Raw genomic sequence first — 144,179 nt, forward strand, 5'->3', positions numbered from 1 at the left:
GCGTGATCCTGGCATTCTGGGATCGAGCCCCACATCAGGCTCCTCCACTGGGAGCCTGCTTCTTCCTCTCCCACTCCCCCTGCTTGTGTTCCCTCTCTCACTGGCTGTCTCTCTCTGTCAAATAAATAAATAAATAAAATCTTTAAAAAAAAAAAAGAATAATAAGCTTCATTTTCTAAAGGAGAGTAGGAGAATGATATGGATTTAAAATATATTCTGACAAAAACTGACCTTGGGAGTTGAGAGATATGAATACTTTGAAATGATGATATCATTTAAAAAGTAGTTTAGATAGGATTTAATGGACTGTGAAGCTGTAGTTTTAAATTAATGAGTGTACCTAGTAAAAAGCTTTGCACCGATAAAGAATATGAAAAGGCAACTGAAATATTATAATTATCTTAATAGTTAAAGCGTCTTATTAATATGTCAATTATTTTGACAGGTCTTTTGAGAGGGGTGAAAGGAAGGAGCTCTGTCTTCTAGCACCCTTATCACATCATTATAAATCATTTACCAAGTGCTCGCACGTGCATCGCCCATGATGGGTCATGCAATCAAAATGCATATGCATCTTCTGGGCTCCAAGGAAATGTTGACCAAAGGCTTTAAAGCCATGATTACATGTCTACTACTGGGTCTTGATTTGATCTGTCAAAACCTTGAAAGTCATTACCCAAAAAGAAAAGACGACAGACATCTGGTCAATCAACTTTATTTTTAATTCACCAAATGCGTACTGACCTTTGCATTCAGATATAATGGAGGATACAAAAGGAAGGAAAGACAAGATTTCTAGCCTCAAAGAAATTAGAATCAGAGGAAGATACACTGCACAAAACAGTAAGACTTAAGGATATATACTGAGTAGCACTGAGGAGCGCATAACAACTTAGTACAGCGTAAACGCACCCAAAGGGACACCGTCAGTGACCATGGCAGGGAGTAGAAGAGGGTGACTGGGGCATACACCCTCGGGGGTGGGAGAAGCAGTGGACCTGTGTTCTAGTCTCCCAAATATCAGTGACTTATTGTGGACCTTGGCCAATTAAGTTCCACCTCTCCTGACCTTGGCTTGATCGACACTACAAGAGAAAGTGAAGACTAGATGTTCTTTAAGGCCCAGCTATAACAATACAAGCGTCTAAGGACAAGTGCAGAGAACTTGGACAAAGAGGACGTTACACCTAAGAGAAAGGACCAGCACAAAGCCACGGAGGTGGGGAAAAAGCTAGTTTTTTCTGCGTGGGCAAGGTGTGTCATGGGACAGCGAGGATCTTAAGAAGCCTGTTTAACTACGATAAAGATTCTGGGCGCAGTAAACTTGGAAATGGGCAAGACCGAGCATGAAGCCAGGTAAGGGACAATATGCAGGGGTCAACCGGAAAAGGACATACCGTGTGTCCTATGGTCGGAAGTCTGACTTATCTTCATGCTCCCCACCTCATTCTACAGTCTTTATGTCTTTTTGGAACTTCATGGCAACCCCTTCCCCAAACCCACACACCAGACAGAGGGAGAAGAAGGTGTAGCTACAGACACCCGCTGTTTAGATGCGCACAAGTAGACCCCTTTTGTGGGCCAGGAAGCCAAGAGCGGTTGCTGACAAGATGGTGGTCAATCCAATCAGCCTCAGCAGGCCTGGCACGGAGGGCAAGTGTCTCTCCAAGAAGGTCGTGGTAATGGGCTGCGCAGGGACATCCTGGGTTCAGAGAACATTCGGTGTCAGTACAGGACGTAGACACTTTGCTCCAGAAATTCTTTGTTCCCTCTAGTTCTTTGAACATGACCCACTCCTGCCCACCTCTAGGCCATTAAATATAATGTACGGGCTACTCACAACACCCATCTCCGTTCCCCACTAGGCCCTTCACTTTGCGAATTCTGACTCATCCTTCAAGTCTTAGTTTACAGGCTCCTGGGGGAGCCTTTCCTGGGCCCCCAGGCTAAGACGGCCCCTTCTTTTTACACCCTTGGCAAGTCTTCTTCATGACACTTGGGCTTTCTGATTGTCATCTCTTCTCCCCACGTGTCGTTGCTCCGTGAAAGCCGTGCTGTACCCTTAGCATGGAGGCTGATGCGGAGGGAGTGCGCGGTAAACATCTGTTGAGTTGAATGAATCTGTGGTCCCCCCAGCCCCCAGCCCCATCTCTGACAGAAGCACTAAGGCAACGACTTGGACAGGCAGGGCTATTCTTTTGGACTTCACATTCATCAAGGAATAACTTCGACCTTTTTGACCCCCGTCCTCTGTAATGCCTTTCACTCTATTCTCTCTGTGTCCTTCCTTCCAGTCAGGAAAACCTCCTGGGGTTTCATTACAAAAAGAACAGTGCATATATTGAAAAATGCTTTTCTAATCTAAATCTGCTCTGTTTCCCTCCACCCCCCACCTCCCTAGACAGGGGAGGTTGACATATCTTCCTTTCATTTCCTACCCCCTGTTGGGAATCACCAGGTTAGAGATTTATTCAGGAGGCATTTATTGAGTTCTTAATATGTTCTAGAACTCTCTGACAAAAAAAAAATTGTATTTTTCCTAATAATCTGCAATGGATGTGGCAGGCTACAAATTTATTGATTTCTTTTAAATCTCTCACCTCTGCCCTAACTCATGGTATCTTTTTTAAATTGTTCTTTTTTTGGAGGGGGGAGGGGGGCAGAAAGAGAGGGAGAGAGAGAATTTTAAGCAGGCTCCACACCCAGCACGAGCTCGACACAGGGCTCCATCTCACAACCCTGAGATCATGACCTGAGACGAAATCAAGAGTCAGAGGCTCAACGACCGAGCCACCCAGGCGCCCCCTCATGGTATCTTTTCAAACACGCATGGGTTGAATCACTTAGCCAAAGGTATGTGAACATTGTAAGTGGTTTTTTCTGCAAATAATTGTTTTCAGAGAAAAGGGATTTAAATTCATGAAATAAAATATAACCTACCACTGACTCCCGTTCTGACTGCCAGATTTCATCCTCGGGGATCTTCCCCATGGCATGCAGGATCTGAAAAGAGCATTTTGGTGAATAACAAAGGTGAAACCATCTTTCTGCTCCTAATCTGCTCTTTAAATAAAGGCCTGCTGGTTTATCTCTTAGGATACCCATCAAAAACACCAGAGTAAAAGCCAACATAGTGCATTCAATCTTTCAAAGGCTCTGAAAGGTCTTTCAGCTATGACCTAAGAAGCTCCAACTATTAGGCTCACCATAGCTTTGAGTAGTTGTGAACATGTCTCAATAGCAATGAGACCGTAGGGATTGTCAGGAAATATACAAATGAACTCCGAGTCATAATAAAAACATTTTTGGTTCTATAGCATTAGACCTGGGTGACCTCTCAAGTACATCCATAGGGATCTTTTTGCCCCATGGGGTCTTTTTACTTTGGTTGGCATGATAGATATTTTCATTATTACTTTTGGGTTAAAGTGTTCATTGCACTTCAGGATACTGTTCAAATGGTGTTTCATGGGTCTTTGCATGGAGGTTACTGGGGACTTGGCCTCCAGGATCTCAGACATTTCTGACCCGCTTGTAGGACCCATGCGTTGCCTCCTTTCCCACAGCCCATGACCCAAGGCCCTACCTCTCGGGCTGCTCTCTCCCCAGCTTCCACGGCCCCCTCCATGTAGCCACTCCAGTGTGTGGCAGTCTCGGTGCCTGCGAAATAAATCCTGCCCACGGGCTGTCGTAGGACCCTTGAAACAAGAGCAAAAAGTGGTCAGTCTCAGAGAGGCGGAGAAAAGCCCTCCCACAAAGACCAAGTCCGGGCGCTCTCCTCCCATCCTGAGCATCAGGAGGACCTGGGCAATTCCGGAACAATGTTCACAGGGGCCTCCAGCTAGTGCATGAGCCTTGCCACAGACAAGGAATTAAAGCTGAAGTGCTCCTGCACCAAGGGCTTACACGAAGAGGGGCTGATGTCAATGGAGCATTTGCTTCACCTACATGAGATGAGGGATGGTTTGGGCCCAGTCCTTTTATGGCTCCCCAGCTCCAGGCAAGGTGACACCTGCCCCAGTTCCCTCCCTGGTTATTCCACCAATGAATCTGGCAAATCAGTTCCTCTCGCGGAGCTCTGGATTCCCCACAGTGCAATGCTTTTTAACGACTTCTCCATCAATCTGTGAGCCTGACTGTGGCCATAACACTACCACTCACTAGGGGCGCCTGGGTGACTCTGTTGATTAAGCATCCGACTCTTGGTTTTGGCTCAGGTCATGATCTCAGGGTCGCAAGATCGAGCCCCGCATTGGGCTCCACACTCAGTGGGGACTCTGCTTGTCTCCCTCTTCCTCTGCCCCTCCCCCCTGCTTTCTCTGTCTCTCTCAAATCAATCAATCTTGAAAACAAACAAAAAAACCCTACCACTCACTGAGAGCTCGCCTCTACCCGTGTTAAGAGTTTTACCACATTAAAAAACAGTTAACATTTATTGGGTGCCAAGCACTCTTCGAAGTGCATTAGCCCTCACCGCACCCCTATGAGGTCGGTGCTACGATCATCCCCGTTTTGCAGATGAGACAATGGAGCTACAGGGACTGTGACATTGTGATGTAGTGCCAAGACCCCCCCTTCAGGAATGAAGGATTTCTTCCCAGCTGCTGGGAGTGCTGCCAGAAGATGCCTTCGGATGTCAGTCCTCTGGGGATTGCCTCTGCTGAAGGAAACTGCGTCACCCCAAGGTCATGCCTCCTTCCAGAAGCAGGAGCATTCAATGACTAATCATCATGGGGTGATAAGGACCTGACCCCCTCGCTCCAACTTGGAACAACTCTTAAGGGCCATCCTAGCTCCAGAGCTCCCTATGGGGTCAGCTGAGGCCTTCGTCAGAAGTACATCCCAGTCCGACTTCTCCCTCTGCCCACTCTTGCCTTTCTTCCTCTCACTTTCACAAGTACTGACACCAAGGGCTGTCTCGAGTACACATCCTCTGTTTCAGAGTCTGCTTCCTGGGGAATCGAATCAGCAACAAAGATAGTCGTTCACTCCAGGTCACGGCTAGTTGGGCTCTAGGTCACGGCTAGTAAGTGGCAGAGCTGGTATTTGAACCCAGGCCATTTGACTCCAGCATCCACAGTCTTTTTAAAAAAAAAGATTTATTTATTTGTTTGTTTGTTTATTTATTTATTTAGAACACGAGTCAGGGGAGGGGCAGAGGGAGAGAATCCTCAAGCAGACTCCCTGGAAAGCGCAGAGCCCCACGTGGGGCTCGATCCCACGACCCATGAGATCATGACCTGAGCCGAAACCAAGAGCTGGATGCTTAACTGACTGAGCCACAGGCACCCCGAGCACCCACAGTCTTAACCACTTAGTTATACTTCTTCCCTCTACTGAATTATTTAATCTTTTTAAAGAGCTCCATGACATACCTACTATTATCATTATCCCATTTTACACATGAGGAAATGGGCTTGGAGAAATGTGCACTGACTTGCCGAGAGCCACACTGCTAGGAAACAGCAGAGTTAGGATTTGGACTAGGTCTACCAGATGTCAAGGTCTCTGTTTTTGTTTTTTTTTTTTTTTTTTTTTTTTTTTAAGATTTTACTTATTTATTTGACAGAGAAAAGCAGCCAGCGAGAGAGGGAACACAAGCAGAGGGAGTGGGAGAGGAAGAAGCAGGCTCCCAGCGGAGGAGCCTGATGTGGGGCTCGATCCCACAACACCGGGATCACGCCCTGGGCCGAAGGCAGACGATTAACGACGGAGCCACCCAGGCGCCCCAAGGTCTCTGTTTTTTTGTCCTCTGTGCTTTGCCTTGTGTATCATCATCACTAGTTAGCAAAGAGTGACCATATGCTGTACAAAAGGACAGAAGTGTAGTGCACTTGGCTTCTAAGAGGGGTGGTTTGCTGTTACCCTGACAAAAATACCATAAGGAACGCACTGTTACCCTGCCATTATTCACCCTATCTCAGGTTGCCATTATATCAAGTAAGGGATGTGAATGTCCAGAGTGAACACCCAAGCTCTATGTTGGTCAACACTGTACACCACCAAGCCTTTTATCAGAAAACCCAATGGGCTTGCTTGAATTGATGGGTTTTCCTTCACTGGCCCTCACTGAAGCCATTAAGAATAAAAAAGGGGTAGAAAGTAGAAGAGAAGATATTACACAATATTAAATGCTGCCAATAACACATGGGATAATTTGGAATGATCCATAGCCATAAGGGCCTGGAGACCCTAAACGTATTCAGGAAGGATTCCCAGCAAGAGTAGGTACATTCACTTTCTCCAAGTTCATTAAACAATGTTGCTTTTTACATCGGAGGAAACGGGCCTGCTTTAATGTCAAGGTCTCTGTTTTTATCCTCTATGCCTTGCCTTGTGTATCATCATCGTTATACATGTTCACTTTTTTCTTTTTTAAGATTTTATTTATTTATTTAGAGCACATGAGCGGGGGAAGGGGAAGAAAGGGAGAGAAAGAATGTCAAGCAGACACCACACCAAGCACAGAGCCTTATGTGGGCCTTGATCTCACGAACCTGAGATCAGGACCTGAGCCAAAATGAAGATTTGGCCCTTAACCCACTGAGCCACCCAGGTGTCCAAGCATGTTTGCTTTTTTCAAATTGGAAACCTCTAGAAGGCCTGGCCAAATCCTAGAATTAAATATTAGATGGGAGAATAAAGGCTTAGAGAACTAGTCATGCAAACAATTGGAATGTAAAAATCTAAAAACTAAGAATTAATTTCAAACAGACAAAGAGATATTTTTCCTCTACTTGTCATGTGCAAATATTCCCTTGGGGGGAAAAACATCCAACAGCTGGAGAAGAATAATCCCTGCCTCTTCTTTTGCAGGTGAGTGAGCAGACACTATATATTCACAGAAAGGGGTCTTTCCATGTGTATTTCTCATGGCTTGCTGGAGTAAAATATTTCTTTATATCTTTTATTGCTTCATCACTACAATCCGTTTTTCTGTCTACCCAGAAGTAAAATTCCGTAAGAAATGGGTGTTTATTTCTTCATTAACGCGCTGTCAGTACTGTCCTTTGTCTTCATCTGGAAACAGAGTGCTTTCTGTGTACTGCCAGGGCCGTGAAGGGAACACTCTTTGCAGGACCGCAAATGTCATGAACCCGACAGGTCAAGGGAAGCCCTGTGGCAGGCTGTCCTTGCTCAGTCCGGGAGCTCTGTCACCAAGATACCCTGAGCCTCAGTTCCTACCTTCCAAATGGAAGCCTGAGAGATGTCCTTGGGAAGAAATACCACCAATGCCTGATACGACGGGGTTTATGTTGCCTCTGTGGGGTGGCCAGGGCCAGGCCCGTGTGGGTGAATCCCCTTTTTGCTCCCCACCATTCTGTGGCCCGATAGACCTTTTCTTGCCACACCTTAGGGGACTGAGCATGAAACTTGCCATTCCGTGGCCAGAAATCTAATCACGCCGCAAAACCCAAAACCAAAAATCATGCTCCGATGGGCCTTTCTTTGTTGAAAGGGTAAGTTTTGTCTTCCTGAATGTGTTCTATGCGGCAAAGGTTCCTATTCACCTTTCTGATTCTCCAATCAATCCCCGATAGGACCCAGAGTCCAGCCATGCAGAACTTTCCCCCAGACCTCCCCCAAACTTGAAGGATTCCCAATGTTTGCACATAATGTTCCATCGGCCCGGGGTGCCTTCTCCAATATCTTTCTCTGCCTTCTACGTTCCTCAGCTGGTATGTGTATTAGGAAGCCTTCTTCGATTTCTCTTGGTAAGGCTAGCCCGTCTCTCCCTGTACAGGTCTCCACGCTATCTATACGCCTATTAGAGTACTTACCACAACACATTATAGTCTTCTCTCCCCCCCCAGCCCCACCCCAGTCCCCAACACTGTCAGCTCCTTCACAGCATAGAGGAATTTTCTCGGTATGGATGTTTCCAGCACAGTGCTTGGCAAATGGTTGGCACTTAGCCAGTACGTCCTGAATGAAGCAATTACTATGGATGTATTCTATACTCAGCATATCCCCAAATTAACTTAATGACCCAGTAGCTAATCAGGTGGTGCTCTTTGGCCCCAGAATGTTCTCGTACGTGACATTTTGCTATCTGCAGGAAGATAAAGTGTGCACCAAAATCATTGTGTGTCTTCTCACAAGCAGGTTTTCATCCTTCTTTGACTGATTTTCGTGGACAGGTTGATCATCTATTTACATTCACTCATATCTTCTTTTTATTGCATACTCCCAGCAGGCTTTTCCTCACTACCCTACATTTCCTATCTTGTTTAGATTGAGCTCTTGGCATTAAATTATTGCTTGGCTTAGTATTACTATAATGGTCATAATAATTACTGCTAGATCATCAATCCATACCTTGCCGTCGTCAGCAAACACAATTATCTAAACACCAGTGAGTCCAACTTGGACACACAACGCCGTTAACACTAAAAGCCGTTGAATCGTGAGCTTTGCGTGAATTGTATGGTATGTGACTTGTATCTCAGAAAAAGTGTTTAAAAAAACTCTTGGGGCACCCGGGTGGCTCGTTGGTTAAGCATCTGACGCTTGGATTTGGCTCAGGCCATGATCTCAGGGTCGTGAGATCGAGCCCCGTGTCAGGCTCTGAGCTCAGCGTGGGGTCTGCTTGAGATTCTCCCTCTCCCTCTGCCCTTCCGCCCAATCATGCTCTCTAAATAAATAAATAAGATCAGTCTTTTAAAAAACCCTCATGTTGTCAGGAACATACTGATTATTATTCCTTGTATGCCATCTTGTGCTTTCTTATACACCTGCCAAGGCAAGTGAGGTCCAGAGAGAAGTGACCTGTCCAGCGTGACAAAGTTGGTTATTATAGAATCAGGACTGTACCCAACTTGCTGCATTCCCAGTCTAATTCATACTGAAGAACCAATATATGTCTGAAATAGAGCCTTATTATCCTGATGTTTTCAGAGATATGTCCTTAGGGTCAGTGTCCTTTGTAATAAACTTCTAAGAAATTCTGACATGAGGATTCCTTTTATTAATGCTGTACCCATGTTGGCACTTCTACAGTTCCATTTTTAAAAAAGATTTATTTATTTATTTGAGAGAGAGTGAGAGAAAGAGAGAGAGCGCGCATGTGTGCTCGCACACATGAGTCTGGGGAGGGGCAGAGAGAGAGAGAGAATCTCAAGCTGACTCCACACTGAGCTTGGAGCCCAATGCAGGGCTCGATCCCACCACCCAAGAGATCATGACCTGAACCCAAACCCAAAGTCCAGTGCTTAACTGACTGAGCCACCCAAGTGCCCCAACAGTTCCATTTTTTTTTAAAAGATTTTATTTATTTATTTGACAGAGAGAGAGACAGCCAGCGAGAGAGGGAACACAAGCAGGGGGAGTGGGAGAGGAAGAAGCAGGCTCCCAGCGGAGGAGCCTGATGTGGGGCTCGATCCCAGAACACCAGGATCACGCCCTGAGCCGAAAGCAGATGCTTAACGACTGTGCCACCCAGGTGCCCCCAACAGTTCCATTTTAAGGAAATTTTACTGAACTCTAATCTCAGGATAATAATTCTTCTGACAATATAAGCAAACCCTCCGACTATCCAAATTCCTATTCTTATGTGGCCACCTCCGTTGGCTATATTGATTGGGATTGCTCTTTCAGAGGAATCCAGAGTGCAAGGCACCACCATTGTGCAGAATTTTAATGACTTTTCCCAGGATATTCACGAGATACAAAGGAAATTGGGTCTTCCTTTCTTTCTTTCTTTCTTTCTTTCTTTCTTTCTTTCTTTCTTTCTTTCTTTCTTCTTTCTTTCTTTCTTTTTCTTTCTTTTTCTTCCTTCCTTCCTTCCTTCCTTCCTTCCTTCCTTCCTTCCTTCCTTCCTTTCGCATTTACAAGATAAAAAGGGAGAAGGGTTCCATAAACCCATTTAGAGTTCGGATTCCGGTTCAGGGAATTTCCATGAGAGCTTAGCACACTTTTACTCTACCTTCCATATTGAGTCATGATCCCAGGGGGGAAGTAGGTGGTGTAGCAGCCTCCGGAGTACTGTTCCTCGCACCAGTTCTTCTCTTCGTAATGCACTGGCTGCAAGAGAGAAAGACAAAAGTTCAGGGGAGACTCAAGCGAAGCTATCTAGTCTAGAATAAATCAAACACAGCCTGGTGGGCATGTTATTGAAGAACCAATATACGTCTGAAGGAGAGCTTTATTATTAGTCTGATGTTTTTAGATATATGTCTTCGGGCAGGTAAATGTCCTTGGTAATAAACTTCAAAGACATTCTGACTGAAGAAAGTTCTCTCACTTGGTTCATTCATGGCTCAGGAAACGTTCACGAACTGCAGTTGTCTCATTCCATGTTTTAATTGGTCTTACCTTCTAAAAAGTTGTTAGTGCCTAATGGTTTCAAGACAAGTTTAAAAAAGGATTTACGCTTACTGAAGTGGTTGGAGCGGAGAAACCAGCAGAAAAACATGTCTGTCAAAGAAAAAGGATGACCAGATTCACGTCTCTGGTGGAAGCGAGCTTTGCTAAGGGAAGCTAGATGGACGAATGGACGTGTTCATGGGCTGTAGGCACGTCTATCGATGAGGGGCACTTGCATCAACTATTGGTCTGAAAAACGTGTTTTTGCCACGAACAGATGAAACTTGAGTTGAGATTTTGCAACACTCGAGCTCTTTATTAAAATAACTAACATAAGCTTTATCATGAAGCAACATAGCAAGTTTAAGAGAAAGAGGTCAGCTTAAAAATAGATTCTGAAAAAATGTCTTGTCTAAAAAATATGCGGTTACATTGGATAGTCGTGTGCAACGCATCCTACTTACAGGGCACAAGGCCCTGGTTGCGGGGATGTCCGTGGGTCCGGGTCGCTCGTGGTCTTGCCACATCTCGTGCGCTCTCTGCATCGGAGGGCAACAACCGCTTTGGGGGCACTCTTCTCTGGCTGTTTCCAGCCACTCAGAAGAGAGGGTGGACTCTATCTTTTCCCCTTGCCCTGCTCCCAGGGCTTGCTTCCTTCCACACAGTGAACACCAAAGCAAGAGGAAAGCAAGCGCTCCTCTTCGTGCCAAGAGCAAACAAGGACAGGACCAGCTCATTTTTATCGGCCGCAATGAATCATCCACATTCTTCTTCGAAAAAAGAGACTTTCCCACATTAAACATGCTCAGCTGTTTTTGGAATTTGAGAGCCACTGCTTTCCCCTCCAACTGGGGTTCCCCAAACAATCATTTTACAGGTTGTTGGAGGGAGCTCGGTGACACGCTGCTTCAGCCTGAGCGAGTCTCCGAACGTCATTTCAAGAAAGCTTGAGTATCTACCTGGGTGAAGTATCCGGAACAGCATTTTAAAACAGAAAAACCAGTCATTTTTAGTAGACGTGAAATGATTTTTTTTTCTTTAGCGTGTGTGTATTAATGGTTTTGCTACTTCTCTCGCACTACCCTGGAGCCTAGAGGCCACGTTAAGTGGTTAAGCGTCTGCCTTCAATTCGGGTCGTGATCCCAGGGTCCTGGGATCGAGCCCTGCATCGGGCTCCCTGCTCAGCGGGGAGTCTGCTTCTCCCTCTCCCTCTGCTCCTCCCCTCACTTGTGCTCTGTTTCTCAAATAAATAAATACAATCTTTAAGAAAAATAAATAAAATAAACTTGCTAAATGGTCTATGGAGGCACAGAAAAATGAAGCAAAACACATTCTTCATGATTATTATGCTTCTCTCCAAACCAATCAATCACTCTCGTTCAAGGAACCCCAAAAATCAACAGTATGAATTTCACTTACATCATGTGCGGGGGTGGGGTGGGGTGGGGTGGTGGTGGTGGTGGTGGTGGTGGTAAAAAAAACTCTTGCTTTAAAAGAATGAACAAAAATGACAAATTGAAAAGCTACAACCACCTGAGTGGGAGGGAGCGAGTCCCTGTGAAGTTGAGCAACAGCAGTGTGGAAGTAAGAAGATTAAGCCATGTAGCTCTCAGCTATGTCCTGGTGTGCACTGCAGAGATTTGAATAAGCAGCTTAACCAGTTAAACGTTCTTAGCCCCCTCATTTGATTTTTCTCCCGCTTTAACTGCTCATTTGTACGTAGGTCTCCATTGTCTTCAAATGCTTCATGGATAACTGGATTTAATAATCGCTTTCAAAAGGTGATTTAATCCGTGTTCAAACGTTAACACCCCCCCCCCCCCCCCGCGGTCTGGTGCATGTCACGAGAACACCACCAATTCATTGCTTTAAACGTGGATGAGGGAGGTGATTATGTCTCCTGGTTAGGGGCGCATTGCGCCCTCTGGCGGTCACCAAATGCCCCTACCACACCGCCTCGCGATCCCACCCCAACCTGCCTTTCACCACCTTGCGGGGGTGGGGGCTACCACTTGTGTAACTTGAAGATCGCCGGGTCCTCATCCTCAGGCTACTTCCGAAAGTGTCTGTGAAACTCGGCCAGCGGGGCTCCCCCCGAGCCAATCGGCGTGTCTTCCCTGCACCCCTGATGTTCAACGGTAAAACAAGAGAAAAGGGGATGTGCAGGAGAGGGACAGGCCACCCGATTTGTACCTCTGAGACAGTGGAGGGTGGGGTGGGTGTTAGGGAATGCTTATATGCTGGTTTATGTAAACAAATGAGAACCTCATCTTTTTATAGGATCGGAGAGAGAGAACACTCTTTGCCTTCCCATCCCGGCTGCCAGGATCCAGGATCTCCCCGAGGAGTAGAGAAGCTCTGCTCTTCTAACCCTCCGACAGAGGTGGGAGGGGCTTGGCCCAATGCCGTGCTCCAGGAAGAGCGCTGAACTCAGGGACAAGTGTAGCGTCGCCCGCAATACGCAATACGCCAGTGTTGTGGGATTCTTGAACTATCAGAGAAAACATGAACTCTCTAGGTCCCGACTTGCATGAGCCTATCCCTGGTAGCCCCTTGAGGACAAAACCAGGGGTCTGTCTCCTAGGAAAGCAATGAAACATAGTCTTACCTGCAAAGCTTCTTGGGAGCCCAGAACTTTCGCGTAGAGCTCACACAGTTTCTTCATCCTATGGGAGGAGGGGGGAGAAAAAGACAAAAGGGCAAATGAAGAAAGAAAGGAAGTAAAAGAGACACGCGTCCCTTCATTCGAAGACCCTGTGAGCTATTGCTTCCACACCTGCCATTTCATTTTAATTCTTCAAAACAAGACACTCAGTTCTATTTCAAATGTCTTGAGTCTATGTGGTCACGACAATATGATGGAAGAGAAAGTGATACATGGCCCCCGTCGTCATTCATTCAAGGAAGTGTCAGTCTGCGAAGCGCTGGAGATTCTGGGAGGATCCAGACATGATCCTTGCTTCCCCCCTTCCTCCCACCACCCCACCGCCAGGCAATGGGCAGAATGGAAAGAGGAAGGGGCAGGAAAAGCCTTGAATTCTGCTTCTGCCTCTTATATACTCTGAGATCTCAAGCAGGTTACTTAAGCTTCCTGAGCTTTCGTTTTCTCAACAAACTGGCATGACTTTTTCTTTCATGGTGTGAGACAGTGTGGTCCTCAGACCACCACCAGCACATCTCCCCCGGAACTTGTTAGAAATGCAGATTCTCAGGCCCCACCTCAGACCTGCTGACTGAGAAACAGCAGTGGCAGAGCTGTGCTTTCCCGAAGCTTCCAGGTGATTCTCAAGTTTGAGAACTACTGATACACAGCATAGAAAGTTATGTTTTATAATAACTGGGACAAAATAGATGTTCGATAAATGGTAGCTCTTAAGCAATTTTGTTTCATGGGGGAGTTGGACATTAGCCAATAGTTATTATTAGTCGAATAAGGTGTGAGATTATAGTTATTTCAAGTGTGATTTTTACAGAATGCTGAAGGGACTCTTACAGATGATTTAGAGTCAGGCAATGATTTTCAAAAGTATTATTAAAACCTACAAGCAAAAGACAGATTATTCAATAAAATGGCACTGGGACAAAGAGCTACCCATGAATGAAACCAAGTTCACCTCCTATGTGACTTTTTTTTTTTTAAAGATTTTATTTATTTAATAGAGAGAGAGCAGGAAAGCACAAGCAGGGGGAGTGGCAGAGGGAGAAGGAGAAGCAGGCTCCCCACAGAGCAGGGAGCCCGATGGGGGCTCGATCCCAAGACTCTGGATCATGACCTGAGCCGAAGGCAGTTGCTTAACCAACTGAGCCACCCAGGCGCCCCTGCTACATGACTTCTTACACCAACGTATATTTTGGAGGATCAAAGGTCTTCAACGTAATAGATGAAACCAAAAAAGTAATCGGAAAATGAGTGATTTTTTAAAATAATCTTGGAATAGAATGTACGTGAGACCATTCTGAAGCCATGATTTTAAAAACTGATAAATTTAACTTCATAAACATTTAACATTTTCTTATCATGTAAAACACATAAACCATAAACATGATCAAAAGATCAACTGGGAAAAGATCTGTTGCAGGCACTGTTCCAGGCACTGGAGATCTGGCCGTAGACCAGCCAGGCAAAACCTTCTACCTTCATGGATCTTGACATTCCAGGGGCGATTTTATTTGTGTTTTTTTTTAGGTGCGTGGCCCGGTCAGACCTCCATACCCCCGGCCAAGCGCAGCCATGACAAGAGTCACAGAGAAGCAGGATAATGGAGGGGAAGGAAAGCGCCATCTTGTAATTCAGAGGCTCGTAGTTGGTCAATATGCATCAGTGGTGGTGTGGGACTAAAGAATTGCTAGTGGTGAATATTAACTGCTGGAAGAAACTGCCATCTCCAGAGAAACCCGTCCCTCTGTACCTGTAATCTGTAATTGTTATGCATCACTCACCCGGATATACCCAGGCTGCCTTGCGTTGCGGTCATTTGTCTCCCTGGTTATCTCCTTCCCCGTACATTTTCAGCCCCTGGGCTGTGTTCATTTTTGTATTCCATATAGCTCCCTGCATGGTATCTTATGTACAATAAACTCAATAAATATTAATTTGGACACTCGGTTCTCAAATCACAAGAGCCTCATAATTAACATTGCAGACACGTAGCATTGCGAGTACATATATTATTAGGCAGTCTTCAAATTAAACAGTTAAGTAAAATGGAAAGGCAAGCAAGCAGGCAGAAAAGAAGGAAAGAAGAGAGAAGAGGCACTTTGTTCCGTACCTTTCATCTTTGGTAAGACGCGCCAGTTTTCTGGCTTTGTGGGCAAGGATAAATCTGAAACATACCAATAAGAAAAAGGGAGGGGGAATCAATGGCTGCTTTCATCCTGGCCCCATTTCTATAGCTACACGTGTGCCTAGAGAACAAATTAAAAGTCAACCAGAAGACACAAATTATATACTGGTTCATTTTGTTCAGTGTTTTACTGCTCACGTGTTACCTTCTTGAAACTGATCAGCACCTGCGGCTTCCGGGATGTGAGGGACGACACACAGGTGACCGGCCATAATTTCCGCCCAAGATAATACGATGATTGACCTGCCTCCCCCGCCACATGGCTGATGGCCAACAAGAATGAGCCCTTGGTCTCAAATGCTCACCTGAGATCATCCTGCCCTTACTCTTTGGTTCCGTCTCCATGACGGTGTCTCTCCAGCACCCAGCCTTCTAAAATCGGCCTCCGTTTCTAGCCCTATGATTGCCTTCAACTTAACAACTGGCTTTGATCTGCTGTCATCACCAGGGGCTCTCGTGGAAATGAGTTTGTATGTATCTTAGGGCCCATCTCAATTTTGGCTGTTCCAGGTAACCAGCAATCTGGGCCAGGTTCTGACCCCCAAGACATCCCCAATCTGTGCTGGTTTTCCCTGCCAAGCTGAGGACTGGGCTGGTCGTGGCTCCTCTCTAGAGGGACTCTGGAATATCTCAGCATCCCACGTAATTATCACTGAAGCCCTTTCAGTGAAACCCCCTAAAGTCATCTTCATATTACGCTTTCACAAAAGATAGCTCACCAAAATATATCTATCCCCAGCACTAAATATGAAGCAGAAAGTGGATATGACAAATTTTAAAATGTTATTGGTATTCTCCTTCCTTTCTGAATATTTATCCATTGGAACGCATTATTTTTTTAAAGGCATTCAGAATTTTTCTACTGCCAGAGTTGGAGATTTGTACCCATTGGGTAAAAAATTATTTAACAAAATTTGGGACGCACTTATTAATAGTATGGGAATATTTTGTCCACCAAATAGCATCCACCCCACCATAAGCGTGCCTTACCCCATTATGGCTGCATAGTCGCCATCAGGTTTGGTATCATCCAGCGTGTAGGCGATGGGAGCTTCCTCTCCTTCAATAATCATGGTTCCACAGTAATCTTGAAAAAACAGCAACATGGAAAAAGATATTCATCACCTTAGCAAACTACCCCTAATCCAGGCTGCAATTCATTAAAATCTTGTCTTCTCTGTCATTAAGACTTGTGTCCCAGGACGCCTGGGTGGTTCAGCTGGTTAGGCGTCTGCCTTCAGCTCAGGTCATGATCCCAGGGTCCTGGGATCGAGTCCCGCATGGGGCTCCTTGCTCGGCGGGGAGCCTGCTTCTCCCTCTGCCTGCAGCTCCCCCTGCTTGTGCTCTCCCTCTCTCTCTCTGACAAATAAATAAATACAATCTTAGGGGACGCCTGGGTGGCTCAGTTGGTTAGCCGACTGCCTTCGGCTCAGGTCATGATGCTGGGGTCCCAGGATCAAGTCCCACATCAGGTGCCCTGTTCAGCAGAGGGTCTGCTTCTCCCTCTGACCCTCCCCCATCTTGTGCTCGCTCTCTCTCTCTCTCATTCTCTCTCAAATAAAAAAATAAAACATTTTTTAAAAAATCTTAAAAAAAGACTTGTATCCCATCTCACTTCCTCTTTCATAAGAAATCAGATAAAACCAAAGATGTGTAAGAAAAAAATATTAGTCCATCGTCATAAAATAGAAGGGACTGAATGTTCATTTTTTATGAGGAACCACTTAGACTAAGCCAACCAGTTCTTGGTTTTCAGGAGACAGGGCAGGGAGGACATGGATAACTGGCCTCCACAGAGTCCAAAACCCTCATTCACTACATGGTCTCCAGAACAACTCCGGAAACAACGTCAGCTCATTCTGGTCCAAAGTGCTTCTCTCATTCGCCTCCATCGTTTCCTTGCAAATTTGAGGTTGTTTGAAGAAAATTATGGGGGAGGACTCTGGAACAAATGTTGTCTAGAAAGTTTGATGACAGGGTTTCAAAAGGAGGAAGAAAGAACAGGGAACTATGAGGGTATGCACTATGGTGCATTGTTAACCAAAAAAAGCAAATTTCAGTGTAGTATGTATCTTGTTTTTTTAAAAAAAATGCTTTTGGAGAAATACGTTAGATATTTATTTAAAATTATATTTGCATATAAGTGTTACATTTAAAAATATATATTCAAAGTGTATATGTATTTCAATTATATATGTATACATTTATTTAAAGTATTACCTATGCATATGATAAATGTCTTTTTTTTTAAGATTTATTTATTTGAGAGAGAGGGAAGAAGCAGAGGGAGAGGGAGAGAGAATCTCAAGCACATTCCCCGCTGAGCATGGAGCCCAACACAGGGCTTGATCCCATGACCCTGAGATCACGACCTGAGCAGAAACCAAGAGTCAGATGCTTGACTGACTGAACCAACCAGGCGCCCTGCATATGATAAATTTCTAAAGATAAACAACTTAAATTTTTAGTAATTGTTCCCTAAGGGGTGGGCATGCCAGGACACACACCATAGGAGAAGGACATTTTTCACTTTTATTTATTTTTTTTGTACGTTTTATAGGGAACACATTTATTTTTGTAGTTTTTTAAAAAGCAGGTATTGCTTCTGTCATTTTATTTTTTATTTTAATTTTTTAAAAGATTTTATTTATTTGAGAGGGAAAGCAAGAGAGAGAGAGAGCACAGAGGGAGCGGGAGAAGCAGGCTCCCCGCTGAGTAGGCAGCCCGATGTGGGGCTCCATCCCAGGACCCTGGGGTCATGACCTGAGCCACAGGCAGATGCTTGACCGACTGAGCCACGCAGGCGCCCCTCACTAGCCACATTTCAAGCGTTCAACACCCACATGTGGCTAGTGGCCATTGTACTGGACAGAGCATCTGCCAGAACATTCCCACTGTTGTGGAATCTAGCACTTTCGTGGGCATCCCTATAACATTCCACCCGTCACAGTAGCACACCTGTTGAATATACACGAATCACCTTAACTTAAATAGTAGAATCCCAACACGAATGAGATTGCCCGGGAATTTTCAGAATCCCTACTTTTGTGAATGGCTCTGCAAATTCATGCTTCGAAAAAACTGTATTTTTGGAAAGTGACAATAACTATTTTCACAAGATTTTGTGGCAGGATGAAACAAGACTTTATAGTAAATTATGAAAAAAGAGTCAGTCATAGTTCAGGAAGTGAATTTCCTGAATTGGTGCCAACATGTTTTATTGGCTAGAACGGTACTCAGCACCTGGACTAATGATGCTTTATGCCCAGCATTCTAGAAAAACCAGGTACCTGCAAATACATGTCTTTACACCAGGTTTCTTGGACCTTCTCCTAATACTCACCCTTCTTCCTCCAGAAGGGCTCTTTATAATAAACCATACACTTGATGACTGAGCCCAAAGGCACACGAGTGATCAGCTGGTTTCTCATCATTGGCAGAGGGGGATTGAAGTGAATCTTCATCCCCAGGATAGGAGGGACAGCGCTAATCACGTACTTAGCCTGCAAGGAAAACAACGTGCTTACACATTGCTCGTGGATTTTTTTTTTTCCCTAATGTTTCTCCTTCATTTTACCCTTGGCCCCCCTGGAATGTCTTTTTTTTTTTTCCCAAAGATTTTATTTGTAAGTCATCTCTACACCCAACATGGGACTGGAACCCACAACCCCAGGATCAAGAGTCGCCTGCTTCACTGACTGAGCCAGCCGGGCATCCCTCGAGAGTCTTCTTCACAGGAAAACGGGAAGAATCGTGTTAAAACCAAAATTAGCCTTTAGTGTTCCCTAGGTCAAATCCTCCCATGACTTTCCATCACACTGGAGTCAAAGCCAAATTCCTTACACTTACCTCCAAGGCCATATATAGAAATGGACCCTTGTTACCGCTCTGATCTCATCTTCTGGTACTCTTCCCCTCGTTCCTTTAATTCTGCGGTTTGACCACCTTGCTGTTTCTTCGTCGTGCCGGGCTTACTTCTACCTCAGGGCCTTTGCATTGGCTGTTCTACTTGGAATGCTCTTCCCTCGAAGAACCCCATGGCTCAACCCCTCACCTTTTTTTGGTTCTGTGCTAAAATATCACTTTCTGATTAAGGCCTTCCCCCGTGACCTTATTTCAAATTGCATAACCGATCCCCTCACCCCCCCCTTCTGGTACACCCTCTCCCCCTTCCCTGACTGAGTTTTCCTGTAGTACTTACCACTATCTGGGATACTTTATATCTTAACCACATGTTTGATTATGGCCTTTCTCCTTCACTAGAATGTAAGCCACATGAAAGCAGAGAATTTTATCTGTTTTGTTCCCTGCTGTGTTCCCAACTCCTAGAATAAGGCCAGACACATAGGAAGCACTCGACATTTATTAAATATTTTCTTTGGTATCTGATTACACAGGAGCCCAATACAGAGGCTCGATAATACATGATTTTGTAAATTTGCACTCTCCCCAAATATTCTGGTTCTCTTTTCCCTTCTTTCAGACAGAGGTCACTTTTTCGCCTTTGGCAAAGGGATTGCCTATGAAGTCTGGAATATTCTTGGCTTTATTTAAGCTTTGGTTATCTATGGGATTCTTGCCCCTTCCCCTAGTTTAAGGTTCTTGGTTACCTCATACACCTCATGGTTGAGAGTCTCCACAAGGACATTTTCTCCTGTCTGGTCAATGTGGGTCACGGGCCTCTCCAGCTTCACTTGGTCTCCAAGGAGGTCCATTATTCGCTCACTCACTTGCCCAGATCCGCCCACAAATTTCCTCTCCTGGAAAGAAAAGAGGACTCAAGAGATGGGTATGGCAATATAGGAACGGGTTTCAATGATTCAGTTGCTAGTTTTTCTCACATATCTCTCTGTGAGATGTATAAATTGCATTTCGCTGTTGCGATTCGTGCCTTCGACCATCGTTTTCTAACTAGTGATTGCTGGCTTCTGACAAAATTACAGGCTTTCTAACCAGGTGACTGTTAGGCCATTCTCTTGTGGATTCCCAGGCTCCACCCTCTGCTGGACATCCTCAGCCTGACCTCCCATGGCCCACCTGCCCGGCCACTACCCCTGCTTTGTGTCCCACCTAGATCCTTCTGTTGGTTGCTTGCCCGAGCGCACCTAAGCCTGTTTTTCTATTCCTTGTTACTCAGGCTGAGAACCTCCCTGGCCTACCCTCCACCCCCAGGCCACCCGACTCTCTGTTGCCGGCTGCCCGTCTCATCCTGGGCTACATGCCTGTTGCTTCCAAATGTTCTGCATGGCTGGGCACACTGTTGAGCTGACTGCCTTCTCCTGAATTTTCAGTTCAGGTAATTTTGTAAAAGATTATTTCAAACAGTCTGAGAAGAAGGAGAAGGAGAAGGAGAGAGAGATGAAGATGAGAAGGACGAGGAGAAGGAGTGGGGAGGAGGAGAAGGAAGAGAAGGAGCAGGGGGGAGAATGAGAAAGGGGAAAGGAAGAAAAATGACCAGCAAGCAGATTATATAAGATCTCTACTTCACTTCCTACTGGGCCAAGCACAGAGCTTTATACAATGCTGGGGCTCAGGAAACAGGGAATGAATGAAGGGAGGAATGAAGGAAAACATGAGCGAATGGATTTTGTGTGGTATGTGTGTTTGAAATTGAAAACGCGTGTCTGACTTTCTTTTCTGAGCTTTCCAAGAAGTGCTCAGGCTATGTGCGTTGGATGGTCTCCTACAAACTTTTCAAATAATAATCAGATGCACACCCAAACGGAAACTTGCAAAAGAGTGTAGCAAGGTAACGAGGTTATCTTAAAGCCCCATTGGCTGCTGGGTCTTCACGTTGGGTCCCTAACAACAGACTGCCCCTCACGAAAGCCACTTGGAGCGGCCATCATGAAATTCTGAAGGCCACAAGCCTGCCTCTTGCTTCATCCGTTCATGACTGAAGGATGATGCCAATCTTTTATTTAGGCATGGCAGTCTTCTGTTGGAACAGTGTGGGGATGCACGAGTACCTGCCCTCCATTGGTTGTTGAGATGATCCTGGTCGTGCCCCCACACTGCTTCACATACCACAGGAACCAGAGCGCAGAGACCTCGTGGGTCTCTGCGGTGACACACAGGTTCACAAAGAGAGTGGCTAGCTGCTTGGCAGATCTGCTCAGGAAGAAACGAGAGCACAGTTAGCAAGTGTGGGAGGGCATCTTCTTCATAACCTGGATATTATTTAAGCAATGCGTTTACTCGGCTAACGCTGGCATAGTTTGGCAAGTGGCAGAAAATTATCACCAGAATCCAGTTTTATAAAACATGACATCAGAGCCTCTGGGAATGAGAGTTATTTTCCCCTTCACCCAAACAGCTTATTCAGGCTTAGCTTGTATTACCTATTCTGTGCTATCATGGCTTCTCTCCATATGCCTGCTCCTCTTTCTGTGATCCCCATCTCAGCAAAAGGCATCACCATTCACCCAACTGCTAAGGCCAACACTCTAGAAATCAACCTTAATTTCTCTCTTTCCTTCACTCTCCCCTCAGCCCAATCTATCAGGAAGTCCCACTGTCTCTCACCACCTCAGACCACCATTACCACCACCAAGGTAGTGTCATCTTTTGTCAAGAGTATCGCAATTATTTCTTCCAGACTGGTCGTTCTTCCTCCACTCATTGTTACCTGGTATCCATTCACCACACTCGAAGCCAGAAGCTTTTTAGCCCCTCCCCGCTGTGGTGCTCTTTCTATAGCATAAATCGAGTCATGTCATTCTCTTGCTTTAAGCCCACCAGTGGCATCCTATCGAAACCAGAATGGGATTTGGATCTTTCACCTTTGCCCGCAAAACCCCAAGTGATCGAGCCCAGGCCTACTTTTTCTACCTCATTCTGTACCCTCTCTACTTCTTCTCATGTCTCCTCAGAAAGGTGAACTCTTCTATTTCTGTGAAAAGGAACACCAGCTTCCATTTACCCAGTACCCTGGAATTCTCTATCATCTTACCACAGTATAGTGTCTTTAGAACTCTTTCCGTTGCCTTACGTTATCTTTATTATTGGTTCACTATTTTCTACTGTGTCTCCCCTACTATAATATCAGCCAATGAGAATAGGAATCTTAACTTTCATGCTCACCAGTGTTCTCTTTAATAGTGTCTGGCGCATAGTAAGCACTCAATAATTACTTGTTGGATGACTGAATGCATGAATGGTTATCAGTTAAACATTATTTTTATTTTTTTATTTTTTATTTTTTTAAAAGATTTTATTTATTCATTTGACAGAGAGAGAGAGACAGCCAACAAGAGAGGCAACACAAGCAGGAGGCGTGGGAGAGGAAGAAGCAGGCTCCCAGCGGAGGAGCCTGACACAGGGCTCGATCCGAGGACTCCAGGATCACGCTCTGAGCCGAAGGCAGATGCTTAATGACTGAGCCACCCAGGCGCCCCTAAACATTATTTTTAAATTATCCATAATGGGGGCACCTGGGTGGCTCGGTCGGTTAAGCAACTGCCTTCGGCTTAGGTCATGATCCCGGGGTCCTGGGATCGAACCCCACATCAGGCTCCCTGTTCAGCAGGGAGCCTGCTTCTCCCTCTCCCTCTGCCCTTCCTTCCCGCTTGTGCTCGCTCTCTCTCTCTCTCTCAAATAAATAAAATCTTAAAAAAAATAAATTATCCATAATGTGCAAAGGATATGCTAGGTGCTGTCCCAAATACAGAATTAGTCACAATTTTTAAAAAAGATTTTATTTATTTGTTTTAGAGAAAGAGAGAGGAGAAACAGAGGGAGAGGGAGAAGCAGACTCTGTGTTGAGCGCGGAGCCTGATGCAGGGCTCGATCCCACGACTCTGAGATCACGACCTGAGCTGAAATCAAGAGTCAGACACTCAACTGACTGAGCCACCCAGGGGCCCCTAGTCCCAGTTATTTATTCAGTTATTTTACTATCTAATGGAAGACAAGCTTAAAGGATGGATAAGGGGGAAAAGCAACTAATAGAGCACAGATATTTTGTGAAATTTTGCTTGGGGTTGGCAGGTCAACAGCAAAAGGCTATATACTATCTCTTGCAATTCCAACAACCCAGTTATATCTAACAACTTTTTTTAAAAGATTGTATTTTTAAGTCATCTCCACACCCAGTGTGGGGCTCGAACCCACAACCCTGAGATCAAGAGTTGCATGTTCTACTGGCTGAGACAGTCAGGCACCCCTACCTAACATTTCTAAAATTCACCAGTAGTAATGTGTACTCTGGGACATGTTTAATAAGAGCCAATCCCCCCTTTTGACTTGGACATAAAGTTCGAGTGATGTTAATCTGCTTATATCTGAGGCAGAGTTTGCCCCCTGGTCATGCCGACAATGGGTGGCAGAAATGATACTGCCTTCCATGACTGAACTCTTTCGTACTCCATGGTTTTTAAACCTACTGTATTGAAACGTCATAACAATTCTATAAAACAGCAATTTCTTGGGGCGCCTGGGGGGCTCAGTTGGTTAAGCATCTGCCTTCAGCTCGGGTCATGATCCCAGCGTCCTGGGATGGAGCCCCACATTGGGGTCCCTGCTCGGAGGGGGGCCTGCTTCTCCCTCTCCCTCTGCCGCTCCCCCTGCTTGTGCTCTTCTGCTCTCTCTGTCAAATAAATAAATAAATAAAATCTTAAAAAAAAAAATCCCAGCAATTTCTCCCCAATTCACAAGCCTGAAAACTGCATTTCAGGGAGGTTAGTGATACGTCATCCACAGTCCACTAAATGGTACAACTTCAAACCAGATCACACCTGATTCAAACCTCATGCTTTTACTACCTCGAAAAGCTTTCTGATTAGGCAGCTGACAAGCTCGAAAGTACAAATACTCACCAAGGACCACATCTCTACACTAGTGTACCTTGACTCTGGAAGCTTCTAGAATCAGGCCCAACACACATACCAGTTCCTGACAACTTCTGCAACCCTAACAACCTGATAGCGTGTTTGTGACAGCCCCCATCATTTAGCCTGAAACTAGTATAATATATACGTTGAAGTGACTTAAAGTGAGTTTTGTTAGATTCCTCATGATAACCGAAGGGAGGGAAATTGCTGACTTGTGTTTTCTTTGCGAAGGCCATTTGTGGCATCCATCTAAAGCAACACCCAGACGTGAGTTTGAAAATATTATTTCAAAGTGAAAACATCCTTTGCTGTTTCCCAATGTCCTATTCCTTTTGTTCCTTAATTTGGTTTTTTTTTTTAAAAAAGATTTTATTTATTTATTTGACAGAGAGAGAGACAGCCAGCGAGAGGGAACACAAGCAGGGGGAGTGGGAGAGGAAGAAGCAGGCTCATAGCGGAAGAGCCTGATGTGGGGCTCGATCCGGGGACTCTGGGATCACGCCCTGAGCCGAAGGCAGACGCTTAATGACTGAGCCACCCAGGCGCCCCATTGTTCCTTAATTTGTAAGGGAATTGGGGGGGCATAAGGTCAAGGGAGTAATAAACAACTAAAATTTAACACTGGCCCAGCTAAGACAGCCAAGATTAAACACAAAAATACTGGTGTGATTCTAGTCGTTATTGTTGCCAACTGGGTGGGAAAGAAATCATCCTGGCTTGAAATAGAGGGAGATCTCAAAGCAATTCTCTTTGGAGGGCCAGGCCCTTCCTAATCCTTTATTTGACTTATGCTGGGAGCTTTAGTGAGAAAAGAAATGAGAAGAACGACATCTGACGGATGGAAGGTCAAGGAAGCTACTGCAATAATATTCTCATGTTCTTCGCCCTGTTGACTTTGTAAAAGATAAATGTTATTATCTTTCTCTACATGAAAAATACATACACATTATATAAAAGTTGGAAATTTCATAAAGTAAAAAGGTGAGAGCATGAGTGTCTTCCATATTTCTGCCTCCCCAAAAGATAATCACTGGTTTCATTTTGGGCCTTTTTTTTTAGTTACAGGTTTTGAAAAGTGTATTTACATAGCCTTGACCACACCGTAAATGTGACCTGTTTCTGAAAAACACGTTTTATTTTATTGTATTTTGAGAAACACTTTTTAAATGATAGTAACTGAAAGACTGATCAACATTATTCTTCAAATATATGATTCTGCTTCAGTTTGAGTAACAATAGGCTGGATATCTTGGGGATTGCTTCCTTTAAAACCAGAAAATGATAGCATGTAGATCTCGCTTAGGGAAAGTTAAAAATTACCTTGTGTTCATATAATCTTAATATCCCGGAATGTTTTCTTTTGTCAGCCAACAACCTAGAATATTCACTAAGCGGGGTGGGCTTAGGCCAAGGACAATGGTAGAAAAAGTCAGATTTCTATAATCCCAAAGGAATATAATTAGTCCTATTTTCAAGGCGCTTCAAAGCTCTCTGAAAAGACTTTCCTGAATTTATGAAAAGCTTTTCGTAATGGAAGTTCTAAAACAAATGCAGATAATTAAATACTATGTTTATAAAATCTAATGTATAGAATTCAAAATACTGAAACTGTATTACAACAAAAATAAGTTATAATTGCAAAATGCACTCTCAAAAAAAGTGGTAAATAGCGTAAGTGTTTAAAAAGATGTAATTAACAACAGGCATTGATTTCATGACAATAATAGGATTTTACTATTCCAGAATTGGTTGGCTTCAAAGGTTGAAGTCATAGCAGAAGCACAAAGATGTTTATCACAGAGTATTATATAATAATGACAATTACGATAACCTGGTAGTAACCAAAATGTCCAACAGGATGATGATGGATAAATACATTAGGGTAGTCACTTTCTATGGAATATTCTGCAACCATAAAATATGATATTTAACGATGCATTTTGAATGACATGGATAAATGTTTGCACTGTAATATTAAGTGTTAAAAACCATTGTGATGGATGTCCATTGCTTTTGCATTGCATATACAGTTTTCTTTGAAAAAAGGAGGTCATATATCAACCCGTACATACTCAATGACAGCCTGCTTTTCTGTGTGTTTTAGTATTATGAATTTTTTGAGCCATTAAATATTTTTCTACAACATGATTTTTAAAAAGATTTTATTTATTTGCGAGAGAGAGCGAGTGAGCAAGCATGAGCAGGGGGAGAGGCAGAGGGAGAGGAAGAAGCAGACTCCCTGCTGCACAGGGACCCCCCGCCCCCGACATGGGGCCCAATCCCAGGACTCCAGGACCATGACCTGAGCTGAAGGCAGATGCTTAACCGACTGAGCCACCCAGGCACCCCTCTACAGCATGATTTTAAAACATTGTTGGAGGGGACACCTGGGTGGCTGTCATTAAGCAGCTGCCTTTGGCCCAGGGCCTGATTCCAGGGATTAGGATCCGGGGATTGAGCCCCGCATCAGGCTCCCTGCCCTGCTGGGAGATTGCTACTTCCTCTCTCACTCCCCCTGCTTGTGTTCCCTCTCTCGCTGGCTGTCTCTCTCTCTGTCAAATAAATAAATAAAATCTTTAAAAAAAATAAAATAAAACACTGTTGAGTATTTTATTTTTTGGATGCCTCATTATTAATTTAACCAATCTTTTATTTTTGGACATTTAGACTTTCCCTTTTAAAAATAATGCTTTGAATCTCCTTCTTTCCCTTTCTCTCCATCCCCTCTCTCTGGATGCCTTTCTCTCTCTCTTCCTTTCTTTCTCTTTCTTTAAGTTAAGTTCTAAGTTGAATTTATATATCAAGAAATATGTAAATTTCATGTCTTTTTTTAAAAATTTATTTATTTATCTTAGAGAGAGAGAGAGAGAGTGAGGGGGAGAGGCAGTGGGAAATGGAGAGAGAGAATCTCAAGCCGACTCTGTGCTAAGCATGGACCCTGACACGGGGCTCTATCTCACCACCCTGAGATCATGACCTGAGCCAAAACCAAGAGTCAGATGCTTAACTGACTGTGCCACCCAGGCACCCCTGTAAATATTATGTCTTTTGACTGTTTCCATATCTTAAATTCAGAGACTCCTAAAAACTTGTTCTTATTTTTAGTTCTCAGTGTCCACCTTCCCTCCCTAATGCCTAAAGAATGAATACATCAACCCCAGAGCCAGATTTACTCTCAAGTAATGCTGTTTAGTGGGTTAGGACAGTCTCCTTGAACATGGCTTCCATTTCCCTTACTCCGTTTACCACAAATTCACTATGTGCTTGGACCCTTACAATCCTTTCCTTTTCTCCTGCTGTCCGAGAGCAGTGAGGCCTCTCTATGTCGTCTATTTCGCCTCCACAATTCGTAGCCAGTTCCCAGCTCTGCCAACCAGAATTTAATGCTTGACTGGTAAACTCTTGCTCTCAAAGCTACACGGTTTTCCATAAAGGGGAGCGGTTAGTCCAGCCATGCGTGTTTCCTCTACAACTGTGAACTATCCAGAGAACTTTTCTAGAAGTTCCTCTTCAAAGCCTTGGAGAGTTGCACCCCATCCCGTAATGTGTTTCAAATGCATACACTAATGCACCATATCTACTTGCTAAATGAGGTCTTCAAGCTGGTGTTCTACATAAGATGGTGACACGTTCTGGTCTGTTCTGAGGACTTGATGGGGTGACACCACCTTTGGGATGCATCGCTATTCCAAAGATGTATAGACATCCACGGGACGGAATCCGGTTTCAATATTTTTTAGCGTTCCATCTGGCCAGATGGTGTGGTTTAGACACAAAGCAGTGAATGGCATTGCTAAATAAGCCCGTGCATACGCAATGAGACGGTCACAGTAAGTGCCTGGGCCTAATGGTGAGACTTACTCTGTCCAGCAGATCTTGTCCAGCAGCTCCTTCATTGTCATGTGGTCCCACTCCTCCGCAAGGGGTGCCTTCCATGGGGCATCACTGGGAATCTACACTCCGATAAGGATTCAGAGGGGGAAAAAAAAAACGAATGTAATTTTCCATTTCAAATAACTATTTCTAGAGTACTGAAAACTCTCACTTGAAGAAAGAAAATGTAAGCTTTCCAAATTCCCCCATTTATGATTTTCATGGCACAACCCGTGTTGTCTGCGTAGCTTTCCCATCATAGATCTACACCACTGGATCCATATTGAATTTACGGTCACACTTGCTGCACAATAAATGGAGGCTATGATGAAATTGGGGCTGTTTCCAAATACCGATTATGATTCCATCATAGATCTACACCACTGGATCCATATTGAATTTACGGTCACACTTGCTGCACAATAATGGAGGCTATGATGAAATTGGGGCTGTTTCCAAATACCGATTACGATTCCAAATTACCGATTAAGTTATTCATTTAGAGAGAACATTCATAAATTCAGCTCTTCAACAGTTCACCAAATCTATGCCTGAACTGGAGTTTCAGGTTGAGTTCCGTGTGCGCTGACTTATGGGCTACAGGTTGGGGCAAGATGGCGACACAAAGACCTTCGAAGTCTTATTCTGTCCTGTCCTGAGGATTGTCTAAGTTAGAAACATCATCCCAGGAAGGCTGAGTGATGTCTGATCTTCTCCCCCGCCCCCACCTGCCACCGGTGGTATACGACCAGTGGTCTGCTGGACACCTCATTCTTTTAGTGGTTAAAAACCAGTTCATGCACTCATTTCCTAAATCTTTACTGAGAGATATTGTGTACCAGACAACACGCTAGGCATTGCTGATAGAGTGTCCCTTCTTTCTTTGAAGGACTGAAACTATCATGAAAAATACAAATGTAGTCAAAGAAGATTTAATAAGCTTTACCTCTCGCCCCATGGCATCCATTGTCCTCCAGAGGTTGTTGTGATCTAGGTACGCAACTGGGTTCCACACAGGTGGGAAGGGGCCCCTGAAGGGGTACGATTTGCCCTGTGAGATACGAGGTATTTTTATTTATTTATTTACTTATTAATATTTTATTTATTTATTTGAGAGAGAGAGAGACAACGGGAGGTGGGGATAGGGGGAAGGGGCAGAGGGAGGAGAGAGACAGAGAATCTCAAGCAGACTCCCTGCTGAGCGGGAAGCCCAACCCGGGGCTCGATCCCAGGACCCTGAGACCACAGTCCGAGCTGAAACCAAGAGTTGCTCGCTCAACTGACTGAGCCACCCAGGTGCCCCAATACAAGGGATTTTTAAAAGGAAACATTTACTACAATGTAAAAATAGTTAAATGTCTGCAAGCAAAATCATGTTACTTTTCAATATATGATACACACCTACACGTTCTATTTAATCAATGTATTTATTAAAGATTGTATTTATTTATTTGAGAAAGAGCGAGAGAGAGCACAAGCAGCGGGGAGGGACACAAGGAGAGGGAGAAGCAGAATCCCCCTGAGCAGGGAGCCCAACACAAGGCTCGATCCCAGGACCCCTGGGATCATGACTTGAGCCAAAGGCAGACGCTTAACCGACTGAGCCACCCAGGCGCCCCCACTTATGTGTTTTAATTCCTTGTGTCCTCAGCGAACCCTACTTAATTGTCAGCATAACGATTTCCAGCTCAGTTCTCTGTTACCTAAATAAATCTGATGCCCCCAAGCCCCCCCAGACAATAAAAAGGTTTCTCTCTGAGATTAGAACCCTTCCCACGTAAAATCTAAACGCCAGTACGGAAGTGGGGTTACCCAAAGTAATCTCATTTGTCAGGGATACTTGCAGACCTCAGAGTGAGGGGACCTTAGGCATTTGAAGGGTCAGAAAAGTAGAGCTATAAATGTTATACAAGTTAGAGAGGATGAATAACCAATTGTAGGAATGCAAGCGTCTGTAGGAAGAGCCTCGAAACAGAGCCCAGCAAGCTCTTCCTTCCAAGGAATCGTAGGTGCTATGTCAACACAGGCGTTCCCATGGGAACAGAAAGAAGAGCCGATTTCAAGCCTCTTCTGGGGACATATTTGCACTACTCGGTTCTCCCGGCAGGGTAGGGTCACCTCAACACAGACATAAAGGACACACATTTCTCCAAAGACTAGTAATAAGAGCACCCATAAATCATCTCTGGGAGGTTTGACTCAAAGGCAGGTAAGGACACACACAAAACCCACCCTAGGTCAACCTGAAAACCTTACTCAGAAGTCAAGTTGTGTGTGGGGTGCCTGGGTGGCACAGCGGTTAAGCATCTGCCTTCGGCTCAGGGCGTGATCCCGGCGTTATGGGATCGAGCCCCACATCAGGCTCCTCTGCTATGAGCCTGCTTCTTCCTCTCCCACTCCCCCTGCTTGTGTTCCCTCTCTCGCTGGCTGCCTCTCTGTCAAATAAGTAAATACAATCTTTAAAAAAATAAAGAAAAGAAAAAAGAAGTCAAGCTGTGCATTCTGACATATCTTTCACCCAACTTGGAATAATGCAAGGTCCACAGTCAACCAAAATCTCACCATAACTCTCAGTCATTCAGCAAAGATTCAGCTCATGTTGATTCTGTAGGCAGACAGACAAAGTGTGAAATGAGAAGGGATTTCACGTTCATTCTTGTATTCATTCTGTGCCCATGCCGGTCTTCTCGTCCCAACAAGGCTGTAAGGTTCTCAGGGAAGATTTATGAGGCAGGCTTACTTTTCTTCTTGTATTTGGTAGGGTTCTCCAGAGAAACAGAACCAACAGGACACGTGTATGCGCAACTGTGTGCGTGCGTGCATGTGCGTGTGTGTGTGTATGGCAGGTCGTGAAGGAGATTTATTTTACAAAATTGGCTAATTCAACTGTGGAGCCTTGGCAAGTCAAAATCTACAGGGTAGGTCAGCAAGGTGGAGACCCAGAGAAGAACTGCAGTTCAAGTTCAAAGGCTATCTGCTGTCAGAATGCCCTCTTCCTTAGGGGACATCAGTCTTTTTTTTTTTTTGTTTTCTTCAGGCCTTCAACTGATTGCACGAGGCCCACCCACATTACGGAGGGTCATCTACTTATTCAGTCTACTGATTTCAATGTTAATCTCATCTAAAAAACAAATACCTTCACGGAAACGTCTAGGATAGTGTTTGAGCAAATATTTGGGTATTGTGGCCTAGCCAAATTGACACATAACCATGACACTTTCTAATCAAAGTTCTTAAGGTATAATTTATATACAATGTAACCATTTTAAATGCACAATTTGGGAAGTTTTGACACATGGTGTGCACCCACCACTACCACGATCAAGATATGAAACATTCCCATCACTCCAGAAAGTTCTCCTTTGCCCCTTCCCAGTCAATTCCTGCCCTCTTCTTTTCTTTTTTTATAGTCACACAAAACAATAGTAACTTTAATTTGTGGTCACCCAAGTATTACTTCTGGTTTGTTAAGTTTGCACTTCTTCTTTCAGTTTTATTGAGCTATAATTGACATATAGCTTTGTGTAAGTTTAAAATGGACAGCATAATGACTATGTGTATAACGGCTTTTTAAAACATATTTAAAAATTTTTTTTCAAAGATTTTATTTATTTATTTCAGACAGAGAGATAGAGAGGGAGAGAGAGAGAAAGCACACAAGCAGAGGGGAAGGGGCAAAGGAAGAAGTAGATTCCCCACTGAGCAAGGAGCCCAATGTGGGGTTCGATTCCAGGACCCCGGGATCATGACCTGAGCCAAAGGTAGATGCTTAATGGACTGAACCACCCAGGCCCCCCTGAGTACTGGCTTTTAAAAAAACAGCTCTATTGGGATACAATTCACATACCATATCATACAATTTGCATACTGACTTTTTTTAAAGAAAAAGATGTATTTCTTTAAGAGAGGGAGAGAGAGGAGGGAGAGGGAGAATCTCAAGCAGACTCCCTGCTGAGCATGGAGTCCAAGGTGGGCCTCGATCCCACCACCCTGAGATCATGACCCGAGCCGAAATCAAGAGTCAGACCCTCAACTGACTGAGCCACCCCAGGCACCCCAGCATGCTGACTTTTTAAAACCCTACTTATGCCTGTATCAGAGATCAGCACTGGGTGGAAATCTGTGGACTGATCCACGGGGTCATTCTCCACAAAGGACGTGTGGGTCCCTATTCCAGCTCTGCCTTTTCTAAGTTAATTGACACAGAAAAAGTGAGTTCCTTAATCTCCTTGGGCCCCAGATAGCAATGTTTCCAACTCAGCATCTCTGGGCCCCATCATCTTCCTCCAGGAAGTATGCCCAGATTTTCATAAACAGCTAGGGTGGGTGGCCTTCTCAGTGCCCCACAGCTCTCTGTTTACCTTTCACCTGCCACTAACTCCACGGTACCAGCTTCATGCATTTATCGTTCTGTGTCACCCACTGGGATCTAAGCTGCAAGAGCATGGCTCTGGGGCTCGCCGACCTGGGTCAAGTCATGGCTCTGCCACTCACCAGCTGTGTTAAGTTGCTTCACCTCTCTGTGCCTCAGTTGACTCGTGTGTAGAATGGAACAACAGTAACTATCTCATAGATGTGCTGGGAAAAGAAAGTGAGTTGACTCTACATGGGGTCATAGTCAGTGAACAGTGGCAGGCAGGTTGTAAATTCTCGATCAATGTGTTGTTGTTATGGCCGTAGCCATTACTGTTGTGATCATAACCTCTGCAGGCTTAGGACCTGTTGGCATAGATCTCTGGTACCCAGTAAGTTCACAAGAGATATCTGATTTCATTTCAGCAGTGTGACCTTGACTTTGTTATTTGCATGACACACAATGTCCTCAATTCCAAAAGGATCTTTTGTACTTAGGTTTTGCCTTAGTCCTTTCCAGCGGCTATAACACAGTACCACAGACCTGGGGGGGCTTAAACAACAGAGATTTATTTCTCACAGTGGTGGAGGCTGGGGAGTCCAAGATCAAGGCACTGGTAGATTTGGCTTCCGGTGGGGGCCTCTTCATGGTTCACAGACGGCCATCTTTTTGCGGTGTCCTCTCATGGCAGAAGAGACAAGGGATCTCCCTGGGGTCTATTTTATAAGGGCACTGAGCTCACTCATGAGGGCTCCAACCTCATGACCCAGTCACTTCCCAAAGGCCCCGGCTCCTCATACCATCGCACTGTGGGTTAGGATTTCAACATATGAATTTGGGGGGCCACATCCTATCTAGGCCACATCCTTTCTTACACTGTGGTTAACCTCCTTTTCTGACTTCTGCCACTGAGCCCAGACCCGCTCTGGCCTTTGCAGATCCCCACCAGCAGAGTGGTGCCAACCTCTGCCCCCCTTCCCGCCCCATGCACCAAGGTACTTGCACAAAGGGGATGAGGGATACGACTTCGATAGTGAGGAAGCGCGTCAGGCTACCTATCAGGGGCAGCGTGTCCCCAAGACTGGCATCTAAAGACATCTCCCTGCATTCCTGAGTGTGGCAAAAGGGATCAGAAACTCTGCCCTCACCGGAAAGGTGTTCTTCACCTTTTCCCAGGGCAAGCCCCAGGAGTCAGACTGGAGTTCTCTGGTTTTGAGACCATCGTCTCTACGCTCCCAGGAGCAGCCATGGCTGTTGGCATAGAGCCTGGCAGTGACAGAGAAGACACCAACTAACGAAATCTGCTGGGCCCGCACTCCTCTCTGAGTCATGGCTGGGGATTTCTGGCCGAACCAAAGTGTTTGTGCAAACAAACACACAGAGAACACCCGAATAACGAAACCGTTTGGCTGAGTACTATTTTCTTCCCTTTCATCTTCATCCTAAGGGTTTTTCTTTCTTTCGGTGTAAGGGGCCACGATTCAACCTGCTTGTGCTTTTTTTTTTTTAAAGATTTTATTCATTTATTTGAGAGAGAGAGCGCACAAGTGGGGGGAGGGGCAGAGGGAGAAGCAGGAAGCCCCAGGTGGGGCTCGATCCCAGGACCCCAGGATCACGACCTGAATGCTTAACCAACTGAGCCACCCAGGCGCCTCTCAACCTGCTTGTGCTTTTATCTCTTTCTGTCAAGGTCAAAAGTATGTTTTTTTGGGGGGGATGCCAAATGTCTGGCAAATCGTCATGAACCATCCACTGGCCAGTAAATGTATACTGGTAACTAATATCAAAATCCCTGTGATACAAATTAAGTGAGCATTGTAGCAAGCGCCATGAGGCAGGGACACCGCACAGGGATTCTGGGATTTGAGACCAAGGCACACCGTCCTGTGGGCTCTCCGGAAGAACAGTGGAGGGAAATTAGGAGCAAACAGATGAGACAGAGGAGTCCAAGCTCTTTGGGGGTCACTTCAAGGAGGGCGGGTGCTTGTGGAGAGGTAAGACAGGGCTGAAAGGCATATGAGCCATATGCCCCTGCTGGTGGGGAAAAGGTGACGCCCAGGAGCCATGTTTGATGGGTCACATCATACGTGTGTGTGTGTGTGTGTGTGTGTGTGTGTGTGAGCTTGATCCACTATAGAAATTTTAGATGACAAAGAAAACTATAAAGAAACAGTAAGTATTCGCAATCCCACCAAGCAGAAATCTACTGTGGGTACTGACACTTCAGCTGTGTTTCTTTCATTTTTTCCTGTATTTTATACATTCTACTCTCGAGGCCCTATTGTTCAATTATTGTCCTGCTAGTTTCCAGTCAATACCATATCCCAAACATTTCCCATGTCATTTTATTCGAAAAGGGTACTTCCCTTGATTAGTACACAATATTCCATACGTGTAGAGACCAGCAGTTCCTCCAACGGTGATCCAAGGACCCCCCTCGGGGTCCGTCAGGTACATTCAGGGAGCCCGTGAGGGTCTCCCTGTTCCCAGCACACATGCAGGAAGATTTTCTTTGTTTCCTTCAATCAAAACAACACACTGCGACAGACTGAATGCTAGCGCACATACGGGAATCCAGTTCTCTGCTATCAAGCCGGATGTGAAAAAGAGATGCAAAAATGTAACTCAAAGTCACTCACTCATTTTTTTTGTTTCAGAAACGACTTTTTTTTTTCATACAAATATGCTATGTTACTGTCATCGGGTTATCGTTGTTATTTTAGGAGAACTAATATTTTTAAAAAATTCTCAGTTTTAACTTCTTTTTTTTTCTTTAGCTTAACAGAGCCCAAATTTATTCTGTTATATTTCTGGAGGTAAGAAATCTGAACTCAATTTCACTAAAGTAAAGCTGAGTTGCAAGGTTTCGGCAAGGCTGTTTGCTTCTGGATGCTCTCAGGGGGGATTCAATTACCTTGTCTTTTTCAGCTTCCGGTGGCCACCAGTACCTCTTGACTTGTGTCCTCTTCTTCCGTCTTCAAAGTGCATCACTCCAATCTCTGCTTCCATTTTGACATTGCCTTCTCTCTTAACTTTCTTGCTGTCTCTTATAAGGACCTTTGTGATTGCGTCTAGTGTCCACCCAGGTAAGGCAGGCTGATGTCCCCTCTTTTGACCCTTAACTCAGTTTTCATTTCTAATATGGTAAATAGAGACAGAGTCCCATGAGCAAACGCTATTTGAGGTTCTCAGTGATTTTTAAGAATGTAAAAGTGTGAGAGGCACAGGACTAGAATCTCGGGAGAAATGACACAGGATGGCTTTTAAGAAGCCAGTAGAACTGGTTCAAATGGACTCTTGAAAAGAGGAGTGAGAAAGCAAAGAGTAAAAAAAAAAAAAAAAAAAACCAAAACAACAAATGGACTGTTGACATTTGTGTTCTCTTCCTCAGAGACGTGGAATAATGGAACCCATCTCACAGGGGCACTGGAGGAATTCAGCGAGTTTCTACAGGGCAAACAGGACGTGCTCATGAAATAGATGTTGCTGATGGTTGTGTGATCATGATAAATGTCTTGTCACTTACACAACCACTTCTTACCCATAAATCTGCCTCCATATTTTTGATTAATGGCCTTTGGATAAATTCTTAGAATCAGAATTCTTGGCCTGAAGATTTATGTGTGGCTTTTTATTTTCTTTTATATGTTTAAAAATTTTTTTAAATTCTCATGGCTCTACAAGATATAAATATATATAAAACATTCTATCCAAGAAAAATAAAACACATTTTCCTCAAGTACACCAGAAGAATCCCCTGGTTAAGTCACATAAAAAAAGACAAGACAGATACTACAAATTCAAGAAGACTGAAATCCTACCAAGTATATTTTCCAACCACAATGGTACAAAACCAAAGACCACGGCTAAAACACAACTGGAAAACCTACAATGTAAGTATTAAATATTTAATATGTAAATATTAAACAGCACACTACTGCCCAAGCAATGGGCCAAATAAGAAATCAAATGGCAAATCAAACTATGTCTTAAAGCAAAAGCAAAAGCAAACACCATATTCCAAAACCTATGGGATGCGGGAAAAGCAGATGTTCGAGTGAAATCTGTGCTATAAATGCTTGTATTAAGGAAAGCAGTTCAGGCACGCCTGGGTGGCTTAGTGGGTGAAGGTCTGCCTTCGGCTCAAGTCATGATCCCAGGGTCCTGAGATCAAGTCCCACATCGGGCTCCCTGCTCAGCAAGGAGCCTGCTTCTCCCTCTGCCTGCTGCTCCCCTGCTTGTGCTCTCCAGCTCTTTCTCACAAATAAATAAATAAAATCTTAAAAATAAAGGAAAATAGTACAAATAAACACCTTCACATGACGCCACAGGGAACTAGAAAAAGAAAGAAACTTAGCTGAAATTTTGTAGAGGAAGGAACAAAGACAGATCAGAAATAAATAAAATAGAGACCAGAATAAACAGTAGCATAACATCAAAGTCATGACCAGTATTTCCAAAAAATAAATAAGTAAACAAAATTGGCAATGCTTTAACTACTAAGCAAAAAAAAGAGAAAAGCCTCAAAAACCAAACTGAGAAATGGAAAACAAGACACCAGATAACCGCAGGAATACAGTGTGAGAACAGATTACTAACAACAATTATATACTAACAAATCAGATCACTTAGAAAGAAAACCAGATCATTGCTAAAACCGCCCAAGTTCCCAAGATCGAATCCAAGAAATAGGAAATCTTAGACCGGTAACGAGAAGGAAAGTTGAATGAGGACTCAAAAATGTCCCAGCCCAGAAAAGCCCGAGACCCCATGGTCTCATTGGTGAATTCCACCTAACATTTTAAAAAATAATAATTAATGACAATCTTTCTCAGCATCTCACAAATAATGGAAGAGAAGGAACGCATTCAAAAGCATTCTGGGAGGCCCGTATTACCCTGATACCAAAGCCAGATAAGAACAATAGAAGGACAAGAAAGTCTAGTTTGTCCAATATAAGTATTGCTACTCCAATACTTTTTGGACCTCCCTGTGCCCCGTAAATATTTCTCCACCCCCTCACTTTCAGTGTGCAGGAGTCTTTAGGTCCAAACTGAGTTTCGGGTAGGCAGCCTGTGTTTGACTATGTAAAGCAGACTTGTTGAATTCCAGCAACCGACTTGATGATCACATGACCTTATTTTGTAGTCCGAGAACCTCAGAGGCCTCAGTAAAAACATCTGAAATCTGCCTGCTCAACTCCCCACCTAGCGAGCAGGTGAGCGGCTCTCAGAACCCCACTGGCCGGGTGACGCCCCCCTCACTCACATCACCTCCAATGCTCCGGATGGCCTGCTCTCCTCCTGACTCTGGGTCTCTGGAGGCAAAGACCCCACATCCTGATTTCTGTCCCATCTAGGAGGTCCCTTTGCCATTTCATTCCCGGTCTCTGCCAGGAGGGACAGGTGGCCTGGCCCTTCTTAGATCCAGCTCCTCGAGAGCGACCTTTCCCTCTCAGGATGTCTTCTCTGCTGTTCCTGGGAATCTTGCCCTTCCTCCCTGGGGGGAGCCGGAGCAGGCCGCCCAGCCCTCCAGAGCTCAGTCATTTCTACGGCTATTGGAAAGGACGATGCTTAGGGCATAAACAATTTGGGGGGCCGAGCTTTACTTCCAATCTGTATTTCCAGTTTGGAAGAAAAGACATGGAATTTTGCCCACGGGGGAGGAAGGAAGGAAGTCCTGTAAGCTCTACCTAGGAAATGGCTTTCTTCCTCTGTTCATTTTTTTTTTCTTTTGAGAGGGAGAGACTGAGGCTTGGGGGCTGGGGGGGGGTGCGGAGGGCAGAGAGAATCTGAAGCAGGCTTCACACCCAGCATAGAGCCCGACGCGGGGCTCAATCTCATGACCCTGAGATCATGAGCTGAGCCGAAATCAAGGGCCAGAAGCTTAACCGACTGAGCCACGGGGTGTGGGGGGGCCTGGTTCATATTTCTTAGCACCATGAGCTGGCGTGGACATGGTCTTCTGACTGCATCACCACATGGTGAAGCTGGAGGGAGGGGCAGACAGAAGCAAAGGTTTTGGAACCAGCCAGCAGCCCGGGAGCACGCGAAGGGCCTGGAACTGTCTGCGTAGGAGGAAACAGGGAAGATGGGGGCGGTGATGGCGAAGATATTAGGCAACGTCCCGCAGGGATAATAACAACAAACAACAATGACAACAGCTAACACAGAGTGTGTACTCTGTTCAGGATTTGTTCGGTGCACTTCACATATGTGGATTCATTGATCTGCACAATGACCCTTTCAGATGGGGAAACTGAGGCAGATGAAATAATGATCATCTGCTCAAGGTCTCATAACTAATAGGCAGCAGCAGGATTTAAATTCAGACACTCAAAGACCAGTACTCTTGATCACGAAGCTTCCCGGCCTCTTAACTGTAACTATGAAACACCACAGGGCTAACAGTTTTCATTAAAGTACTTAATTTAGTTCTCACAACAATCCAGCGAGTAAACAGATAATTGTAGGTTTCATTTTACAGAGGAGTTCTGAAGCACAGAGAGGTTGAGTAACTTGTTCAAGGTCACACAGCTTGTATGCAGTGAGAACGGAATTTAAGCTCAGGTTCGTGTATTCAGGGCTCAAGGTCTTACTTAGGTCTCTGCTCTACAAGCCATTGCCCAGTTGATTTAAAGAAGGTCTCTGGGGGTGCCTGGGTGGCTCAGTCGGTTAAGTGTCTGCCTTCAGCTCAGGTCATGATCCCGGGGTCCTGGGATCGAGTTCCGCATCGGGCTCCTTGCTCGGCAGGGAGTCTGCTTCTCCCTCTCCCTCTGCCTGCTGCTCCCCCTGCTTGTGCTCTCTCGCTCTCTCTCTCTGTCAAATAAATAAATAAAATCTTAACAAAAAATAAAGAAGTTCTCTGGAAGGCCGTTTAGATCGGTAACCAGTAACCGTTTGAGATTCTCAAACCAGGTGGGAGCCAATGATGCAGTCAATGGCCAGCCACATCTTTCCTGTGGCGGTCCCTCCTGTTCCTAGGCAAGGAGCGGCCCGGCCCCCCTCAAACGGCTGCCATGTCCACCTCGTTCATTCAAGTTGTTCTTCAGCACCTCCCATGTGCCTGTCACTGTTCCAGCTCTGGGGACAGAGCAGCGAGCCACCACGGACAACGGTCTCTGCTCTCCTGGGAGCTCACAGTCTAGAAGGTGAAAACAAAGTAAACTAACAACCCAGGCACTAAACAAAAGAAGTAAGACAATCACATAGTATATTAGAAGGTGCTAAGAGCTATGAAGAAAAAGAGAGCTGGAAAGACAAAGAGGAAGTGGTGGTGGTTTGGGATTGATTGCAATTTTTTGGTAAAGATTTTATGTATTTATTTACTTGAGAGAGAAAAAGAGAGAGCATGAGCGGGGGGAGGTGGTGGCAGAGGCAGAGGGAGAAGCAGGCTCCCCTCTGAGTAAGGAGCCCGATACGGACCTCGATCCTAGGACCCTGGGATCATGACCTGAGCAGAAGGCAGATGCTTAACTGACTGAGCCACCCAGGTGCCCCCTGGGATTGACTGTAATTTTAAATAAGGCAGTCAAGGAAGGCCTCCCTGAGAAGGTGACATTTGAGGGCGAGAGCTGGAACAAATAGTCCTTAAATTTGTATGGAACCAGAAAAGGCCCCGAATCGCCAAGGAACTGTTGAAAAGGAAAAACAAAGCTGGGGGCATCACTGTGCTGGATTTCGAGCTGTACTACAAAGCTGTGATCACAAAGACAGCATGGTACTGGCACAAAAACAGACACATAGACCAATGGAACAGAATAGAGAGCCCAGAAATGGACCCTCGGCTCCTTGGGCAACTAATCTTTGATAAAGCAGGAAAAAACATCCGGTGGAAAAAAGTCTCTTCAATAAATGGTGCTGGGAAAATTGGACAGCTACATGCAAAAGAATGAAACTTGACCACTCTCTCACACCATACACAAAGATAAACTCCAAATGGACGAAAGACCTCGATGTGAGACAGGAATCCATCAAAATCCTAGAGAAGAACATAGGCAGCAACCTCTACGACATCGGCCACAGCAACTTTTTTCATGACACATCTCCAAAGGCAAGAGAAACAAAAGAGAAAATGAACTTGTGGGACCTCATCAAGATAAAAAGCTTCTGCACAGCCAAGGAAACAGTCAAAAAAACTAAGAGGCAGCCACGGAATGGGAGAATATATTTGCAAATGATGCTACAGATAAAAGACTGGTATCCAAGATCTACAAAGAACTTCTCAAACTCAATACGTGAGAAACAAATAAACAAATCATAAAATGGGCAGAAGATATGAACAGACACTTTTCCAATGATGACATACAAATGGCTAACAGACACATGAAAAAATGTTCAAAATCATTAGCCATCAGGGAAATTCAGATCAAAACCACACTATGATACCACCTTACGCCAGTTAGAATGGCAAAAATTGACAAGGCAAGAAACAACAATTGCTGGAGAGGATGTGGAGAAAGGGGATCCCTCCTACACTGTTGGTGGGAATGCAAGTTGGTACAGCCACTCTGGAAAACAGTGTGGAGGTCCCTTAAAGAGTTAAAAATTGAGCTACCCTATGATCCAGAAATTGCACTACTGGGTATTTACCCCAAAGATACAGACGTAGTGAAGAGAAGGGCCATATGCACCCCAATGTTCATAGCAGCATTGTCCACAATAGCTTAATCGTGGAAGGAGCCGAGATGCCCTTCAACAGATGACTGGATTAAGAAGATGTGGTCCATATATACAATGGAATATTACTCAGCTATCAGAAAGAACGAATTCTCAACATTTGCTGCAACATGGACGGCACTGGAGGAGATAATGCTAAGTGAAATAAGTCAAGCAGAGAAAGACAATTATCATATGATTTCTCTCATCTATGGAACATAAGAACTAGGAAGATCGGTAGGGGAAGAAAGGGATAAAGAAAGGGGGGGTAATCAGAAGGGGGAATGAACCATGGGAGACTATGGACTCTGAGAAACAAACTGAGGGCTTCAGAGGGGAGGGGGCTGAGGGAATGGGATAGACCGGTGATGGGTAGTAAGGAGGGCACGTATTGCATGGTGCACTGGGTGTTATACGCAACTAATGAATCATCGAGCCCTACATCGGAAACCAGGGATGTACTGTATGGTGACTAACATAATATAATAAAAAAACATTAAAAAAAAAAGAGTAAGAGAGGACAGAGAGGGTACCATGCGACTGTCTAGTGGGGGGAGCAGGGGACAGTGCTTCCGGCAGAGGCCCCAGCAAGTGTCCTGGGATGGGCCTATGAATGAACTTCACAAGGAACAGGAAGGAGGCCAGCTCCATCCTCTCCCTTCCACAGGGATGCGCCCGTGCTCGCTGGACCAAATCCAGGCTCCCGAGCCCGTTCCTGAAGGCGGCTGCCAAGGAGACGGCCTCTGTGCTCTGGTCAGGGAGACAAGTTTCCCTGATCTCAGAGGCCCATCGTCACCATTGCATTATTGCTGCCGCTTCCCTCGAAGGGCCTTTGTCTTCCGATCTCCATCAGTGCAAAGCTTGAGCTACTCTCTATACCCAGCTCTGGAGACTTGCTTCGAGAAGCCTGCCGAGCTTCACCTCATCCCCAGTCAGTGCACTAAATATAAAGTTCACTCCATGTTGAGCCCCTGCCATATTAGCTTGGACCTGCCCACGTTATCTTGATAGCATTCTCTAGGTGTTCCACGTGGGTATCTCTTCTCCTTCCAGCGCTTTCGGGAAAGGAATCCATCATTTGCATCCTCCCACAACGTGTAAGAGTGTTATCTATTCAGTGAGTGTTTGACAAGCTTTGAACGATTGGATGGATGAACGGACAGGTGGGTGACTGGATGAACAGAGCTGTAGACTGAATGTTTGTGTGTTCCCCTCCCCCCAAAATTCATAGGTGGAAACCTAACCTCCCGCATGTGATGGTATGAGGAGATGAGGCCTTTGGAAAGTCATGGGGTCAGGTGGGTTCCGCCCTCATGGGTGAGCTCAGGGCCCTTATAAAAGAGACTCTGAAGAGCTTCTGCCACGGGAGCGCACACGGAGAGCACAGCGATCCCATATCTGCTGGCGCCTTGACCTTGGACTTCCCAGTCTCTAGAACTGTAGGAGATAAGCTTCTGTTGTCTATAGGCCACCCAGCCTCTGGTGTTCTGTGATAGCAGCCTGAACTGACCAAGGCAAACCGTGTAAAAATAAGAAGAGGAATTCTTTAGGGTCTGAGACAGAAATCTGGCTGTTTTCTAAACACAATCAAAAGAAATTCTTTTTCTCTCGTGGTTCATCTCCCCCTCTGTTTACCCCCCCTTCATTTTTCCCTTCCTTCTCCTACCGATCTCCCTGTTATTCCTTATGTTCCACAAATGAGTGAAACCATATGATAATTGTCTTTCTGTGGACTCCGGGAAACAAACTGAGGGTTTTAGAGAGGATGGGGTGGGGGAAGGGGGTAGCCCGGTGATGGGTATTAAGGAGGGCATGTATTGCATGGAGCACTGGGTGTTATACGCAAACAATGAATCATGGAACACTCCATCAAAAACTAATGATGTACTGTACGGTGACTAACATAATTAAAAATAAACAAATAAAATATATTTAAAAAAGTAATTCTTTTTCTGAAAAAATTAAAGTGCTCAGAGTAGGAAGCTGAAGAGTATAACTCCCCTCCCCCCCCCACCAAAGACCGAATCAGTATCTTTGTCCTCTTTGTCCTCATCATCTTGTAATTACACCTGCCAGTGGAGACAGAGCCTGAGCTCCATCGCGGACAGTCTCCAAAATTAGCTCCTACATTGACCTCAAAGACTCAGTGTGTTGAGAAAGACGCAGAGGGGTTTTTGTGGTTGCTGTTGTTTTAAGATTTTATTTTTAAGGAATCTCTACACCTGACGTGGGGCTTGAATTCACAACCTCGAGACCAAGAGTCGCACGTTCCACCGGACTGAGCCGGCCAGGCGCCTCCAGAAAGACGCCAAGTTTTGTGCCCCTTAATCCTGAGCCACTTATATCCCCCAATTCCAGCCATATCACATTGCAAATCGTCAGGACACACCATTGATGCCAAGAGGTTGTTTCCAAAGCGGGATAATGTCCACAGCTAAAATCTGTTTTCCCGGGCCAATTTTTTCAGTCTTTGAATTAGTAGACATGTAAGTATTTATTTGCTCGAATAGCACAAGCACCTAAAATAACCCAATAAAGACCAACCCTTTATTTAGGGCATGTCATTTCTGAACAACATATTACCCGACATGCACCAGCACCAGGGAAGTTCCAGAGTGCTCTGGCCTTGAATAATGTGCTTTTCAAAAATACAGACAGCTACCCAGTGGTGTTAGCTTTTCCAGGAGAAATCTTGGCTCCCGGAAAAGGCCGCTCTATCACAATGCTGGGGATTATACGACAGCCAAAAACTTGCAGCAGGGGCCCTGGCCCTTCTCTGGGACAAGGGCCCCTCTGAAAATCTGCTGAAAACCATGGAATCTCTTCAGTCGAGTGCACACATACAGACAATTCTGCATAAAACTCCGAGTGGGCCCCAAACTTATCCGCGGCTCCTTCCCCAAGAGTGCAGGAATTTGGGGTTAAAAAAGGGTGATGACAATACCAAGGGTTGGTGAGATTCAGAAGCAACCGGAACTCTCACACCCGGCTAGTGGGAGTCTGACATGGTTTCACCACTTTGCAAAGCTGTTTGGCATTATTTACGAAAAGCTGCGTATGGTGTGTAGCTTACGACCCACTTCGGGTTGCCCAAGACAGTGTTCTCCAAACGCTATGCAAGAAGGTTAAATGGCCCTTAACAGTAGTATGGATGAAAAAAACTGAATTGTATTTCCACAGTGGAACACCATACTGCAGAGAGAATGATCTATGATTACCCATAATGACACACGTGAATTTCGCAATGCAAATTTACAAAAGCATCCAGATCCGAAGATGACATGTTGTAGGATTCCACTTGCATCAAGTTCTAAAACAGGCAAAATTGATCTACAGAAGTGCTAGAACTCAGGAGGATAGCAGTTATCTTTGGGGATAGTGTCAGTAAGGGAGCACGAGGAAGCCTCCGGGGGCTGATCGTGTTCCGTTTCTCGGTCTGACTGCTCGCCTCATGGCCGTGTTCGCTTTGTGGAAATTCACCACCCCGGACATTTATGGCGTCTCCTTTTCTGTAGGTATGTCATACATCAATAAAAATTTGTGTATTCTGAATAGACGAAAAAACATCGAATTGGACACTTTAAGTGGGAGAACTATATCGTATGTGACTTCTATCTCAATGAAGTTGTTTACAAAATTAATGGTTGATGTAACTTCTGGATTCAAGGTGAGGAAGGTTAGCAGCCAGAAAAGGAGCCCTGGGATGTCTTTTTTTTTTTTTAAAGCTTTTATTTATTTCTTTGACAGAGAGCGAGCACGCGCGAGCAGGGGGAGCAGCAGAGGGAGAGGGAGAAGCAGACTCCCCGCTGAGCAGGGAGCCCAACACGGGGCTTGATCTCAGGATCCCGGGATCATGACCCGAACTGAAGGCAAATGCTTAACTGACTGAGCCATCCAGGTACCCTTAAGAATGTCTTAAGAAACAGGGGCGCCTGGGTGGCTCAGTCATTAAGTGTCTGCCTTCAGCTCAGGGCGTGATCCCAGGGTCCTGGGATCGAGTCCCACGTTGGGCTCCCTGCTCTCCGCTGGGAGCCTGCTTCTTCCTCTCCCACTCCCCCTGCTTGTGTTCCCTCTCTCACTGGCTGTCTCTCTCTCTGTCAAATAAATAAATAAAATCTTTAAAAAAGAAACAAAAAGAAACATAAATTCATTGACTACTTGAGTAGAAAGGAACTTCAGGCTTTAATCTCGGCCCAGCCAGCACTGACCCACTGTCATGGAGAAAAGCTTCCTGCCCAAGCTTCTCCATCGAGGTGGGCTCCAGATCACTACCTAGGGGCCCTTCCTTGGAAAGAAGTGCTCAGTGTCCATACTGACCCTAGGCGACTGACTTCTTCGGGGAGAGACACAAGAGGAAGTGCTTTCAAAACCGAGTTCCTTTTTGGAGTCCAGTTGTATCGAGTTCAGAGCGGTCACCATCATCTGTAACCTAGACCCTGCCGATGTCCTGGGTCAGGCGGGCAGTTGCTAGTCCTCCCCGAAGATGGGAATTCACGGTGCTCAGAGTGCAGAGCCCATGTTCAATATCTCCCAACAGAAGATGCATTTTTTTAGAAAGAAGATCCATTTTTCTTCAGCAGATGGGCTTCCAGAGCCTTCCATGCCATCTCCAATGATCTTCAACAAGAGCCCAAGATCTTCCAGACATTACTTCCCCTTGTACAATATCTTTGTTTGCTACATCTCTGTGTTTTCACTGCTGACTGTAGTGGCCCTTCAGGAAGTCCAGGGAACTTCGCTGATTCATTCTATTCTTTTCTCTACCTGCCCCCCATCACCATTACTGGTCAGAAACCGATAACCCATTCAGCTGTGAAACCACAGACTGCCTATAATCAGTTGCTTAGAGTAAAAGTCACCCTCGACTCCTCTCTTTTTCTCCAGCCATATAGAATCAGTCACAAACACTGCCAGTTAGACATCAAGATGTATCTAGAATCCAACTGTGTCTCACCTCCTTCACTGTTACCTCCCTGGTCCAAGCCATTACCAGCCCCGGCCTTGATGACTGCATTAACTTCCTAAACTCTCTCCCTGCTTTCCACTTTTGGCCCACAGAGTCTCCAAGGAGCCAGAAAGAGCTTTATAACATATAACTAGAGCATGTCACTCTCCTGACCAAATTCTTCTAATGGCTTTCCATCCCGCCTACCGGAAATCCAAGGTCCTTACTGTGGTCAACAAGACTTACATACCTCTCTTTCCTCATCTACCACCTTCCTCCCTTTATTCAGATCACACTGGCCTCTCTGCTGTTCTTCTTCTTCTTTTTTTTTAAATTTATTTGACAGAGAGAGACAGAGCCAGCGAGAGAGGGAACACAGCAGGGGGAGTGGGAGAGGAAGAAGCAGGCTCCCAGCAGAGGAGCCTGATGCGGGGCTCGATCCCAGGACTCTGGGATCACGCCCTGAGCCGAAGGCAGACGCTTAACGACTGAGCCACCCAGGCGTCCCTCTGCTGTTCTTTAAACACACAAAGATTTCTGCCAGATACTCACGTGTCTACTCCCTCATTGTGTTCAAATCACACCTCAAATGTTACTTCCTCAGAGATGTTTTTCCTGGCAACCTTTATTATTCTTCCTATCAAATGAGATTAGGTGATATAATTATTCATATATGTGTTTAATTCCCCTACCCTCCGGAATGCAGATCCCACAAATGTGGAAATTTTGTCTTTTTCACTGGTGTATTCCTCGTACCTATAACGGTCCTCATTCAATAAATATTTGATGAACAAATAAAGAGAAATCTGATACTATGTTCATCTGAAGCCATGTTTAGAGGCTAGAGGAGATGCCAAGAGGGTAGCTATGCCTTGATCATGTGTCTGGAAGGTGTTTGTCATGAGTTCTTCATTGACGAAGTCAGGTCACTGCCCCATGGGGATGACCACCGAGTCTGCCTTGACAGTAATCACTATTGACCACAGGGAGGTTCAGGCCAGTAGAGGGAAGAGTCAGGTGTAAACCAGGTGCTCCTGTTCTATTAGGGTGGGGAGAGGTACGGCAGGGAAGCAGAATTGCTCTGGGAAAGAACAGCTCTCACCCAAGTGTATGTATGAATTATTATTAGAGAAGATTGCTACGTCCATCTCAAGGCCAGAGAAAGAGCTATACACCCCACTCCTTAAGCATCAGTGCCCTTTACAATTATGGGCTCCTTTGCGTAATGCAACGGCTTGATTTAATTAGGCCATGCTGAGTAACAACTACCTTTTCCTGAACACTCACCATGTGCATGGTACTTCGCGTATATACCATTCTTAATCCTTACAAATACTTTGTGGGGTAGATACTGCTATTAGCCCTATTTTATTAATTAATTAATTAATTTTAGAGAAAGCATGTGCGTGTGCATGAGTGGAGGGGGGAGGGACAGAGAGGGGAAAGAGAGAATCTTAAGCAGGCTCCACGCTCAGTGCAGAGCCCGATATGGGGGCTCGATCTCATGATCTCGAGATCATGACCTGTTCCAAAATCAAGAGTCGGAAGCCCAACCAACTGAGCCACCCAGGTGCCCTAACCCTATTTTTAAATAGCAGCTTTATGGAGATATCATTCACATACCATAAAACTCATCTTTTTTATTGTGGTAAAATATACATAATATAAAATTATGCTTTTAACCTTTAAAATATACAGTTCAGTGCCATTAAGTATACTCACAATGTTGTCCAACCATCCCCACTACCCATTTTCAGAACATTTTCATCATCCCAAACAGAAACTTTATACCCATTGAATACTAACTCTTCATTTTCCCTTCCCATTAGGTCCTGGTTACCTCTATTCCACTTTCTGTCTTTACGAATTTGCCTATTCTGGATAACTCTGTAAGTGTATTTTGTGTCTCAGTTTATTTCAGTTTGCATTGTGTTTTCCAGGTTCATCCACGTTGGAGCATGTATCAGAATTTCCTTCCTTTTTAAAGCTCTTTTTAAAGAACCATTCTGTGAGCCAGGTGGCAACGTTCTATAACAGTCCATTGTATGGACAGACCGCATTTTATTTATCCATTCATCTGCTGATGGACATTGGGGTTGTTTTCACTTTGTGGCTATTAGAGTAATGCTCTATGAACATTTGCGTATTGATCCATTTTACAGATGTGGAGAGTGAGTCTTAGGATAAATGACCTTCCCAGGATCGCAGGGTTAATGAGGGGGGTTCAGGCGTGCTTAAAGTCGAGCTAGTTCCCCTGTTCGTGCCACCTTTCATGCAGCAGGAGATCCAAGATCTGGACGGTCCCCGGTGCACAGGCAACGGCAGACACCAACATGGCCCACCTCATCGCCATTCCGCTCTGTCGGCTTAAATGTAACTTAACTTTAAAACCCTATGCAGAGAGACAAAGCAAAGGGTAACTACCAAATTAGAACTAACACTATATTTCATCAAGTGGTGAAGAGAATCAAAATTGTCTTACTGATAGGCTTGGATGGGCCCAAGAAAAATCTCTAGGTGTCATAATTTTAAGTGCCCCTGACACGTGGGCAATTTCTTCTTTCACTCGGTAAAAATGTATTCACTACATGGTATGAAACAGCCACTGTGTAGCGCTCTGAAGAGACAGGAACGAACTAAGACACGGTCCCAGGCTCAAGGAGTTCCAAAGTCTAGTTGGAGAAGCATGTTCGTGGAAGGAGAGAATTATTATTATTATTATTATTTAAAGATTTTATTTATTTATTCGACAGAGATAGAGACAGCCAGCGAGAGAGGGAACACAAGCAGGGGAAGTGGGAGAGGAAGAAGCAGGCTCATAGCGGAGGAGCCCGATGTGGGGCTCGATCCCAGAACACCGGGATCACGTCCTGAGCCGAAGGCAGACGCTTAACCACTGGGCCACCCAGGCGCCCCAGGAAGGAGAGAATTATTGCACCATGATTACAACGTGGCACATGGCTGGCCTCATGGCTACATGGCTGCATATTGCAAAGGCCCTTGATGGAACCCTGAGTCTTTGGGGAAACTGAGCTTCTTCATGGAGAGCTCAGTTAGCAAGAGTAGTGACTGCGTTTGTCTTATCCCAGACACCCTTATGCTTCTCTGCCCAGGTCCCTTCTGTTAGCCAATGGCGAGGACTACAGAAGTCCCAATACGTAAAGCTTGGCTTAGAATTACTGAAGAAAGAGTGGTCTATCCAGTGGTGCATGTGGTGAATGCTGTGACAAGCTTGCCCACATCCCCATTCAGAAGCAAGGGAATTATTTCTTCAGCTGTTAGCGTTATTCCTGGCAGGCAGCCCTTGGTTCTTAGCCCCCTTCAGAGATTACCCCCGCTGCAAAAAAACAAAAACAAAAACAAAAAACCCACCCTGCCCAAGGTTAGGCCACCTTCTCTGGGGAGTTCACTTCCAGTAACTGAATGATATGAGGGTATCAAGTTCTTGTCCTCCTGCCCCACTCAGGACAGCTCTGGAGGGTCGTCCCATCTTCAGAATTCCTTGCAGGCTTGGCTGAGGCTTCCATCGAAACTACGTCACAGTCTGACTTCCTCTACTGGCTCTTCTTCCCCTCCCCTCCAAGCTGTTGATCCCCAGTGCGCTCCCTCATAATATTACTTCCTGCACGCTAATCTCATGAAAAACCCGTAGAACAGTGGGACCTCATTTGAGAATAGGGGTTTTCTGGAAATAGGATTAGTGGGGAGGTCCCAATCTTCTTCTCCATGATCCTCACCAGAGACTTGCTGCGGGAAATGGGGACTATAGCGATAACGGCCACAAACGTACTCAGATAGGTTTACAGACTGAAAGGGGGAAACTGAGAGCAGAAAGTTTGTAACAAGGCAAAGCTCACTTCTACATCATACATCATAGTTGCAAAATCCCATGAATGTTCATGTAAAGGTTTGTGCCGGGAGCAAGAGTTAATTTGCCATCTTAAAAATGTTTGCAAGGAATTAAAGAAAACAACAACTAAGAAAATGCCTATGACGTGTTCTGAGTTATTTAGGAAAGAACCTTGGAGTTAAAACCCACATGATCTCCAAATTCCAATGAATCTTTTTTTTTTTTTAAAGATTTCATTTATTTATGTGACAGAGAGACAGCCAGCGAGAGAGGGAACACAGGCAGGGGAGTGGGAGAGGAGGAAGCAGGCTCCCAGCGGAGGAGCCCAATGTGGGACTCGATCCCGCAACGCCGGGATCACGCCCCGAGCCGGAGGCAGACGCTTAACGACTGCGCTACCCAGGTGCCCCTCCAAATTCCAATAAATCTTAAACAAGTCTTAATATTGAAATCTTCTCTTCTATGCATTTTTAACATGCTCTGCTAGCTGCATTAGCTAAGTGCAATCTTAGAGAAAAGATCACTTTTAGTCTCACTAAAAGACTTCATAGATCTTCCATAAATCATTTACATAGAAGGTAGTTTTCCCAGCTCTAATGTTCTAGTTTAACTAAGAAATCTAATGTGGTTTTGTTGTAAAATTCCATGCCCGTATAGATCTGTTATGGTTTGGAAAATCTGACTACAAAAGTGTGGTGTTGTGATAATATATATTTTGGTCTTTGTCCTCAATGCCTGGCCTGTAAGACCTTTGGAATTTCCTGAGTGATATGGATGAAAAGAGGGTCTTCTGTTGTTCATAGAAGCCCCTGTTAAACTGTATCTGAGGTTATGCTGAGGAAGTGACTCTTAGTGGGCCCCTAGAGCTTGGGGGGGGGGGAGCTGGTTGCCATAGGAACCAACCACAGGATTAGAAGCTTGGAACTTTGTGTCCCTGGACCTCTGGGGAGTGGAGAGAGTCTGGAGATTGATCTAATCACCAATGGTCAATGCTTTAGTCAATCGTGCCTATGTAATGAAGCCTCCAGAAAAATCCTTAAACAAGGGAGTTCAGAGAGCTTCCAGGTTGGTGACCAAAGGCGCATCCATATTCTGGGAGGGTGGCCCACCCCAAACTCCACGGGAACGGACGCTCCAGTACTCACGACCCTTCCGGACCTTGCCGGATGTACCTGTTCCTCTGGCTATTCATTGGTATCCTTTTTTTTTTTTTTTTTAAGATTTTATTTATTTATTTGACAGAGAGAGAGACAGCCAGTGAGAGAGGGAACACAGGCAGGGGGAGTGGGAGAGGAAGAAGCAGGCTCATAGCGGAGGAGCCTGACGTGGGGCTCGATCCCAGGAACCTACGATCATGCCCTGAGCCGAAGGCAGATGCTTAACGACTGAGCCACCCAGGCGCCCCTCAGCTGTATCCTTTATCACAAACCAGTACTAGTAAATAAACTGTTTTCTCTGAGTTCTATGAGCCATTCTAGCAAATCACCATAGCTGGTCAGTCAGAAGTACAGAAGGCCCGGGACTTGCGACTGGCCTCTGGAGTAGGAGCAATTTTGTGGGATTGAGCCCTTAATTTGTGGGGCCTGTGCCAACTCTGGGTAATTAGTGTTAGAATTAAATTGAATTGTAGTACACCCAATTGGTATCTGGAGAGTTAAAGAATTGGTTGGTATGTGAAAAAAAAAATCCCCACGTATCTGGTGTCAGAAGTGTCTTGAGTAAAAAATAGCTCACAGTAAGAGGTAACGTGATTTTTCAGTAATTGAATTATAGGGCAGTAAAGAAATAAAACCAAATACAATAGCCTTAGCAAAAAACAGATATTTGGCTTAACCACAGTCATTACAAAGCCTTATTTTAGAATATTCAAACACCAGAAATCACTTGAAAAAGATCTATTTTTGTCCCCACATATGTGCAATTAGAGGTAAGAGCACAGCCTGTGGTGTTCACCATGCCAGGAGGTAACCACATGAATGCAGGCAAGTGACTTCAATCGTATGCACCTGGAGGGGCCAAGCACAGGTCACCCCTAGATGAGCCATGTTGGCATGAACATTATTTTGAGTTAAAAGCAATCCAAACCCAGCTGATTCAGGAAAAGCTCTTTACCTCCCACTCAGCTGCCCGCCTTACCAGGAAGAGAGTTATTAACAGAGACTTCCTTTTACCTAAGAAACTTAGCTGCATCATAGGGTAACCTTGTTTTTCCAAGCATCTCCTTTCACCTTCTTCCTACTGGTCTTTCTCCCGTTTGTATCCTCAGACCCCCTACCCCTCTCCTTAGCTCATAGAAGCTTCTTGTTGCCTTGCTGGCTTTGGAATTTCCATGGCTGTGTGGGTTCCCCATAAGTACATATGCTATTAAACTCGATTTCCTCCTGTTAATCTGTCTCATGTCAATTTAAGTCTTAGTCCAGCTGGAAGGACCTTGAAGGGCAGAGGAAATTCTTCCTCCCCAACACAGCTTTCTATAATGTGGATATAAACAGAACCAATGTCATGGTCATTGCCAGCAATGAGTGAGATGATGCATAAACATCTCTTAACAGAGTGCCTTCCACATAGTGAATGTGTAAATACTGATGAATATCATCACTACTGTCCCTACACTTTTCCTTCCATGGAAGGTATTGCCAACGGTCATATCTTGAGCCTCCCTTCATGGGAGGCTCTCCAGACCCTCCACGGGAATCCCACTGCGTGAGTGGCAGATGACTTTGTAGCAGGAGGCGCAAAGCTTCTCACCCTTACAGCATCACTCAGCATGTTGGGATTTACCAGCAGAAAAATCAGTCTCCGACTGCTCATCTCAGCACCGTCTTGTCAGGGAAGGTGCTCTTCCAGTCACCTTCGCAATCAAGCCCTCTCTGAGCCTCCAGGACTGGATCCTGAACACCAGCCTCAGAGAGCAGCTCAGCTAATCCCCAACAACTGCACCACTTTCCTAGCCCAACTGTAGCCTCCCTGGAGTCACAGGTGCCAGACGACAGGTGCGCTCCTGGTCTTTCAAAGATATTACCCAAACGCTTTTGATGTCCCTAAACTCTATAGAGTAATGAGAAGATGAAAAAGCTCTTTGTAAACCAACAGACACAGTACAATATAAAAGGAGAGAGAAAGAGAGGGAGGGAGGGAGGAAGGGGGGGTCGGAGAGAAAGAGAGAGAGGGGAAAAAAGAAAGAGAGAGAAGAAAGGAAGGGACAGAGGTAAGGGAAGGAAAGGAAGAAGAAAATAAAATAAATTAGGGCTTTAAAACAAATCATTTTTCTCAAAATGGGTTATTTCTCAGACGTCAACTATCGTCTTTGGCTTACCAGATTATCATTTTGAAATCTGAGGCTATGTGATGATCTAAGTCCGGAAAAATTGTGTCTAAAAAGCAAATTATATTTTTAAAAAATTCCCTCCTAAAGTATTTCTCTACCACATAAGATATATATATATATACACATATATATACATATGTATATATATGTATATATATATAAAATTTTATATATAAAGTAATTTTATATATTATCATATTCACCTTTGGGGGGTAGTAACTAACAGTTCCACATGATACACTAGGAACTGAGGCTTCTAGGAAGCAGTAAACTACACATGGCCAGGGTCCATGGTGAATTTACGGAAAGCCCAGGACTCTGACAGAGGTCTGTGACTCCAGACTTAGTCTGTATTTCTCTACAGAGAGGTTCTCACAAGATGGAAATTCAGTTTCTTGATTGTCTCCACAACTCGCTCTATCTCTCCACTGAGTACCTCACACAGTTCCAAAGCCAGCCTCCGATCAATACTGGTACGGATACCAACCTTTGACTCCATAAATTGTTTGAGGAAAATGTTTACTTTCTCTAATGGTACAAACCAAAACGATGATTGCTTAGATGAGTCCGAAAATTCCCCCCAAAAGAAACTCAATGCTCGGAAGGAAGAACTCCACTTTGAAATAAATCAGAAGAGACTCTGTGCGTAGATAGAAGGGTTTCCTTAGCCCGCAAAGGAGGTCTGCTGCTATGAACGTTAATCCCTTGCAGGGAAACTGTGTTGATTCAAGGGAGGAGTCCCTTGTTGGGACAGTGAGAAGGATGCGGGGCAGATCCCAGTTAGAGGAACATTTGGGGTTTAGTAAAGAGATGATGCAGCAGGAGAAATCTGGAGTGAGATTCAGATAAAGGAAGAGACAAGTCTGGCAAAGAGGCAACTTGTGAACTGTACGTGGAAGACACCCTAGAGACACTTTAACGAATTCAAACGTAATGAATTGCACTGAGATGAAAGGCTTATCCCAGAGGCATCTGCTTATTTGAGACAATTATTATCAGGAAGAAAGCATGTTCAAAGAAATTCACCTAAGTGGCATTTTTGATTGATGTCCATATTCTTTTCTTTTTAAGATTTATTTATTTTATATATTATATTCTTTTTTTTTAAGATTTTTTTTAAAGATTTTATGTATTTATTCTACAGAGATAGACACAGCCAGCGAGAGAGGGAACACAAGCAGGGGGAGTGGGAGAGGAAGAAGCAGGCTCATAGCAGAGGAGCCTGATGTGGGGCTCGATCCCATAACGCCGGGATCACGCCCTGAGCTGAAGGCAGACTCTTAACCGCTGTGCCACCCAGGCGCCCCTTTTTTAAGATTTTATTTATTTATTTGACAGAGAGAGAGAAAGAGCCAGAGAACACAAGCAGGGGAGGGGGGAATGGCAGAGGGAGAGGGGAGAAGCAGGCTCCCCGCTGCACAGGGAGCCCGAGGCAAGGCTCGATCCCAGGACCCTGGGATCATGACCCGAGCCGAAGGCAGATGCTTCACCGACTGAGCCACCCAGGTGCCCCATTATATTTTATATTCTTAAAAAAAAAACAACAACAACACTGCAAAGGATAAGTCATGAGCTAGAAGAAAGTGGGTAAGAGAAATAAGGATTTTAATAGGCAAACACCATAATTACGCCCCCCCCCCCCGCATCATCATCATGGCTAGCACTATCTGGACACTTGCAAGGTACCAGGGACTCTTTCAAGATTTTACAAATTTAATTCATTTCTCTCTCTCAACGACCCTATGAAGAAGGTGTTGTTATTATTATCTTCATTTTTTTTAGATTAAGAAGTAAAAAGGTACAGAGAGGTTAAGAAACTTGCCTCCAATCACACAGCTAATAAAGTAGTGAGTAGGAAATTTGAATCCAGGCCTCTGGGTTCTAAGCCTATGATCTCAATCTCTATGTTATTACAGATGGACTAGTAGTTTTAGCTTTTGACTCCCCCCCAAAATGCACTTGATTACATATATATATATATATATATATATTTTTTTAAGGCTATGAGGAGCTTTGATCTGATCATTCTAACATATCTTGGACCTGCTGGAAGATATCAGCAAAAACTATTGGAACAAAGGCTATCTCTTTCATAGCTGGGAGAGATGCTTTCTAAGTTATAATTCATGGCTTCTTTTTTTTTTTTTTTAAAGATTTTATTTATTTATTTGACAGAGACAGAGACAGCCAGCGAGAGAGGGAACACAAGCAGGGGGAGTGGAAGGGGAAGAAGCAGGCTCATAGCGGAAGAGCCCGATGTGGGGCTCGACCCCACAACGCCGGGATCACGCCCTGAGCCGAAGGCAGACACTTAACCGCTGTGCCACCCAGGTGCCCCATAATTCATGGCTTCTGTTAAATTTGTAAGCACTTACCTCTTTCTCCTTCCTGACATTCTTTTCCACTATCTCACCTTTTCCATCTGCAAGCCTATGTATTTACGCTCAGGAAGTCGGTCACTGCACAAGTATTTGGTCTTTCTTTGACCTCTATCATTCAGACTCCCTCAGAATGAAGCTATTAACTTAGAAGCTTCCTAAAATAACCCCAACACCATGCTTATGCATAGCTGCAATTTTCAAATGCCATTCCGGGTTACCGTATCATAGGATTACTTCAAATTCCAGGGCAGGCCGCGGGGTGTCAGCTACCTTACACTGACCTACAGTTGGTTTAAATGATGACCATGGTAATGAAAATTGCAAGGTGGTCTAAGCGTAGTTTCAAAATGTTCCTCTTCAAAATTACTGTCTGTTGAAAACCCTTAAGTTTCCCGAATGTACATACATCAGTTTGAATAGAATGTTGCAAGCTTCAGGGGCGCCTGGGTGGCACAGCGGTTAAGCGTCTGCCTTCGGCTCAGGGCGTGATCCCGGCGTTATGGGATCGAGCCCCACATCAGGCTCCTCCGCTATGAGCCTGCTTCTTCCTCTCCCACTCCCCCTGCTTGTGTTCCCTCTCTCGCTGGCTGTCTCTATCTCTGTCGAATAAATAAATAAAATCTTAAAAAAAAAAACCAAAAGAATGTTACAAGCTTCAGAGCAGGATCCTAAGAACACTTTCATCACCAACTAATGAGATGTAGTATTATATGTTAATTGCGATGACAATGAAAGCCTTCCCAACATGTGCCAAACCAGCTGTAGGTTGAATAAGCCACATGGTCTTAAAAATCATGATCATATATGGCATTTCTATTTTAGCGGGTTCTTGGTTAAAGGTATGAATGAAGAAAGAGAATCAGCTCTTCAAAGGGAAGGATGTATATGCTTCTTTTGTATTTACCCCCAAAAAAGAGCAGAATGGTGGCCTGGAGTGAATTGACATCTATGAAGAAGAACTACACACATATCCATGTGTTCATGTTTGTGCGCTCGCGTGTGTGCACGCGCGCACACCCCCCCCCATATTTATTTGCTCCTGAGAAAACTTAATACCTTCCAATGGCTTCTCATGTCTAGAGTATAAGCCAATGTTCTCATAATTGTCTATATACCTCCACCATTTAGGGTTGGAGGCCAGCTCTCTGACCTTCCCGGGTTGTGCTGGGGCCTGTGCGTACTGGCTCAGGAGAACTGGCTGTGCTCATCCCTCAGCTCTTCATTCAGTGACAGTAAGTTGGTATGTGTGCCATGCAAACCCTACAGATGAAAGGTTTTTGTTGAGATGTCACCTCCTCCCTGACTACTCTATTTGAAATAGGATGCCACTTTCTCATGCCACTCCCAAAGCCCTCCTTTCTCCATAGCATGCATGACCTTCTGATTTTATATACACATATATATATACACACACACATACACAAGTGGGGGGGGTTAGGGTGGCAAACACCACATAGCTGAAAATCTGCATATAACTTTTGACTCCAAAAACTTAACTATTAATGGCCTACTGTCTACTGGAAGCCTTACGGATAACATAAACAGTCGATTAACATTTATTTTGTATGTTCTATGTATTATATACTATATTCTTAGAATAAAATAAGCTAGGGAAAAGAAAATGTTATTAAGAAAATCATAAGGGGGGGCGCCTGGGTGGCTCAGTCAGTTAAGGGTCTGACTCTTGATTTTGGCTCAGGTCGTGATCTCAGGGTTGTGAGACTGAGCCTTGTGTTGGGCTCCACGCTGGGCCTGGAGCCTGCTTAAGATTCTCTCCCCTCCCATCGATTATATTTGTAAATGACACTACAGATAAAGGACTGGTATCCAAGATCTACAAAGAACTTCTCAAACTCAATACATGAGAAACAAATAAATCAAAAAATGGACAGAAGATATGAACAGACACTTTTCCAATGAAGACATACAAATGGCTAACAGACACATGAAAAAATGTTCAAAATCATTAGCCGTCAGGGAAATTCAAATCAAAACCACACTGAGATACAACCTTACGCTAATTAGAATGGCAAAAATAGACAAGGCAAGAAACAACAATTGTTGGAGAGGATGTGGAGAAAGGGGATCCCTCCTACATTGTTCGTGGGAATGCAAGTTGGTACAGCCACTCTGGAAAACAGTGTGGAGGTCCCTTAAAAAGTTAAAAATTGAGCTACCCTATGATCCATCCATTGCACTACTGGGTGTTTACCCCAAAGATACAGACGTAGTGCAGAGAAGGACCATATGCACCCCAATGTTCATAGCAGCTCTGTCCACAATAGCTAAATCGTGGAAGGAACCGAGATGCCCTTCAACAGATGACTGGATTAAGAAGTTGTGGTCACATATTGCATGGTGCACTGGGTGTTATACACAACTAATGAATCATCGAGCCTTACATCGAAAACCGGGGATGTACTGTATGGTGACTAACATAATATAATAAAAAATCATTATAAAAAAAAAAGAAGTTGTGGTCCATATATACAATGGAATATTACTCAGCTATCAGAAAGAATGAGTTCTCAACATTTGCTGCAACATGGACGGCACTGGAGGAGATAATGCTAAGTGAAATAAGTCAAGCAGAGAAAGACAATTATCATATGATTTCTCTCATCTATGGAACATAAGAACTAGGAAGATCGGTAGGGGAAGAAAGGGATAAAGAAAGGGGGGTAATTAGAAGGGGGAATGAAGCATGGGAGACTATGGACTCTGAGAAACAAACTGAGGGCTTCCGAGGGGAGGGGGGTGGGGGAATGGGATAGGCTGGTGATGGGTAGTAAGGAGGGCACATATTGCATGGTGCACTGGGTGTTATACACAACTAATGAATCATCGAGCCTTACATCGGAAACCGGGGATGTACTGTATGGTGACTAACATAATATAATAAAAAATCATTAAAAAAAAAAAAGATTCTCTCCCCTCCCATCCTCACAAGCTCTCTCTCTCTAAAAGAAAAAAAGAAAATCACAAGGGAAAGAAATACACTTGCAGTACTGTACTATAAGAAATCCCCACATAAGTGGACCCACATGATTCAAGCCTGTGCTATTCAAGGGTCGACTGCACATGTTTTTTTCAAATGTGGCTGAGTGGTTGTTTTATTACACATAGCTTTTAATGTAAATGAGAGATTTAACAGATCTGGCTAAAAAGTTTGAACCCTTTGTAGAAATTATTAAATCTTCACATGGGAAAAGTAACAGATTTTAAAACCCAAAGCTTTTTGCATAATTCTGGTTAACTGACTTTTAACTCTAAAATACATTTGAAAATCAACTCACACACCTATTAAGAGTTGAGAGTGTAAAACAAAATTAACATTTAAAAAAAGTTTCAGGCAAAGCAGTATATGAATTTTTGGTACATCTGAATTAACTTCATTTTAAGCAAATCCACTTCTTAATTTTGTACTTTACCATCTTTCTTCATTATGCCTGTTACTGCAAACGAAAAGTAATACAAAATCAAACATGGCTAATTCTAATTCTTTTTCTTTTTTTTTAAAGATTTTATTTATTTATTCGACAGAGAGAGAGACAGCCAGCGAGAGAGGGAACACAAGCAGGAGGAGTGGAGGAGGAAGAAGCAGGCTCATAGCGGAGGAGCCTGATGTGGGGCTCGATCCCATAACGCTGGGACCATGCCCTGAGCCAAAGGCAGACGCTTAACCGCTGTGCCACCCAGGCGCCCCTTGCTAATTCTAATTCTATTTTAGGTGTATAAATTGTTTTTTCTATGTATTTTATTTGTTTCTTTTTTGCCTGTCCTCCCTAGATAACACATAAGCTCTGTGAAGATGAGGATTTTTGGGTGTTGTTTGCCTCTGTATTTTTAAGTTTCTTTGTCATTTAACCTTGTGGACAAAGAAAGTAATCGTCAGCTGTGGAATTTTGGTGGGAGCTGGTGGTGGGTGTGTTGAGACGGGAGGCACTCGAGGTTTCTTGACATCATAAGAGGTAGGCACTTTATTTATTTATTTATTTATTTATTTATTTATTTATTTATCAGAGAGAGAGCAAGCACAAGCAGGGGGAGCAGCAGGCAGAGGGAGAAGCAGACTCCCCGCCAAGTAAGGAGCCCCATGCGGGACTCGATCCCAGGACTCCGGGATCACGACCTGAGCCGAAGACAGATGCCCAACCAACTGAGCCACCCAGGCGTCCCAGGCACTTATTTTTCTGTAGGACTAGTATATATTTTAGTTTTGCCCTAAGAGCAACACCAGATCAAGGTCTACTCAATTGTGCTCTAAAGGGACAGGCTCGAGTAGGGGCAAAGACCCATTCTTTCAGTCATGTATGCAAGAAACATTTACCTAAATCTTACTATATGCTGGGTCCCTATCCAAGTGCTGGAGATACAGCAGTGGACAAAATGGAAAAAAAAAAAAAATTCTGTCCACAGGGAGCTTACGACCCAGCAGAAGAAAGCAGATAAAAAACATATACATGTATGATACGATGTTAGGCATTTGTAAGTGCTGTGAGGGAACAATGAAGCAGGGAAGGGACAAATTCGGGATAGAGAATACCAGAACAGGGGGGATGGGGCGGAGAGGCTACTCCTTAAGATAGAGTAATCACGGAAGGCCTCTGTGAGGAGGAGGTGTCTGAGTTGAGACCTGAGAAGGAGCATCCCAAGCGGAGGAAAGAGCAGGTGTGTTTTGGTTATCTATAGTTGCATAAAAACATAACCCCACAACCCCACGGCTTAAAACATTAATCTAGTATTATCTCTCACAGTTCTGGGTTGACTGGGCTCCGCTGGGCAGTGCTTGCTTGAGGTGACTCGTGGGGCTGCGTCAGACAGCAGCTGGGGCTGGAGTCGTTTGAAGGCTTGACTATGCTGAACGTCTGAGACAGCTCTCCTCCCTAGTTTAGGGCCGTGGGAGGGATGGCGCGAGGCTGGATTCCCCGGGCCCGGGTGACCTGCGTGCCTTCCGTGTCCTCTCCAGCGGGGGGAGCTGCAGGCAGAGGGGCTCTCAGGGTCTCTGGACTTCCTACGTGCTGTCACTCAAGGTCCCAAGGGTGAGTGTTCCAAGAAAGTGGAACCGACAGCTTCTTAGGGCCTGAGCCTACAGGCTGGAACAGCGTCGCTTCGATCACGTTCCACGGGTCAAAGCAATGATAGGGCCCTCCTAGATGCAAAGGGAAGGTGCGCGGAAGTGCTGCCTCTCCATGGGAGGAATGTCAGAGAATCGATGGCCTCTTTAATCTGTCTCCGTCTGCAGATGCCCTGGGGTAGGAATGCACTTGACATACCAGAACGCAGAGTGGCGGGACCAGAGCGTGCTGGGTCGGGGGTGGTAGGAGTAGCTCACATAGGTGTTTGTAGGCTGTGATAAAAATTTAATGTTATTCCTTCTTTCATTTACATTTTACTGCTTTTTTGTTTTGTTTTGTTTTGTTTGTTCTAGGAGTCTACAGTCAAGAAACCTTGGCTCCGGCCTGGATACGTAGACAAGATGTCAACAGTGATCTGGGAGAAATGTCTGGAACCAATAAGGGAGAAATACGAGGCCCCTAAAATAGCAGTGGCACAACCATCCCGGCCTCAGAAAGAGTAGTAGCAGCTTCAAACAACCTGTTGTTTTTAGACGGACTCTCATCCTTTTTAATCCAATGTCATTAAGTATCATAACGATACCCCCTCGACTACCAAACAACTACTCTACGTAGGTCACCCTTAAATATATAATTTTATCTTCTCTTTCCTGCCTACGATTGAAGCTGTATAGAAAGCAATGCTTCTTATAACCTTATTATGATTACGCTTTGCAATGGAAAAGAGAAACAAACCCGAGACATGTGTGTGGCTGTCGACTCTCGTGTCTATTTCGTATGACGCACAGTTCTAGCGGTCTCCCCAGAATGATTATCTTTAATACTCTTTAAGATTTTTGGATTAAGAATGAAATAGGATGACTCAGTGTCTCCTAACAGCCCTTGATTTGGCCAAATGGACAGGTCATGTCAGTGGCCTCCATGAGCTCCTAATACTTAGCACTAGGAGATCACGTATATCCCAGGAGGTCAAACGAGGATTAAACAAACATCAGACAGAAAAGGGAGGCAGGAGGGAGCAAGAACCTGATTACAAAGAAGAAGAGGGTTCAGTTCTCTGCACACATACCCTTTTCGCTTCTTTCTTGAGGCGTCCCCACCCTTCTGTGGGATTTCCACGCACGCCAGCACCTTGGCTGTGGAGCCAAGTGCCCAGACTCTGGAGTGACACGGATTAGATCCCACACTCCATCACTTACCAACTGGGGGACCTTGAGCAAATCACCCAGAAGCTTTGTGCTTCCATGCCTTCATTTGTAAATAAGAGAGAATAATAACCAATAGGCTTTTCTGAGCATTAGTGAGATAACGCATATCAAATGCTCAGAAGAGTGCTTGGTCTATACAGAAATCTCAAAAGACGCTGGCTACTGTCATTATTAAATTCGGTTTTGAACTGAATCGCCAGAGACCGAACGGCCGATGTGTGTTTGGTTCAACGTGAGAGCCTAAACTATCGGTGACTATGAATTACGAGTTCTTTTTCTTGGTTTGCACGTGACCAGCCACTGCCTGTGGCCGCGGCCCTTAATATTTGCCGACTTAAAAAAAAGGGGAAACGATAAATGTCAGCAGTCCAAGGCGCCAGGCCACTGGGCAGTGCTTTTGCTCAGAGTTTTGTGCGGCGTCCGTGTGAAATGCATGGTTGAGTAAGTTCTCCCACCGAACGACAGGCTTATCTTCTCTACAACTCAGTGCTTGTGGGACTCTTCTCTCACTGTGTTTGAAGACAATAATCACTTACAGGACTTGGGGCCAGGGCTATGGTTGCTCCTGAGTTAGTCATAGTTAGGGACCATCTGACAATTTTAATACAATAATGGTGCTCTATAAAAAGGCTTTATGCTCTCCATAAAGTTATTCCCTTCAATTTATCTGGCGATGTCCTTCAAGGTTTTGAGGAGCTTTCCAAGCATTCTCCGTGACAGCATCTCTGACCACCCTGACCTCAAGGAGTTCCAATTTGCTTATCGCCTCATGCGTAAAAATATCAGACTCATGGCACCTCCCTGCGCACCTAGGAGAATTTTTATTTTTAAAGATTTTATTTATTTATTTGAGAGCAAGAGAGAGAGAGCACAAGAGATGGGGGCAAAGGGACAGAGAGGAGAGGGAAAACCAGGCTCCCCGCTGAGCAAGAAGCCCCACATGGGCCTCGATCCCAGGACCCCGGGATCACGACCTGAGCCAAAAGCAGATGCTTAACCGACTGAGCCACCCAGGCGCCCCTAGGAGAATTTTTAAAATGTGATTCAAAGCTGGTTTGCCACAAGGAAGCAAAATCCATAGGGGGCATATCCTTCTGTTGTACTTCCAAGTTCTCTGCGTTGCCAGATATTTGAAGATGCCAGCATGAGGGGTGATAACCTGTGCCATGATGTAGGATTTACGTTGCAGGATCTAGGCCTAAGTTTGGTACAGGTTTTTAAAAAACTGAAGATGTATGAGAAATGGCGGCACGAATCCACGGAATCTGCCAACCTTTGTGGTCTGTGCTGTCCACTGTGGTAGCCACGAGCCCTGTGTGGCCATTGAGCATTTCGTATGTGGCTGGTCCAAATTGAGATGTGTTGGAACTATAAAATCCACATCAGGGGGCGCCTGGGTGGCACAGCGGTTAAGCGCCTGCCTTCGGCTCAGGGCATGATCCCGGCGTTATGGGATCGAGCCCCACATCAGGCTCCTCTGCTGTGAGCCTGCTTCTTCCTCTCCCACTCCCCCTGCTTGTGTTCCCTCTCTCGCTGGCTGTCTCTATCTCTGTCAAATAAATAAATAAATAAAATCTTTAAAAAAAAAATCCACATCAGGTGTCAGAGGCTTAGTACAAAAAAAGAATGTAATATACCACACTTATCATGTTTTATATTGACTACGTGTTGAGATGACACAATTTTGATTATATCAGGTTAAGTAAAATATATTATTAGAATGAATTTCTCCTCTTTCTTGTTACTTTTCAATATGATTACTAGAAAATTTAAATGACATATGTGGCCCATCTATTTCTATTGTGCAGTGTTGTTTTAAGCTATTTTGGTGAGTATTCCCAGATTTCACATATATGTCCAAAAAAAGAAAAAAAATTAATGTATTTTGGGTCTCCTCACTTAGGTTATTTAGAGATTAGTAAACTCTGACATGCCTACTGTCTCCTGACAGTTCTAGAAGAACGCCAGCGTTGCCACTTAGTAACCTGAACGGAAGGGCCTCAACTGGGTCTAATAATAACATCATCCCATATGCCAGCTCCTAAAGAAATCAGAGGAGAGCTGAAGGAAACGTAGAAGAGAAACACAACCAGGAAAGGGGATTTTATTCTCTCTCTTCTGTTATCTATTTGCTCTTGTTTGTCTGGACATGTGAGTTTAGTTGCAGCCAAATGCTGACGACCTAGCCTATTAATAAGATGGGACACAAATCAAGAAGGAGAGGAACCTGGATTTAAAAGCAAGAAGAATTATAGTTCGGTGTATAAGGAGCCTGTAAAAATATTTGCAAGATGAGCGTATGGGTCTGGTTTTCTTCGGGTAAGAATTTGTACAGCTTTATCCTCCCTTGGGCCCTTGCCATTCAAATTCTTACTTGGTACGAAGAATCCACACAGTCATTAGAGAAGTTTTTCAAAAGGAAAGTAAATAGACTCTAGCCTTCCTATCAAAACATTCTTAGTAACTTCCGTGTGTCATAGCAGCCTTGTTGGTGAGGATGAGGTTAATCAGGATCTTCCGGAAACATCTTTTCTCTTTCAAAGTTCAAAGCACTAAGCAGGACAAGTACCTTTCTTTTGCAAATGGAGAAATCAAGGTACAAAAAGCACAAAGACTGCGGCCAAGGTGGCACAAAAGGTCAACAATGAAGTGTGTGTGTCTATCAGACACCGGAAAATTCTGCAGCCCAGTAATAACAGGATAAAAGCCTTTGGCGTTCTGCATTCAGACAGCTGCTTTGGGATCTAGACTGTCTAAACTCAAAGGGCTGAAGCACAGTCACTAAGCCCCGCTGGAAGCAGTTCGGTCATTGTGAATAGATACATAACCTGGGAGACGGCTGCTGCGCAGTTGTGAGTCACGGAGTCGAACCTCTTATAGTCCCTGAGCTCTCAAACGTAGAGTCTGCGTCTAATGACATTTTTAAAAATAAAAATGAGAGGAGCTCTTTATAAAAAAGCTCCAGCAGTATCAAAAAAATTCAAAGAAGCAGGAAGCAAATTATCTCAAATTACAACAACCAGGTTAAAAAACAGCTATAACATTTGGTGCCTGACATTCCAGACCCTTTTATAAGCAACTACAAAATAGAAAGATTGGTGGGTGGATGGATGGATGGATGGATGGATGGATGGATGGGTGGATGGATGGATGGGTGGATGGATGGATGGGTGGATGGATGGGTGGACGGATGGATGGACGGATGGATGGATGGATGGGTGGATGGATGGATGGGTGGATGGATGGATGGATGGATGGATGGATGGATGGATGAGTGGATGGATGGATGGATGGATGGATGGATGGATGGATGGATGGACAGGTGGATGGATGGATGGATGGATGGATGGATGGATGGATGAATGGATGGGTGGATGGATGGATGGATGGATGGATGGATGGACAGGTGGATGGATGGATGGATGGATAAATGCACAAATCAATGACTGACAAAGGAAGAAAGGAAACAAAAAAAAGGAAGGGAGGAAGGAAGTAAAGGGGGAGGCAGGGAGGGAGGAAGAGGAAAAGAAAGAAATGCAAGTATCTAAGAACAAATCATACTCTATTAGCTTTCTTTAATGACCTAAATTTACTCGAATTTAACAGAAGAAACACAGACTGAAGGAAGTACTAAATTTCAAATAAATGTTGCATAACCCCAAGAAATATTGGTTCCTGAAAGACCCATGTAGCAGAAAGTGAAAAGATCACAAAAACGATTAAGTGATTTGAGTCTGTGTTTTTTTATTGGCTACAAGTTTAATTTTGGTATAGACTGATTTCATGCTATGAAAGAAGATGTCACTAGCACTCAATCTGCTTGTATTTCTTCCCTTCTCACCTTCCTCACATTCTGATTTTATAGATTACATCATTCTTTTTTTTTACCATATAAAGGTTGTTTTAAAAATATAGTCCAGGGGCGCCTGAGTGGCAAAGTCAGATAAATGTCTGACTCTTGGTTTCGGCTCAGGTCATGATCTCGGGGTCATGAGACTGAACCCCGCATGGGGCTTTGTGCTCGGTACAGAGGGCCCTTGAGATTCTCTGCCTTTGGCCCTCCCCACACTCACATGCTCTCTTTCTTTCTCTCCCAAATAAATAAGTAAAAATAAAAAATAAAAATAAAAATACACTCTGAAGTATATTCGGCACTACAATCACAATTCTTTCAATTCTTTATATTTAAATCTTTATTTAAATGTATTTATGGTTTAAAACCAGTTTCACCAAGGCTTATCCACTCCTGAGTTCTTCGAGTCCCCATCTGATGACACCTTGAAGTGGTGTCATCACTGTTATGTTAAATTGGGCGCCACTGAGTGAAATAGGGGATGGGGACTGAGGAGGGCACTTGCTGAGATGAGCTCTGGGCGATGTATGGAAGTGTTGAATCACTCTATTGTACACCTGAAACTAATATAATACTGTATGCTAACCAGAATGAAAATAAAAACTTAAAAATAGATAAACAAACAAATAAATAAATAAATAGGGTGCCATTGGCTTAGCACACAGCGTGCAGGTGGCCAGGATAGAGATGTCACAGGATTAAGAGGCACAGAACGTCGGAACGCACTGGCAAAACTGTTGTCTGGATAATTTGAAAGGCACACCAAGTACTTATCAGCCTTGGCACTCCAAGGGAAATTGTTGAAGAGCTCGTGATCGCTGGCTTTTAACGGGTAGTACGTTTGTTTTCAGCAACCGTTGAGCTCCGGGACTGAGCAGCCAGGATTAGAAACCTAAAATTTTCCTTGCCATCAGTTCTCAAATTTTATGATCTAAGGCTGCTGTCTTTTCTGGTTTGATTGCGGCATGAATATCTTTTTTTTTTTTTTTTTTTGGCTGTATTTTATTTAGCCATTTTTTTTCTTTTTGGAGGGGCTAATTTCCTTTTATATTGAGAGGGGAATCTTTGATCTCACAAATCTGACCCTGACTGTAGTCCGACCTGTCTCAAATTCAATTGCATACTAGTGACCTATGTTAGATGTTCAATAAATGTTAAGACGATTTGAATAGAGTATAGATGCCTCATTGAAAGTAACTGATTGGCAAAATATCCACTATATTGCAGAGTGTTCTTACAACAGAATATTCCATGTCTGTTTAAAACGGGATCTATAAAGACCTTTTTTTAAAAACAAAGAACTTTCAATGACATTGGAGAGTATCTGTGAAAAATTCATGAGTGAAAAGGCAGACCTAAAAAACCTTTCTTAATGTGAAAGTGTAAAAATAGGAATCCAAGAATGTTAAATATAAACAAAATATGCTCTTTTTGTGTGTGTATGTGTATGTGTGTGCGTAATCTTGAAGTACACATAATGGAACACTATTCATCCTGTTTTCAAACAGGGTTTCACAAATTATCATCAGGAAAGGGAGGAGGATACAGGGCTTGGGAAGGAGCCAGTGGATCACTGTAGTTAACTGCAGAACATTTTAGGGAAAGAAAAATCTCGAGCTGGATTTTTCCAAGACGCGAGTGTGTAAGTTTGGAAGCAAGGAGGGCAGACGAGCCAGGTGCTGGGGCTCAGAAGGAAATGACGGAAAGCCTCTCACCCAGGGGACAGCAGGGTGTCAATGTATTCTTGGCACCCAAAGACTTTGGTTTGTGCTCTGACCCCATTGCTTCCTGCCCTCTACAATCAACCTCTTTAACCTTTATGTTCTCACCTGTGAAATGGGGCTAAAACGTCTAGTTCACAAGCACGTAACTCATGAATAAGATATGATGTGTAAAAGCGCTTGCTTGGTAGGATCCAGACATCCATACCACAGTAGTGTTACTACTGTCATCATCTGCTGGTTGTTGCAAAGGCCAGGAGAAAGGCAAGGGCTCTGTGAGCAACAGACTGGGAGTCCACGTATAAGCCTTTCCTCGGGCTGCTGCCGAGGGGGTGGCAAGGTGGGCCAACACATTTCAGGCCGTCTTGTACTTGCTGTCGATCCTTTGGTAACTGCAGGCTGCCAAAGCTCTCTGACCAACAGTTAGCTGGCTGCCTGTATTAGCCTCCATGCTTTGGTGAGCTGGGACCCTTTCACTGCATCTTCTTTTTTAAAAGATTTTACTTATTTATGTGTGCGAGAGAGAGAGAGAGAGAGAGAGAGCGCGCATGAGCGGTGGGATGGGGGGTGGGGGGTGGGAGGGTGAGGAGGAGCAGATGGAGAGGGAGAAGCAGACTCCCCACTGGGCAGGGAGCGCAACTCGGGCCTCGATCCCAGGACCCTGAGATCAGGACTTGAGCATAAGGCAGACGCTTCACCGACTGAGCCACCCAAGCGCCCCCTTTCACTGCATCTTCTTTGGACTACTTGGCCGCACCCCATGATGACATGGTACAGGGGCTGTCAACTCTGGCACAAGACTGAAGCTGAAGGTCTATTTCCTTTAGTGAATGTTACCATTGTAACTGAATTCTACACATTCTCTGCCCTCTGCCTTCGGCGTGATTTAAAACTCACTGAGCTGCCGGCCACTCTAGCCACTGTTGTTTATCCAGATGTATGTATGTGTGTGCTCGCCCATAGAGAAGAGGCTTGCCGATTTTATCATAAATTAAGTTCCAAATGGAAACCTCGAAGCCTTAGAATAAATCCATCTCGTATCCCAAAATATTGCTCCAAATCCAGCAGCTGAAGGCATAATTTTTGGCAAATTATTACATGCCAAAAAGCTGCCTGTGTTTTCTAAAGAACGCAAATGAGCACTTCGGTTTCTAGAATAACCTAACAGAAGCTTCAGAATGATCCCTAGACAAATGGGTTTCACTTGCTGAAGAGGAAATTACTATTCTCCATACTAAAAAAAAAAACAAAAAACCAAACAACTCCCGTGATGATAAGAGATATTTGTTTCCAACAAATAAGAAACGTTGTGGAATGTGGGTGGGAGGGGAAGAGAAGGTTCACGAAACCTGTCTCAGCTGGGGCAGACTCCCAGAGCCAGTGAGCTCTGCGTGGCATGTGTGACGGGTAGCTGTTCCTGGGCGAAATGCAAGAGTTTGTCTAACCTGTTCCCAGGGACTTCTGTCATCACGAGAGAAGCAGGTGTACCCCAGACTTTGATCAAGGCTTCCCTGGATTAACAGGACTGGTGTGGGGAAGGGAATATTAAGAGCCTGAAGAAGACCGGACACGTCTAATTTGCTCATTTCTGGGAGAGGCTGAGGTCCTGCGTGACAAATGCAATTATAATTTGGATATTTTATGTGTCGATATCTGGGCTCTCCTTCTGTTGCTGTTCTCTAATACGGAGTACGAGCTCAGCACCTGTGATCTCTTCCTGGAAAACTCACAGAACAGATCTTGTCGCTAGAGACCTAGTTGCCGCTCTCTGCCTTTTACGGGCTTTTGCCGTACCGGATTTTCAACTGGATTTCGGAGTTCTCGACAAACGAGGTGGTCAGCCGAATGGCACCTCCTCCCTGAGGTTGTGTGAGCAATGGCAGTTGTAGCAGCGACAAGCAAGCAATACATTTGAGAGACGTCTCCTCATTCATATGCCTCTTCGCACGGAGCCTGACCGCATCCAGCCACACAAGGGACTTTAACAATGAGCTTGGCTTCCGACCGCCAGGAAGCAGACTAAGACCAGAGCATCTTTTTTTTTTTTTCTCCGTTTCTCCGGATAGCTGAAGTTGGTAAATGATTATCAGCGTGAAGTTGGGCTAAAGCACTTTCATGTTTGACTAGACTCTAGTTCCATAGTTCAGCCTCATAAAAGCTTCCAAAACAGAGAAACTCTTTTGCCGATAGCCTAAATCGTACCAAACGTCAAAAATTGTCTCCACTTTCTTCGAGAAGAACCCAAGAGAATAAAAAACAAAGGAGAGAACCACCACACACACACTCACACACTAGATGAAAGAGAAAGAGGTGAAAGTCAAAATATAGTGAGGTTCCTGAAAACGTTTTCACTTGTCATCTTTTTCTTTTTAACTGTGAGATAGTCCCTAAAAGAGAGCAATGTTTACAAGTCACTTCCAAGGCACCTAAACAGCTGCCTTCTAAACTATACTAGCAGAAATTAGCATGACTATTTGCAAAACAGATGAAAGATTTCAGTACTGTGAAGTCTAACGGCGGCATCGCGGATTTCAGGAGGGAGGAAAGCACCTTCTAAATTAATAAAGATTTGAGCTGAAGTGATCACTTTTCCCACCGATAATGAAATCCCAGTGTAGCTTGGTATCACTCTTTTATTCGCGAACGAGGCTTTGGAAAACCACACTGTGGCCACAGAAGACAGATCTACGGTAGCATTAAAAATGAATGCCACTCAGTAGGCATAAACATTTCTGAAAGACCGGAGGCAGACAGGAAAGAGGCCCCGCATATCACAGCACACCAGGGGTTTCTGGATGCTTGTTACGGGGCCGGCATGAACACACCCCATCTATCAGCCCGCTGTTCTGTCTACAACAACCAGAGCACTGGTGATACTGGGAGTCAGCATTTCTTAAGAAAGACACCGGGTGGCTCAGTCGGTGAGGCGTCTGCCTTCGGCTCAGGTCATGATCTCGGGGTCCTGGGATCAAGCCCCGCGTCAGGCTCCCTGCTCAGCAGAGAGTCTGCTTCTCCCTCTGTGCTCTCTCCCTCTCAAATAAATCAAATCTTAAAAAAATACACGTGGGGTTGTTGATGAAACAAGGCACGAATGTACTGTACGTTTACACGAACCACGGCTTGCACGTGGCAGCAGTGACTGAAATAAGCCATAGAGAGTAATGTCCAAATGCCTACAGGACTGCCTACCATGACAGAGGAGACAAATTTCTGAACTACATTCTTAGGCATGTAGGAGACAGAACGCCAGAACTGTTATCGTTAATTCCAGAAACGGATGCAGCCATTCCATATGCTTTTCACAGGTTCAAAAGAAGGAAAATGACATGGGAGCAGAAGACATGAAGGTGGTGAGAGTGGAGGAGAAGCGCTTCATTTGGGGAGGACTTCCCAGGCATCAGATCTTTATCGCTATTTATTATCTGAATTTGACCATGGGAGGTCAAATTAGCACCTCTACTGAGACTGAAAAAGACCCTTATTTCATAGCCTCATTAGTGTCTCCGTTGTCTTGGTAGTGAGAATTAATTATACAGTAAGTCAGTATATCAAATATATCTACATATATTTTTAAGTGTACTGATATTTCTCATTTCCTCCAGTAGAGGTCACAAAATAGCAATAGAGGAATATGAAAATCTGTGAGCCAAAAGAATATTTTCGAGTGATTTTCTCTAGCTAGGGTTATGGAAGGGTCTTTAAATTGTGTTTCTTTACCCACCTTTTCTGATTATATTTTTCCTTTTGTAATCATTAAAAAACAATGACATTTATCTGAAATTTTAAAAGGAGCACTGTTGGCATAATGTATCTACCCGGTATCGAGTCAGAGATAGTGCTTAATTATTTGTATTTTTTTCCTTAGCTGCACACAGATGATTTGAAATCGTCTCAGAAAGCAGCACATGTGGTCATCACTCTGAAAAATTATTTCAGTGTAACATCATTTCCGCTATTGATGACTGCAAGCAATCTCTTTCAAACAAGGAACTTAATGTCAGCCGTAAGATTACCAGAGGAACAAAGCATTCTGGACATAGCTTCTATCTGCCAAGAAACCAGGCACACACAAAGACAGAGACATGAATATAATCTGTAGTCATCTCCTTTGTCTGGAAAAACCTAAAAGAGATCCTAGTGTTCTGGGAAGTCAGTCTCTGCAAGTCTTCCATATTAGGACAAGGAAGACAAAGAAATTGGTCAACGTGACCTACATTTAAAAGCAAGGAATCCAATGAAGGATGTTTACTAAGCCTGTTGATTGATGTTCAAGACATTGTACTATCACCATGCCACATTTTCATTTCTAATTCATGTGTCTCTTTTTCTGCTAGACACAGACGGAAGCAAGGTGAAAAGGCTTATAAAACAAAATCTGAAGGTCAGCCAAAACATTTATGTATAAATTAAGGAAATCTTTTATCCCTATTGTACCAAATTAGATAGATGTTGATTTCCTGTTTTATTAAATGACTCATAATGTACAGTCTGTTATTTGTCCTTGATAATATCACTCACAAATAATATAAGGGTATCAACATTGTTAATGTAAATCAAAACCGACTGCTGCTAGGTTCTTCTGTCTTCTAAAGGGATGATTCCTACCACTGAGGACTACGTCTCTGTACTGCTCACTTCCACCTGCAAAGGCAAGTATGGAAGAGAGGAAAAGCTGAAGTTCAAAACCTCTGCTAGTTCTCTGTGGGACTCCAGGGCTGGACCCAGAGTAGGTGACTCTTTGCTTATCAGAGAACAACAGCGACTTTTTGGACCAAGATGATGATGCTGGGAAAACAAGGATCAGGGAGATATGAGAGGAGTCTGAAGACAGCAACACGGTGAGTGACTTGGATGCACAGAGAAGGGTGGCCAGTGGCAAATCTCTAGGGGGCTCATTGGTCTAAGAGCTTCTCAGAGTAAGAATGTCCAATAGTCAATTCTAAGCTATTTGTGTTTCTGCAATTAAACCCCCCCACCCTCATTGCTCAAAACTTCGGTCAAGTCTGTTGCACGCAAATGCTTGGGATGGTCTGAAGACAACCAAGATAAAGAGGTGAATTTGAACACAGGTTGGCACGGAGCAAAGGGAAGACAAGAGTCACAGGTTAGAAGATGTGCATGAGCATAGAGGTCATGGAAGCAGGAACCATGAGCCACAGGTGATCATGGGAATGGCAGACCCCATAAACTCACAGAAATTTTGGGGAGATCAATGGTGCCTCCCCACAAAAGATGGAATTTGGGGCTTGAGCCACTTTTATGTTAATCTCCAAAGAACAGTAATCTTAGATGATATATAGGATACAATGACAAAATTTCAAAATATTATGTTATGCATATTACAAATACTCTTCATAATAAGAAGTCTAGGGCAGTATTTATAAAACTGTACACAGGTTTATGTCACATCAAAGAGCCCGGGTATTCAAATAGAGGTTTTTAATAAATCAATCACAAACATCTTTTGTGATTGCTAAACTTTTTGCCAAATGGGCAATGCCACTTTGTCAATAACCTTCCCACATAGGTTAGAATTCCCGCTTGGTTCCCCTTTGATGACAGTGAAAACATTCTCAGCATGGTCGAAATACACTTACGAAATACATATGCATCATTCAGGAATTTCAGGAATGCAGTAGATTCTCTGAGGGCAGGATCTGGACTTCATAAATGGAAAGACCCAGAAAGAAGTCTTCAAATCCTTTGGCCCAGGCTTACCTTGACGTGGTAGATGAGACGCTCTACCTCATTCACTTTGTAGGTCTCCAATCCTAGCTCCTTGGCTAATCTTAAGATACGATTCTGAGTCGGCCCAACATAAGATCCTCCAAGGTCCACATATTTAACCTTTTGGTTCTGTTGTCCCGCAAGGAAAAAAAAAATATTTGTGAAAATGCTCTTCCTAAGATTAAAAAAAAAAAAAAAGAGCTCTGAAATGAGCGAATGGGCATGTCAGGGGTTATAGGCACACCTTGAAGTGTATCCATGGAAAATGGGATTCTGTTTTCACCAGTACTTCCCTCATGTGACTTAGTTATTAAACCATCTTTTAAAGCAAATCGGACTCAACTTTAAATAGGCAACAGACTTGTGAACCATCACTTACAATGCATATATCACACCACGGTTTGATTTGCAGTACCTCGAATTTGTAAGCTATGAATTGTTGATGGGTTTCTCTTTTTTTGGTACTTCAGGCTAATTTTGAGACACTTAATGCTAGAGAAAACCAAGAAAGGAAACGATCACTTCTTATGTGGTTAATCCAGACATTTGGAAGATAGTATTAGGAAACATTTGGCCATAATTTGAACCTTTGAAATTGCTCTTCTACGTTCATAAGCAAGTTTTCTATATGGTTACAAATCGGCTTCACTTCCAATGACTAAGCACCAACCTTTGAAGAAGAAGGCACTAGAAAAGCTCCCTATGTCTTAAGGTGTCCAAGAATAACCAGATACCTATCAGGCCCTCCTTTCCTGTTGTTATTTGTTGTTTAGCCCTCCTGTCCCCCAAAGATAACAGAAGTTTCGCAAAGTTGGGAATCTTTGTTTTATTCACTGATGTATTCCAAACACCCCTTTATTGGTGCAATAATTCATTGGCAAGTGCCAAGCATCATGAGGTAAGCAAAGAGACAGAAGAAAATGTTGGAAAGGGTAGCAAATTGAGAGGCTGTGGAGAATGTGTCAAAGCAATTTCCACTCTCTAAATAAGAGTCAAATGAAATTCAAGACTTTTAGACAAAAAACAACTCAGCTTCAGTCCCACATTTCTTCATCCTCATCCTTAATGTCTTACCCTGATGGTGTAAGTCCTGCCTCCCACCCGGTCCCGGGCTTCCAGAACCACCACGTTCAGGCCAGAGTCATGCAGAAGCTTGGCTGCTGCCATGCCTGGGGGGAAAATACAATAAGAAATCACAATCAAACACTGCACAGGGACTCCAGGTAAGCTCCTCACGTTAGCCCCAATGAGAAAAGTCCATGTTGGCTCACTCACATGGCCTACTGTTACCTTCACCTTACAGGTGGCTAGGATTTCTCAGTAAAGGCCCAGATTCCAAGTCTGGGAAACCAACTGCTATTTCTAGCAAGAACAAAAGACATTTCATTTCTGATAAATGTCTCAAACCTTAAAAATATCTTTGGTTACTATATCAATATGTCTATCTCTAAGGACTAAGTTGTATGACAATGTGTCTGACAACACAAATGGAAAACAAAGGCCACACTTCAGAGAAATGTATAAGCCCCAGGAGGCAGGGGACCAAATGTAGCCATTGACTTCATTCTCCAGGTAAATCTGAAAAAAACAAAAACAAAAACAAAACCAACCTGGTAAGTCAGGGGGAGAGTAGGCCTTCAAAGCATTTGAGAGGACCTAGAATTGACTATTAAGTTCTGTGTCAACATGAACTTTTGGAAGTTGATGTAAAGTTTCAAAACCAAGGACATAAAATTCAATACACTCCGTGTCCTAGTTTTCCATGTGACCAATCACTGAAGAATGAACTGACTCCGTGCATTCATTCATTTAATTATGAATGTAGTCAAAACTACTTAATAAATGCCTGAACATTCTCACCACCCTGAATGTAGCTTTAAAAAAAAACCACTTTTATTGAGGAAAATTAACATACTGTAAACTTGACTCAATGAGTTCAATGAGTTTTGACAAAGTACAAAGCTTCCTGTAGAGTCCTTATATGTCATTTTTGGTATAAGCACATCCTAGGTATAGTTTTTGACCTCAGAGATCTTAAAATCCTGCATCTTCGAAACCACTCTTACAGTAAGATGGTTCTCAAACAGGAGAACTTTGGAGCTCTTACCATGATGACCGAATTTCCTCCGTTTTAATTACCTTCATCATTTGCCTTATGGAATCAAACAAAATCAAGGAAATGCCATAGACCCTGGGCCTTACAGACAAATGAAGTGGCTTCTAACTGTTCTGGGATTTTTAGACCCCTCTAGTGCAAAAAGAAAAAAAGAAAGAAAAGAACAAGAAAAGGAAAGAAAGATTCTTATAAAAAGAGCTAATACGGAGTGCTCACTACATTTGAGACACTGGTCTAAGTGTTTTAATATACTAATTCAGCGAACTCTGACAATACCCATTGGGAAAAGGTACTACGATCTTCCTGTTTTATGGCCGAGGAGACTGAAACACACAAGGAGCCAGCAGGCAGAGCCCGGCAGTTTCACTCCAGGGTCAGAGTTCATAAACCACGGGTACTGCTTTCCACGGGGACTCAGAGCCATCATCTTCATAGATCACATCTCTCAATTTCTGCTATAGGCGGAAATTACATTTCAAAAGATCTTTTTCACTTTATTTGGCTCAGCGTGTTTTTAAAACTCGCTTGTATCTTGCGGTTTGATAAGCATCCATCTAACAGAAAATATGAGCCCACCGCAAAAGCTATAGCGAAAAGTTGAGGCTTCGTTCACTATCAGAATCCTAAAGAGGAAACCCATTTTTTAAAAGAGGCAGATCTGACATTTCATTATTTGAGTTCATCTGTCTCTCCAAGCCCTGTCCTTGGAGGCCGGGCAGGGGCTTTGAGCTGGTGTCAGGGTAAGGGGTCCCGAAGTCCCCGGCCACCCACACACGGCGTGCACAGCATTGCACAACTGATCATTTGGAAAGATAAGGTTTGGATTTTTAACTCCAGTGTTAATTTTACCTCCATGAGGGGGAAAAAAGGGAGAAAATATTTCTATTTATCTATTTTTTAAACATTTCTATTTAGATTCAAAAGTGCAGACAATTCAATGCCATTTCTCTTATCAAGCATCAGTTCGACAAATGAAATATGAAATAACAGGCAGCCATAGTAACCGCTGTTATCAGGGAATTCAGGCGGACCCGCTCAGCACGCTGAGGCTTAAACAAAGAGGTTCAGAATGAAATACAACATCGCTCATGCACACTAGCCTTTTCTCCTCCACAAAAGGCACTGTCTTTTGGTCTGCACAGTTACCCAATAGTATCTGATGCTAAACATGAACAGTTATTAAAACAAGCCAGGGTCTTATTAAACCATTCAATACAGACTTCTCTGTGCTCAGGTGCCTTAAAAAGTCATATACAGACAATGACAAAAATATCTTTAAATAGGGTAAAATGAGTCTATGTGGTTGGAAATAGCTTACAATTGGTCTAATAGTCACAGGCTGGGGGGTGGGGAGCGGTGTTCAATTGCTTGTTGGATATCAACGGGCAAAAACTGATTTGAAATATAATTGGTGCAAGTATGGGGGCTTAAGGAAGTCCCTGCAGTTTAGAAGGGAGTTTCAGGGAACCTAAGAACCTGAGGACTTGGAGTCCAGTCAGGAGGTAAATTAAGATTAAGAGGCACCTGGGTGGCTCAGTTGGTGAAGCGTCTGCCTTTGGCTCAGGTCACAATCCCACAGTCCCGGGATCGAGCCCCGGCATCGGGCTCCCTGCTCAGTGGGGAGTCTGCTTCTCCGTCTCCCTCTGCCTCCCCGTCCTTCCACTCGTGCTCTCTCTCGCTCTCTCTCTCTCAAATAAATAAATAAAATCTTCTTAAAAAAATAAGATTGAGAAGTGGCTCTCCAGCGGTTCCTCACTGATGGCTGGGGGAAGGACGATGGCTTCACCGATGGAAGAATAAGCAAGTACTGAGCACAGAGCCGCCCCAGCTTACAACAGGGTTATTTCTCAAGAGTTCGTTCCTCTGCCAGTTGTTGGGAACTTTTAATGCATTTTGCCATAGAAGGAAAATAGGAGGGATGATGCATTCTCTGGGAAGTCTGGGAATTTTAAAATGCAATACTAGGGTGAAAAAAAAAAAAAAGAAACCAACCCCAAATCAGGAAGTAGCAAACACACGTTTGCCTGAAAAACACCAGACAATGTGACTGGCACCGTTTAAACACTTATGCAATCATTTCCGGACACAAGTGAAAAAACACTAGCAGTTTTTAAAAAAGAAAATATTCACAGTGGTAACAGCCGCCGTCATAAAGCATCAAGCACTTGTTTTGTTCTGGGTGAAGCGCCTTACAAGCAACGCTCCTCTGGTCTTCACCATGCGGAGACGTATTATTATCCTCATTTTATTTATTTTTTATTTTTTATTTTTTTTAAAGATTTTATTTATTTATTTGACAGAGATAGAGACAGCCAGCGAGAGAGGGAACACAAGCAGGGGGAGTGGGAGAGGAAGAAGCAGGCTCAAAGTGGAGGAGCCTGATGTGGGGCTCGATCCCATAACGCCGGGATCACGCCCTGAGCCGAAGGCAGACGCTTAACCGCTGTGCCACCCAGGTGCCCCTATCCTCATTTTAAAAAGAAAAAAAAAAGAAAAGGAGGTTTAGAGACATACACTGACTTGCTGTTGATTACACACTCAGTAAATGGCAGGGTCAGAGTTCAGCCCCACAGACCTGAACTCTTTGCCACTACCCTTGGACCAAGGAGGAAAAATTAAAAATACAGTAACCCCATTACCCTGATTGATGCAACGTATCTTAAAACATTCTGCTCTCCATCTAAGCACGGGACTCTTAAAGTGCCAGTTTTTCTCTTCAGTGGATATTTAACGTTGGTAACCAATTGAGGAGCGAGCATCTGATTACTTTGTACTTTTAAAAAGTTAATTAAACTGGAGCCTACCATGCAAACGAATTATCATTGGCACATTCAGTGACAGCCCCTCTGTGTCCCTGACAGGCCCCTGATAAAATCATCTCATTTGTTGACTCCAGATGGTGCAGTGGCTACGGTATTTTGGCTCAAAGAACCTTCCTTGGAAGAATGACGAATAGCACGGCACATCTGAGTAATGATGGCCCAATGCCTAACGCCACAAAATCATAAAAACATTGCACCTTCCTTCTCAGACGGTTTATTTGGAAAAAGGTTTCATCAAGGTGCTGATTATCGGTGATGATTTGGAGCCCTCCATTGCGAGGAGACATACAAATTATTTTAAATATCTAAAAATCAGTGGCATGCCACATTATTAACATTCAATGCTTCCAACTTTTCATGTCCTGGAAAACGACCTGAGAGTTAGATGAGGCAGAAGACTGGAAAGTACTGGTAACAAAAGGTTTTTTTTTTTTTCAAGGTGTCTTAGGAGCGGTGAAGGGGTTAGGACGGGGAGGGAAGAGAAAAATCATAATCACCACTTGCCTCATGCTTTGCTTTGTCAATCTGGCTCACGTCCTTCATATCGAAACCTCATATTTCACGAAACTTTTTCAGAGTTTTAAAAAGCAAAGTTAATTGTTTTGAAAACATTATGAAACATCGATACTCAATATCATGTAAGGACATTTTTTCTCAGTCTAAAACTACCCCTCCCAAAAGTATCATGTTAACCAAAATTGACAAAGAAATTCACTGTACCTCAAAGTATCTCTAACCTTATAACCTGGTAAAAGATAGAAGCATTCCCCCAGGAGGGATGAAAGGCAAAAATCTGCAAATAACCCTCAACACCTCTGTCACTTCTGACAAAGCAATGGTTTTATGAGAAATTTCTAGAAACAACCAAGTGACCTTCTGATCAAAGAACTGGGATTCTTTGATGTCTCTAAAGAGAATGCCATTTAGTTATTTAACACAAATACACACACACACACACACACACACAAAGGGCCTGGGGTAAGATGAAAATATCCCCTGTGTGAAATAAATTCATTAAAGGAGAGTGGTATTTGTAGATGGAATTGGGTTGTTAATTGCTGAACTTTTCAACGCAGAGTAGAGCAGCTAATATTTTGAGCACTGACCGTATGCCAGCTTCTCTTCTAAGTGTTTTACGCATAAATATTAATCCTTCCAACAACTCTGTGGGTAAATGTAGAAAGTGGGGTGCAGAAGGGCCAAGCCATGTGCCCAAGGTCACACAGCTAACAAGTGGCAGAGCCAGTATTCAAATCCAGCCACTCTGACTCCAGATAACAAACATGCCCAGCAGCCTTCCTCATACTAAATGGTGAAACACTGGGAGCCTTCCATTAAACATCACGGACCACACAAGCAACAGAGCCACCGTGGGCACATTCTGCGCCTTTGTGTAAATTACAAGAAGACGCACACACCCAGCAGGTACATTTCAAAATGGCGTCTTTCCTTCAGGGGAATTCAGCACACATTGGGGCAAATGGCTTGGCTGGCAGAATGTGGGCTGGACCGCACCCCTTCTGTCACTGCATCAGCCGGCCAACCTTGTGCAGGGCACCTGCCTGAGTGCAGTATGCTGCGGCCCTGAAACTCAGAAAACTTATTTCCTGGATGATAAGAATTTAATTATCTGTTCTTTGTCTCCTCAATGCTAGGACACGGTCTGCGCTTAGGTGATGATGGAATGGATTCATTTAATACCCTTCAACACAGATGACATTTAATCACTTAGTCGATAAATAAATAAATGGCCGTGATGGTGTCTATGTAAACATACTATATTTGATTTAGTATAAGAAGCTAAAATATTTGCACACACTGAAACGGATTTCCTCTGGTCACACCAGAAATGGGAAAGGGGGGCACCTGGGTGGTGCCGTCGGTTGAGTGTCTGACTCTTGGTTTTGGTTCAGGGTCATGAGATCCAGCCCCTTGTCAGCCTCCGCCTGCAGCACGGAGCCTGCTTCTCTCCCCCCCCCCCCCCCCCCGCTTGCACTCTCTCTTGTTCTCCCAAATAAATAAATAAGTCTTAAAAAGACATGGTAAGGAATACCTCTGACTTTTTCAAAGGGAAAGAGCTGGAAAGAAAGAGCCTACTGATATTGACCACTTCACATTTTCCAGCAGCGTGGTTTCCTATATTCAGACACATTCAGTCCTTAGCATGACCTGTGAGGCTGGCATTATTATTCCTGTTTTTTAGATTAAAAACTGGAGGCTCAGAGAGATTCAAGGGCTTGCTCAGTGTTACACAACCAGCTACGGCAGAGCGAGATCTAAAACCCAGTCCTGTTTCTATGTGCTACGTGTTTTTCATTAGTCACATGACTTCCTATAACATACAACAGCCTGTGTTAAAGGAGCATTCCCCAAGCACGCCAAATTTTAAAATTAAAATATATCTTTTTTTCATTCTCTTGGAAAGAATACATGGATAAAAATCACCTGCAGCCTGTCTGTGCCCAAAGCCCTGAAACAGGACGATCTGAAAGCTTCTGGAACAAACGAAGCGCCCTCAAGGTCAGCTCCCCTGAACGATTGCTTAAGTGCTTTGGCCAAATGGTTCTTTCTTCTTAAGTACACACTGACAACCTCTTTTCTGAGAACGCACCAACCCAGCTCTTTGGAAAAGAGAGACAACATGACATAAACCAAGCATACCAATGTGTACCGTCATCTCGATCACCGAGAAGCAACGTCTAGGCTTACGCTATTCACGTCTTGCTCCCATATATGAAAAAGAAAGATTCCAAGCCTTCTTGGAAGCCCTTTGTTCTGCTTTCTCTAAGAGAGACAAAATATATAATAGAAAAACAAATGACAATCGCTTCTAAAATAAAGGGGACCTTACTGAAGCCTCAGGCCGTGGGATGATTTATCAAGCGTTCATGAGTTGCCATAGAAACCTTTCTCCAGATGATACTAGATTGAGATTGTTTCCAAGGCCTTTCAGAATATGTCTAAAGCCATTAAAATTGTGTCTTCATCATGGCTAATATGTAAATGATTACATTTTCCTAAAATGTCAGCAATCAGAATAAATCTTATTTCATAATCAAGCTTTTGTCTTTACCCTTTGTTGTTGGAACGGAGTGGGAGAACTTTTGTATGTTGTAATAAGGGTAGACAAATTTTGTTTTCACTTTACCTCAACGTGGAGGCCCATGAAAAAAAATGCAAACCCAGAAATTACAGCTTTGTCTTTCTCAGTTTTTTAAATGAACAATATAATACACAAACTTGTTACAGAAAACTAAACTTTTAATTCACCTGCCTTGAATCCTTTTGGAAATTCCATGGAATACGTATAAATAAGGGGATCAAGAGTGCACTTATCGTGGCGAGCACTGTGTAAGGTATAGAAGTGCTGAATCACTATATTGTACACCTGAAACTAACAGAACACCATACATTAATTATACTGGAATTCAAATCAATCAATCAATAGTAACTACTCTATAGTTATAGAATCTTCAATAATTTATGATAATTGAGATCCCAACACACATTATTATCAAGAACTTAATTCTCAGATGAAATTAAAAAAATTTTTTTAAGTAAACTCTAAGCCCAACCTGGGGCTTGAATTCACGACCCTGAGATCAAGAGTCACGTGCTCTGCAGACTGAGCGAGCCAGGCGCCCCAGAAATGTTTTATACTATTTATATCAGAAAATAGTAGCAGAAAACAAGGAGTTAAATTTACTTATCCTCAAACATTTAAAAGACTAGTGCTATGGAACCAATAGTTACTACTAGGAATCTTAGAATGATAAGAGCAGTTTTCCTGAGATAGAGCCAGTCATTAGGATAGAAACCGAATACTAAAAACAAAAAACAAAAAAAAGCCCCTGTTTTTTAAGTATAGAAGGTAATTGTAGGAAGCTATTATAGCTTCCTTGACTGTAATTTGAGGAGGAAATTGCTGTGATAGTAGCCCTCCTATGGAGTTTTAGAATCACAAACATTTTTTCAGGTAGAATATAAAATTGGAGAACTATCATTGCCCCTTTGGCTCGCCCACTCCCTAGATCCTAGTCTCTGGAAGAGCGAGGTGTTATAAATGCCTTGAAGAGGGTCAGAGGTCTGCTGCAGATTTCCTTGAATATTTCCCCATGTAAACATCTTTTTTCACAAAAAATGAGATGATGAATTTTAGGAATTCTGGAAGGAGAGGCTAAAATGTGGGCATGGCCAAGGAGAAGAAATCTGGGTGAGACGTAGTATGGAACTGGAAGAAATGAAGTTACAAAGGAGACGTTCATCTATGCCAACGTCTGGCCCTCGCCTCCATCTTCTGGGAGCCTAGTGAGGAGCCCGGCCCAGAAGCATTACTTTGTCCACCCCTGAAACGCTCCAGTGAACCAAAGATGAATGCAGTCAGCTACAGTGAACCAAAGACTAAGGTAGTCGCCAATGACCAGAGTGGAAGGAAAATGTCTCCAGGTTCAAGGACAAGGCAGAACATTCTATAGTAAAACTCTAGAGCTAATAGGCCACGGCCTCGCTCTATGACCTTAAGCAAGAGTTCTCCCTTTCTGGGCCTCGTTTTCCTCACCTGTGATTAAATGTGGCCCTTCCCATTCTGTGATTAATCTAAATGAGACAGGACAATGATTTTAAATAAGCTGAGATTTCATAACCCCAAAGCACCTAGTCCAGTCTCTCCTGCAGAGCATGAAATTTGGGTGACATCAGTAGGTGTTAGAAAAAAACATGTAACTTTTAGGGGCGCCTGGGTGGCTCAGTCAGTTAAGTGTCTGCCTTGGGCTCAGGTCATGGTCCCAGGGTCCTGGGATCGAGCCCCGCCTTGGACTCCCTGCTCAGCGGGAATCTGCTTCTCCCTCTGCCCTCTGCCCCTCCCCTTGCTCCTGCTCTCTCGTTCTCTCATAAATAAATACAATCTTAAGATAAAGCAAACACATGAGACTTTTGTGCTCATGGGGGACAAGCAAATGCTGATTTAAACAAAGCCGGTTAGTGCTCGCTTTGGTAGCACATATACTAAAATTGGAATGATACAGAGGAGATTAGCACGACACCGAGCAAGGATGACACATAAATTCGTAAACAAAACTGGTTAGGATAGGTGTGCTAAGGGTAGTTTTGGACAAAAGGTCATGAGGCCTGTGACTTACTCTGAAATGCAACAAAAAGTAAGACGAATTGATAGAGAGAGGGAGAGAGAGAACGAGAGAGATGGATAGTTAATTACAACGGAAAAAAGCAAAAATAGCAAAAATGTTAACTATAGAATCTACTTGGTTCGTGTGTGAGTGTTGACTGTATAATTCTCTGACAATTTTCATAATAAGAAAGTTCTGGAAAAAAAGTTAGACCAAGTGGTCAGAAGGTACAAACTTCCAGTTATAAAATACATAAGTCCCAGGGGCGCCTGGGTAGCGCAGTCGTTAAGCGTCTGCTTTCGGCTCAGGGCGTGATCCTGGCGTTCCGGGATTGAGTCCCACATCAGGCTCCTCCGCTATGAGCCTGCTTCTTCCTCTCCCACTCCCCCTGCTTGTGTTCCCTCTCTCGCTGGCTGTCTGTCACATAAATAAATAAAATCTTTAAAAAAAAAATACATAAGTCCCAGGGATGTCATATACAACAGGGCGACTGTAGTTAATAATACCGTATGGATACTGAAATTTGCCAACAGAGTAGATCTTAAAAGTTCTCATCACAAGAAAAAAGCTTTGGGGCGCCTGGGTGGCACAGCGGTTAAGCGTCTGCCTTCGGCTCAGGGCGTGATCCCGGCATTACGGGATCGAGCCCCACATCAGGCTCCTCCGCTATGAGCCTGCTTCTTTCTCTCCCACTCCCCCTGCTTGTGTTCCCTCTCTCACTGGCTGTCTCTATCTCTGTCAAATAAATAAATAAAATCTTTAAAAAAAAAAAAAAAAACAAGAAAAAAGCTTTCCTAACTACATGGGGTGGATGTTAACTAGACTTGTGGTGCAGTTCGCAATATATACAAATATTGAATCATTGGGTTGTACACCTGAAACTAATATGTTAATTCCATCTCAATGTTTTAAAAAACATTGTCCATAAAATCAAAATTATGGACTTGGTTATTTGCAATGTGAAATCTGTGGCTTTTCCTAGATTATATATATTTTTAATTACAAAATACTGGAGGTTTGCCCAGCTTAAAGATGGATGAAACACTGTTCAAGTACAAATGTTGAAATGTTGGCTGACCTTTGCTGTATCCACAGTGGTTGTTAGTCTTAAGCAGTCACGGTTGTTAGTAATGAGCTATGAAGCTGCTGTAAGAGAGAGTAAAACTAAACACGCACACGCCAAGTTAAACCAGTGTCCGTTCAGCTGAACTTGTCGGAGACTTTAATTAATGTACTGCATGTCTCCATCAGGAGACACTGTATATACTATTTCCATCATTTCTTCATGGCTAGAACTTTTTGGGGGACAGGGGATGGAAGCCATTTTCTAGAAGGGCAGAAATGTCTCCTTATTCAGGTAATAGCACTGTTCATTGAACTTACTTTGGGATAACATGGTGATAAAAGCCCTAGATGGCTGGCATTTCTTATGTGCTGAGGAGCCCGGGGGTGTTGGCAGGGGTTAGGTGGAGAAGGAGGGAAGTTTGCCAGCGGCGCTATTTCAGGACCTGAGAAATGGGGCACTAGCTCAAACAGGTGTTACGGGAGCAGTTGGGTGAGTCTCATGGTAACAGAGCTTAAGGCTCTGAGTTTCAGCCTCTGAGCTGTAAGCAGCAAAATAAAAAACAGGCCTTGCCGCGTTCAACACAGAGCAGTACATAATAATCAGGGTGCATCAATCACCTAGAACCGAGGAGAGGAATGGAACTTTCTGAGATAGGAGTTAAGAAATTGGCTTGGCCAAGGTTATGCAATTTCCTTGCTTCATACAAATTCTGAAGTCGAATGTTAAATCTGTCATTAAACTCTACTCAAAAATTAAATGGCGGTCAATGCCATTTATGAGACAATTCAACTTCCCGAGAAAAAGGCTGCCTTCAGAATCTCATTGCTTCTCTCATTGCCAAGGAAAAGCCATGGCACACCCAGATACAAGAAGTTTCGCCTGCCAGCTCACATGCTCCTGGTCTCTCTCTGGGCCCTCAGACCAGGAAGGATGGAAACATGGCGGCAAGTCAAGAGTGTGACCTTAACCAGAAATGGGCTATGCAGAAATGGGTGTGTGGGAAAATGTGACCTTTTAGGTCCTCACAACCACTTTCAAGAAGTCAAAGGGGTGGAAGGAGCAGTTCTGGCATTAAAACATTGACCTTGGTGTTACAGGCCAAGTAAGTTCTGAGTTGTTTGTTTTTAGATTTTATTTATTTATTTGACACAGAGAGAGAGCACAAGCAGGGGGAGCGGCAGGCAGTGGGAGAGGGAGAAGCAGACTCCCCGCTGAGTGGGGGGGCCTGATGCAGGGCTCGATCCCAGGACCCCGGGATCATGACCTGAGTGGAAGGCAGATGCTTAACTGACTGAGCCACCCAGGCGCCCGTTCTGGGTTTTTCGTTTGTTTGTTTTTTTAATCCAACCTGAAAGACTCATGTTAAGACCGTGAGTCACATCCCCGGAGTGTGTAGACCTAGACCCACACTGGAGCACACAGATGTGTGCTCAGTGTCCAGCTTTTGTGCGTGCGCACGCCCGCGTGTGCTGAAACCGCACAGCACACGTGACCAGGAATCCTAGCTGGGGTTCCGGGCTGACACGGAGGCGGCAGGTGCACGAGCTGCCAGTCACTGGGGATTGCGTGTCACTCTTCTTGCCCAAATAGGAAGACAACATACAGCTGCTATCCTCATGCGTACTTGTTTCCTCTTTTTATCGACTCTCCCTTGGAACATACCTTGTATCCAGAATTCCAAACAGGTAAGCGAGGAGTAATAAAGAAAAAGGCAGAGGTATGGCTCTCCTGGCATACACCATTAAGGTCAGTGTCCTGTGGGGAGTGTCAGTTGATCCGTGCTGGTGGGAGGGAATAAGGGCAAAGGGCAAAGCTGGTTTTCTTAGAAGCTGTTTCCCATCTTAGCCTTGGAGCTAACCCTCCCTGCTTTATCATTCCCAGCCCAAGGTCGGCTTCTCTGGCAGCAGCCTACATCTGAGGAGACAAAATACATCTTCCGTCACCAGGGAGAGTTAGTAATCCCGCCTAGGGTTCAGGAATTTGCCCTCCAAAAAAAAAGAAAAAAAAAGAAAGGAAGGAAGGAAGGAAAGAAGGAAAGAAAGAAGGAAAAAAGAAAGAGGAAAAGAAAAGAAGAGACAAACTCTTACGGGATATTTTTAAGAATTGTTCAACTATTTTAACTTTTATAAAAGACCCTGTTGAAACCTCAGTGTTTTAAAAATTCAATGATAGCAGCTTTCGTATCTTCTTTCAGTATATTTTCTCTTCTTTGTTCCATTTTACTAAAATTGTAATTATGTGGGTTTTTTTCCCTTTTAAAATAGAAAGCAGTGAGTCCACAGCCTTCCCCTACCGCCAGCATCCCACCATCAATATTTACTAGAAAGTTCCTTCCAGCATCTTGAAACAGGCTGTCCATTCTGTGACCATCTCAAACTAAAACTGAACTCCAAGCAAAGCCTGACAGCCCAAAAGTACTTTCCCAAAATGTGGCCTGTCTCACTCTGGCCTCTGCCTTCCTGAGTAAGAAAAAGTACTTGCTGATGTGGCTACAAAGAATTTTCTTTCACGTTCCTAGATGCCTGGTAAACTACTTCTACCTCACACCTCCGGAGTGCTACCCCTGGAAGTTACATTGCCTGGGCTTCTCAGTATGGATACTGAGGTTCTGGCAAGATCTTGCCTTTACTTTTCATTCCAAGTAGGGGACTGAAAATCTAAAAGCACTGGGGGACAAGGCTGAGTAGGCGAAGTGTAAAGTGGGCAGATGTAATATAAGAGGCAGGGCCAAGGGCTGTGGAGAGTTAAAGACTGTGTACCTTGAACAAAAATACTTAAAGCAAATTTTAAAGGCACCTGGGTGGCTCAGTCGCTTAAGCGTCTGCTTTCAGCTCAGGTCATGATCCCAGGGTCCTGGGATCGAGCCCCACATCAGGCTTCCTGCTCAGTGGAGAGTCCGCTTCTGTTTCTCCCTCTCCCTCTGCCCCTCCTCCCTCACTCATTCTCTCTCTCTCTCTCTCTCTCTCAAGCACACGCTCTCTCTGGCTCTCTAAAAATAAATAAATAAAAATCTACAAATAAAATCCATTAAAAATCTATAAAATTTTTTAAAAAATCTCAAATAAATCAATAAAAAATCTATACAAGTAAAAAAATCTGACTCTCTTTCAAATAAATAAATAAAAACCTATGTGAAAATCTGTAAAAAACTCAAATTTTAAAACACTGGAGAGCCATCCCCAAATTGTGGAAGACTTGGCCCGAGGGCTACCAGTTTAGAACCTCTGCTATAAGCTACTTCCTGGGCCTCGTCTCATTAATAAGGATGTGGTTTCAGCAGATGGCACCATTGTCCTGGGTCCTCACTGATACCTCAGCTCTTTGCCTAGCTTCAAAGATGGCGGCTCTCCCTGTTCCAAAGCAGGGCTCTTCATCAAACCACTAAGAAGATCCCTAGTTTTCATCATATTTACGATGTAAGGATAATTGACAAACCTGAAACTAATGAATGATCAAGTCCTATCCATTTTCCCAGGGTTTCTTTCTGGCTTATGACTTGGGCCCAGTCATCTACTTAGGAGTCAGCTCTAAAATCCGGGCTTCATCCTTGAGTTTTCCTGGTCCCTCAGCCCATCAATGCAGCGGATCAGAGATAGGTTGAAACCTCTTCAGGTCTGGCCAAAACCCAGCTTGCGGCTTGAAAAAAGACTTAACAAAAAGCCCAAATAAGCGGGCAGTGTTTGTGAAGACAAGGCCTCAAATAGAACTCAGATGAAATTACTTCCATGTTTATTAGATTCAATTCTTTTTAAGGAAAATTTTAGTCTAAACCTCAGTGAGAAATCCTGGATTCAATTGTCAGAGTTAGTATCAGAGGAGGACCCGCCACATAAAAATGAACACGGGTGCATGCAAAAATGTACAGAAAAACAAAATTATTTCTGGGGTGTCTGTAGCTGGGATCCAGTTTCCCCATTTATTTTAGGACATCTGCTCAGTTACCGCAAATCATAAACAAATTCAGGCACTTTTAGCCAGATTCCATGTTGAGCAGCGGGCCCCAAGCTTTGCCAATCCAATTGTCTTAATTCCTTTAGTTAAATTGCTTCGTATTACCCCAAAAAAGGAAATGTTAATCTTTCTACAAACTTAAACATCTCTCATATTCTGGGTCTGCTATTACTGAGCTGATCAAATTTATCCCCTCCTTCAAACCTCAATTTCCTAACCTGTAAAAGAGTATAAATACATTTATCCCCTGCCTCACTGAGTAGTTGTGAAAAGAAATTAAGGCAAAATATATAAGGTACCCAGCACATCACCTATTGCATGGTAAATACCCAACAATATCCGACCAGGGAATGTGTGAGTCCAATATCTTCGGGAAGTATTTGGCTTTGACTTTAGAAGAATTAAGTACCAACCCCTTGGTCTCTTAGGCAGTGTAGTCTTGGGCAAGGAACTTCTGAACTCCTCCTAATTCCAGTTTGTAAAACAGCGACGATACCTTGCAGGCAGAGTTGATGCAAAGATTACGTGTGCAAAATTACTTGCATATCCTGGGCCTGCTATTGCTATCTGGTGATAGGCAGAATGGGCTTGGAAATTAATTATGCCTCTATTTCTCCTTCCCTTCCATTGCTCTACAAACACTGACTGACAACTTAAGGCTTTTTATAGCATCTCATCAACTTTTGATTCAATATAGATGATTTATCTATAGACCATGTCTTATAATATTAGCATAACCTCCTAGGTTTTAATATTTCTTCAAATTGTGCAGCACGCACACAAAAAATGACCCGGTCTTCCACGACCTCCTTTTCAACCTGTAACAAAGCAATCGGATAAATTCTATCAGGAGCTGGATGAAGGCCCACTGACCACAGCAGAGAAGAGGGAAAGTGATTTTTCTTTCTCCGATGATAACATTTTTATCATGGACCTAGTGCAATCTATGCAGTATCTTTTGATTAATCATCACCAGAAATAATACTTGAACATCTCTTGGCTAATATTAAGACGATTGTATTTGACAGATCCCTTCATGCAATTCAATGAACAATGCCTTTGAACTTTAGGGTATAGTTTCTCACTGTTCAAAATGGCTATTTCATATCTTTTTTTTTTTAAGATTATTTATTTATTTATTTATTTATTTATTTATTTATTTATTTATGTGACAGAGAGAGACAGCGAGAGAGGGAACACAAGCAGGGGGAGTGGGAGAGGGAGAAGCAGGCTTCCCGCTGAGCAAGGAGCCCGAAGCGGGGCTCGATCCCAGGACCCCGGGATCATGACCTGAGCTGAAGGCAGACACCTAACGACTGAGCCACCCAGGCGCCCCTATTTCATACCTTTTCTTAAACTTCCTACATGACACCACCCACCCCAGCCCTTTTTGTAGCTGATGACTCGGCTTCATTTTTTATTGAACTCATTCATCTTCTCACAATAAATACACAGGCACCTTCGTCTGTGCCTGTACGCGCTTCTTCACCGCTTATGACTGGATCCTATTCCCTCCAGGGTTTGGTCTGCTGCTCTTGTACTTGTCCCACTCCCTCTGGCCTGGGTCACAGTCATTACCGCACAGACCTGCTCTGGCATTTCCCATCTTCAAAACACCTGTGACCCAACATCTACTTTTGCCTATAACCCCTCCCCTCTGCACCCCTTCATAGCTCTCCTTTGAAGAGTTCTCTACACCCATTGCCTCTATTTCCCCACCTGCCTCCGGTCCGGTCTTCAGCCCTACCATTCCTCCTAGACTGCTCTTGTCAAGGCCACCAGTGATGTTCACATTGCCAAATCCAGTCGGTCAAGTCTCTGTCCTTAAATTACCTGTTCTCTTAGCAGCTTTTGATCCCGTCCTTCTTGACCCACTGTCTTCACTCTGTGTCTGGGCCACACTTCCTTGGGTCTCTTCCTCTCTAACTCACTGCTCCTTCTCAGATCTCTTGCTGGATCCTTCTCTTCACAGCCTCTAAATGTTGGAGACCCCCAGGACTCAGTTCTTGGGCCTCTTTTTTTTTTTTTCTTTAAAGCATTTCCAGGTAGGGGCGCCTGGGTGGCTCAGTCTGTTAAGTGTCTGCCTTTGGCTCAGGTCATGATCCCGGGGCCCTGGGATCGAGCCCCACATCGGGCTCCCTGCTCCGCGGAGAGTCTGCTTCTCCCTCTCCTCGCCGTTCGTACTCTTGCCCTCTCTCTCACTATCTCTCTCTCTCTCAAATAAATAAATAAAAGCTTAAAAAAAAAAAAGTGTTCCTGGGTGCTCTCACCTAATCCCATAGCCTTGAAGCTTCGAGCTTGATATATAAATTGCTTACTTCATAGTGCCTTCAGCTATTTCGTAATCATCTCAAACTTAACATATCCCAAACAGAGCTCTTGAGTCCCCTCCCCCAAACCGGTTCTTTTCCAGTCTTTTCCATGGCAGTAGTGGTACCGCAATGCCTCTAGCTGCTCAGGCCAAAAATTCAGGAATCGTGCTCGACTCCTTTTTTCCCTAACCACCCGCACCCTCCGATCACTACATCAGTGGATCAATTCTACCTGAATACAACAGTTTCTTAGCACCCCTCCCACTACCACCTTAGTGTAAGATGACACCATGTCTGCTCTGGACTATTGCAATAGCCTTGCAACTGCTTCCACTCCTGCTTCTCTGATTTCCCAATTTACGAAGCACAGAATGTCTTTTAAAACGACATCAGATTCATGACACCTCCCTGTTTTGAATCTGCCAGTGACTTACATGGCAAAGAGGTGATCCCACCATTACTTCGCTGACAAGGCCCCGTAGGACCTCATCTTTGCCTACCTACCTTGTCTTACTGTCCCTTGCTCATGCCACTCCAGCCATATTGATCTTTTTTCTGTTTTTTGAACATGTCAGACTTGTACCTAACGTAGGGGCTTTGCGCCAATATCTCCCATAATATTCTTCCCTCTGATATTTACATGTTCAACCTCGTGTATCTCAGCTTCTACTTCATCTCTAAGGAAGAGGCATTCCTCGACTCTGCTCCATCACCCCCTCTATTTTATTTTTCACGGACTACTTATCACTGGCTGTACTTTGTAGGTTGGTAGTTAGGTAGGTGGGTAGGTTTTTATTTGGTTGATTCATTGGTTATTTATTGTGTGACCATTCTCACCAGATTATAAGCTGTGAGGACAGGGATCTTACTTCTTTTGGTTCCTGTTTTACACCCAGCACCTGGGAGAATACCTGGCATGTAGGTCTCCTCAATAAGTAATGGTTGCCGGCAGGAAAAAACTAAGACAAGTCAATGAGTTCATCTGTGAAGGATGAAGAAGGGCTCATTTTACAAAGAACTTACTCTGGTGGCTTCATCAGAATGCATCTCTACACAAAAACTCATCTACCACAGGGGCGCCTGGGGGGCTCAGTTGGTTAAGCGGCTGCCTTTGGTTCAGGTCGTGATCCCAGGGTCCTGGGATCAAGCCCCACATCAGGCTCCCTGCTCAGCAGGGAGTCGGCTTCTCCCTCTACCTTCTGCCTCTCCCCCCACCTCACTTGTGTTCTCTCCCTCTCTCTTTCAAAGGAACAAATAAAACCTTAAAAAACCTGATGAATCACAAAACTTATTTTAATGTCGATGTGACCATTTGATCGCAAGTGTCCTTTAAAATTTTCAACCCCACCCAAATTTTCTGTACCAAATATCTTTTAAATTACAAATTTAATACAAAATTTTTGCAAGGGAAAAAAATGCCAATATGGAAATGGAGTCTTCTACCCGGACAAGGAATCAAACAGGTCCCCATATATTGACAATACAGTGTCCGCTCCACAGCCTGTCTGCCCCACATCTAAAGTCTATAGAGTTTCCTTTAATCAGTAATGCCATCTGGGCACTGGTCGGAAAGTCAAACTGTTTCCTCTGCCAAAGGTCAACTGAGCATCTGATATTTTAAAGAGGTATATTTAAGGCCTCTGTTAATTATTAATTACTCTGGAGCATTTAAATCCTATGCTTGCACCATTAGATGGTGGAACAGAAAGATACCTGGTCTATGTTGTACTAGTTACTTATAGAAATTTCATATATATTAAATCAGTTTTAATATTATGCTGTAGCTGAAATATTTGTGTGTGTGTGTGTGCGTGCGTGTGTGTGTGTATGTTTCTGTACGTCTGGGTGACTCAGTCGGTTAAGCATCTGCCTTCGGCTCAGGTCATGATCCTGGGGTCCTGAGATCGAGCCCCAGCAGGGAGCCTGTTTCCCCCTCTCCTCCCCGATCATGCTCTTTTGCTCTGTCTCTCTCTCTCTCTCTCTCAAATAAATAAATAAAGTCTTAAAAACAAAATAAAATAAAAGCCTTTAGTAACAGCATTATAAATCCGGAAAGTTATGTTGCCATGTCATGTTCTTCTCTGCCCCTTTGTCCCTCTGGATTTCTGTTTGATTCCGCTACTCTTTACTTCTAGGGCTCCTTTCCTCTGTATATATCTTTGTGACGGTCTCCACGTTCATCCTTAGCTCTGCATCGTCCATCTGTATCCCATACCTCCCCAATCCCTTCTGTCTCTCCTAACAAATCCAAACACAAAGCCAATATTTATTTATTTTCCCATATGTTGACGTGGCCAAAAGTGTACAGAGATTTGGATGTCACCTTAGTACAGGTGAGTTTTGAAACCGCTGAGCTCCCCCGGAGTTTTGTAAAAGGTGTCGAATCACAATACAAAGTTTACATAGAATAAAACCACAAGGAAAACATGTTCAAGGAAGTTTCCTTATTGTATTAGGCCATTTTAATTACAGTATCAGAATCACCCACCGTGTGGCTAATGGCCATACCCCGGGTGGGAGATCTGTGCACTAAAAGTGGTTGAGAGGCTCACATGCATTAGAAGGGCATCATGGTCCTCCCAACGGAGCATTTCAACGTCTTGGTGAAAATGTTTCTAATATTAGTTGCCTATCAGTTCAGAAGCAGAAACAGAAATACCAGCTCATTCAAAAAGAAGAGTGGATTCCACCCCATATTGTAACCACAAGTCAAGAAAAAGATTGAACTGGGGCGCCTGGGTGGCTCAGTCAGTTTTAAGTGTCTGCCTTTGGCTCAGATCACGACCCCGGGGTCCTGGGCTCAAGCCCCGAATCAGGCTCCCTGCTCAGCTTCTCCCTCTCCCTCTGCTGCTCCCCCTGCCTGTGCTCTCTCTTGCGCGCTCTCTCTCTCTGTCATATAAGTAAATAAATAAATACAATCTTTAAAAAAATTGAACTAAAAGTAGCCCTCCCAGAAAATATAATTGAATAACAGACCTAAGAAGAATGTTCAACTTGGCTAGTAATTAACAATGAAAAACAACCATTTTCAGCTCTCAGTGTGAGAAACAGAAATACCAATTTTGCTCTCAATTTGAGCAAGATTGAAAAAAAAGATGATATTAAATGCCACCAACAACGTGATGGAACAAGTCTGGCTGAAATAATCATTGGTTAAACAGCTGAGAAAAATAATTTGGCAATATCTGTCAAAAACCTGAAACCGCCCCTTTCTTTAAATCAGAAACAATTACTCTATGATTCAACTCTAAGAAATATTACCACATATGGAAAAATGATTATTCCTCAAGATCTTCAGTGTCGTGTCATTTATAATAGCACACATGTAATACAGAATGTCCAATAATCTGGTATTGGTTAAGTAAGCTATGGCACACCTATTTGATAGTAATTAAATTATGTTCAGAAAGACTGCACTATTGTGAAAGATGCTTACGTTTTAATAGCAGGTGAAAGATATAAACCTGTGTCTGTAATATGACCATCAATATAAGTGTGTAATAGAGGTGTGCGTGCACACACACACACTCAGAGAAAACAAATGCACACAAAAGGCTGGGAGAAAATATACCCAACTACTAGGAGTGGTTGTTTTGTTTACGTAGGTTCAATGCCCAGTATGGAGCCCAATGTGGGGCTCAAACTCATGACCCTGAGATCAAGACCTGAGCTGAAATCAAGAGTCAGACATTCAACCAAGTGAGCCACCCAGGCGCCCCAAGAGTGGTTGTTTGGGGTGGTAGGACTTCAAAATGAAATTATAAAGATAATTCATCCAGAATTAGTGTAAAAAATAATTTATTTAGTCATGAGCTCATGTAAGTAGTTTTATTTACCAGACTATTTCCAGGATTCGTGTTATAAATGATTGACTTTTGTTATAAATTTAAACTTTTTAGAGATCTAAAATAAAGCAGAGTCACATAATTGCATAAACTTTCTACAAATCACAGTCTATCTTCCTTCTTATTGCCACTCTAACCCTCCGGATTTCAGAAAAAAAATTCTATGCAAGCACATTGATAAAAGTGCTCTTGCAATGGTCAACTGTATATCAAACCAAATAAAAATAAAGTCAACTACATGATACTTTATGAAATTTACTTCGATTACAACTTAATGATCGGATTGGGGAAGGTAGAGAAGGATGCGCATTATTTTCTCAAAACTTGGGAGCTGTTTCCCTTAATTGCTTTTTCTTTCAACACCACCAATATATCCTTATTAGATTGCCCTGTGAAATTTGGAATTTTTTTTTTAAAGATTTTATTTATTTATTTAACAGAGATAGAGACAGCCAGCGAGAGAGGGAACACAAGCAGGGGGAGTGGGAGAGGAAGAAGCAGGCTCATAGCGGAGGAGCCTGATGTGGGGCTTGAACCCAGAATGCCGGGATCACGCCCTGAGCCGAAGGCAGACGCTTAACCGCTGTGCCACCCAGGCGCCCCGAAATTTGGAACTTAATAACATTATTTATATTGTGCTTTCTAAATTGATGAATACAATGTAATTATTGTTCACCAATTAAGGGATTGAATTTGGCATCACGATCTATAACTCCAGGCTCATGGGCCACCTAAAATGCCCCAAAATTCATGGGAAAGCTGCAGAAAGGAAAATACTTCCTATACATTAAATGTAACACCTAAATGCACACACACATATTTTCAAGTAAATATACACATTATATATATATATATATATAATCACATATGTATATAATGTGTATATATATAATGTATATACTTAAATATACACATAAGTATTTTCTTTGGTAGAAGTTTTCATGTGAATGTTGGGGCATTTTGTCCAAAGGATCTGTTCCAGTCCCAACCATCTGGGAAAAGCATGTGGGAAAAACAGGCAGCTCAGCTGGTCAGGTCAGGCACCTTTACCCCATCCTTTTACTACAACTAGAGGTCCCTCCTGTCTCCTTCCAGTCTCCTTGATTACTACAGTCAACTTCTCCTCTTTCCAGAAGGCAATACAAAATAACTACTTTCTAGGAGTACCCACGCTATGCGGTATCCAGAAAAAAATCACAAAAGATCACATTTTAAAATTTTAAGGTGATTCTCAAAAGGTTAAATGCAGAGCTACCATATAACCCAATCAGTTCCACTCCTAGGCACATACCCAAGAGAAATGAAAACATACGACCACACGAAAACTTGTACACGAATGTTCATAGTAGCATAATTCACAATAGCTCAAAAGTGGAAACAACCCAAATGCCCATCAACTAATGAACAGATAAACAAAATGTGCTCTATCCATATGATGGAATATTATTTTGCCATAAAAAGGAATGAAATACTGACGACTGCTACAACATGGATGAACCTTGAAAACATTATGCTGATTGAGATGAAAGGATAAAGAAGAAGTGGTGAGCACGCAAAGACACATGCACACACACACACACACACACGCACACACACACTGGAATATTACTAGCCACCAAAAAAGGATGAAATCTTACCATTTGCAAAGATGTGGATGGAACAAGAGGGTGTTAGTTACGCCAAATGAAATAAGTCAATCAGAGAAAGACAATGATCAGATGGTTTCACTCATATGTGGAATATAAGGAATAGTGCAGAGGACAATAGGGGAAGGGAGGGAAAACTGAATGGGAAGTCATCAGAGAGGGAGACAAACCATAAGAGACTCTTAACTTGGAAAACAAACTGAGGGTTGCTGGAGGGGAGGTGGGCGGGGGGATGGGGTAACTGGGTGATGGGCATTAAGGAGGGCATGTGATATAATGAGCCCTGGGTGTTACATGCAACTGATGAATAACTGAACTCTACATCTGAAATTAAAGTACACCATATGTTAGTTAATTGAATTTAGAAAAAATAAGATATTGAAAAAAGAAAGAAAATATGCTGATTGAAAAAAAGCCAGACACAAAAGGTCATGTATGGTAAAATTCCATTTATATGAAATGTCCAGAACAGGCAAATACCTAGAGACAGAAAGTATATTAGTAGTAGTCAGGGGTTGGAGTAGGGGCATTTTGATGGTGGTGGTATGGCTTTGGGAAATAGTGAATGACTGCTAATGGGTGTGGAGTTTTCTTTCAGGGAGACCAAAATGTTCAAAAGTTGCATTGGAGTTATGATTACACAACCCTGTGAATATGTTAAAAACCATTAAATTGTATAATTTAAATGAATGAATTGTATGGTATGTGAGTTATAGATGTGTGTGTGTGGGTGTGTGTGTATACACAAATAGTATATCTCAATACAGCTGTTATTTAAAAAAATTTAAAATGATATATTAATAATGAAGCAACAGAAAGAGAAATTAAGAAAGCAATCCCATTTACAATTGCACCAAAAATAATAAAATATCTAAAAATAAACTTAACCAAAGAGGTGAAGGAACTGTACTTTGAAAGCTACAAAACACAGATGAAAGAAACTGAAGATGACGCAAACAAATGGAAAGATATCCCATGCTCATGGATTGGAAGAACAAATATTGTTAGAATGTCCATATTACCCAAAGCAATCTACACATTTAATGTAATCCCTATCAAAATACCAAAAGCATTTTTCACAGAGCTAGAACAAATAATCCTGAAATGTATATGGAATCACAAAAGACCCCAAATAGCCAAAACACTCTTGAAAAAATAAAAACAAAGCTGGAGGTATCACAGTTCCAGATTTCAAGTTATATTACAAAGCTGTAGTAATCAAACAGTACAGTACTGGCACAAAAATAGATACATAGATTGATAAATGGAACAGGATAGAGAGCCCAGAAGCAAACCCACAATTATATGGTCAATTAATCTTCAACAAAGGAAGAAAGAATATACAATGGGGAGAAGACAGTCTCTTCAACAAATGAACAAATGGTGTTGGGAAAACTGGACAACAACATGGAAAAGAATGAAACTTGGCCACTTTCCTAAACCACACACAAAAATAAACTCAATTAAAGACCTAAATGTGAGACCTGAAACCATAAAAATCCTAGAAGAGAATACACGCAGTAACTTCTCTGACATTGGCTGTAGCCACATTTTTCTAATTATGTCTCCTGGGTCAAGGGAAACAAAAGCAAAAATAAACTATTGGGACTTCATCATACTAAGCTTCTGCACAGAGAAGGAAACAATCAACAAAACTAAAAGGCAACCTACTGAGTGGGAGAAGATATTTGCAATGGACAGATCCGATAATGGGCTAGTATCCAAAATCTATAAAGAACTGATACAATTCAACACCCAAAAACCAAATAATCCAATTCAAAAATGGGCAGAAGACATGGGCAGACATTTTTCCAAAGAAGACATCTGGATGGCCAACAGACACATGAGAAGATGTTCCTCATCACTTCCAATCAGGGAAATGCAAATCAAAACCACAATGAGATATCACGTCACACCTGTCAGAATGGCTAAAATCAAAAACACAAGAAAAAACAAATGTTGGTGGGAATGTGGAGAAAAAGGAACCCTCTTGCCCTTTTGGTGGGAATGCAAACTGGTGTAGTCACTCTGGAAAACAGTATGGAGGTTCCTCAGAAAGTTAAAAATAGAACTACCCTACAATCTGGTAATTGCACCACTGGATATCTACCCCCAAAATACAAAAACACTAATTCAAAGGGATACATGCACCCCCATGTTTACTACAACATCATTTACAGAGACCAAATTATGGAAGCAGCCCAGGTGTCCATCGATAGATGAATGGGTAAAGAAGATGTGAGATAGAAATATATATATATATATATATATAATGGAATATTATTCAGCCATAGAAAGAATGAAATCTTGCCATTTGCAATGACATGGATGAAGCTAGAGAGTATAATACTAAGTGAAATAAGTCAGAGAAAGACAAAGACCATATAATTTCACTCATATGTGGAATTTAACAAAACAAATGAACAAAGGAATAGCGAGAGAGAGAGAGAGAGAGAAACCAAGACTCCTAATTATAGAGAACACGCTGATGGTTACCAGAGGGGAGGTGGGTGGGGGGATGGGTGACATAGGGGATGGGGATTAAGAAGCGCACTTGTCCTGACGAGCACTGGGTGATGTATGGAATTGATGAATCCCTCTCTTGTTCACCTGAAACTAATAGAAAGAACACCGTATGTTAACTCTCCCGGGATTCAAATAAAAAAGTGAACAAAAAAATTTTAAGATGAAACTTCGGAACCCAACAAGATTATCATTATTATTATCATTACTTTTTAAAGTTATTTTGAGGCTTTAATCAAAGATGTTGCGGCAGGTGTCATGGATGCCCCACCCACGTACCCTCCTCATCCGCTCCTACTTGAGCCAGTGACTGACTCCGCCCCAGGTATGTTTCTGGCCACAGGCGCCCCCTAGCCCGTTAAGAGCCCCAGCTGACTCACACCTCAGTGGGGATACCTGCAGAGTAGCCTACAACTGTCTCTCCAAGGTTCCCGGCAGGATCGAGCTCTGGTCACCCACAGGGGAAACAGGCTTAAAAGCCACCCTTTCCCGACTTCTGCTGGTGTTTGCAGGGATCACTTCCCAAACACATGACTTGCACTCACATTCTGTCTCAGGGTCGGCTTCTAGGGGAACCCAAGCCACGATACACATTACTCTTTCTTCCCTTCTCAACTGATATTCATATCTTGCCCCACTAGAAAGTTCTGCAAAGATAACTGGTCCAAGTCACTAAAAGAAAATTTCTGTGGTTATGTTTAGCCAACATAGACAGATGGCTTTAGAACTTAGATCTTGTTGACTTGTGTTCACAAATAATGCTGATTTTTCCCTAAATTGCCATAATAGCTGTGGCCCATCTTAAGTAGGGAGAGTTTTTCCTCTGCAGTTCAGGTGTTTTTTTTTTAAAGATTTTATTTCTTTGAGAGAGAGAGAGAGAGCGCACGAGCATGAGTGGGGGAGGGGCAGAGGGAGAAGGAGAAGACGACTCCCTGCCCAGCAAGGAGGTCGATGCAGGACTCGATCCCAGGACTCTGAGATCACAACCTGAGCCGAAGGCAGACGCTTAACCGACTGAGGTACTCAGGCGCCCCTGGGGTTCAGTTTACATGATGGCCTTGCTCAGCGGAACAGAAAAGCAGACGCCATGGAAATGCTTCCATAAAAGTATCACAAACTTAAAATTGGGAAACTTTATTGGGACTCCTAGGTATTAACTTTTTGCTGAAAGTTCGGTGAGAATAGTCAGGTCTTTTCTGAGAACAATGAGCCACACGCATTAGCAACAAATTGCCAACCAGCAAACAAAAACTTCATGGTGAGCGTAACAGTATATGACCGGCTCATTTTCGGTATTCTATTTTTCAATGTATGCCACCCTTCTACTTTCTATTTTAAAAGGCTTCCCTGATCTGAAACCCTTGGAACCAAAAGCATTTCAGAACTTCAATTATTTTCAGATCTTAGAAGGACAACCCAGTACAGAGGCATATATTATGGGACAGCCTTAGTGACAGCTGGGACAACAGCCTTGAAATCACCTGATTATGTCTGCAGTCAAACATATGACTAATAGCAAACATGACACATCAGTTCAGGTCAGGTTTTGCTGAAAGCTCTAGAAAACAGTTTCAATTTTCAGAGTTCTGGGCATTTGGGCAGCACAGATAAGGGACTGTGGTCTGAAGCATGGTAGACTCGAGACATGGCTGCCATCAGATAAGTGCTGAGGACCCGGATGTCAAAAATGGGACAAGAAAACTCAGGGCAAGTGAAGACACTCCCTTCACCAAAGAGATAATTTCCTGTAACTAGGTGGTTTAATAATTTCATGATGGGTTGAATAGGTACCCATCATAAAAACGGTATGAAAGTAATTCCGAAGGGGGGGCAACACAGAAATGGACAAATGCAATTTAAAACCAAAGTTGTTTGTGTAGTTCTTAAGGAAAGAGTCAATAAGCAAATTAATATTGACTGTGAATCCGTGAGGCAGAGGCACCAACCTAAGTGGTGTGGAAGACAGAGTGCCTGCCCTCCTGGGGCTTATAGCCAGGAGGACAGAAAAGGAGTAAAACCAGAAGCCATGGGAGAGTAGAACTGGGGAGTACAGTGTAGTTTGCACAAGGCTGTCTGATACAGAGATCTAAAAAAATGAGGTGTTTTTTAACATTTTGTTTTTTTGAGAGAGAGAGAGTGTGCAGAGAGAGAGAGTGCGCCCGAGCGGGGGTTGGGGGCAAGGGGCAGAGGGAGAAGCAGACTCCCTGCTGAGCAGAGAGCCCGACATGGGGCTCGATCTCAGGACCCTAAGATCATGACCTGAACCAAAGGCAGACGCTTAACTGACTGAGCCACCCAGGCAGCCCCAAAAATGAATTTTAAAGTAAGTTCTGAAAGATGGTCAAGCGTCAGCAAAGCGGCAGGTGGGGTGGAGAAGAGCCGGAAAGAGATTCCATGTGGAGAAGATCAAGTACAAAGGCCAGAGCCTGAGGCGGATTATTCGAGGACTTGACTGTGGGCTGGTGTGGCTGCAGAGCCAAGAGACTGGTGGCCGGTGACGTTTCTGACGTAGGCAGGGGTCAGGCCTCCAATGCGTCTGGGCCACAGTCATCATTCTGGACTTAATCCTGGGGTTAATGGAAGCCACTAAGGGTCTGAAGAGGAGGAGTAACCTCATGAGACTTATATTTTATAAAGACTGCCCTGCTGGGAGAACAGTCTGGAAGGATATATGCCAAGCTATTAATAGGGGTCACCTCAGGAGGGTTAGGATGGGGTCAAGGCCAAAGGATAATTAGCTTTGTCTTTGAATGACTTCATTTGCTTCGCTTCCGGCAATGAACAGTCTTTGTGGCTTAAAAATATCAAAAGTTGAATTTTTTCCACATTAAAACCAAATTATTCTTCCTTTAGTGTAAGAATGGATTGGGTCCATATGCCCTGAAGACCTGATGCTAAGTGAAATAAGCCAGACATAAAAGGACAAATACCATATGATTCTATTCATATGAAGTTCCCCAAGTAGTCAAATTCGGGGGGAGGGGTGCAGAAAGCAGAATGGGGGTTGCCAGGGGCCGAGAAGAGCAAGGAAAGGGGAATCCACGTTCAATGGGGACAGGACGTCAGTTAAGGATGATGACAAAATTCTGGGGATGGATGGTAGTGATGGTTGCTTGGCAGTGTGGGTCTCCTTAATGCGGCTGAATTGTACCCTTAAGAATGGTTCAAACGGTGCATTTTATGTCGTCTAGATTTTATCACGATAAAAAAGGAAAAAAAAAACGAGCGGAGCAGAGAGGACTGGACCGAATGTCAGGATGGGAAATGAGCAGACTCGGGGAACAAACAATGGTCCACGTGAGGAGCGCCAGACCAGGAGGGGGTGGGGAGACGGTCAGGCGGACCGGTCTGGGCTACATTTTGAAACTGGAACTGCCAGGGCTTTAGAAGTAATAAGGGGGAGAAGAGAAGAAAATAGCTAGTAGCTAGTATCCAAAGGTAGACCCTGAAACGGCGGAGTTGGTGCCACTAGTTTATTTGGGAAGCGATCTCAAGAAGCCCTGCAGGCTCCGGAGAGGTGAGACAAGGAAGGGAACGTAGGCAATAGGGGTGTCGTATGTACTATGGAGCAGGCTGCCACTGTGGGCAACTGGGGCTCCATCCCACTGGAGGGGGGCTCTGGGAGACCCCGTAGAACATGCCTCTGTGGTTCCAACGGACAGGTGAGGAATCTAGGTTCGTTAGCGTGTCAGTCCTAGGCTGTTCCTGGGGGCATTACCCCCAGAACACTGCTGGCCTGTCCTGGGTGGGAGCTGGGGGTGGGGGGGGCTCCAGTGGCCAGAGGAAGGCCCCAGGGAAAGACTGCAGCAGTCAGAAGTCCTAGGTCCCTTGGGGCGCCTGGGCGGCACAGTGGTTAAGCGTCTGCCTTCGGCTCAGGGCGTGATCCCGGCGTTATGGGATCGAGCCCCACATCAGGCTCTTCCGCTATGAGCCTGCTTCTTCCTCTCCCACTCCCCCTGCTTGTGTTCCCTCTCTCGCTGTCTGTCTCTATCTCTGTCGAATAAATAAATAAAATCTTAAAAAAAAAAAAAAAAGAAGTCCTAGGTCCCTGTATATGGGAATGGGCGCTGAGGGGCGATGGGGAGATCCGCACAGCGTCTGTCACAAAAGGCAAGGGGCTTGTCTCAAAAACTGGTCTGAAGGTGGTTCTGTTTCCCAAAACAGGGAACACTGGAGGCGAAGCAAGTGGGAGCGGATCAAGGAGACTGAAGGAGCAGCCAGACAGGTGGGAGGGAAGCAGGACCTTGGAATGGAGGGGATAAAAAGATGTGACGCCGGGGCACCTGGGTGGTTCAGTCTGTGAAGCCTCTGCCTTTGGCTCAGGTCATGATCTCAGGGTCCTGGGATGGAGCCCCGCATGGGGGCTCCCTGCTCGGTGGGGAGTCTGCTTCTCCCTCTCTCTCTGCTGCTCCACCTCTTCGTGCTTGTTCTCTCTCTCTCTCAAATAAATAAATAAAATCTTAAAAAAAAAAGAAGTGATGTCTTCAAATGTCCAGTTAATACATAGCACGAGAAGCTGGAAAATCTTTCCTTCGATTGTAGGAACTATTATGGAAAACACTATTAGTTGAATAAGAGTTTATAGGGACCAAATACCCCATATCACTCTGTACCACAAAGCTCAGATGCCAAAGATACAGCAAACAATATTCAGTCAGACAAATAACAGTGTGAGAGAAATAGAAGCTCTCAACTTGTGTTTCTGTTCCTCATCTCTTTCTGACTTTCCACTTAATGTAAAATTACACGGATCGATATACTGTACATATCACCTTATAGGAAGCATGGATTTGTTGAGATAGAAAAATCTAATATTGCCTTTCTCATGTGTATGAGAATTACATGCAACCAAGGTCCCTGAGAAATACCAGGCAGATATTATTACTACACTCTGCATATGTATTTTTTGCTTGTTCTTCACCCATAGCTGCAATTATTTTAGCAGAGAGATTGAGTAAGTTCTCACTTGGCAAATTATTTGCAGATGTCCCTTCTCATCATCGCTGAAGTCTTCACTGTATCTGAAAAGTATTAAAAACTGATGCCAATGGGACACCTGGGTGGCTCAGATGGTTAAGCATCTGCCTTCGGCCCAGGTCAAGATCCCAGGGTCCTGGGATCGAGCCCTGCATGGGACTCCCTGCATGCGGGGCTCCCTGCTCAGTGGGGAGCCTGCTTCTCCCTCTCCTTCTACTGCTCCCCCTGCTTGTACTCTCCCACTCTCTCTGTCAAATAAATAAATAAAATCTTAAAAAAAAAAAAAACCTGATGCCAAGAGTCTGTATATAGAACGCACGGTCTGAGGATGGGTTTAAATTCTAAGCGCTCACATTTTTTTTTTCAAGCCCTGTTTTCAAAGAAAAGGGATTCGGGGCGCCTGGGTGGCATAGCGGTTAGGCGTCTGCCTTCGGCTCAGGGCGTGATCCCGGCGTTCTGGGATCGAGTCCCACATCAGGCTCCTCTGCCATGAGCCTGCTTCTTCCTCTCCCACTCCCCCTGCCTGTGTTCCCTCTCTCGCTGGCTGTCTCTATCTCTGTCAAATAAATAAATAAAATCTTAAAAAAAAAAAAAAGAAAAAGGATTCAAACATCTTAGCCCACATACATATATATCTTCCCTGGAAACTTAAATCCGCCAATGCTTTTAATTTTAAATATTGGTTTTAAACTTATTCTCCAGCAATCTTGAAACCCACAAATTCCTTTCAAAAGAATTCATCCAGAGGGCAGGGAACTAGATTTAAAAGACAGGTTTCCTGAAACATACCTTTAAAAGGACACAGGAGGAGAAAAAAATGTTTTGTCATTTTCACCAGCTTTTCGTAGTTTTTGTTCGCCAACTAAAACCCAGGAATAAAACAAGCCTAAGTCCCAAATGATTTTTCCTCTGCACACAAAATGTTTTCGCCCCCCATCCCCGCCACCACCTTAGAGTCGTCTTAACCTCTTTGTACTTTTTTTTCATTTCTCAGACCTGTCTGCTGGCAGCTCAATATTGCGGACCCGCAGACTGATTTATCTACAGAAAACTCATTTTCCCCTTGGACACATTCTCCACGATACCAGAGAGAAAGGAACAAGGGGAGAAAAGCAGATCACAGGCAGTGTATTTTGGATGTTCGGTCTTTTATCAACTAGGACCATGTGATTTCCTTTCAGACTCTGACCACTCCTGCATGCAGCCCAATTTCCGATGAAATAAAAGGCATGTATGATCTTTTCACCCCTCGGAAGGCCAGAAAGATCATACCACCTATGAGTAAGCCTGAAAAACAACTTGTAGATGACACAGCACCCGGAAACCAAAACCAGGGTCATCTCGGCATCCATTCTGACTTGGCCCAAAGGTGAGCTGTATAAAGGTACACAGAGGCTTCCTTTATTTAAAAAGTACATTTTTTTTGGTACGCCCAAGCCAACAACAAATATAGGCACAGGAAATGTAATTTCACCTCATTTCTCGCATGCGTGTGTCCGTGTGTTAAGCTGGAACGGTTTCTTGATGTTCACTCGTGGCATCTAGCACGTAGAAGGCACTCACTTCATGTTTTCTAAATGAAAGACTAACAGCAAGCAGACGGAAAGAGATCGGCGTGCTAACCAGCCAAGATTTGGGGTAGATAGCAAATATTAAGGGGCCACATCACAGGATTAGAAACTAGCCTCCAATTTCCTTTTACAGATATTTCCGTAAGTAACGTGCTTTGTCTTTTTCAATCAGAGAACAGAATCCTCCAAGTGTTAATGTCATCATAATACTAATAGTCTAGCTCTGTAAGGTTCTCTCTCTCTCTTTCTCCTCTTAAATCATCTGTTCAATTGCACAGAAGATCGTAACTTTGGACGTGACAATTCAAAAATGTTGTAACTCATTTAAATGTTATCAGTGGTCATTTCCAAGAAGTACGGTCAAAAGGTTACCTGTCAAAACTCTACAAAACACTCCTTCACAATCACGATCGATCTTTCTAGTTCATCTGTCAGATCCCTCTGTTATGAATGTCCTTTGACCAAAGACGCCCAACCTGTTAACCTCTCCGCTCAAACGCTACCAACCAGCTCCCTCACTTTTTCCCTTGCCCATCTTGGATTCTATTGCCCAAGTTTACAATCACTTTTAGTATCTTCAGTTCCCTGGGAGAAACCCTACAGGCAGCTGCATAAAATCGTAGCAGGATTATGGGAAGAACAGAGGTGCGCACCAACCATACTATTTTGCCAAGAACCCAGAATCTGAGCTGGACCCAAAATGGTAGCCTGGGATAGATGGACAGGCCATGACCTTCTGTGTCTAGTCTTCACAGATTATGGGTTTTGTTCCATAATTTATCCCTTGGCTACACTCCCACAAACATTTCCAATAAAGGAAGAGATCTATATTTGTAGCAATTCCAGATAAGATGGTATGAATCTCAGCTCTACATCAGCCCACAGAGTGGTAAGAGAATTAGATTCCCTGGAGCTTGTTTGGGTCAGTGTAAAGGTCAGCCCCCACCCTCTACTCTGTTCTGGAGGCTCAGGGCACCTGAAAGATCCAGAACTGATGAGGCTCTCAGCACTCTCCCTGGGCCTCTGCCTCCAACTGACGCAAACTTCATGGTTAGAACGTCTTGTGATGTAGAGAACAAAAATACTATTCAACTACGGTCTAGATTAGCGTCCAGGGCCAGGAGCCTCTGAGGCAGATTTGCACGTAGGAGCTTCATCAGGGTTCACCAGGTGTCGAGAAGTAAGGGATGCAAGACTGGTCTGAGGGAGGAGTTGAACTGAGATGCAGTCACGACAGAGGCCTCAGTCAATCCCACAGGGAGCTCCAGAGCTGAGAGGGCCCGTCGGAGTTGTCCTGAAGTGAGGCAAGGGGGCCAGGCCTCGAAATTCCGGTATCTGTCTCAGGGTGCTCCCAAAGGAAGGGGTATGCTCTTGGGTGAGTCGGCTCCCCTCAGTCAAGGGCAATTTCCAGAGAGGGACTCCACAGTGAACCACCAGGCAGCCAACACTCTCAGCAGGTGGGGGAATAACTGCCCTGAAGGGGGTTGGGCAGCCTGATGGCATCCACCATGCTGCCTTTTTAGGGCCTACAGTAAGAAGAGCGAAACTGAAATTTCAATGGCCTGTGTATATTAGAGCGCAGACTTAAATTTCAAACAGTTAGAGCTAGATTTTGAGGAAAAGTATTTGAATTGGCCAATTAACTCTCCAATGAACCCTCTCATTAAATGTTCCTTCAGGTTCTTCGAGGTCCTGAGGTGACACTCTCATCCTCCTCTCCTCTCTATGAACCAGACGAATGTTTCCTTCTCAGCACCCACCACCCCTCTGAACATTCACCTGTGTGGAGCTGTATGTGTCTCCCTCTGCTTGGTGTACCCCTCAAAGATGGAAGCATGTATTACCCATCTGTCTATTCCCACGCCAGCCCAATGCTTGGTCAATAGGGCACTCGCTAAGCATTTACTGAACGAACGAATTCATCAAGGAATGAGCAAACTTGACTTCTTTTTCTGCCCTGTAGAAACAACAGGATGGGAAAACACATTTGATAAAATGAGGAGCTCATTACATGTACAACTTATCTGTGCTTATCATCAGTGCTTAGCAAGGGCTGTTTGATTTTGACTAACTGGTGTAACCTGAAAGGGCTATTCTGAACAGTCAACTGAATCTTACAGGACTCCCAAGTAAACTAAAATCTGGTGTAGATTGGAATGCAAGCTAGAGAGGAAATTACAATGTAAAACATGAAACAGCTGTATGATCTTCTGTTACAATAGACCGTGGACAAAGGCTATACCCATGTTTTATCTAGATGGGTAAAAATAATTAATCATAGAAAACGATTTGTTACAGGGCTATTTTCTTTTCTGCACTGGAACACAACAGAATTATCTAATTAGTGATGTCAAACTTTTAGACGCACGGGATAAATGGAGTCCAAAAAATTGAGAAGTACTATAAAAAAATATAATAATGGGGGGCATCAAGCACTTATTGCAAAAACCAGTTGCAGTCAGCAAAATTTATTGGCCACTACTGAAATTTTACAAAGCCGCAGACATTTGTACTTTTTAGTCCCTACAGCTTCATTAAATGACAACTACAAACTGGCAAAGGACCATGGCTTTCTCTGTATTGTGCCAGAGTGGGGGGGGGGAATGTTGGTTGCCTGTTGAAGTAACTAAGAAGCCCATTATTACAATTCCACCCCAAAGTGAACGGGTCAAATTCTCTTGGAAATGACTAACTATTAAAGGCCTTCAAAGGATTCCCAACATTTATTTCTAGAAATTTCCTAAAGAAATAATCAGAATTATGCACAATGGTTTAGTATAAGGATGTTCATAATAGCATTGTTTAAAATAGCAGAAGCTTGGAAATACAGATCTTTGTCAATAGGACGTTGCTTAAATAAATACAATCCTATGAAGAAATAGAAAGTTACCAAGAAAGGAGCAATAGAGCCAATAGGTGATGTGCAAAAAAATAAATAAAAAAAATAAAAATAGATAGGCGGCATTAGTAACAGTGGTGTTTTTTGGTGGGGATCAATTATGGATGATTTTCATTTTCTTTTTGTCCTTTTCTGCAATTTACAGACTTTCATAATACATATGTATTATTTCTACAATCCGTGTTATTAAAAAATGTTCCCGTGTCTCCAAGAAACTTCCTAAACTATAAATCACCAAGAAAAAAAAATGTGATTTCATCTTTCTTTTATTCTTTTTTTGGGTGATTCCTTTTTTCTTTTTTTAGGGATAGACAGGGAGTGTGCATGCATGCTTGAATGGTGGGGGGAGGAGCAGAGGAAGGGAGGGATAGAATCTTCCTTTTTTAAGATTTATTTATTTATTTAAGAGAGAGCGAGAAAGCACACGAGCAGCGGGAGGGGCAGAAAGAGAGGGAGACAAGCAGACTCCCTGCTGAGTGGGGCTTGATCTCAGGACCCCAAGATCATGGCCTGAGCCGGAATCAAGAGTCAGATGCTTAACCAACTGAACCACCCAGGCGCCCCTGTGATTTCATCTTTCATTTACATCAGTAGCCTTTCTTCTTAAAAAATTTTTGAGGGAATTTTGGTTATTAAATTATTTGCTTATTAATTCTTTTTTTTTTAAAGATTTTATTTATTTCTTTGACAGAGATAGAGACAGCCAGCGAGAGAGGGAACACAAGCAGGGGGAGTGGGAGAGGAAGAAGCAGGCTCATAGCGGAGGAGCCCGATGTGGGGCTCGATCCCAGAACGCCGGGATCACGCCCTGAGCCGAAGGCAGACGCTTAACCGCTGTGCCACCCAGGCGCCCCTGCTTATTAATTCTTTACTTTATCCCAAATCATCTGAAAAAGGGGCCTTGTTGAATAACAAAAGCTTTTCCAAGGAGCTCGTTGCTTTAATGTAGAAAACTGGAAAACAAGCCAAAGAAGCAAGATGGAATTAAAGACATAATTATAAAGACACAATTTTTATTTTTAAGACACAATTAAAGACAGAAACACAGCTGATGACGAACATCAGGTCAAGAGCTTACCCTTCTGACATGAAGTGGAATTTACTAGAACATGCCACTTAAGATACTATTAAGCAGGGACTATGGTAACATTACTAACCTTTGAAAGGTCATTCCTACCTGACGGTGCTTTCTGATTTTGCCCTCTCTCTCACAAAACAGGAGGTTTCAGTGACAACTTTGACATAACAAATAGGATGAACTATTCACTTTGTGTTTGAGACTGCCCAAGATGTGTGTTTGCTATTGAGTAAGCTGGGTCACAGTCCTTGGCCAGAAAAATATTTGATTTAATTAAAAAAAAAAGAGGAAAAATTTAAATACAGTCACGTCCTTCAATTCCAGTTATAAAACCTCAGAGGGAAAACACGAATTACTATTTTGTGATACTTCCTTTCTGGGTAGGCTCTCAGCAAAACAGAAGAAAGCAAAGTGTCTTTGAAGACCTTCTTCCGTCCTTGCCTCCCCTCTCCCGCTTTCTCTTGCAACTAGCCTTGAGAGTCAGGATTACCCAATTCATTATCAGCAGCTGGTCACCTCTCAACCTGTTCCAGAATTTCTACCCATTTCTTGGCTTCTCTGGCTCCTCGGTTACCCTCTTGCACCTGTCAAGGCGCGTAACTGCCCACCTTATCTTTATAGCAAAAATTTTCGATGGCTCCCTATTTCCAACCACAGAAAGACCTATCTATTCACTTGACTTTTTTTCTTAAGATTTTATTTTTAAGTAACCTGTACACCCAATGTGGGGCTCGAGCTCACAACCCCAAGATCGAGGGTTGCAGGCTGTACCCACTGAACCAGGCACGCTCCCCATCACCTGGCTTTTCAATGGTTCACTGTTTGATCCTGCCCTCCTTCTACTAACTTTATTACTCACATCTCCCCACCCCCCCCTCCCTTTGCCTTGCTGGGCTTTCTACCTTCCTATGAATAGAAATATTAGCTATTAACTGGAGCCTTTGGCCCTATGATTTATTTTATTCCTCCGGCCTTTAAAAAGTTTCTCTTCTTGTCTACCCACACAAACCTTGACTGTTCTTAAGACACCTGTTCACATTCCTTTCCCTTAAAGACGCCTTCTCCAACCCCTTGGGTCTTCAATGATTTCTTCTGTCCAACTTAGCCCTTGGGGTCCACAGTAAGGAGCTCATTTACATATTATTCTTATTCTTATTTTTATTATTATGTTCAATTAGCCAACATACAGTACAACATCATTAGTTGAGGTAGTGTTCAACGATTCATTAGTTGCAGAACACTGGGTGTTATACGCAACTTACATATTATTTTTAAACATTCCTTATTGCTGTGTCTCCGGCCGTATTTTAAGTGAAGACCAAGTTCTTTATTTTTTATTTTTTTAAAGATTTTATTTATTTATTCGACAGAGATAGAGACAGCCAGCGAGAGAGGGAACACAAGCAGGGGGAGTGGGAGAGGAAGAAGCAGGCTCATAGCAGAGGAGCCTGATGTGGGGCTCGATCCCATAACGCCGGGATCACGCCCTGAGCCGAAGGCAGACGCTTAACCGCTGTGCCACCCAGGCGCCCCTGAAGACCGAGTTCTTAACCTCTTTCTGTACCTCCCTTCAGGAAATAAACACATGCTGGCTTTTAAAAACGTTGCCCCCTGGGACTTGGTTTTCTATAGTACCTTTGTTTTACTGAGTTAACTGAGGAAGCTGAAAACGGATCCATTCTGTGAACGAGAAAGTAGAAAGTAGAAACAGCGCTTATGAAATATTAGTGATTTTTACCTTCTACCCAGCACCATTCGGTCAGGTTCTTGTGCTGACTGGACTTGCTCGTAAAGTGGGGAGTTCATCCCCCAGGACAGTAATTTTTTTCAAAAGAAGAGGCTATGAGGTCTGGGATTAGCCCTTCGGCCTTTCTTGGTCTGCTTTTCCTGGGACAGAAAACCAGGTGTTCTCCCCAGGAGGTGAAACTTCATTCAAATGCTTCCATCTTCAGTCAACAATGATTCTATTAAAGCAAACATTTTTTTTAGCTTGTAAGAAATTGATGGGATTTGGATGTTCCTAATCAGAAAGGAATTTTATACCATGAATGCCTCCTCTTTTAAGGGAAATAACTACTTTTATGCAGGGACATTACTAAAAAGCTAGCCTTAACAAACCTGAGGCTCTTCCAAATTGGCAATGCTGCACGTTTAACCTGAGCAAACCTCCAAAGCATTCGGGGGCGCCTGGGTGGCTCAGTTGGTTAAGCGTCTGCCTTCGGCTCGAGTCATGATCCCACAGTCTTGGGATCGAGCCCCGCATAAGGCTCCCTGCTCAGCAGGGAGTCTGCTTCTCCCTCTGCTCCTCCCCCTTCCCCTGCTCCTGCTCTCTCTCTCTCTCTCTCTCATGCGTGCACACAGGTGTGCATTCTCCCTCAAATAAAATAAAATCTTTTAAAAAATCTCCAAAGCATTCTGCTATGGGGAAAAGACACTCATTCTGAACACAGCCTCTCAATCTGACTCATTTTGGGACTTAGAAGAGTATTTGATCTTGTACGTGTCCAGGATCCCCTCAGTTAATACTGCCCATTGACTGGGACGCCAGGATGGCTCACTTGGTTAAGCATCTGACTCTTCATTTCAACTCAGATAGTGATCTCAGGGTCCTGGGATCGAGCCCCGAGTCGGGCTCTACGTTCAGCACAGAGTCTGCTAGAGACTGTTTCCCTCTCCCTCTTCTCCTCCTCTGCTCATGTTCTCTCTCTCTCTAAAATAAATAAATAAAATTTCTTTAAAAAAATACTGCCCGTTGCCTTGTAAAAATGGTACCATTAACATTGACCATTCCAGGGGTTAGTCCCAGGGCCATCACTCCACTTTATAAACAAGGATCTGGAGGCTGGGGAAGTAGGTAAAGAATCCAAGGTACAGAGTTAGGGACAGAGGGAGGATCTGAACCTACACTCTAGGCCCCCGGAGTCCTTGTGTTTAAATTCTGGGTTATCCTGCTTCCTCGAGAAGGTGAAAGTTTCGCTCCATTTTTCTATAGGTTTCTAGCTGTGGAGCATACTTTCTCTGGGTCCAAAGCCTGGGAGGATCCATGCTCCTGATCAAGGGATTCTAACAATGTGATTTCATTTCTGGGAGCTCGAGAGGGCAGGGTTCCTTGCTAAACACCAGAGATGGGGACATAAACTACACGAAGTCCCAGATTTTGAGCAGCCTATGGTCAGATGAGGGTTCACGGATGCTTAAACAAGTCAGTGAAATTAAAACCGGCAGGACTGTCAGTAAAATAGTCATCAAATCCAAAGATGAACCTGGTTAGTGGTAGTTCTGATACAGGGCACCTGCAACGGTACACATTTCACTTGTCCCAGGTGCTGACTGATATCTACCATTATACGGTGGTCTTGTCATCTGTAATAATTTAATAGTCACTAATCTTTTTTTAAAATTTTTTGAGAGAGAGAGAGAGAGAGCACGAGCGGGGGGGGGGGGGAGGAGGTGTTGGCCAGAGGGAGAGGGAGAGAGAGAATCTTAAGCAGGCTCCACACTGAGCACTGAGTTCAACAAGGGGCTCGATCTCACGACCCCAAGATCATGACCTGAGCCAAAATCAAGAGTCAGATGCTTAATCGACTGAACCACCCAGGCGCCCCAGTGGTCACTAATTTTAAATGTTATTCAAACTGTAAAAGTTCTAATTCCATATTCCTCAGTCAAGCGCCTAGGCGTATATAGTGTGAATCTTGACAGGAATAAAGACATGTACTAACATATTCGATTTTGGTGAAAACGTACTTGTTGTCATTATGGATATCTAGAGAAATAATAGTTGGCCTGAAACATTTTACGAACTTTTACTGTGTCAAAGGAACATGGAAGTGCGACTTCGGTCCAAGATGTTAGAGAAGTAAGTTAAAACTAAATGATCTCTTCATGTTCATAGGATAAATTGGACCAGAGAGGCCAGCTGTGTATTTACTGTCAAAAATGAAAGGGGCGCCTGGGGCGCTCAGTCAATGAAGCGTCTACCTTGGGCTCAAGTCATGATCCCAGGGTTCTGGGATCGAGCCCCGCATCGGACTCCCTGCTCGGCGGGGAGCCTGCTTCTCCCTCTGCCTGCCGCTCTCCCTGCTTGTGTTCTCTCTCTCGCTGTCAAATAAATAAATAAAATCTTCCAAAAAAAAAAATGCAGGACTCGCTAACGCAGCTGATTTTCAGTTACAAGCTGTAGTGTTTTAAAACCACTTTTGATGACATACGTTATCGGCCGCATTACTAAAATGCTCTCAACGTGTGTGTCTTTGCAGCCACGGGAGTGTGAACGAACGATGTCGAAACACATTCCAAGTTGGGGTTGCAGGGGAAGTGGCCTGCTCTGATAACGGGCGAAGGTTGACAGACTGGAACTAGCTTGCTCCCGCAAGGACATTTTCACCGGCAGCAGAAGAAATCAAACAAGGAAACAAATACCAAGTTGAGCAACAGTGGGGTGATCCGAACATCAGCGTCTGCTGGGCACTGAATGCATGGGACGTGTTCATTCTAGAAACGTGTTCTGCCATCGGCATTTCTCACGCATTTCTGTCTTACGTATGTTTTCGAAGTAATTAAGAGTTTAAGCTTTTTCTTCAAACTGTGCTGCTGGCTCTCTTATATCATCAGTGTGAGTAAATCACATACAAGCCAAGCAAGCGGGGCTGGGAGGCAGCATCCCCGGACGGGATCACAGTCCACGAAACTGTGTGCGTGCGTGTGTGTGTGTGTGTAACTGCACACCCCGCCACTAACCATTTCCTCGGCCCGAAGTCTGACAGTGGAGCCAGAGGGCACGCTGCCACTGGAGCTCCATCTGTGGTCAGTGGGCCATTTGTCAGTGTGATGAGCTAATAGCCAGTGTCTACTGTGTGCGTGCCAGATGCCAAGCCCTTGGCGTGCGTTTTCTCTTTTCATCCTCTCCACCACTTTGCGAAGCGGAGGCCGTGCTCATCCCCACCTTCTGGGTGAGACAACGAAGACGCGGGAAGGTTCCGGATGTCTCTCAAGGTGGCACAGCTAATTCGTGGTGCAACCAGGGTAGACGACAGGCTCTTCCCTGAGGCTCTCTCACTGCCCTGTAGGACAGGGGGGGCCTAGACCTCAACACCCCGCCAGAAGCCAAGAAGTTGCTGCCACGGATAATGGCCAAGCCGAGCCTGGAACCTGGAGGCTACGGAAGGCTTTCGGAATCGTGCCTCTCGTGGCCCCCTGGCTCTGCCCACGTGGCCTGCCAGGCAGGCCCCTCCCACCGAGGTGCCCCAGGTACTAGAATCAGGCAGAAGGGACAAGGCTTTTGGCGTTCTTAACCGTCACAGAGCTGCTGGGAAAAGTCAAGCTCCTAACGCCTTGCCCGGCATTGTGGACGGCACCCGAAATGCTAACTCTTTGTTATTATTTATTATTAATAAGCAATTAATCCTGTTGCAGGAATTAATAGTATTTGCATGTATTATTCATACACTTGTGATTATAAGGAAGACAGGAGTCAGGCGGCTGGAATGAGGCCCTGGTCAGAATCTGAGCACTCGGGTTGGGGTGCTGCTGATACCCCGATCTGGGGCTGATGAATACAGTGAGTCTCAGAGCCCCAGGGGAGCCTGAGCTCTGGAAGCCCCACGCGGGAGGGAGAACAGGAATGGGGAGAGCTAGGAGGGGGCTGGAATCCAGCAGGTCCCTACTGATGCCGGCCTCTATCCTTCGCATCCTGTTGCCACCTTATAAATGTCGCACAGCAGGGAAAATGATTAGTGGGTGAAGAGGAGGAAGTGATTGCGCAGAAATGCCTGCTTCTCCTCCCACAGGCTGCAAAATCCTAGCCGCTAAACAAGGATGTATTTTCCAAAAGGCATAAGCTGAAGCTGTAATGACCAGCAGGTACATTCCCTCGAATCCTAGCAACCACCCCCTCATGCCGATAGAGGCATTAGGAGTCTCGCGTAGAAGATGAGGCTGCAGAAGGGGGGGGGTGATGAAACTTTTATGGTGACGCAGTAAGGAAGGGAAGGAAATGGGATCCATAATGAGTCTGTTTGACCTTAAGTATCCATTGTTTTCACATTGCCATACTGGCTCTCTCTGCAGCCTCTCTTTGACCGGGATTGACAGATTTCCAAGCACTTTGATATCATTATTATTTTTCAGAACATTCAGGTACGTTCTAGGAGCCCAGCGATGCCCTCCAGCTTTCTTCATCAAAGATGAAGATGAAGTTTTGCCATGAAGACACAGACCACATCTGCCTATTGCGTCCCTCATGATCCCTCATGGGCCGTCTCTGACAGCCCCTGCCCAGGCCGGGCCCACCAGCCTGCAGCAGCCTCCCTCTCCTGGCCCACACAGATCACCTGCCAGGCTGGCTCGGACCGTCGCAGGCGCTCAGCCCAGTGCCCACCAACCTCTGATGACTGACCCTCTTCTCTCCAGCCTGGCAAAAACGTCCTCTTGTGTGCTTCGAATTTCCCTTTCTTTTAGCTTTTGTTTTGAGGATTGAGCAAGAGCCATTCCAGAAGTGCAAAAGATAGTTTCCATGGTTTCACCCACCCAAACACTGAAACCGAGACACAAGACAAGAAACAATATGCCACTCTCCAGCTCCATGTGGGAAATGCTGTTACTCTGTCAAAACTCCAGAGATCACCTGTTCCTCAGGCGGAAGAGATTTCAGGAGGTCTGCATTTCTAGGCCGCACGCGTTTCCTAAGAAGCTATTCCACAACCGCCCCGGAATGTCGCAAACATCAAACAAGAAAGTTGTATATTAACCAGCTGTATGTCCTATACATCTGTGTTTATCCTAAAGGGAGCGATTAAAATTTGCTGACGGCTTGAAAAACTCTCAGAGAGCTAGCAGAAGGTCCCAAGTTTAATAATTAACACATCTTAAAAGCCAGACTCAAATTCAGGCCCTCCTAAATGTACACCATTGTGGCGGTCACCTACTAATTCTAGAATTCCGATTTGACCCCTTCTCCCGCCCTCCCTTCGTGTGATTTTGCGGGAAATGCAAAAGGGTTTGGTAGTCGGCGGATGTGAGTTTCAGATCCCATCAATTGCTACTCGCTCCCATCAATTGCTACTTGGTCCGTGTGAAGTTAAAGGTCACCTCCCTGGGTTCCAGGGGCTCACAGCCCTAGTGGAGGGGAAAGTGAACCACCACAAACTCCTGGAAGAGAACCAGGAGGCAGGGGAGACTAAAACAGAGGCATGTAATCCAATCTTGGGGGATTCGGGAGGGCAGTCCTGGGAGGTGATATCTCAGCCAGGGTGTGAGGTTGACTAAGTGTCTTTCAAGCATCTGCTTCCTCCTCAAACTAGAGAATGACGGACACACCTTTCTCCCCTCCACACGCCGCTTCCAGCCTGTCCTGGGCTTCCTCTCTTCTCTTTCTTGGTTTCGTTCATTTCATTTGCTTCGGTGGCTTCAGCTAAAATTTCGCCGCCGCCCATATCTGTGACCCCAACTTCTTCCCTGCATTTCCATCTGCTAGACATCTCTCCCCCGTGTCCTCCGACTCTCTGTGCTCCAAACTTCTCCCAAACCTTCTCTTCGCCCTTCACGTCCCTCTTCTTGCCAATACCATCACCATATCCCTGTCACTTGACACGTGTCACTCTGTGAATGAAAAATCCTCAGGAGTCATTCATTGACCACACAAAGAACTAAACCTGTTGGGGATGATGTACAAGCCTCCCCACAATTCATCCCACCAGACCCCGCCCCCCAACTCTCCGCCCTGAAGTTCTCGAGGTTTCCTAAGCGTGCTACCGTGTTCTTTGACCTTTGTGATTTTATATCAGCTGTTCCTTAGCTCCAAATGCTTTCTACATCTAGTCTCCTGCTGAACTCCTATTCATCCTTTAAGACCTGCTTCAAATGTCACCTCCTCTGTGAAGTCTGCCCAGATTTTTCTCAGGCAGAGTTTGACATTCTCTCCAATCACCTTCCCTGGGACTTTGCGCAGGCACCATTTAAAGCATCTTATCCGAGGTCATGAGTATTCATTGTACAGGACTCTGTCTCCCACATTAGCTTGTGAACGCCCCCGGGGCAACATCCCTGTATAATTCACTTTTTATTCCCTTCGGGGATAGGATGTGAAACAGGAAGTAAATGGTCACTGCTTGAATGAACAATGAATTAATGAAGGGATTCCTCTTGTGGGACATACCACTTTCAACACTGTATTGTCTTTGTTTGGGTATCTCATCTCCCTTCCTGGACGCACAAAGCTTCCAGGGCAAAAGCAGGGTGATCCACTCTTGCGATGAGCCTGTAATCTAGCTCTGACCAATTGTTGTTGCCCTCAAGCAGCAGATAAAGCAACTGAGTTAAGGTCTTGGAACCCTGCTTTCTTGGTGTTGAGAACGGTGCCCATTCTGTGTACCGTTCTTGAGAAAAAGCAAATCTCTTCACCTGTTCCCTCTTTGAGAGTTTGAGGCTGAATACAGAGGTTCACCACTGCTTGTAAAAATAGCCAAACCCTTGTCTACCCTTCCTGAGTGAGTCCAGCATGACTAATCTGAGAGATCTTGAAGGTCTGCATTATGAATCAGAAAGGGCAAAATAAGGGGGGGGGAGATAGAGAAATCTGAATCCATTAGACTTGGGGCAAAAACAAGACTTTGGGGGCCTGGCAAGAGAACCTTCAGCTTCTGTAAGATGGGATGCCAGGCAAGGCAGCGTCGAGAGGCACTGAGCAATATTTTCTAAAGCACCTATGTAGATATGCTTTAAAGTCCAAGTTCCGATCGGAGAAAAGATGTCGAAAATACTGAAAGGAAACAGAATCCATATAGCCTTGACCCACCTAAGCACGCCGTTGTGTCTATGCATCCGTGTACCTGCCGCACCAACAGACAGCGTGGCATGAATGAGCTCAGGAGGGCCCCACAGACAGAGGGGGTAGCCTGAGATCTGACCCAGAGGTGAGGAGGGCTAGAGCGGCGGGAGCAGCACAGGACCAGGATCAGTACCCAACATCCAAGGCCTTGGTTTACTCACCAGGTACAGCAGAGTCAGGGCACCTCTATCCTGCCTACTCCCGGGGAGCAAGGACCAACGCTGCTCCTGAGACCTGGTCAGGGCAGGCGTTGGCCAACACATCCATGGTTTGGGGAGGTGTCCTAATTACTTCGCAGGCACCAGGAGACCCTGGGATTTGGGCCAAAGCATCCCCAGGGGTCTTGAGGCTGTTCTGGGAGCATTGCTTAGTCCCACTAACCCCATCCCACATGGTCTGCCCTCCTCAGAGGGTGAGTTTCCCCACTGACCCCCATCCCTCCCTCTGGCTTCTGTCTTTGTGCCCTGTTGCGTCCCTGTGCCTGAGAGGGTGGTCTCTGTCCCCAACCCTGCCCATATAGGCTAGGCCAGAGAGTCAAGTTTCTCCATTCCAGCCCCGTTGGTCTTGTTCACCCAGATTGTCCACCCTGCTCTAAGGAAGCGGGGGTGGTGAGAGAAGAAGAGCTATTTGCCCAAAAGGCCCAGCTCGGCTGCCCCAGGGACACCCGTAACAATCACAGAAACACAAAAGAGGCAGACTCAGGACGGTTTTTGACAATCGATCTCCCCAGGGTCCAACCCCTGCTTTCAGAAGCAGGAGCTATTCAAGGTTGTTTTCCCGCTACCAGAACTGTAACACGTCGTGGTGCGCGCCGGCTTCCAGCAAGGGCGCACAGTGTCCGGGTCAGGTTGGAGCAAAGGACTGACCTTTGCTTGGAAAAAGTGACGGACCTTGGTGTCACCCCCGAATAGAAACCTCTCGCCGGCCAACCCCCTTTCTCCTCGCCTCGAAAACTCCCCCAAGCGCAGGCCTGGCAGCCCTCGGAGGGAGAAGCTCAAAGCCTGGCTCCAGCCCTTCCACTGACTTTCAGCCACCCCCCCCCCCCCCCCGCTTCTGTCCAGGACCGCACCGAATCCTGCCCGCGAGGGAGGCTCGGTGCGCGGCGCCCGGGACCCGCGAGATCCACGCCAGGGCGCGGAGAGTCTCGGGGCCCCCCGGGGCCAGCCGGCGCCCCACGGCCCTCGGCCCTGGACCGTCCCGTCCGCCGCCCGCGCCACCCACCCCCGACCTCCGGGCGGCCACCTGTCCGGGCGCCGGAGGAGGAAGGAGGGCCGCCGCCGCGACTGACCTGAGATGCCGCCCCCCACCACGACCACGTCGCATTTGCGGCTCATGGCGCTCGCCCGGCTCCGGGCCTCCCCGGTGCCCGCTGCTCGGCAGTCTGGGTCTCGGCCCCCGCCCGCCGCGCTGCTGCCCCCGCGCACTAGCGCCGCCGCTCAGCCGCTATATCGCCCGCCCCGGGCCCCGCCGCCGAGCCCCGCCCCCGCCCGCAGCTCCGCCGCCCAGACCTGGGGAGGGCGGGAGCCGGGGGCGGGGAGATCACCTGGGGCCTGCACTGGGGGCGGGGGGGGTGGCGGGGGGTGGCGGGGGGTGGGCCTCCCGGGTGGCCTCAGCCCTCGGCCTCCTGCACAGTCTTTGTTTTAGTTCGCTATCGAGCTTGGCGGGGGGGGGGGCGTCTGGAAGGGTGGCGCGTTGGGGTGGCTTCCTCCAGCCCCCCAATTACTCCCCCAAACAGAGCAATACAAATAATAGGCACCTCGTTAAACGCTTTGCATGCATGATTCCGGTTAAGCCTTCCAACAACCCATTTTACAGATGAGGAGAGCGAGATAAAAGTAGTGAGGGGCGAAGGCAAGATAAAAAAAAAAAAAAAAGCCAGAAAGAAAAAAATAAAAGGCGGGGTAGTTCTGAGACCCACTTTGATCCACCGCACAGTATGGTCACTACCTTGGGATATACTTGGGAGGGATTCCCGGCACCTCTCATCCTCCTTCCAGATACCCACCTTCTCCCCAGCCCCCAACCCTCCCCTCGTGCCCGCGATGAGCTCAGCAGAAGTGAAGCCGCGAGCACAGTTATTTGTGGCCCTGGGATGTGGGTCTGGGGACTTTGGCTTTGCCAAACACAGAAGTGATTCGCCAATATTACAGGTGTTTAAGCTGAAGTGGCCCAAGTAGAGCAGAGGTGTATTTCTTCAGGGGACTCGGAGAGCCACGTTTCCAAAAGTGGGAAGAAACCATGTAGGGTGGCTTTTCAAGAAATAATTGTGTGAAGTGCTTCTCTTCACGGTAGGGGAGCTGTGGGACTGGTGGGGGCGCAGGGTGCTGGCTCCAGGTGTGGTGAACTGTTCGAAGCAAACCTCCACCTCATCCCACCCCAGTCTGTGTATCCACCTGCTACCGAAGCTTCTGCGGCCCTCAGACCGGAAGAGGGTTTGGGCATGGTGTGTGACTGAGAAGTCAGCTGTGGCAGAAGTCTTGGTCCAGAGCCCCTGACCTATCTCAAGGTGGTCCTAAGGAGAAGGGGTTTGGTCGTTAGACAAGCATTGATGGAGTACCTGCCTGGGCCTGGGGGCAGAGGTGACCATGAGCAGACCTGCCCCTGCCTTCTGCCCTCTTGGGGCTCACACTCCATCAGGAAAGTCATGCAGGAAGGGTAAGCCCAAGTGCGACTCTGAATATTGCTCTGGAACAGGTAGCAGGGCTAGATAGCCTAGCCTAGGCAATCAAGGAGGACTTCCAGGAGGCAATGACTCTTTTTGCTGGGACTTGAAGGATGAACATGGGTGAATCCAACTATTGAGGCAGGTTCGAGACCGGAGCGTCGGGAGGACTGGGCACAGCCCAGTGTCTGAAGCCCATCTTCGACCACCTTTAGGACTTATTACACATACCGCAGAAGTAATGGTGAATAATAAGGAAGGAACGGTGAAAAATTAACAACGAATAAAAGGTTAGGAAGCGCCATGGAATTTTGCGTGTGTTTGGGTCTTCTTTTCCCAAGTAGCTAATAAAGTCCTGCCGAAAGGAAGATTTTATGTCCTCCTTTATTCATCCGTCCGAGAATGATTTATTGAGCACCAACTCTGTGTCAGGGGCTGAGCTCATCACCGGAGGTACGCCCTTAGAAATAAGAAATGTTGCTCATCCTTCAAAAGACAAACATGAAACCGGACAATTTTAATGAACCCAGTCCTGTTGCAATGGAATTGAGCTCAACACCTCAACCCGAGCAGCACACAGGAGCGCCGCCGGCCCCAAGCAGTGTTTATTTGCCTTTCCAACTTGATGATATCCATGTTTCGTCAATTAAAAGGAACTTACTTTCCTTTCATTTTTTTTATTAGAAGACTGCCAAAGAGATAAAATGTCCTTATTAGCGGATATTTCAGTGAGCCTCTTACGATGCCACAGGAGGTTTCAATAAAGAAGCAGGCTGTGCAGAACAGAGTTCACCAGATATTATCTGCCTTGTACATTTCACTGATTTTGAACCCTGCAAGTTTGACAGGGGTTAGAAAATTTGTTTAAAATGAGATCTAGAGCTTATGGGTTTCTTTTCCCCAACTTCTTTGTTACTCTTTTTAAAAACATGCACCCAGGGATCAGATGATGGCAGTCAGGACAGCTCTTTGACAGTGTCTAATTGCAATTTTAACAGTTGTTAAATGGTATAGGGCCTCTGGGTCCGCCCAGTGAGGTAGCCATCATCAGCTTGGATCCTAACCTGAGAGCGTCCAAATCCCCTCCTTGGGGGCAACGAGAAGGCAAGAGGCGGCCTTTCCAAAGGCCAAGACCTTGCTTTGGGCCTTGAGGACTTGTTCGGAGGGGAAATGCATCCTCAAGCAGCCCAAGAGTTAGGGGGCACCCAGCTTCGACTGAAGTCAGAGCCCTTCACTAGACATTGCGCTAGAAGCTAGAGAGCCAATTCAAGGTTTAAGATGTCAAAGGAAGGACCTGTCCCAGGACCAGGGGATCGGTCAGGAACTGGCTCGAGTGGAGTTGGCAGGGAACAAGCCAGGTGACAGGTGGGTGCTCGTGACTTGCCTTAACAGGCCAACAGCTGTGAGGATGTGCTGAGCTGGCTTATAGAGTCAAGGTTGAGATGGAAGAGAAATGAATCTTCCTGCCCAAAGAACCAGAGTAGGGCTCTTTCCCCCTGTGACCTAATTTCCATGGCACGGGCAGGGCAGGGACAAAGAGGGACAGACATTTTGGCAGACACACCAGACTCCAAGACTTCAGGAAGATAGAGGTCATACCCCCAGACGCATTGCAAAGCATGTTGAAAAAAAGCTAAATCTTATTTGCAACGTAAGCGCTAAGCCAACTGTACCCAAAGTGATTTTTTACAATGACTGATGCTGAGACTAAGAATATCTCTACAAATCATAATAAGGGCTCCTAAATCCTTTATTATATGAGGCTTGACATATCAGAACAGATGATGAGGCAAGGACCGTATAGGACATACAGAGGAAGAGCAAACAGCAAAATATTCAGATCAGGAAGAAGAGACGATCAGAAGAGACTTCGCAAGAACATCGGGGTGAAGGTTTTCACCCATTCTTTTGAGAAGAAGAGATTAGAAATTATTATTACAGCCCCACTGGATACTAATTATGGGTTGTCGAACAGCATGATTTTCAATTAATTACTCTTATGTATATGATTCTAATTTCATAGGGTGAGGTCACCGATGCAGAATCGATCCTTTGATTATCTTTATGTAGTCCTGAGTGAAATCATCACTCCATGTTTTCTTATAAATGGATATTTGTGTCCCATGGATTAGAGATAATGATCACAATCAAGAGTCTGGGGACTCTTGAGAATCAGATGAGTATTATAAAAGGTAGAAAACCTGATCAGGTCTCTGAAAAAAAATAATATAGAATATAATAGTTCAAATATATGTTACACATGCATAGGAAAACCCTTCCTTCTGCAAACCAGCACCCACTTTTTTACGGCCGAGGTTAGAGCACAGGACTCCTGGTTATGAAACTCAGGTACAAAAAAGCTCAAATGGTTTGAAGTTGCCATGGCATTCTGTGTGACTGTAGTTCCTGTTCGTAGAATATTCTATGTGTGTTATGTTTACTGACAAATTCCGCATAGCCAGGCATTTTCAGGCTCCGAAAAGCAGTACCCGGAGTTGGTGTTGCAAATAGAAGCTCTGACCCGGTGGGATCAGAATGAATGCCATCTGGCCACGGCTGTGTACGCTGTCTGGGCATTTAAGTCAGGTCACTTCATCAGTGCTGGCCAGGGGCAGCTCCAGGTATAGTCACTCACACTGCTTACTGTAGAAAGAGCGAGTGAGGGACCGGCGAGGCTAGGTAGGGAGAGACAGGTAGGGGGGCTACGTAACCAGGCTTACAGAAATCCCAGATGTGAAGAAATGTCATAGACAAGATAATAACCGGAGAGAAGGGAGCATAACAAGTCCACTTTGTTTGTTCTGAATACAGGCAAGCTATTATAATATTTACAAATCCACCTTGTTTGTCTTAAATGTTATACATAGTTACCAAGTTCCCTGGTCAGTTTTCTAGGAAGGACCAACCATAAAAGCCCTGGATGGCCCTCGATGGCAACCTATTCGGGACCCCTCTCACTCTAGAGAGCTTTCCTTTCTGTCCTCATCTTCCCTTAATAAACTTGCACTTCACGTCACCCTATTGTCTGCGAGATTCATTCTTCAACTCCGTGAGACAAGAACCCTGCAACCTTGCAACACTAGCGTAATGTTCATTGATAGCAAAGTGCTAGATGAAAAAGCAATACTATCCAGGGTTAAAATTCCATGGTTGATTATCCAAATAATTGAGATGGAAACAAGTCATTTCCTGGCATTATCAATAGACCAATGCCCTATGTGAAATTCAAGCTTGGAATGTTCAGGACTAAAAGACAAACTCACCCACCCGATCCTCCTGGGGGAAAAAAATTTCCCTAAGGCCTGGATTCTCTCCTGTCCTGATTTGGTATTTTAAAAGTTAAATCGTCAACTCCACCATTTCCCAGAAGCCTGCTCCTGCTTCTGAACTGATTTAACTATGCTGTGAGTACAAGCTAGACGAAACCACTCACTGTTCCTACCTTTGGAGGACGAATATTTTACCTTTCTGTCTACCTCAAAGTAATGAGATAGATGCTCAGATGAGTGCTTATTTGAGGACCGACTGCACATCCAGGCTTCTCTCACATGTCCTTGGAGATGTAGGGAAAATGTTAGCAAACCTTTGCCCTAAAGAGGGTATCCAGATTTGGCAAATAAAAATACAAGATGCCCAATTAACATTTGAATTTCAACGAGTAATCTTTTTTCATAAAAATGTGTTGCGTGCAACATTTGCAACATACTCATACTAAAAAGAAATATTCGTTGTTTATCTGAAATTCACATTTGACTGGGAGTCCCATACATTTTCTGACAACCCCAGCCGGAAAGGATACTATGTTCTGGTTCAGGAGGAGAAATCAACACAAAAAAGTCAATTTCAGAGTAATACTTGGCAGGACATGAGCAAGTATTCAATTGTGGGGTACAGGGAAAGGGCAAAGTTAACCGAGGTCAATTCCTCCAACAATGAGCTACTTAAGGGACTCCATCTTTGCAGGGGTTCTCCTGTGTCCTCAGCCTTTAGCACAGTGGTGGTGATGTCTAGTAGATTCTCAGTGTGTGTAATGAACAAACAAATGAATGCATCAGCCAGTGGAAGGGGCATTCGAGGTGGGTCTTGAAGGAAGACCCAGATCTGTAGGTAAGGAGTAGCTAAGAGAAGGAATGCAACATTTCCAGCTTGACAGGAGGCTGGACAGGGGGAGCTGTTACAAAGAAGAGGTCCAAGAGCAGTGGTTCTCAAACTTTTTGTGACTGAGAATGACATAGGCGGAGCAAAAGATTCCACAGCTGCTGACTCTAATCGTTGCACTTTCCAGCAGAAGAAGAACCAGGGAAACAAAATTAAAGTCTACAGAATTGCGTGCGGTGCTTCTAGAAACACAGTTGGAGGTCCATTTACAAACCTCCAGGGGAATTGTCACCCATTAGTGACCCAAGGACTGTATTTTGAGAAATGTTCAACTAGAATATAGGTGTGAAGTTTCTTGAGCTGGGAAAATGAAAAGTAAGAGGCTAAATCTTAGATTTTTAACATTTTGATATGAAAGTGTTAATATCAAGAGCATATTCTCTGGCCTGAAAGACTTCAAATGCACTTTTAAAAGTCATTTAAGGGGTTGCCTGGGTGGCTCAGTTGGTTAAGCATCTGCCTTTGGCTCAGGTCATGATCCCAGGGTCCTGGGATCGAGTCCCGCATCGAGACCCGCATCGGGCTCCCTGCTCAGTGGGGAGTCTGCTTCTCCCTCTGCCCCTTCCCCCCCTCTTGCTCCCTTTCTCTCTCTCTTTCTGTCTCTCTCTCACAAAAATAAATAAATAAAATCTTTCTTTAAAAAAAGTCATTTAAAATCATCCGAGACCAAGAAGGAGCAAGATTTAAACTCTAGAATTGCTTCAGGCTAGATCAGAGTTTCTCCAGTGCCGCACAGTTGACTTTTTGGACAGAACAATTCTTTGTTCTGGGGGCAGTCCTGCGCATTGTAGGATGCCCAGCAGCGCTCCTGATGTGATGGTCATTTTCATGTGTCAACTTGATTTGGCCACAGAATGCCCAGATTAAACATTTCTGAGTCCATCTCTGAAAGGGTTACCATATGAGATTAGCATTTGAGTTGGGGGATTTACTAAAGCAGACTGCCCTCTCCAGCGTGGGTGGGCATCATCCAATCCACCGAGGGCTTCAATAGAACAAAAGATAGAGAAAGGAGGAATTTGTCCCTCTTGCTTCCTGCCTGTCTGCTTGACTTGGGACATCTCATCTCATCTTCTCTGACCCTCAGACTAGACTAAACCATTGGTTCACAGGCTTTGGGATATGGACTGAATCACACCACTGGCTTTCCTGGGTCTCCAGCTTGCAGGTGGCAGATCGTGAAACTCCTCAGCCCTCCACAGGTGTGTGAACCAATCCCTTATTATATATCTCTCTATCTCTGTCTCCATCTCTTTCTCTCTCTCTCTCTCCAGCCTACTGGTTCTGTTTCTTTGGAGAACACTAACTAATACATCAGCCTTCTGCACACTGGATACAAGTAGAACCACGACTGCCCCCCCCATTTGTTTGTGACAAACAAAAAATGTCTCCAGACATTGCCGGATGTCCCCTGGGACAGAAAATTAGCCCCCTGTTGAGAACCATTAGTCTAGATGAAAGCACACGGTACCAGTTGAATTGGATGTCTAAGAAGTCGCTAATGTAGCTTTTTTCCTATCCAACTGAGACAAATAAGGGATAATTTGAGCAAATAAAGCCTATGCATTTGAGAAGCTTGTCTCTAAGAGGAATCAAAGTGCTGCCAGACAGGAGCACTAGATGATGAAAAGACAAATGATGAACTATACCCATTGAGATCACACGTGTGCACTTCAAAGATCCTGACTTCAGTGGTCCTGGGTCAACCCCAGTCAGGCCCGCTCATTGAAATAAGTGCACGTGACAATGAAAGACAAATCATTACTGGCTAATCACAGGGATGATTACCTTTAATAAATGCTTCTACATCTACGATTTGGGGCAGAAGAAAAATTGCCCGGGATAAAAGAAAAGGAAAAAGACCCTTGAAAATCTGGAGTCCGTCCTAAGAAGTAACTGTTCTCAGTTGATAAAGGCTGTGTTCTATTCGTTCAAAAACCCTTAGGAAATCTGTGCATTCAAAATCATCCTACCAAAATGGGTAGGTCCTATTTTGTTTGCCTCTCGCTACCCTATCCTGGAGACATTATTTTATCACTTTGAGAAAAAATTGCTATTTCCAACTACGACTCTGAAGATGATTAAGAATTGGTCCTTATGGAAAAGAAAAGAGTTGATGGGAAAGAAAAGCAACAAGATATATGTACAATGTATTTTTCCTGATTCAAAAAATTATTTTTTCCAAAAGAAATGATTTTTTTCCTATGCTGAAGTTAGAAAAACAATCATCTTTCTGGTAATTTATTAAGTAAAATTTAGTATGGGATTCAAAATAAAGAGAAAATGAATATATATATATATATATATTTAAAGATTTTATTTATTTATTCGACAGGGAGAGACAGCCAGCGAGAGAGGGAACACAAGCAGGGGGAGTGGGAGAGGAAGAAGCAGGCTCCCAGCGGAGGAGCTCGATCGCAGGACCCTGGGATTATGACCTGAGCTGAAGGCAGACGCTTAACCGACTGAGCAACCCAGGTCCCCCTCTTTGCTTTTTTTTTTTTTAATGTAAAACATTGAGTGGAAGTTTTGACACCTTGAAAGATAAATATCAGTCAAAAGGGATTTTCAATAAGGCTTTTTAATTTCCTACTCATGGTAACGTTAAGTAATAATCAGATATAGGACTTCTATCTCCAGCAACATGACATATATATTAGACATCCTGAAAATTCTCCCAATACAAAACAGCTAAAAACTCTAGATAAAATGTAATAAACATCACATTATGTTAAATAAAAGAAGCCAGGCACAAAAGCTTGCATATTGTATGATACTGTTTATATGAAATATCCAAAATAGGGAAATCCATAAAGACATAAAGCAGAATGGTGGTTGCCAGGGCCTGGGGGCAGGAGGAAATGGGGAGCTTAACTGCTCAGTGGGTACAGGGTTTCCCTTTGGGTTGATGAGAATGTTCTGGAAGTGGATAGAGGAGGTGGTTGCACAACATCGCGTATGTGCTAGATGTCACTGAATTGTACGCTTCATTTTTTTTTTTTTTTGAGAAAGAGAGCGAGCATGCACGCACGTGTGCGGGGGGAAGGACTCCCCAGCGTGGAGCCTGACTCACGACCCTGAGATCATGACCTGAGCTGAAATCCAGAGTGGGACGCTCAACCGACTGAGCCTCCCAGGCGCCCCTAAATCGTACACTTCAAAATGGTTAATTTCATGTTATGTGAATGTCGCCTGAATAAAAAATGTAGCGAGGCATTACAAACGTTGTTTTCACTGTACAGCCAAGTTAAGAAGAGAGTGACGGAAATCACGAGGGACCAAAACTTAGGAGGCAGATGGAAATACGAGGGATCATCTGAAACTACAGCTATCCTGGGGCCTTTGATGATTTTTCTACCCCCAGGAACTGGTCTTTAAGGGCAACACAGGACAGGAGGCAGTGCTTTCCCCTCATGCTGCATGAGATGTCAGAACTGAGACCCCTGAATGAAGCCCAAACAGTAAAAGGAATGAGTCAGTAAAAAGGCTCACTGGACACAAGCCACCTCCCTGAAAGAAAGAAGAAAAAAGAATTTAGCTCAGCTTGGAATCTGGCTGTGAAGAAAAAATAAAATATAAGAGCCGTTTCTTGAAAAACTGTAACAGCAGGTTACAATAAACGGTAGAAATGACAGGGAAAGGTAACAGCTAAAGACTTAAAATTTTTTAAAAAAGGATATTTATCATATTAGACTCTTCAGTCAAATTAAACCAAATGGTAAAAATGGAAGGAGTTGAAATCGAAAGTTTGTTAGTGCATTGGAAGTAAAATGGAAAAGAAGGAAAACATATAACGGTGGTTTAAAAAACAACCGGTCATCTAAAATTTAGAGATAATCAAAGGGAAAAGTTTATAAAAGCACAAATCTTAAAAAGCCAAAGAACAGAAAAGAAGAAAGAGAACTAATTCGTTGAGGAGTCATTAAAAACAGGCAAAACAGAGGAAGAGTGTAGAAAAACAATGAAGAAATACCAAGCTGAGAATAATTTTCAAGTAAAGTAAATGTGGGGGAAAAAAAGCAGCCCCACAACTCGAAACAGAGTTGGTAACAATTTCTAACAGGAGTGGCCACGCCCCAGGGTGGGACCTGAGCAGAGGCTGTCAATGTCAGAGAGGCAAGAGTGGCGAGTCCAAATTCCAGAGGTTCTAGCTCTATCCTTCGGCTATTTACAAGATGACATGAAACCCCAGTGACTCCTTCAGTAAAAACACACATGTCAGGACTTGTGACCATGTAAGGACACTGTGACTACCAGGAATGGGGTTTTCCTCACATCACAGAACTAATGAATGAAGAGCTGTTACTTCACGTCGGGTCTTCGAACCGAGAACATGGATTTTTACCATTTTCCTGAATTCTCATTTAAAAAAAAAAAAGCAAAAACAAACACTGAAGGAAAACAAAAAGCAGTGACAATTAAGCACAAAATGTCTTTGTTGTTGTTCTGTTTTTGTTCTTCACTTCTTTTTCTTGGCTTTGGAATCTCAGAAATGTTGTCTAGTTAGAAGAAAGAATTAAATAAGACAGATACAAATCCTTCTGCACATAGTGCAGGGAACAGAGCTGGGCGACAGTACCGGGAGGGATCCAGGGAGGCGGACACAGAGACTGAAGCAAAAGGGGATGCAGGGGCCAAAGAGTTTGAGAGGGGAGCAGCAGAGTGCCGTGGAAGCCCAGACGGAAGAGATGATGTCTGTTTTCACGGTGTATCATCTACCCTCCTCCAAATGGGAAAACCGACAACACTGTGGTGAAATATTCAGAAAGCTAAGAAGACGCTAATTTGGATACCATCACCTAATGGAAGATTATATCCCACCTGCTTTTTTTGGTGCTATCATGTCCTTTCTTTTATAAAATGATGACAGAAGTAGATAGTCTCTAGAATACCTTTACGTGGCACAATTAAAAGGTAACAACCTTACACCAGTCAAATGATTTATTACAGCTATTATAATGAGGGGACTTGTATCAGTCCGTGAAATGGCCAAGTCTGAGTATCCTGCGTTTGCGAGATGAAAATGGCAGATCTTAATAAAAGAGTGCCAGCAGCTGCGGTGCGCATGTGTGAGCGTGCATGAAAAAGAAAGAGAAAGACACACGCTAAGAAAAAGATAGAAACAGGAAAGGCCAGTGTGGCATATGCAAGTTTTAGAAAAGAATTCTGGGAACCAAGAGGGGAGAGACTAGGACCCATGAGCCTGGAGAACATGAATGTCCTGTCTCAGCTCTGCGTAAATACGGTGTTTTCCTTAGCCTGGGTTGCCGTGGAAAGCAGAGCCTGGGACAAGAGAGTTCATGCAGCTAGCCTATTTGGGGGCGTGACTCCAAAGAATGGTACTGTGGAGTAGGAAAAGGGAAATAAGTAAAGAGGGACACAGTGTGAGCACCTGGGGTTCAACCTCACTGGGACCTTCCAGGGAACTAATAGAAGGGGTCTCACCATTGTCTGCCAGTGGTACGGAAGAGGGGTCCTTTATCCATAGACTCACATCCTCCACTGGTCAAGGGCTGCTCATGGGCTAACTCTCCTACACTTGCCCTTCAATGCATCTCCGAGCGCCAACTGGGTTCCTGCAGGTGTCTCCTATCGTGGTATCACAGGAACCCCGGGACAGAAAGGGAGAAGTTCACGTTGCAGTTGAGATGAGGTGTTGCAAGCCTTTATTTGTGCAAAACGGGTTGCCACTTTAATGACTGGGGCAAAAAGAGGTGCTGGGAGGCCGTGGGGCAATGCACCCGAAGGGTCTGATGCAATGCTTTTTGTCAACTAGAAGAAGAATCCAGAAGCAGTTGCCTCATTGTAAGAAACAAGTTTTCAGGTGAAGCTCTAGTCAGATGGGATGCCCTTCCCATTAGCCCGTAGCCATTCTGGGCCCATTCCAGTGACAGCTTGGGCGGGAAGACAGGTGTTCTAAAAAGCCATGTGCCTAAGCCCAGGTGAAGCCACGGCTGATGTCTTAGGGTCCCTCCCTTCTAAGGGTCCCTAATCCCTTCTCATATTTACACAGTGGCTGCAGTGATCTGCTCTTGAAATAATTGCTTAGTAATTCAGTCTCAAGTGTTACTGTGATGGGACTCCTTAAATTCTCCATGACTTAGAGGGGCGCAGTCCCAGCCTGGGTCAGAGACGAGCTGCCACATTTGCACAGCGTTGCTTAAAGTTACAGGACATTTGCACATGACATTTCTTATCTGGCTTTAACACCAGTCTTGGAAGAAGAGGCTTCAAATGGCAGAGTGCTGCTACATTGCAGAGGTCGCATAGAACGTTAGGATTTCCAGCAATATTCTTTCCTCCCGGATCTCCTACTTCTTGTCCACAATAACTTGGAAACAGCTCTTAGGCCCAAATGACTCTCTTCTGACAAATTAAAGTGGGGACATTGCAAGGAGCAGCTTCTGATGTAGATGTCAGTGTATCCTTAATGGGCCACTTGATGTTCTTGGTAATAAACAATGGCAATCAGTTCCATCCATCTTAAGAAAGAAAGAACTTTTTGGAGAAATACAGGTTGGCTCATGGAATCAGTAGGATTACTAGAGGATGAGGCCAATGAGTAAATAGAGACCGAAGTTACGAGACTGGCTGGGTGGTATAAGCCACTTAAGCCATTATAAGGTCTTATTTTTTGCTCAATCCACGGATCCACCTTGGGTTAACAGAGTGTCTCTGTTCCCCGTAGTCACTTGGGGCCCCAGGCTGATAAGGGCAGCCACCATCTCAAACTCTGCCAGAGGCCATGCCAGAAGGGAAAGGGAACGCTTGGGGGTCTCACTTGACCAAGGAAATTCTCAGCCCTGAGCTACCACTCACCACTCCCAGCCCAATTCATCAGCCACCACAGGTCATAGGGCTGCAGTCAACCACCAGACAGCCAGCAAATGAAATCGTACCACGTACCCCAAAGAAGGAAAGAACCAGAAATATTTTGACAAACAGCACTCAGGACTATCACAGTGGTGCAGAGGGAAAATTCTCTGGTTGGAGTGTCACCCTTGGACACTGTTAGCCATGACGAGCACCGCCAGAATGAAGTGGAAACTGCCCTGATCATTCATTCTGGTTTCAAAGCCCTGAATGCATTCTGAATTCAAAGTCCATGTTCATTAACTGCGTTCGGGTCACATGACCCTGCAGCAGCTGCCTCTGCCTTACCTCTCACCATGTCACTGTGAGAATTCGATGGCGGATTCGCCAAATGCAGGAAGGGAGTTCAGATCCTGGGTGGTCAAAAGAGAGAAAAATGTCCACTATGTGATTAAACATCCAGTACACTCAATTGGCAAAGGAAAATAGAAAAGATACATAAACAGTCCTTTTCCAGGTGTCATTCCTATTTGTCCCCTGATTAGCATGGACATCAGAGATATTCGGACCATTCACTCGTACCTCTATCCATATATTCACGTAGGCAACACATGTTCACAGAGATCTATCTGCTTCCAGGTACTCTGAACAAAACAAGATGAATAAGGCATGATCTTCCAGATGCTTACGATCTTTTATTTTTTTTTAACGTTTTATTTATTTACTTGTCAGAGAGAGAGAGACAGAGAGACAGAGTGCACAAGCAGGGGGAGCGGCAGGCAGAGGGAGAAGCGGGCTCCCCACTGAGCAAGGAGCCTGACTCGGAACTCGATCCCAGGACCCCAGGATCATGACCCGAGCCAAAGGCAGACGCTTAACCGACTGAGCCACCCAGCGGCCCCACCAGATGCTGAAGTTCTAATAGTAAGATAGACACTACATAAATAATTGCAATACAGTATGATCAGTCTTTATGCAGAAATTAATGTTCAGGGAAGGTGTTGGCACAAAGGAGAGAGTAATTAACTTTCATGTGGGTGGGGCATGCTAGTCAGCAATGGCCATGCTGGGAAGAAACTATAGAAGGGAGAGGTGAAGCTGCCCACTACTTGACCTGGGGAGAGATAAGTACTGTAATATGTCAGGAGCATGAAAGAGCAGATAGAGCTGAGGCTGTAACTAGAGTTGCCAGATTTAACAAATCAAATCAAAATGCAGGACGCCCAGTTACATTGGACCTCCAGATGAATGATGAATACTTTTTTTAAAGATTTTATTTATTTATTTTTGAAAGAGAGAGAGAGAGCACGCACAAGCAGGTGGAGCAGTAGGCAGGGGGAGAGGGAGAAGCCGACTCCCCGCTGAGCAGGGAGCCCGACGAGTGGCTCGATCCCAGGACCCCGGAATCATGACCCAAGCCTAAGGCAGACGCTTCAACGACTGAGCCACCCAGGTGCCCTGATGAATACCTTTTTTTTTTTTTAAGTGTAATTGTGTCCCACACATTATTGGGGACATATTTGTACCAAAAATTATGCTACAAATAGTTTATTATGTGAAATTCAAATTTAACTGTGCGTCCCATATTCTATCTGGCAACCCTAACTGGAATGCTTTCCTACTCATTCTTTGGGACACATTTCAAGCGTCCTGTCCTCTAGGAAGCCTTCCCTGAAACGCTGGGTTGGCCTGAAAACCTTCTTCTGGGCCTTCATGGGCCCACCTGTGTGCCTCCATCATAAAACATGGCACATTTTTGCGAAGTTATCTTTAGAGGAGCTGTTGTCTTCCATTAGTTTCTAAGTTTCCCCGGGGCCTGATGGAACTTTGTATTCCCAGCATGGAGCCTGTGCAAGAGATGTTGGCTGACGGTAGTTAAGATCTGCATGGGGCACCTGGGTGGCTCAGTTGGTTAAGCATCTGCCTTTGATTCAGGTCATGATCCCGGGGTCCTGGGATCGAGCCCCGCGTCGGGCTCCCTGCTCAGTGAGGAATCTGTTTCGCCCTCCCCCTCAGCCTCCTCCCCACTCATGCTCTCTCTTTCTAGCTCTCTTTCTCTCTCTTTCTCAAATAAATCAATAAATAAAATCTCAAAAAAAGTAAGATCTGTAGGAGTAGATCTGTAGCCTTGCAAATAAATACCCCACACATACCAGCCCCAAGAGGCTGAAAAGAAAAGATTGTCATTACTCTGAAGTGCAAGACTGATTGCTGAGCCCACACCTCATCCCTGCTGCTGGGTGAATGGAAAGGGCAGTTGTAAAGGGCTCCAAGAAAGCATATAGTACTCTTTGCAAAGCACCAAAGTCCAAACAACGTAGAAGTTTGACCTTTCAGTGCAAATATATGTTTGATAAGAAAGGTTAGAAAGAAGATATTTTGCATTTTTCTATCTCAGAGTACTGCCGGAATGCTGAGAAAACGTGAAGGAATTGGTGCTTTAAAAGGAAAACATGACTGTAAACCATGAAGTACCCTTGCAGGCAAATCTAGCCCATTTCCTTGGCTTGAGATGGGCATCGTCCCAGCAAGAGGAAAATCTAGCTAAGAATCCAAAGTGTCTTCTATCAGTCCAAAGCTGTCATTTTCCAGATAAAGAAATTAGGACCCAGAGAAGCTAAGTAACTTGCCCAAGGCCGTGGAACTAATCAGTAACTAAGCTTAAAGGTCTTCTGATCCCCAGCCCAGCGATCTTGTAATAGAAGATTTCCAAGATCATCGAGTAATCCATTCGAATGCTTACTAAAAAATCTTTATTATCAAAAATTCCTTCTTTCCTTCCATCTTATCTAAGTTCTTCATTGTGTCAAAGTCTTCCCTTTGGTTCTTCCTTCAATGAGAAGGAAAAACAAGCCTTACTCTCATCACCCTGTGCTGTGTATATTTATTTTTTTAAATTTTTTGCTTTTTTTTTTTTTTTGCTTTGTATATTTAAAACTCACCTCGTTCTCAGATAAAAATAAAAACAGTTTTCTGGGGGCGCCTGGGTGGCGCAGTCGTTAAGCGCCTGCCTTCGGCTCAGGGCGTGATCCCGGGGTTCTGGGATCGAGCCCCACATCAGGCTCCTTCCTAGGAGCCTGCTTCTCCCTCTCCCACTCCCCCTGCTTGTGTTCCCTCTCTCGCTGGCTGTCTCTGTCAAATAAATAAAAAATCTTAAAAAAATAAAAACAAAAAAAAAAAACAGTTTTCTAATGGAGTTTGTTCTCCTGGGCAAAGTGACCCTCCTTGGACCTATTACCTTAGGGTCTTTAGACCCTACCCTGGAGAGTGGAGAATGGACGTGCCATTTTAGTATGCACCTGCCGTGCTACATGAAAAACAACTTCTACCTGCGCATTTTCAGGCAACCCTATATGTTTTATGGTTACGTTGCTTTCAAAGGAAAAGAAAGGTGCAGAAAAGGGCTTTTAATTACTGACACATGATAATGCCATCCACTTCAAATCATGCCATGGTTTTACCGCTATCACTAGAAAGTTCACTGAGATCCCAAGATCTCTGCCCTGTAAGTAGGCATTAATACCTCATGTGTCCAATACCTTAAAGGTCTTCCTGGTCCAAAAACTTTGCTTACACTCATTCTCTTTGCTCTCCTTATGCTCTGCCTTAGATGTATTTTATCAAGAATGCAAAACCACAAGCAAGCAGGCCATAAATCTTACCCAGGGCAAAGTGTATTACATTTCAAGGAAGTTAAGTCTAGAGTTCCTTCTTAGCCAATTCTCACTAAATTTTCAATATCCATTTTACTTAATCTCCTTCTCAGCTCTGTACTATGTATTGTCCTTATTTTTAATCTATAAAATCTCTAATTACCCTGTAATAACACAAGCTTATCTTCTTAGAGACATTTCCTTATAAGTTTAATTAATAATCTTTAAAGGTACATGATGCCTATACTTGAGCTTAAAGAGGGTAAGTACAAATATCTATTCACGAGCTGTAATATTGGGGAACAGAATAAATACTAAACTCACCTTGTTTATAGTCTGGCGTAAGAACTTTTTCTTCTGATACTTTTGTCTGAATCTTTCCCTCTTACCTAAGAATGCCTGCCTCTCCTCCCCTAAGTGTACAAATCCTCCCCATTCTTAAAGCTTTAGCTGAAAATCTCTCTGACAACTTGCTGACTAAATCATCTTCCACCTGCTTTTCTTTCTCACAGTACCTGTACTTTCGCCTCACTGTAACTAATACAGTTTGCAATTGATATTTATGTGTTTGTTTATTTGTTATTTTATGTTTACCTTCCTCCTTCTTGGATGTCTGTCTCCACCTCCCCACCCCCCCGTAGTGTATCCCCAACACCTTGCACAATGCTTGGTATTTGTTAAACGAATGGATAAAAGCAACCTTATCATCTTAGCAAACCTGTAGTAAGCATATTATCCCCATTTCCCTAATGAAGAAATTAAGTTTCATAGCAGTCCAGTCATTTACCTAAGGTTGCAGACTGTTGTCCGATAGAGCTGGATTTCTCCAGGAAGGTCTTCTGATTTACTAGCTGCCAGGCTTTGCAGAAGTTTCTTGCCTTGCTATGCTTCTATTCCTCATTGTAAAAACACTGTCTACTTTACAGGGTTGCTGTGGGGGTTAAATGAATAAAGCTAGGCTAAGTACAGAGCTCTTGCGCTCTCTCCTGGACACACCTGGTTGATAGCAATTCATCGTCCTTTGGGTAAAACTGTTCAAATAGCTACTAATCCAATAATTTCATCCACAAGTACATAATGAAATGCCTTGTCAAATACGCTGTTGAATTTAAGATTCACAAGGCCTGCAAAATGCCTTACCTAGCAGTTTCATTAACGTTATTAAGAAAAAAACAAAATTTGGCTTGTTTGTTGGTGAACTCATTCCAGCCTAGTGGCCACGACTTCCGTGTGTGCCCCAAACCACCTCTCTGATATCTGTTTGAGGGTTTTGCTGAGTAGTTCCATCAAGCACATTCTTCCCTGGGTTCCCAACACACTGGTCTTCCCTTTTGGAAAATGGACATATCACTCTGGCTCCAAAATGGATTCACTTAGCTTTATATTTTGTTCCCAAAGTATGTGATTTGGAATTGATTGGAATGTATCCAGAACCTTAGTATTCTAATGATCCATTTGTCTAATAAAATAATAACTAGTATTTATTGCATGCCAATGAATGAACTAAGCCCCTTACAAGCATCATTTCCTTTAAGTTTTGCAGCATTGTTTTGAGTTAACTAGTATTATTACCCATTTTACAGCTGAGAAACTGAGTCTTAGAGATTATATTTCATGCTTCCTGGTGACTAAAAATAACCAGAAAGAGTAATTGGCAAAGAGGAAGTAGGATAGATAACAATGAAAAGTGAGAAGATGCCAGGGCTCCTAGAGGTTTTAATGGCTTCTTAGTTCCTGTTTCCAGTCCCTTTCTGGACCCTTATAACCTGTGCCCTAGCCGCTTCACCAAGTTCTAAATGGTATCTTGAAAATTACTTGAAAATTAAGTCCCAGCTAGGAAGGCTTTCTGGAGGATGTTACAGACAAAAATTCATTTTGTAGAAGTTTACAAGATGAATAAGGAGTGTTTTTGGAAAACTCAGCATTGTGTTGGAAGGGTATAGTAGCTCAATGAATGCAGCACAACATCCAGGATGTCTCAGTGTTCTCAAAAGGAAAAGAACCTGAGGGTGTGATAGAGGATGAGGTGGACGGGCAGATGGGAGCAGAATCATGTTGTACCTTGCATATTAAGAATAAGGAATTTGAAATGTATCCTAAAAATTAAGGGAAGCCACAGAATAATTTTAAGCTGGAAAAAGAATTCATATTTCAGACTGATCATGGTGACTTCAGCAACCTGGGGTACTCTAAATTGTCAAGAGATTGGATTTCCGAGAGGAATTGAGGAAGATGGCTACAGAATAGGAGGGCCTTAGGCTCACCTCATCCCATGAACACAATTAGATAACTATCAAATCATCCTAAATACCCCCAAATTGACCTGAAAACTGACAGAACAAACTCCACAGCTAAAGAGACAGAAGAGGGCACAATGAAGAAGGTAGGAAAGGTAGAGATGTGGTTTTAGGGGGGAAACAGATCCCAACTGCTGTGGAGGGGACAGAGCCATGGTCATAGGGAAGGGTGAGAGAGTGAGAGCACACAGGGGAATGCACAAGGAGAATGTTCACCCAGAGCCATTGGCTTGGAAAATGAGAGCGGCTGAATTTCATGAGTTCTTGCAACCAGCAGAGGGTAAAGCCTGGAGTTTTAAAAGTCAGCAGGCTTGGTTGGGATAGAGCCCAGAGGGCACTGCTCTGCTTCTGGAGAGAAGGCAGACAAACCACCCGGGGGCAGATGGTGTGGAAATAGTGATCAGAAGAGCCCCCCGGGGCACATAGTAGGGGGATTATTCACTCTTCTCAGAGCTTATCTCTGAGAGGCAGCATTCATGGAGATACCTCTCTGGGAACAAAGGAGCTGGTTGGTGCCATTTCCCTCCCCGACACCTCAGCAAAACAGAGCCATCTGTGGGAAGCAGTGCAGTGCTGACACCGGATGCCTGAGTTGCTTACACCAAGTTCCACTTCCCTGCACACTGGTGGAACTGCCCTTCTCAGTTAAGCTTGCCTTAGTCCCAGTGTGATGGGCCCCTCCCCCAGAAGACCAGCACAAACCCCTGCCCGCACCACATCTTCTGACCAGAGTTTTTTGCAGGGCCTTGGTTCTGGTGGAGGTGGTGACAGGTCTCATTTCACAAGCGGAGCAGAGCACATCTAGTTAAAACTCACCACATTCAGGCCATGGACCAAACAGTGCCCAAAGCAGGCAAGGACAGCCTTACAGACAACTAGCCTGAAGGACAGTGTCTCCAGTGTGACACTCCCTGAAGTGCCAGGCCCTGGACACTACATGACCTCTTCTTCATAAGGACATTACGTTCCAGAACAGGAGACATAACTGGTTTTTCTAACACAGAGAAGAAGGCAGAGACTTAGTCAAATCTGAAGACAGAGGAATTTATCCTAAATGAAAGAACAAGATAGGCCCAAGGCTAGTGATCTAAGCAAAACAAATATAAGTGACATGCCTGATGGAGAATTTAAAGCAACCATCAGAAGGTTACTCACTGGGTTTTAGAAAAGAACAGAAGACATCAGTGAGATCCTTATCACAGAGATAAAGGAGTTTAAAAAGGATCAGTCAGAGATTAAGAGTGGACTCTGGGAAACAAACTGAGGGCTTCAGAGGGGAGGGGGGTGGGGAAATGGGATAGGCTGGTGATGGGTATTAAGGAGGGCACGTATTGCATGGTGCACTGGGTGTTATACGCAAGTAATGAATCATGGAACTTCACATCAAAAACTAGGGATGTACTGTATGGTGACTAACATAATATAATAAAAAAAAGAGATTAAGAGTGCAATAAACAAGATTGGAGATGGGCTTGATGCAAAGAACAGCAAGATGGAAGAAGCAAGGGAACAAATTAGTGACCTAGAAGACAAAATAGTGAAAAATAATGAAGCTGAACAAAGAGAGAAAGAATTATGCAACACCAGAATAGATTTAGGGAACTCAGTGCCCCATCAAACATCATAACATTCATTTTCCAGGAGTCGCAGAAGAAGAAGAGAGAGAAAACGGGGCAGAAAATTTATTTGAAGAAATAATAGCTGAAAACTTCCCTAATCTGGGGAAAGAAAGAGACATCCAGATCCAGGAGACACAGAGAACTCCCATGAAAATCAATAAAAGCAGGCTGAAACTGAGATATATTGTAATTAAATTAGAAAACATATAGTAATAAAAAAAATCTTCAAAGCAGCAAGACAAAAGTAGTCCTTAATGTACAGGGAAAGACCCATAAGGCTAGAGGGAGATTTCTCAACAGACTTGCCAAGCCAGAAGGGAGTGGCATGATATATTCAATGTGCTGAATGGGAAAATCTGCAGCCAAGAATACTCTATCCAGCAAGGCAATCACTCAGAACAGGAAAGATAAAGAGTTTCCTAGACAAATAAAAACTGATGGAGCTCATGACCACTAAACCAGCCCTGCAAGAAATATTAAAGGGCACACTTTGAGGGGAAAGGAGAGACTAAAAGTGACAATATAAAGGCACACAAAAGCAGTAGAAAGGAATATTTCTGTAAAAACCAGTCAAGGAACTCACACACACACAAAGATATAAAATATAATAACAGATACCCAAACTAGGGGGAAGAAGAGGAGAAAAAAATGGGTTCAAACTTGAATGACCATCAACTTAATAGAGACTGCTGTTTGCAGAAGACGTTATCTACAAACCTAATGGTAGCCATGTATCAAAACCACCAATAAACACGCAAAGAATAAAGAGAAAGAAATCCAAATATATCACTAATGAAAATCAGCAAAGCATGAAAGAGAGAAAAAGAAAGGATCAGAGAAAATCTCCAGAAACAACCATGAAACAAGTAATAAAATGACAAGAAGTATTGTTATATATTTCCCTCTTAGAACACCTTTTGCTGCATCTCCAAAGGTCTTAGACTGTTATGTTAGATATGACATATCTATCAATAATTGCTTTGAATGTAAATAGACTAAATGCTCCAATCACAAGTCACAGGGTGTCAGAAGGGATAAAAAACAAAACAAACAAAACAAGACCCATCTATATGCTGCCTGCAAGAGACCCATTTAGATGTAAAGAGAGCTGCAGATTGAAAGTGTGGGATGGAGAAACATCTATCAGGCAAATGGATGTCAAAAGAAAGCTGGAGTAACAAAACTTAGATAAACTGAACTTTTAAAACAAAGACCGTAACAAGAGACAAAGAAGGGCACTATGTAATAAGAGGACAATCCAACAAGAAGGTATGACAATTGTAAATATTTCTGCACCCAACATGGGAGCACCCAAATATATAAAACAATAACAAACACAAAGGAACTAATCAATAAGAAAACAACAGTATTAGGGGACTGTAACACCATGCTTACATCAAAGGACAGATCATCTAAACAGAAAATCAATGAGGAAACAATGGCTTTGAATGACACACTAGACCAGATGGACTTAGCGGATATATTCAGAACATTCCATCCTAAAAAATTATTCTTTTTTTTTTTAAGATTTCATTTATTTGAGAGAGAGAGAGACAGTGACAGAGATAGAGAGAGAGAGCACAAGCAGGGAGGAGAGGGAGAAGCAGTCTCCTGCTGAGCAGGGAGCCTGATGCGGGGCTCGATCCCAGGACCCTGGGATCATGACCTGAGCCAAAGGCAGATGTTTAACTGACTGAGCCACCCAGGCACCCCCAAGAATACACATTCTTCTCCAATGCACATGGGACATTCTCCAGAATAGATCACATATTAGGTCACAAATCAGGTCTCAACAGGTACAAAAAGATCGAAGTCATACCATGCACCTTCTCTGACCACAATGCTATGAAACTAGAAGTCAACCACAAGAAAAAGTCTGGCAAGACCACAAACACATGGAGGTTAAACAACAGGCTACTAAACCATGAGTGGGTCAAGCAGGAAATCAAAGAAGAAATTAAAAAATGCATGGAAACAAATGAAAATGTAAACATAACAGTCTAAGACCTTTGGTATGCAGCAAAAGGTGTTTTTTTTTTTTTTTTAGATTTTATTTATTTATTCGACAGAGGTAGAGACAGCCAGCGAGAGAGGGAACACAAGCAGGGGGAGTGGGAGAGGAAGAAGCAGGCTCCCAGTGGAGGAGCCTGATGTGGGGCTCGATTCCATAACGCCCGGATCACGCCCTGAGCCGAAGGCAGACGCTTAACAACTGAGCCACCCAGGCACCCCAACAAAAGGTGTTCTAAGAGGGAAGTATAGAAGTATGCAACGATGCGGGCCTACCTCAAGAAACAAGAAAAATCTCCAATAAACAACCCAACCTTACAACTTAAGGAGCTAGAAAAAGGACAACAAATGAAGCCTAAAGTCAGCAGAAGGAAGGAAATAATAAAGATTAGAGCAGAAATAAATGATATAGAAATTAACAAAACAACAGAATAGATCAATGAAACCTGGAGCTGGTTCTTTGGAAAAAATAATAAAATTGATACATCTCTAGCCAGACTTATCAAAAAGAAAAGAGGAAAGACCCAAACAAATAAACTCACAAATGAGAGAGGAGAGATCACAAGCAACACCATAGAAATACGAACAACTGTAAGAGAATATTACGAAAAACTATACGGCAACAAATCAGGGAACCTAGAAGAAATGGATAAATTCCTAGAAACATATAAATTACCAAACTGAAACAGGAAGAAATAGAAAACCTGAACAGACGGATAACCAGCAAAGAAATCAAATCAATAATCAAAAGACTATCAACAAACAAAAGTCCAGATCCAGCTGGCTTCACAGGCGAAGTCTATCAAACATTTAAAGAAGAGTTAATACCTATTCTTCTCAAACTATTCCAAAAAATAGAAAAGGAAGGGAAAGTTCCAAATTCATTCTATGAGGCCAGCACTGCCCTGATACCAAAACCAGATGAAGACACTGCTAAAAAAGAGAACTACGGGCCAATATCCCCGATGAACACAGATGCACAAAGTGTCAATAAAATACTAGCAAACCAAATCCAACAATATGTTAAAAAAATTATTCACCCCGATCAAGTGGGATTTATTCCCGGGTTGCAAGGGTGATTTGATATTTGCAAATCAAGCAACATGATACATCACATTAATAAAGGAAAGGCTAAGAACCATATAATCCTTTCAATAGATGCAGAAAAAACATTTGAAAAAGTACAACATGGATTCATAATAAAATCCCCCAGCAAAGCAGGTTTAGAGGGAATATACCTCAACATAATAGAGGCCATCTATGAAAAACCCACAGCTAATATCATCCTCAATGGGGGAAAACTGAGAGTTTTTCCCCTAAGGTCAGGAACAAGACAGGGATGGCCACTCTCACCACTATTATTTAACGTAGTACTGGAAGTCCTAGTCACAGCAATCAGACAACAGAATGAAATAAAAGGCATCTAAATCAGCGAGAAAGGAGTAAAATTTTCACTATTTGCAGATGACATGATACGCTATATAGAAAACCCAAAAGACTCCACCAAAAACCTGCTAGAACTGATAACATGAATTCAGTAAAGTTGCAGGATACAAAATCAATGTACAAAAATCTGTTGTACTTCTATACACCAATAAGGAAGGAGCAAAAGAGAAATTAAGGAATCAGTCCTATTTTCAATTGCGCCAAATACAATAAGACACCTGGGAATAAACCTAACCAAAGAGTTGAAAGACCTGTACTAGGAAAAGTATAAATCACTGATGAAAGAATTTCAAGACGTCACAAAGAAATGGAAGGACATTCCATGCTCATGGATTTGTAGAACAAATACTGTTAAAATGTCTATACTACCCAAAGCAATCTACACATTTAATGCAATCCCTATCAAAATACCAACAGCATTTTTCAGAGTTAGAATAAACAATCCTAAAATTTGTATGGAATCACAAAAGACCCTGAATAGACAAAGCAACCTTGAAAAAGAAAAGCAAAGCTAAAGGCATCATAATTGCAGACTTTAAGCTATATTACGAAGCTGTAGTAATCAAAACAGTATGGTACTGGCACAAAAATAGACACATAGATCAATAGAACAGAATGGAAAACCCAGAAACGAACCCACAATTATACGGTCAATTAATCTTTGGCAAAACAAGAAAGAATATCCAATGGGAAATAGCATATCTCTTGAACAAATGGTGTTGGGAAAACTGGTCAGCAACATGTGAAAGAAGGAAATGGGACCAGTTTCTTACACCACACACAAAAATCAATTCAAAACAGATTAAAGACCTACATGTGAGACCTGAAACCATAAAAATCCTGGAAGAGAACACAGTAACCACTTTGACATCAGCTGTAGCAAGTTCTTTCTAGATATGTCTCCTGAGGCAAGGGAAACAAAAGCAAAAATAAACTATTGGGACGTCATCAAAATAAAAAGCTTCTGCACAGCAAAAGAAAAAAGCAACAAAACTAAAGGCAACCTACGGAATGGGAGAAGATATTTGCAAAGGACAGATCCAAGAAAGGGTTAGTAACCAAAATCTATAAAGAACTGATAAGGGGCGCCTGGGGGGCTCAGTCATTAAGCGTCTGCCTTCGGCTCAGGTCATGATCCCAGAATCCTGGGATCGAGCCCCACATCAGGCTCCCTGCTCAGCAGGAAGCCTGCTTCTCCCTCTCCCACTCCCCCTGCTTGTGTTCTCTCTCATGCTGTCTCTCTCTCTCTGTCAAATAAAAAAAAAAAAAAGAAAGAAAAGAACTTATAAAACTCAATGCCCAGAAAATGAATAGTCAATTTAAAAAATGGGCAGAAGACATGAGCGGACATTTTCCCAAAGCCATCCAGACGGCCAACAGACACATGAAAACATGCTCAACATCACTCATCATCAGGGAAATGCAAGTCTTTAAAACTATAATGAGATACCACCTCACACCTGTCAGAATGGCTAAAATCAACAACACAAAAAACCACAGGTATTGGTGAGGATGTGGAGAAAGGGGAGCCCTCTTGCTCTGTTGGTGGGAATGCAAACTGGTGCAGCCACTGCGGAAAAGAGTATGGAGGCGCCTCAGATCCAGTAACCACACTACTGGGTATTTATTTACCCCCCAAACACAAAAACACTAATTCAAAGGGATACATGCACCCCTGTGTTTACCGCAGCCTCATTTACAGAGGCCCCAGTATGGAAGCAGCCCAGGTGTCCATGGATAGGTGAATGGTAAGGAAGATGGGGTACATATATATACAATGGAATATTATTCAGCCATAAAAAAGAAT

At 44.0% G+C, this 144,179-nt stretch overlaps 1 protein-coding gene and 1 non-coding gene across 3 annotated transcripts; one reads left to right on the top strand and one right to left on the bottom strand.

The window, feature by feature from the left end:
• Positions 1-699: 699 nt before the first annotated feature.
• Positions 700-119,146, bottom strand: MAOB (monoamine oxidase B). 2 transcript variants are annotated; one of them, XM_026513335.4, is made up of 15 exons: positions 119,003-119,146; positions 74,030-74,124; positions 72,947-73,084; positions 28,800-28,904; positions 27,842-27,933; positions 21,119-21,260; positions 19,760-19,909; positions 18,493-18,652; positions 16,140-16,236; positions 15,075-15,128; positions 12,914-12,971; positions 9,926-10,023; positions 3,587-3,698; positions 2,941-3,003; positions 700-1,702 (listed from the first exon to the last, which is right to left on the bottom strand). In XM_026513335.4, the coding sequence occupies exons 1-15, from the start codon at positions 119,046-119,048 to the stop codon at positions 1,550-1,552; spliced, it is 1,563 nt and encodes a 520-aa protein (XP_026369120.2). In that variant the 5' UTR covers positions 119,049-119,146; the 3' UTR covers positions 700-1,549. The 2 variants fall into 2 exon arrangements, with proteins under 2 accessions (XP_026369120.2, XP_057166896.1); XM_057310913.1 differs by lacking the exons at positions 72,947-73,084; positions 74,030-74,124; positions 119,003-119,146 and adding an exon at positions 55,363-55,610.
• Positions 82,874-82,975, top strand: LOC113266017 (U6 spliceosomal RNA). Its single transcript, XR_003320220.1, has one exon. It is a non-coding gene; the product is annotated as a U6 spliceosomal RNA (small nuclear RNA).
• Positions 119,147-144,179: the final 25,033 nt, after the last annotated feature.

This window comes from Ursus arctos, chromosome X, assembly GCF_023065955.2.
Source record: "Ursus arctos isolate Adak ecotype North America chromosome X, UrsArc2.0, whole genome shotgun sequence".
NCBI lineage: Eukaryota > Metazoa > Chordata > Mammalia > Carnivora > Ursidae > Ursus > Ursus arctos.

Excerpts from the sequence above, each read along its gene's own strand:
- MAOB (XM_026513335.4), bottom strand. The coding sequence starts at position 119,048 with ATGAGCCGCAAATGCGACGTGGTCGTGGTGGGGGGCGGCATCTCAG. Across the intron at positions 21,261-27,841 it reads GACAAGATCTGCTGGACAGA|ATCTGCCAAGCAGCTAGCCA; the intron begins GTAAGTCTCACC and ends CTTCCTGAGCAG. Across the intron at positions 3,004-3,586 it reads GGGAGAGAGCAGCCCGAGAG|ATCCTGCATGCCATGGGGAA; the intron begins GTAGGGCCTTGG and ends TGCTCTTTTCAG.